This window comes from Calypte anna, chromosome 4A (genome assembly GCF_003957555.1).
Source record: "Calypte anna isolate BGI_N300 chromosome 4A, bCalAnn1_v1.p, whole genome shotgun sequence".
Classification (NCBI taxonomy): Eukaryota; Metazoa; Chordata; class Aves; order Apodiformes; family Trochilidae; genus Calypte; species Calypte anna.
The window spans coordinates 40,049,637-40,176,095 of NC_044248.1; the positions used below are offsets into that span (position 1 = coordinate 40,049,637).

Here is a 126,459-nt window from a genome sequence, read left to right on the forward strand (position 1 = left end):
ACAAACTTTAAAATTCATTGCTAAGCCTACAACTTTAAAGCCCAGCACTCAAATTACAGACTTTGTGTATGCAAGGAGATGTATTGCCTGGCAAGATGACATTTATGTGCAAACAAGAAGGACAGCCTGGATCTGCTAATGCAGGAGGCTCTTCAGAGGCTCTGATTTTCAGATGCTGAATGCTCAGACCACAGGAGTGCAAACAAGTTTGTGAAAGCCCCACATGCTCCAAAGAGAAACCTTCACTTGAGGAAACAGAAGGGAGTGGGTTAAACTGAGGTTGTGCTCCTCATGTATTCCTCCATTCTGGCCATTAGCACTGGTGTACCCAAGCTGGGGACACATAAACCCCTTTGCTTTGCCATAGGGGTGGAAAAACAGTGCTTAGAAGTGAGAAGTAAACAAGTGGAGACAAAAGATGAGGGAATTTTGGGGAAACATTTAGAATCCTATTGTTGCTAAAATAACCTTGCAAGAAGAAACTGGCTTCAAGCAGGTTTGCAGCTACAGAGCCACAAAACCTCAGTGTGGTTTGAAGTGGTTTTGCTGAAGGGAAGGAGGTGTAGCAGCTGGCTTAGATTCTGAGATGTGCTTAGGGGGAGAAACAAAATAAAATAAAACAAAACAACAAAATGTTCAAGACATATGTATCTGCAGAGACCATTGAGAGAGCCTTACAGAGCACAACAGGGCCTGGACCAGAACCACCCCTCTTTCATCAAGGAGGGAGGAGTGGACTGGAAGCCTTACTCAGGGGACTCTCCTATTTTCCCTGTGTGGCCTCTACCAGCAAGGAATTCTCAGCTTTTTATACATATAATATATATAATATAAATATATTATATGAATATTATATAAATACAATAATTTTGCTCTTCCCAAAGGCAGGCTGAGGTCTGGAAGCATTAACACTCCTCCTGCCACCAAGTATATTTATCACAGCAAGTCCAAATGGGTCTGAGTTCAGCTACAACCAACTTTTTGGCCATTTGTGACTCTTACGAAATGATGAGACTCAGCCAAGCTGCAAGAGGGAGAGATCAACTTTTATTTGTTCACAGAAACTGAATAAGCCAAATAAATTGGGGAAAAGGGGCAAGTGCCAAGACTGGAGTTGCCCATGGCACCTGCAGTGAGAAAAGAGCAAACTAAAGAGGCATTTACCAACATGAAGGCTTTTAACTGCAAAGGTTAAAATGCTAAAATGAGCCAAGTAATTTTATCACAAGTGACCTTCATGGGGGTACATACACAGCTGGGAGGAACTGTGAACGCAATATGGTTCTAATTCTTGAGCTCACAGATTTTATTTATATGTATTTTAAAGACAAAATGAAGGTAAAACAAACATCTTGAAAAAAAAAAAAAAAAAAAGCAGCAGGAAAGTCTCACCGAGGAGGCAAAGCTCAGCTGACTGAGTGTGATTCCACCAGCATGAAATAATGCCCAGAAGCTCACAGTTCGGCTCAGGAACTCCAAAGAAAAATGCAGTTGTCACCTCAAGCTGATATTTATCACACCAAGACTCTGATCAATCTCACCCCCACCTTCCCTCTTTCCTTGGTAGCTCTGGAAAAGAGGTTATCCTTCCCTTGGACTCATTCCCCTTGATATCAAGAGACATCCACTTAGCTCTTCCCAGAAGCAAGAAACTCTCATGTTAGCATCAAAGGCTCACCTATTCCCTCCAGTTGTCTGGAGAAGAGCACCACAGTCAACCAAGATTAAGATTATAATGGATCCAAGAACTGTGCACAGACTTTCCCTTCACAGCCACTTCTTTCCCTTGCTGTTTTGCAAAAGTTGAAGTATTTCTGTGGGAATGTACCCATTTCAAGCTTCTTTTGCTAAGGATTTTTTAACTCTAGGATGGGACTCCAGAGGAAAACTGGAACTGCAAAAGGAAAGTTAAAAAAAAAAAAAAAAAAAAAAAAAAAAAAAAAAAAAAAACCCAACAAGATTTAATCTGCTGTGTGAGTACCAGCACTTCTGTACAACAAATACATCAGTGAATAAGGATCTCGCAGGGGCCAGCAGCTTTGAAACTCAATCTCATAAAATATAAATACAGCCTCATGACTCATCCATCCTCTTTTCTACACCTCCTCTGATTACATCTGAATCATGCAAATTAGAAAAAACATCAAGACAGTGCCATTAGCTGTACTACAAGCTGCAGAAGCAGAAAATGGGATGAAATGCCAAAGCCTTTTTAATAATGATGCTGTTCTCCACTGCAGATCACCTGGCCAGCACAGTGAAGGTCTGAAAAAATAATGTAGCCTCTCCCTGACTGAATTACTCCTGGAGTGGAAAAGACATCAAGCAGCCTGCCTGTTTCAATTGGCTGCATAGTGACTGAGCTCAATGAATATGGAAATAACTGGAAACCCTAGATCTATAGAGAGGAGGAGAAATATGTGAACCACACAAAGGGCATGCTGGAATTGCTTGGTAGTAAAATTATAGTGTTATATCAAACAAGTGGAAAATCCTTGGTATGGGGAATAGGAGTTAAAAACCAAATAAAGATGACTTCAGCAAAATGGAAGAGGGGTCCAACAGAGATGCAAAGCCTTTTCAAAAGCCCTTTACAGGCTGTTATCCTAAGAAAGAGGTGAAACTGCAATTTTGTTTAATCCTAATTCTTAAATTTAATCTATACCTTTGTGTCTCTTCTGCTGCTGAGGTTTAATAGGTTCACAAGATTACTAAGCAGTTGCCAGCCAAGTTTATTTGGCATAGACTCTGAAGCTATGACCTTTTTGGTAGCTCAAAACTAAAAAGATTTCATTTGGAAAATAAGAAATGGATGACTACCTTAAAAAAAAAAAGCTTTACCACCAGATGAACCTGTTTTCACCACCTCAAGCAAACAAACTGCAAAGAAGGTAAGAAAATTACAGCCCTGAGCTAACTGGAAAAAATCTGTAACATGCCTTCCCTAAATCTCTAAAAAAAAAGGCTATATTTTCCTTGGACACAGCTCACTTGCCCACCTGTGCTAACCAGGAATAACCAGCACCTCAGTGTCAGACATCCTTCTGGTGAAACAGAAGTGGTCTGCATCCCACAGACTCCCTGTAGAACCCAGAATACCAGGCACATTCAGGTATCCTGTATAGCCCTGGCCCTCCTGGCATATATAACACACCCTGGAACTGCTGCCAAACATGGGATGTTACAGCAACCTTCTACACTTTCTTCTACCTGGTTGTCATAGCAAAAGGCAGCTCCAGAATCAAGTGAGAAAAAGGAAGTTTAGATCACATTTGGAGGAATGCAAACATATATGCAAGCAAAATTCTAAACTCTTCCTGGCCACTTCTAAGAATTAGAGCTACTAACCCACTACAATACTTTTAAGAGGTTCTGTGTTCTCAAAACACATTTTTCCATGAACTTTACATTTGCAGTGATCTCATATAGTTTGTATAATTCTTAGTGTAGTTAGTTCCTAAGGATCTTGGAGTGAAGATTTATTTTCCCTTCTCTAATGCTAAGACATTTTCCTTCATTCCTTTAACACTACATAAGTGCTTTTCATTTCCTGAACAACTCTGAGAAAGCAACAATATTTGTGCAACAGCTTATTAATTCATACATAAATACATATACTTGGTCCAATTAAGCATGAAAGAAATTCACCCCTGACTTTTATCTCATAGGATCACCTTATACTATCCTGCAAATTGTAGATGACATGTTCTTTAAATTGTTTTCTATCCCTGTGGCTCAAACAACTCTCTACATCAGTTTCTAAGCTAGTAACCATCACTTTCATAATAAGTGCATCCATCTAAAATATTTCTGTTTTAACCAGCTAGAATTTGAGTCAATATTCTGATGTGATACATATATTCCCCTCAGATATTTTTTTTACTAAATAGCAGTCTGGTGAGAGAAAAAAACAACAGTGCAGGTACCCTAATTCACAACACACACTACTGGATATTTTGCTAACAGTTTTTTACAAGCTTTTCAAGAATTGATTTTAAAATATCTTCCTTGAAATCAAGAAGCTTCCCCTTCTCACAAATAGGATAATAAAAAATTTCCTATAAAAAGGGTGTTTCAGAACTATTACCTCTATTTTCAGACTACTCTAATTGAAGAGGAATGGTTTTCCTAAGTATTGGTTCCACATGAAAAGTGCATATATGAAAGATTGTTTGTTGTGCCAGAGTAAAGCTCTTCCTTTGCAAATCAATACAACTCTTAAAGCTTCCCACTGTGAAGGATGTCAGTACCTAAGTGATCATCCTAAATGTTAATGAAAAGATCAGTTCTAGGATATATGAAGGAGAAGAACCCAAATATAGATCCACTCTTGACTGAATGAATTGAAATATAACAGCACTATCAGGGGGTGGGTGGCTGGTTACAAAAGGGAAAAAAATAGAAATTTACACAATGGAATTCACAATTGGCAGCCCCTTTATTCCAACAGTGAGTGATTACAATTGATGCCTGGCAGGTGCAATTCTACCTGATTTCTTTAGGATCACCATGTTGAGCACTTATATTACTATCTTCTCTGAATTAAATTCTTAGGGGGAAATGATGGGAAAGCCTCTTAAATAATATAAGGACTAAAATCACATTTTTAAGACTAAAATGTTCTGCTTTGTAAGGCCTCCCTGATGTAGCTGACATACCACTGGTAGCAGAAGTGGCAGTAGGGGTGACACAACATCTTCTCACCTTTCACCATTCACATCCCAGCAAAAGATGTGAGGGAAACACAAACAAGGGACCATCAGTGACAGTCTGAGTAACACATGAAAGTCAGTGAAGACATTTGCTTTTGTGCTTGTGCCTGGGAGCCCTTTGGATGTCCAGTCCCTACTGTGGTTTGAGTATTTTACCTTGTAACTCTTTATCAATCCAACTTTCAAAAGCAGTGGTCACTTAGAAAACTGTGTCCAAACAAGGAGGAGTCACTGATGGCTCAACTCTTTTAAAAACTAGGTGATTCTGTTTGTAAATATAGCTGTACAGCAGAATATAATGTAGTAAACAGAGTTTTGAGATGAAATGCAGGAGAGTTAAGTCCTGCTTCTGGTTCTGTTACTGGCCCACTGGAAAGTCTGTGGGTTGAGTCTTCTCACCATACACAGAACAGGAATAAAAGAATTCCTTCAAAATCTAAGCAACATTAAAACCAGATGATTAATAGGGATATCTGGCTGCAGGCTTTTAGCTTTGAAAACCTTGATCCAGTTTCCCATCCTGGAGAAGAAGAGAGGATTATTCAGTTTGAGAACTGTCCACTATTTATAGCCCTAGATATTAAAAAAAAAAAAAAATGTTTTGCAGAAACATCAAGCCAGAAACCTATTGCTGCCTTAACTCTCTCCAGCAGAAACAGATCCCAGGGGTATCTGCACATTTTTCCAAGGTTGCTGGAGTGCATACTGTTCCATGTCATCTTGCCAGTTAACTGCAGGAGCAGTTGCAGTCTCACAATGGAGAGGAAAAAGGAAACAAAAAGAATTTCCCCAGGATTTCACTTAAGCAGAGTTTCTATCACTGTTTTTTTTTTTCTTTCTGGTTAGGAGGATGCTTCTTGCAATCCTGTTGTCCCCACCATGCCCACACCATCTCTGCAAGCCCTTTCTCTTGACCACCAGTTAAACTGACAGACTGGCTCCAATGGGTTGGCAGAACTGCAGCTTCACAGAGCTTAGGGCAGGCTAAAGACCTCAGCAATGTTTAATGTTAAGGTACTCTTAAGATCCCAAAGAACACACCAAAGCACTATATAGCATTTATCCTCCCTCATTCATGCTTTCTGGAAAAGTAATGTCAGTAGGAATGTCAACAATCATGAAATTCCCCTCAAGAAGTAGGGCTGACTACCTCACAAACTAGAAATGATGAGGGAAAGGATAAAATCTCTAATAATACACACTCTGCCCATGATGGTGGATCAAAGATGATATCTAATTTGTTGAGAAAAGGTTTAGAAAGCATGTTATATAAAGACTGCATTAGTTGATCATACTGCTTAATTTTAAGGTTTTTAAGGCACATTCAACTTAAGACAATTTCAACTGTATAAAATAAGCTTTTTTGCTTTTTTTTTTTTGGCAGTAGAAAACAAGTTGCAGGCATACATTGTGCATTTGCACTGTGACAGGATCCATTTGTAACTTTTAAAACAGATGACAGAAAAAGCTGAGATTTGGTGTGATGTTGATTAAAGAAAGTTAAGCCGCAATGGATTTTAAAACCACCTCCTAATGAATTTATTCATTTGAGTATTATAAGTTCTTACAGTAGTAAATATTTTTGCTCTGTAAGATTAAAAATAGCTCAGTGCAGCTTTGTAGCTCTGCCCTGCAACATTCCCCATGACACCCCAGGTGAAAAGCCTCTCACTAAACTGTTAAAAAGGCAGATTTCTTGAATGGAGCCAACACTACTTGGAATTTGAGCAGCGAACAGTTTCAGGGAAGTGAGAAGCCAAGCACAATAGATTTAGAACATTTTCCTCAATTAAAAATGTTTCTGGAGCAGTAGCACCCTTCTTCTTCTTCCCTTTGTAAGAGATGTCACAAAGATTCAGGTGGACTGATTTAAATAATGATAACATTAGAGAAAGCGTATACCAAAATCCTGAATCACAGAAACTGTAACCTTGCTACAGAAAAAACTAAGAGAAAATTTGATCTCCCTTGAATGGCAAGTTCTTATATTGCTTGAGAAGAAATATAAACAAGTAGCATTTTCAAATTCCCCGGGCACTAATCGTAGCTCATCATCAGTGCTACCCCATAAAAAAATCTATTTTCAATGCAGTTGCATATGGCCAGTTTTGCAGTAACACCTTTCAGCTGTTCTGATCCTCATAAATAATGATTCAATCTTTTAAAACCAAATACGTCCCGTAACAGGCAACATGGAGAGGGAAATAAGCAGTCTGATATGAATAATTTTTTTTCTATTTTATTTTGTAGTGCTGTTAAAAAAGTACACTAAAAATGCACTGTATATGTTTGAAAACAACTCCACTGAAAGTAAACATTACCATAAAAAGGAAAGTGATTCACGGTGCAAACGATCTGTAACTCAGTTTTACAAAGTTTGCAAAAGAATTGCCTACCAAGGGCTAGAAATCCACTCACTCACACACTTAATAGAGGAGAAAACTTTAGCAATTAAAAAAAATATCTCCCATTGATCTAGGGTACAGAAACTAATAGGAAAATGCAAATACGTGGTGCGTGTTGCTGAAATAAAAGCACAGGATTTTCTATGTCACGTAGACAAGGAACAGCTTCGTGACAAATATATTCACATTTTATTAACAAGAAAAACAAATAGCAACAAGATAATCTTAGTAACTGTAAATTAAATACTGCATCTACTTAATATTTGAATCTCTGAAACAGAGAAAGGAGATTTGTCTTACCTCAAATACAGCTCGAAGAGACACATTAACAATATGTCTACATCCTTTCTTAGCTCTCTTGATAGCAATCTAAGAAGAAATACAAAATAGCAAATAACTATCTTCCCTGCAGACAGCATGTGCCCAGGAGCAATACACTTTCCAGTAAAGTGTGCTGAAAAGTGAAAAAAAAAAATTGTAACTTGAAAAAAAAAACAATCCTTGCGAAACACACTGGCAAAACTTTATATATTAAACTCACAGTAAGGTTTATTGCATTTTGAGGGAGTAGAGACATTCAGGAATTAAATAATATAGACAATAATATAGACACAACTCTGATGTCACCTCGAGTCTCAATAAAATAATAATTTGGTACATTTGTCTACAGTAGAAAGATAGTAAATTCATATGTACAGAACTCAGTCACTGAAGACCCGATTAGATTCTTGTTCCAGTAGTAGGCACATATGGGCTCACATGATACAACCTTCTTAAATTGCTTTTTCCTCCCAAAATAAAGCTAAAGCTCCACTCAAATGTTAAACACTTTGGTCAAGAGTTCATCCACTGACCTGCAATGAAAGCCTTGTGTTGAGCTCCAACATATTCTAATGGCAAACAAGAAAAAAAAAAAAAAAAAAAACAGTTTCAGGGAATGAACTGTTAAAAAGGAAAATCCTCACATCAGCTTTCCCCGAGGGGGAAGAAATATCCACAAGCTTTAAATTGGCCAGGCGGATTTAAGAGGAAGAAAAAAAAAAAAAAAAAGGAAAAAAATAAAAAAAGGAAAAAAAAAGAAAGAAGGCAGCTCTTTCTGGGCTCTTTCTCTTGCGTCAAAGAGCCCACTGTGCAATAGGAACAGTGAACAGAGTTGTTAAGCTGGCAAGCTTTTGCTGAAGACAGCTTTTCAATATGCTCTCAGCATCGTCTCTCAGGGCTGGCTGGAGAGAGTCCCACTCCTCTTATATGAGCTCTGCTCCTTCGAGAGGCAATTGCTCCCAGGAACAGTTCCTATAAACACGCTGTTCAGCTGCTTTTGCTGCACACGAGGAGGGGTAATTAGGCACATATACATACCTGCATTCACTACCAAAACTGCACGGTCCTGGGGAAAATGCAAGGCATATTCAAACTGGTGATTGTTAGCTCAAGAGCAGGGTGGTGTTGATGACTGGCTGCCTGCTGGAACTCTGTGCTCTGCTCATACCACTCAGCATGCTGCTGGGAAGGAGTTTTGAAAGGCATGGTACTTACAGAGGAAACTTCTAATGCGATTCCATCAACATTACAGTCCAAGCAGCACTCACTGGCTGAAGGAAATCATCAGCAGCATGCTGCTGACTGGCTCTGTGTTTAGTGCAGAGAGCTGGGAAAGCCACCAGAGACTGCAGTGATGAGGGATGAGTTAAATGTCCCTCTCAGGAATGACCACTCCGTGACTGAACACATCTTCAGAGGCTGAAGCAGTCCTTTTACTGTAGCAAGGAAACCAAGCAACCTGGATAAAAGGGAATAAAGTCACATTCATCTCCACATACGGGGTGCTACTACACAGATCTCTGCAGCAGGGGAGACCACCCTGCATCCCTTTTACAAGCCACAGTGTCCCAAGCAAAGGCATTTAAAACACACTTTAAGCTACTCCAGCCTCTGCTTGGTTAGCTGGACTGTCTCCTGGGCTTCACTGCAAACAAAGGGGACCTGCAGTGGCTTTCTCAGAAAAAGGTTGGAGACAACATTTTTCGTGGTGAATGCCACCCCAAGTGACAAGGCAATGCACAAGATGTGCACAGAAAGAACCTGCAAGGAAGAATAATGGGATTCGTAGAAGACAGACATGAAAAAGGGGAAATATAAACTGCAGAACTCACTTTTTGACATGGCTGCAGGATTAAAAGTGAGGACAAACATATGCAGCTGGTTCATTTAGAATTTATTTGCTATTTCTACAATTTTCAGTGATGCCTCAGGGACATTATGAGCCTGGATGCATGGGAAGGCAGCAGGAGGAAAGGAAGTACAACTGGTAGATAAATTCTTTCTGTCTGTTATTTCTCTATTAAGAAAACTACAGGGAAAAAATATTTCTTTATTGCTTCTCTTCAGATTGTTCCAAGTGAAAATGAAGTTCCTTCCTAAAAAGTGTTTTCATAAATGGCAGAAGTATGGAATTTTCTAAGCTTTCAGACCTGTAAACTGAGGGCAAGGTCCTCTGTGTGCACCAAGCAGTGTGCAGCTTTTTTAGGCTCTCCCCACACCAGACAACTCAGGGAGAGTATGGTGATTTATAATTCCATCCCTGCTGTGTGGAAGATAATTACAATATGGTTCAGTTTCCCAGACCTAAAAGTTAGGCAAGTATTTTAACATATCTAATAAAAATACCAGCTCAACAGACTATCTAAGTGTTTCCCCTTGTAAACACTGACTGCCTACTGCTTATTACTGTCAAACTGCAGGCTGAAGGAATCTGATCACATTTGCTCTTATTGAAATGGATATTTCATTTATCTTAGGACCATAAAAGAACACTTTGAGCAGGTGGCTGGACCAGGTGTTCTCCTGAGGTTTCTTTCAACCGAATTATTTTATGATTCTGTGAAAATAAGGTCAATTATTAAAAGCTGCCTTAGGCTGTTACAGAAATTAAGTGGACTGTGGCCAACTCTAGTGTTTTGAAGCCAGAATTTGGATTCAGCTGTGAAGTCACAGAGTCAAAAATCTCTATTCTTTCATTTAATGGGAAGTTACTAGATCTGTTCAAACATGCACATTTTTACTGACATTCACACCTATGTCATTAACAGATACTACTCCATGAAGAGAGATGTATTGGATCCCACACACTGCACAGTGTCCCATGCTATTCCACTCTTGAATTTCCAATCTCCTTTTGTTTTTCCTCCTGGTCTGTCATCCAGATGTCCAGTCTACTGTCATTCATTTCCAAGGGACAAACAAAACACTTGGTCTCAGCCTCAAATTCTAAGTGACTGGCAGCCCAGACAGCTCATCTCTGCTGTAGAAATTGCTCTGTCCCTGTGCTGCATCAACTACACTGCCTGAATACATTACACACTTTACCTCTCTTACTGAGAGACCTTCCTCAAGAAGCAGGACAGTCTTCCCACAGCAAAAAATCTACCTTCACAGCACCAGATGACTAAACTGCCTTGAGGTCAATGCTGCCTGTTTCCTGCAACAGAAAGTTTAAAAGCCTCTTCCTGATAAACAAGACTTATACAGGCATTTTAGCTCAGTCCTGAATTCCTGCAGGAAGGAGGCAGTGAGCACTTCTAGTTGGCTGGCTAAAACATTGAGACCTCCAGCATGCCCTGTATTGTGGAATTCAAAACAGCACAGTCTGCAAGAACTCAGGAAAGCCACTTTAGGTGGAGAGGAAACTTCAGACCCTGAAGTTTTCCCAGCCCCACCACCACCTACAGGCTTGGCTCCTGGAATGGGAAATGAGTGTGCAGTGCCACTGGTACATCATTTATTCAGGGTTAGGCCAGTAAACAGCTCTGAACAAAGGATATTAGCCTGCTCAGCTAAAACCTATGGTTCATGTTTCCAGCACCTTCAAATACTTCTCCTGTCTCACTTGATATAGAGACTAGCACCCATATCCTCAAAAAATCGTGTTTGCCTTTTCCCTCACTTTGGGTGTCCAAACTATTGCCTTGGGCTGTGCAAAATCACTGTAGTCTTGTGGGGCCCTCAGTTCAGGAAGGAGATTGAGGTGCTAGAGCAGGTCCAGAGAAGAGCAAGGAGGCTGTGAAGGGATCCAGCACAAGTCCTGTGAGGAAGGGCTGAGGGAGCTGGGGGTGTTCGGTCTGGAGAAGAGGAGGCTCAGGGGAGACCTCATCACTCTCTACAACTCCCTGAAAGGAGGTTGGAGCCATGTTGGTTGTAGCAGCTGTCAGTAAGACAAGAGGCCATGGGCTTAAGCTCTGCCAGGGGAGGTTTAGGTTGGAGATTAGAAAGAATTTCTTTACCGAGAGGGTGATCAGACATTGGAATGGGCTGCCCAGGGAGGTGCTGGATTCTCCGTCCCTGGAGGTTTTTAAGAGACTGAATGTGGCACTCAGTGCCATGGGCTGGTAACCATGAGGGGAGTGGATCAAGGGTTGGACTTGATGATCTCAGAGGTCCTTTCTAACCCAAATGATTCTGTGATTCCCTGACCAAACAAGTCAGGAGAACTAAAATTCCTGCTCTACAGGTCCTCCTCAGCCTACCTAAGCCTCTGACCTATCTCACACCCCCTCGCCACTAGGGACTCCTCTCCCCTCACTAGCTCTGGTCCAACAACAAGGACCGAGACAACAGTGAAAAAAAATTTTTTTTGGAATGGAAGTATTGCCATGGCAATCCTCCAGCACCACACACCAGGCATTCCCCTGCCCTCATCCAAAATGGCGGCGGCCGCACTGCCTCAGAGCCGCGCCCCGCGGAGGCGGAGCGGAGGAGCGGGAGGCAACGCCCAGGGAGCGCAGAGCGCATGCACAGCACCAGGCGGGCGGTGGGCTGGGCAGAAGATGTCGGCGCAGGGGGATTGCGAGTTCCTGGTGAAACGGGCCCGCGAACTGGTACCGGGGGACCTGTGGGCGGCCAAGGCCTGGCTCATCACAGCGCGGAGCCTTTACCCCTCAGACTTCAACATACAGGTTAGCGATGGCACCCGCTGGACACACGGCTACCCCCTTCTCCTCACACGGCCTTGCGGCGGCCCTGCCTGACGGGCCCTTTGGGCCAATGGTTGCCGTGGTGACGGGCACCCGGCAGCACCTCCAGCCACTGCTGCGGGTTCGGTACTGACTTGGGGAGAAGGACTAATTGTAAAGTTACACAGAGGGGTTATGTTCATTCAGCGCTGGGCGCAGGAGGGGATAATTCCTCAGAAATTCGTGCGCACCAATGCCGCATTTAGGCCTTTGTTGTATACAGTTGTGTTTACATATTCATTACATTTCGCAATAGGCCTATACATATATACATATTTCAAAAGAGACTGGATGTGGCACTCAGTGCCATGGTCTAGCAACCGCAACGGTGGTAAAAGGGTTGGACTCGATGATCTCTGAGGTCCCTTCCAACCCAGCCAGTTCTATGATTCTATGATTCTATATTCATCACCTACTCCTGCTTTGTATTAAAATTAGTCCCAAGAGGTCATTTTCATGATCTTCTCCCTCCTGCGCTTGCGTAGTGTCTCTTGATGGTGGTCGTGGGGATGAAGTAAAAATGAAGTAAAGGTCTTTCTCTGGGTAAACTTTTCACCTTTTCTTCTCCGGGCATGCGCATTTCTTCAGCCAAGCCGACAACACGTTCTGTTTCTTATCTCAAGGTTGCTGTAGTTACCAGTTTAGCACATGTATTTCCCTTAAAATTTACCTAAACAATTTCTTAGCTTCTATTAAACAAGCATTCTGTGTTAGCTTCTGTCAGGTCAATGTGACCCCTAGACAACTACTAGCAGGCATTTTATATTAACCTTTACATCAGTACTGGGGCGGGGTCTGGTTCTGCCGGCACAGACAGACCCAGAACCCATGGCAAAAGTGCCGTGCAGCACCGGAACCATCCAGGCCTTGTAGCCAGGTAGAACCTTGGCCCATCACCCCCAGAGCTGTCTGACTCAGCACTTAGAATCATAGAATCATAGAATTGGCTGGGTTGGAAGGGACCTCAGAGATCATCAAGTCCAACCCTTGAACCACCGTTGCGGTTGCTAGACCATGGCACTGAGTGCCACATCCAGTCTCTTTTTAAATATCTCCAGGGATGGAGAATCCACCACTTCAGTGGGCAGCCCATTCCAATGGCTGATCACTCTTTCCGTAAAGAAATTCTTTCTAATATCTAACCTAAACTTCCCCTGGCACAACTTAAGACCGTGCCCTCTTGTCTTGTTGAAAGTCGTTTGGCAAAAGAGACCAACCCCCCCCTGGCTACACCCTCCTTTCAGGGAGTTGTAGAGAGTGATGAGGTCTCCCCTGAGCCGCCTCTTCTCCAGGCTGAACACCCCCAGCTCCCTCAGCCTCTCCTCATAGGGTCTGTGCTTGAGTCCCTTCACCAGCCTGGTTGCCCTCCTTTGGACCTGCAAAGGTCTGGAATCTGCAACCCAGATTTTGCTCAGTTCTTTGTCATGTTTCATTCCTTCCAGAATTCACGGGACAGTGTCCAGTGGTTAAAAATAAAAATAAAAACCCACCTGGATTCATTCCTGTATAATCTACACTTTGTGACCCTGCTCTGGCAGGGGGTTGGACCCGATGATCTCTCGAGGTCCCTTCCTACACCAAACATTCAGTGAAAAGTGGTGTTTTTTTCATAACTGAAGGGGTGGTCCCTTTCTGCTTCGTGTGTTTGCACATGGTGAAACTTCTGTGGTTTTCTGTTGCAAAAAATAGCTCTTTCTAGTAAAGCACCTCTCTTGCCTGTAGCTTTTTGGAGGGTTTTGCATTGCACTTGGCTGGAAACAAACTGGTCAAAGAACTCTAAATTCTCACTAGGTTTTTTATTTGTGTAAAAATAAAGCCAGCATGTTAATATTAGAGTACTTGTCATGGAGAAGTTTATGCATAATTCAATGTGTGATGCCATGTGGTAGTCTAAACTCAAATCCTAATTTCTACAGCAAATGCTATTCAGGTTATTATTTAGTCTGAAAATTTTGAAGGGGTAAGGATTCTATTCAGTGGATAAGGAGGGTGCTGAAGGAGTTTATAGATAAGATCTCTGGTTACACATCTACTGTGGCAAGCAAATGTCAATCTTTTTAGCTTTCTGTTACTCAGACTGCTGTAGCAAAATGGGACAGTTTTTCTAGAGTGATTTATAAATGTGTTTATCTGATTTATAAATGTGTTCAGGGATGCCAATGTTCTGTTCTTCCATCTTGCAGTATGAGATGTACACTATTGAGAGGAATGCTGAAAGGACAGCATCTGCAGGCAGGCTGCTCTATGACATGTAAGTAACTAGAGCTGGAACTCTGGAATTATACCAGGTCTTCGTTTTCATAAATGTCAGAGTTTTCAAAAATATAATGTGGGTGTTCTTGGAAATCCATTTGGATGTATAAAGCAGAAAAGTTTATATTAATTAAAAATAAACAGGAAAAAAAGTTTTATTTTCCGTTTGCCTATGCACATTCTTTCGTAGGAAGGTTTTGCATTGGAAACAGATTTTGAGATCACTCACTGTGCATTCCTTGCCTAAAACTTTATTGCAGGTTTGTGAATTTTCCAGACCAACCTGCTGTATGGAGGGAGATCAGTGTTATCACAGCAGCTTTAAGGAATGACTCACAGGACAAGCAGACACAGTTTTTAAGAGGTAAGGATTCTGTTCACTGAATGGGGAGAGTCTTGAAGGAATCTCAAGGTAACCCTTCTGGTGTCTAGTGTGGCAAGTAAATGCCAGTTTTTTTTAACTTTGCATGTGGATTGCAGATTTTATTTGCTCATTACATCCTTAGAGATGTGTTAGGCTTAGGAAACACACATTAGAAGCTGTTCCCCATTGCTTTGTCTATGATGAAGGTAGATTAAGGCTGCCTGAACAACAAGCACTTAAAAAAAAGATGGCAGAGGAGTTAAGTGGAATGTGATTTAGGAATCTTTGTTCCACTGATAGGAGAAAACAATGAAGGATAATAAAAATTGGGTGAATTCATAGGGATGCATTGAGGGTGATGAAAAGAACAATGACCAGAGGTCTTGGTGTTCCCTCTTGGCAACCACAGGAAGTCTTGAAAGCAGGGTGACACGTTACAATCTGCTGTTTGAACCTCTGCTTCCTAAGATCTAAGGATAAGCAGTGTGTAACTGTGCATACAGGTTATTATTCCACTGAAGGAAACATTTGCTTTTTCCTGGGGTGTGGTTATTTTTCACAGAGAATACATTAAACATTAATGTATACATTATATATATATTTAATACATTAAAGGGAGAATATGTTTGTTTTTACTGTCTCGTTGGAAGTTCAAATTGAAAAAAATTACCCTTTAATAACAACAGTATGAATTGCTGAAGTGGACTATAAGTAAAAAAGTAACTGAATATTTTTGAAAAAGCATCTTAAAATACCAAATATTTAGGCATCAGAATTTTCAGTGTTCCCATCATTAACAGACTTTCTTGTTTGTTCAGATTCTGTGCATCTGCATAAACAAAGATTGATACTCATATGGTTATCTATGAAAAAAACAGCCATTTCTTTCCAGGAATACATACTAAAAGCAGAAAAAAACTATAAAGAAATCTCTTTCACTCTGCATGGCAAGGTGATATTGACTAATCATACCCTTTGTCAGTTGCCTTTACAATTTAGATATAGCAAGTTAATTTTTTTTTTTTTTTTTTTTTTTTAAAAAGGATTGTTTGAAACTCTTCCTGGTCGGGTCCAGTGTGAAATGTTGCTGAAGGCCACAGAGCAGTGTTTTAACACATTAGAAAGGGCAGAAATGCTACTGCTGCTTCTGCGACGGTTCCCAGAGACTGTGGTGCAACATGGGGTAAGAGAAGAGCTCATATTTGCTGTTCACAATGTTGGCATTCTGTTTCTTGAGGTTTTGCTGAAATATATTTTCCTTTGGCTAGTGAGAGAGTCAGTCTTTTTATTCAGGTTTCATTGTGGCTGATAGTTCAACTTGCTGAATCTTGAGGTTCCTACCAGGAAAGAATTGAGCAGAAAGCAAACTGAAACAAAGAAAAGACTTTTTTGTCTTGTAAGTGCAAGGAATATTCCCTGCTTTTTGAAAAAGCCAAATAACACAAATAAAGAGTTAAGAGGAGTATCACAGTGTAAGAAAGAATACAGCTTCAGAATTTTATCAGTAAATTGTCATTGTGGGCAGATTACTTGGAGGTTACAACCAGAGAAGCAGTGTGTTTGCTTTGACTTACAAAAATACAGCTGGATCTCTACAGCTGGACAGCCTACTTCATGTAAGGACAGTTTAAGGATAATTTTAAAGTAATTTAAAGACTGTATAACCTGTTAAAGTTCTGACACTGAGATGTTTTAGCTCATTTTCACTCATCTGGGCACATCTACTGGTAGAGTTACATGCACAATTTTTTCTTGGTTTTCTTTTGCTGTTTTATTAAGTAGGGGTGATTTAACTGTCTGTTTAGAGACTAGCTGAAGAAGTTCCTAAAACCACTGGGTCAGTGTTTGATTTTGACCTCTGCTTACACAGGTGGGCCTTGGAGAAACATTATTAGATGCTGAAAGTATTGAAGACCAAGAATCGCCAGTGAATTGTTTCAGAAAATTATTTGGTAAGAAAATAGTAATTTTCTTCTTGTATTATACAGCTTTTTAGTATTCTATTTAGTGAGATTCTGAGTTCAGTAAACTCATTTCAAGATACTAAGATGAGAAAACTGCTATAGTCAAAAGAGGTTCAGGCCACATTAGGCCAGGCTGACCATATTGATGTTACAGTCATTTGGGTGAGGTTCTTTGTGATCTTTTGTGGTGTATGGTCAGCCAGAGGTAGAGGCTTATGTTGCTGATTGAGAAAGCTTACTTGGACAAAATAAGGGCACACCTAAAGGATTTGTAAAATTTTATTTTTTTTTTTTTTTAATTTTCAGTTTGTGATGTTCTTCCTCTAATAATTAACAACCCTGATGTTCGACTTCCGTCCAGCTTGTTATATAAGTATCTGAATAAGGCAGCAGAATTTTATATTAACTATGTAACTAGATCCACACAGACAGAAAGCCAGTATCAAGGTAAGACTATTTTTACAAAATTAACCTTTCTTAGGATGTATTTTAGCATTCTTCAAGTGATGTCCATAAATGAAGAACACATTACTTTTATGCAGCATAGTCTGTACACAAACAAGGATTAACAGCAGTATTTGATTTTTCTTAGTTTTTTGATACCAGAGTACCTCATGATATTTCAAATACTCAGTCAGGATGCTTATGGTGCTTCAATTATTCAGAAATAGGACAAAATGTCCAAGCTCTTTTGTGAAGAGATAAGTAAAGAATGATTACCCTGAAATCTCCAACGTATGTTTTTACCCATCTTCTTGAAAACAAATCAGTTGGCTTGATATCTTTGTGAAGAGGAAAATGTGCTGCTTTTCCTAGGTTCACAAGATTCCTCTGATATTATGTCTCCAAGCAAGCGTGGCTCTCAGAAGTATGTAATAGATGGGCTCTCAGAAAAATCATCTCAGATTACAGATCCTTGGGAGAGGCTGTTTAAAATATTGTCTGTGGTGGGAATGAGATGTGAATGGCAAATGGATAAAGGAAGAAGGTGAGAAATGTGTACTTTTCCAGGTATTTATTCTTAAGGAGAATTTGGCTTTTTAATTCATAATGAGAGTGGTTGAAGAAGGATTTTAACATTAGGACAATTTGTAGAAATTCAGTGCAGCTTTTCTTTCAAGACTAAAACAAAAATGCAGGCAGCACATTTAAATCGATCTCTGAATCTTCACTGATGAAAGGCATGCCTAAGATCTACACTGCTGTGGAATATCCTTCCGTGGGTGAAGCCCAAAAAGGCCTACAAAACTATTTAGAAACAGAAGTTTAAGCCTTTTAACAGTAAAGGTATTTATTTTCGGATCCGGGGAACTCCCAGCTTGCGCTGGACAAAGAGTTCCACTGGTCAGGTAAAAGGGTTAGGTTATTTATACAGTTAAGAGGGGAGGTTGCAATATCCTTACATACATAGTCATAAGATTGCAACATGTAATTATAGTATTCATAACAGGTGGAGTCATCTTTTGGGGGTATGTCTCGGGGTCTCTGGGGGTCTTCAGATGAAGTAATGAAGTCTTCCTCTGGGTTGAACTTTTTACCTTTCTTGATTCTTGCTGAATTCATTATATTGTTACAAGGCAATATCAGACCCTAGCCATAACTTTCCCCTGATCTGCTGGCTGTGACATCTTTATGTTCTTTGTGTGCAGATGTTCACATTCCTTTGGTGCCTAGTTAGCCTTGGCAGTGTCTTGTTTTAAGAACAAGACCTACACTTTTAATTATCTTCGAGACAGAAGTTAGGCTCGTTAGGGCCTTGTTTTCTTCACACTGTTTCAGTGGAAAATTACAGGAGTTAATCCAGTCAGGGTCTTCCTCTGTTTCATTGGTGCCCCAGCAAAGAGAAACATGGTAGTTGTTTAGTGATGTTTCATTCCCAGCCTGCACTGATGTGCAGCTGGGGGATTTCCTCAGTCAAAAGGTGAAGTTTTTTATACCCACTATACATTCTTTCCTTTTGGAGTCTGTGTAACATACTGAATTCCTCTTCTCTGTCTTCCTCAGAAGTTATGGTGATATTTTGCACCGAATGAAAGACCTTTGCAGATACATCAGTAACTTTGATAGTGATGCACATGCTAAATATAAGAATCAAGTGGTGTATTCAACGATGTTGGTTTTCTTTAAAAATGCATTCCAGTATGTCAGCAGCATCCAGCCCTCTCTCTTCCAAGGTTAGTTTCTAATGATTCAACTTTTGTAAAGTGGTCTTTGTGATTCCATTGCTAATGTCTAAAAGATCTTCTCATTAGCTTTTTGAAACTATGATCTATGTGGGTCTTCTTCAAAATTCTCTCAAGCCATTAGTCTTACCAGCTCTTATTTTGGAAGTAGACTGGTAGGGAAAAGAAGTTGTCCTCTTAATCCAATAGCATTGAGCTTTAATCTGTGACCTTCTCATGTGCATGGCCTTGGAATAAACCTCTTGAGAGAAAACTTTTCAATGTATTTCTCTTACATAATTCATACCTGCCTTGCTGGAGACTTGAGAAATGAATGAGGCAGTTCACACCACTCCTAACTTTCGGGCTCTCTGCAGGCTTGGCAAGAGTTGCTATTTGGGCTGATGCTTTTTGGGATTTATTTATAACACTCTGTGCTAGAAATCAATTAAAACTGTGTAATCTTAGATTTTAGAGCTCAGTTAGACATAAAAACACTCTTTGTATGGCTGTGTAACCTTCAGTAATGTAAGGTTTGCAGCCTAAGTCAAGGGTGAGGTTAAGTTTTGTAGGACTGGAGATTTTGGAATAAAGGCTTCAGTGTGCTTGCCTGCTACTGAGAAGAGAACATTTCTTTGGAAAGCAAAGCACTTAACTGGTATTCATTTACATCAGTATGAGTAAAAGAAAAACCCCACTCCTTTTTTCTTGGGAGTTAGAAGTAAGCAGCTATTGGAATTCTAGTAACAAAACTCTCCCAGCATCCCAGTTGTGGTACTCTCATGTCTGTTACATGGATGGGATTTCTTTATGACCTGGCTTTGTTTTCAATGGAATACATGATGGTACAGGGAGGTGTTGTAGCCTTTGTGTAGGAAGCATTTCAATAGTGGTATTTAGTTTGACCCTAGTCAAAAGTAATAACATTATTTGTTGCTGGTTTTTGTAACATGAACAGTAGACTCTACACATCCCTTCTGAGTCAATGGGAGAAACCTAATATGGGTACTTTTATGTCAATGGATTGTCCCTACATTAAGCTCTCTAATTAGTGAATGAGGCCTTAGTCTCCTATTTTTCTGCAAAGAGTAATAAAATAAATGCACATACTGAAAATACTTGTCCACACTATTGTTTTTACTGGTGGAGACTTCAGAAAGGGAAAATAGCTCAACAGATTTCACCTTTCCATTGTATTTCTCTTTGTCTGAGTTTTTCACATCTATATACAATTTGTGCAGAAAGAGAAAATGTTTTCAGAAGGAAAGCTTTCTCAGTAGTGGCTGAGATTAAGAAGTATTGTTTCTGTTTCATATCTAATGAAACTTAAGCACTGACATCTGAAATAAGAGGTACCAGATCCCACCAGATGGTCTGTGACACCAGTGGAAGAAGAAATTATGTCTTCTGCAAAGTACAGCTTCTCTAGAAACCTGGAAGAGTGATGATGGGCTCTGACAGTCAACTAAATGCTTAATTCTGTACACTGAAATCAGTGGGGGGAAAGCTGACACTTAGTGATGCCACTTGGGAAATTTTGTGATAAAATATGCTCACTTCCTTGAGGCATCAGCACCTGTCATCACGTTGCTTTGGTTCCTCATGGGAACATTCTGAGAATATTGCTGTGCTTTGCCACTTTCTGTTCACCTGTTGAATGGTTGTACTCAGATAAAAGCAAATAATGCTTGATGAGGGAACACCTGCCTGAGTATTTCTTTTAATATATATGAAAGGAAATAAGAAAAGGATTGAAAGGTACTCTGAGGCTCTCAAGAAAACCCTTGTGACAGCTGCTAAGTGCATTCTGACCTGTACTGTAAGGCTGCTTTGGGAAAACCTTACCAGCATAGTTTTAGCTTATGCAACTTAAGTGAATTAATTTCAGATTTTTTTCTCTAACATTATAATCATCACTGGTGAAGGAAACAAAACCAATTCGATGTAGGCACGGGACCTTTCAGATAAGTTTAGAACAATTTTTAATCAATTTGTCTTTAAATCCAGGTCCAAATGCTCCAAACCAAGTCCCACTGGTTCTTCTTGAGGATGTGACCAACATCTATGGTGATACAGATATTGATCGTAACAAACACATACACAAAAAGAGGAAACTTGCTGAAGGAAGAGAAAAAACAATGGTAACTTCTGGAATTTAGGCAATAATGGGTGTGGCACAAATGTAGTAGACATTTTTAGAGCTACCTTGGAATAGCTGTTGATGACCACAGTTTGCAAACAGACTTTTTTTGCTAAAGGCAGTCAGAATAAAACAGTTTTTGTAGCAATTGCTGAAGGCATGTATGTGCTGATGTGAATACTTGAGCTTGAAGGAGTTCAGTAGAGAGTGCAGAAGCTGTTAAAAATTGTAGCCGTAGCAGTCAGGTGTTCTACAGCTAATTCTGCAAACTAATTGACTTTTCATGATTTAGAACTGTGAATACTGTTTATCTCACTACACCACTGAGTTTATTGGTAGCAACCCAGATTGTTCTAAAACTAAAAGAAGCTAAGCAAAAAGTCATTTAAAGGCACTTAAACCAGGACAATGGCATCTTCAGTACAGAAGTGGTTTTGTGTGTTGAGTGGAATTCCTGTGACTTTAGAGTTCTTTGAAATAAGTATAATTTAAGAAGTGTAACATTTTTGGTTTTTACCAACTCTCAAGCAGAGCTCAGATGATGAGGATCCTTCTGGGAAGGCACGAAGTCGTCACATTACAGTAAACAAGGCAGATCTGCCAAACTCTGTTGAAGTATTAGAGAGCTTTAAACTGGCAAGGGAGAGCTGGGAGCTGCTCTACTCTCTGGAGTCACTTGACAAAGGTAAAGCCACCTGCATGCAGAGTTGCATTTAGGATTCATTGCTCTGCACACAAGTAATTTTACAATTGTTAAAATTGCTGTCATTTTGAATTCTTAAAATAGAATTTACTGTGGACCCTGTGTATTTTCAGTCTAAATTCCAATAAGAAGATTTACCATTTGTTACTTTTCTGAATATTTTGTCCCTGGTTTTAGTTTCATTTCTTTATGCCTCTTTGCTTATTCACCCCCACTTCTGGAAGCAGCTTATTCTGAAGGGGCAGTTGATTAGTGGAAGTACTGATAATACTCAGTGAGGATGTGCTGCTAATGCTTGCTGAAGATGTGTCTTTACTACATCTCTCTGGCAATAGCTGGTGTGATAGTCTTGGAAACAAATCTCTCTTTTAAAAAGCAGGCAAATAGTACCACCTGGCTGCTTTTAGTTTTGCCTAAAACTGAGAAGTATAATCAAAATAGGATTTTATAAGCAGAGAGTACTGTATGTTAGAATGATTTCACATACTTACTCTTTTGTTTTTATACTTCTAAATACAGCTATTTCTTTTTCTAGATAACCAATTTTTAACCCAAAGCTGTGAAATGCTTAATATTCTCTTTTTCTTCTTTGGCCACTTATGCAGAGTTCACCAGAATTTGTTTGTCATGGAAAACAGACACCTGGCTTTGGTTAAGGATTTTTCTTACAGACATGATCATCTACCAGGTAAGAAATAAAGGAAAAAACATTACATTGCAATTCCTTTTAGTGAACAGCTGTTCAATTAGCCACTTTGACTGCTTTAAGATTCTGCTGATTTTATTCTTTAAAGCATGAACCTTTTGGGGATGGAATCAGACCATTCTTCTCACAAGCTAGGTATCCTACTTAGGATATTCCCATACCAGTAGCTGTTTTGTAATGTGGAGAAGACCTCTGTGTTTGCTTTTTGAGCAGTATATATATACATATGTATATATATATATAGTTAAAGAGGAAAAGTGCACTTTGTTCCTCTATCAGTGCATTCAATTGGAACACAAAAAACATTTCAAACAGCAGAATATTTTAGCACATCTCAGTTAAAATTTATCATTCTCCTCAGAAATTAGGCCAATTTTACTCATTACAAATACCATTTATAGGACAAAACTTGTTCTTCCATACTTTTAATTTAGGGATATTTTATTTTTGCCTGTACTTGTACCTGAAGAAGAGCTCTTTCCTTTATTAGTCTAAATAAAGTAATTATGAGTGTAGATGAATGTGATTGTTTGTTTCAGTTATAAATGCAGGTTTGTAAACAGGCCTTTTAAAGGTCTGTTTGTCTTTCCACTGCTTTGCCAGTGGTTGATTCACACTCCTGTACACAGCACATCACTGGAGAGTGTTCTGCTAGATTAAAATGTTGAGACCCTGTTACTTGGACACACTTTGATTTGAAAGTTTTCTGTCAGGGAATTTTTATTTCTGTCTTTCTCTCCACTGTATACAGAAGATCCTAACACTGACTTCTATATCTTTTTTTAAAGGGTCAGTACAAAAAAGCAATTAGCAGCCTACATCACTTGGCAGCTCTTCAGGGCTCTCATTCTCCACAGCAAATCACTGGGCAAGGATCACTAGAAAATCAGAGAGCACTGATCCAGTTAGCAACTTGCCACTTTGCCCTTGGGGAATATCGGGTATGTCCAGCATTCCATACACTTTTCCATAGGCTCTGGGGTTCCCATTTGTCTTCTTCCACACTGACTGACTCTCCATTATTACTTCTTCTATGTAGCCTGTTTGGTAGTTTTGATTTGGTTGGCTTGGTTATGATTTTCCATAGCTACAGGTGTTTGAGTTGTTGGTAAATGTAACCTTGAATTTTAATTCCTTAACTTCACTGAAACTTCTAAGTATTGAGGGAAAATTTGTAGGTATAGGCTTCATGTCAGGGGAAAGAAAAGGATTATAGAACAAAACCCTTCTGTGATCAGCTTAGAAAAGAGTTTTTATCAGCTGACAGTATATGAGATTCAAGAACAATATTACCTGGCCTGACCTCTGAGCTTACTTTACCTTTGCAATATATATTTCATGTTTTTAATATTACAGGAGTGCATGGTGGACTGAGGAGTCAGTGTCAGCACTAGTAATAAAGTCTGGGTCTCATAGGATATAATAACATCATATTAGTACTACTGGATAAGTCTTTTTGTCCTTTCCAGTTTACTGTTTTTTCATTGGGAAAATGAAATTGGAAATGTGATAGTATATCCCCACAGACTTTTATTGCCTCTAGGAAATAGCATTAAAAAATTCATTGCCTTTCTGTTATGCTGTCAGATTGCCATTTTCCTTTCTATATTTACCATGGGCAGAAAAAGCTTTAAAAAAACCATTCTAAGAATTCGTTTGAAAACTATTCTTTTAAAATAAAATAGGTTTTGATTGCAGTTGTATTGATCTTAGACTTATGAAACAAAGAATGACATTGCATATATTTTCACAATTAAAATGACTCATGTAGGCTTTCAGCAAAAATGACAGCTAATATCTTTTTTTCTCAGCCAAACTAATTTATGCATTAGGTCTCAAGGTCTAGGAGAGAATTTTGTGATTTTTTTAAAAAATCATTATTAGCATATCTGAATTTTATGAACTTTAATTTAGACTTAGCATTATCATCTTTCTCTTGTTCTTTTCATAGCAAACATGTGAAAAAGTGCTTGACCTCATGTGCTGTATTTTACTTCCAATACAAGAAGGAGGTAAAGTACAAGAGGAGCAACCTAAAGTAAAGTCTAAATTCAGGAAAGGTATGGAGTTGCTTCTACCCTAAACTCAGTGTCAGCTCAATTTTAGTTTGTATGTTTTGGTTGAGTATGTAACAGTTCTCTTTTTGTATTGTAAAGGAAGGAAGTTATTTATCTCTCTTGGTTTTGTGAGTAGTTTTCCTGCTGGTACTTTACTGGTGACAGACTCCTACCACAGAAAAAAAGAAGAAAAAAAATTAGCATATGTAACCTCACATTTTAAATAATTTGTAATTTACCTATAAAGTTTTCCTCCCCACCTGAGATTTGGCAGTTGTAGATTCAGTTTGCTCCATTCTGATTTCTTTCAAACTTGGATAACCTTGGAACCCCCTAAAGAAGTGTCTGATAAACTGTTCTGTTGCAGGGTCTGATTTGAAGCTCTGGCCATGTACCAGCAGAGCCATCATGCCTTACTGCCTTCATTTATTGCTAGCTTGTTTCAAGGTAAGTTATAGTCGAGGCTTTAAATTCCCTTATGTCTTTAGGGCCTGCTTCATGTATATGGAGTCCTGAAACTGCCTGGCCTTATCCTAGTGGTGGGTGTAGGGCTGTGCCTTAAGTGCTTCTCACCAAAATCAGAATCATAGAACCATAGGATGGCTGGGGATGGGGGGGACCTGACACATGGCAGGGACACCTCCCACCAGCCCAGATTGCTCAAGGCCCCATCCAACCTGGACTTGAACACTTCCAGGGATGAGGCAGTCACAACTCTCTTAGGCCACCTGTGTCAGTGTCTTACCACCCTCAAATTACAGAATTTCTTCCTAAGGTCTAACCTCCCCTCTTCAAGTTTTAAACCATTTCCCCTTGTCCTATCACTGTACACACGTGTGAAAAGCCCTACCCCTGATTTCTTGTAGCCCCCTCCAGGTACTGGAAAGCTGCTATAAGGTCACCTCACAGCCTCCTCCAGGCTGAACAACCCCAGCTTGTTTAGCCTGGCTTCACTGGGAAGGTTCTCCATCCCTCTGAGCATTTTTGTGGCTCTCCTCTAAACATGTTCCAGGAGCTCAATGTCCTTCTTATTTTGGGGATTCCAGAACTGGACACAGTGCTGCAGGTGGGGTCTCACAAGAGCAGAGGGGGAGAATTCCCTCCCTTAACCATCTGTCTGTGCTTATTTCAGTGCAGCCCAGGACATGGTTTGTTTTCTGGGCTGCAAGCACACATTGATGGCTCATGTTAAGCTTCTGGTCCAACAGGTCCTCCATTTCCAGTGCCCCATATCTATTGTGAAGCAGTACCTGGGAATGTGGGGGGGCAGGGAAGGGATTCTGCTGCCCCAGGGAGGTGCCTGTTTCCATTCACCCCCTTCACCTTGGTCCCCTCCTTCTGCCTGGTGACTGGAGGGCTTCTTGTGGCACCTCCACCTGGTGCCTTTGCCTAAAGGCACAAAATGGGTTTGTGTATGGTCTTTTTTTGTGGGAGAAGGGAGTGTTGATGGAGAAGGGTTTGTTTTGTCTTTTTTTCCTCCTTTATTCCTGTGAGGTTTGGGGAGAGGAGATAGGGAGAAAGATATTCTGAGATTATTATTTTGAAAAATACAAAAAGATAGTTTGAGATTGAATAATTCTCTTCAGACTTCCCTTTTAGGTCAGTGAAGAGAAATTGGTATTTTGATGAGATATTTCCAACCTATTTTAATATATATTAAGGCAGAATGAAATACCCTTCTAAATAATTTTTTTTTTTATTTGCACAGATGTGGGTGAGATGAATCCCATGTATTTATAAAAGCAAAATGTTTTTCTGACTCTCTCAATGTCAATTTTCTCCCTGAAGCTCAGAGCTTTCACAGACAGCAGAGATGATATGGCACTGGGCCACGTAGTTGTTCTGCTTCAGCACGAGTGGCCAAGGGGGGAGAACTTGTTCCTGAAAGCCATCAACAAAATCTGCCAACAAGGAAACTTCCAGTATGAGAATTTTTTCAACTATGTTACAAGTATCCTTTTTCTAATGAAGAATGTCTTTCACATCCAAAACTATGTGCTGGGGTGTTGAAAAAGCTGTCAGATACTTGTAGCAGCAGCTCTCTCTGTGGATTATATTCTGTATTTACTTCCAGATGATGTTGTTTAAGCACAAAACTGCCACTCATTCACTCACTCCCTGCGCTGGTGACACAGGGGAGAGAATCAGAAGGGTAAAAGTGACAAAACTTGTGGGCTGAGATGAAGACAGTTTCCCAGGTAAAGCAAAAGGTGTGCACGTAAGGAAAGTAATCCAATGAGGAAAATTAAAATGAGGAAAGAAAGAGGAAAGGGGAAAGGATATTGGAGAGGAAAGGTGAAAGGAAAGTAAAGGACAGGAAAGAAGGGAAAGGGAAAAGGAGAGGAAAAGGGAAAGAGAAAGGAAAAGGAAGATAAGGGACCAGTTCAGAAAACTAAAAAGGGTAGTATGTGGCATCATGGTGACATTTCTGTCTGTCCCAGCCTCAGAATGCACCACTTTGATAACTGCAAGTAAAACTGGAAGTAAAAAAAACCAGAGAATTTGTTCAGTGAGGTGGGCTTGCTTTACTTCTTTCTGACTGTAGGTAAGAAATGTGGAAAGAAATTGACTGATTTGTGTGTTTTACAGTTTAAAAAGCAACATTTCATTTGTTTGTGGAGATCTATGAATACATGCCATGATCTTTTATCACTTTTAGGAATGAGATATTTCAATAGCTGTTCATTTTGCCTGTCCTTTCAGCAATGTGGCTTGGATGTGGTGTGCTAAGAAGGAATGCTCTCTATCATTTTTTCCCTACTCAAATCTTTAATGTTTTCTTCAGATATTGATATGTTGGAGGAATTTGCTTATTTAAGAACACAGGAAGGAGGGAAAATTCATCTGGAACTGCTGCCAAATCAAGCAATGTTGATCAAGTAAGGATAAAAAAGCATTTACTGTTTTCTTTGGGAAAAAAAGAAAAAAGGGAGCATTCTGGTTGTCTTTGCTTTTATGTCATCTTCTAGATGTTGGGCTTGTCATGCCTGTGAGTTTAAATTTAAGGAGTTGACCAAGGAGTTCAAACAAGGCCATGAGTTTCTTTTTCTGTCTCTCCTGATGATTTGTGAATTCATTTTGGGTTTTTTCAACTTTCAACTCCTGCTTTTACAAAACTTTATTTAAGTGTGGCATTTGCTTTAGAATGTTTCATAGTAGAGTGGTAACTTTGCTCTTTCAACCAGACTTGGAATATACAGGAATTTTTAAAATAATTAGGCATGAGTGCATTGTGTTGTTAATGGTTTTGCCAAACAGTAATGCCAAACAAAAAGCACTTTTTGTAGTAAACCAACTTATGAAAGACCACTGAATGATGAAAAGCTTAGATAGAAAACTTAAATTACACTGCAGGTAAACTCTAGTGACCTTTCTCTCAGAACAAACAGGTCACCTCTTGCTATGTACTGGACAAGTTTATTCTGCTTAGCTTATTATGAGATGCTGAAAGAACTTAATAATTTGGATGAAATTCCTAGGTGTTCTTAGTTTTGAGTCAAGACTGAACAAGTATCTGCTGCAGGGTTTTAGTGGCAGAATGTTTTGGAATATCCTGGTTGTTTATTAGAGCTTGTGGTATTTTGCTTTATAAGAGGGGGACTGCTAAAGTTTGAAGTTCCAGTTTAGGTCAGTGTATTCTGGTTATTCACTAACAAGTGATGGGCTAAAGTTTTCATTTGAAAGATGGGAGCCTAACATTAGACAACTGGATTCAAATTTGGATTACTGAGTGGATTTTCCAGGGTTCTAGGTAACTTAACACAAAAATTAGATGCTAGGTGTAATTAAATAAGAAATACAAACGCTTAATTATGTGACAGAATTTTCTCTCTTAAACTTGACATTTTCAAACTCTTACCCTTGCTGTATCTCACTGCTTGTAACCATCTGTGTGAAAACAAGAATCAGGGTGTGCTGCATTGCATATGATGTTAATTAATAAATTTTTGCAGCTAAAGGGCTTAGCACTGAAGACTGTGCTTGGTAACTGTGCTCGATCAACAGTAATAGGTCTGTGCTGTTTCTGTGTGTCACAGCTTTTATTTTGATTGGCATGGTAGCTGTTACTGTTCTGACCCCACAGTCAGGAAGTAGGTAGCAAGTAATTTTTCTAGCAAGACAGGAATCTCTTTTTGACCATCTTTTGACCACTGTTTTATTTCCTGAATGACAGAAGAATGGTCCATTTCCTTCACTAGTGTGTTTTATGTGTCTGAGAGGTGTAGGACAGGAACCAGTTCATCAGAGAGCTGATGGGAGGGAGAGTTCAGAGCACAGTCCACTAACTGGAGACCACGTCTGCTCTTTTGGTACCCCAGATATTTTTTAGCTGACAGTGGCACTGGTTAGCTCACGGCTTCCCTCAGCTGGGGTTTTAGCTGAAGTGCAGCAGCACAGCCCTGTTTCCTGGGACAGTGGTTGGTAGGCTTTAAACCTGCAGACTGCCTTTCATCTTTGAAAGCTATCCTCACTTCTGGCTGTATGATCTGCTGCACCATCCTCCCAATAATTAGCAGGGGCTGCTCAGGTTCTGTTCAGCCATGCACAGGGAGACTCCCAAGTGTCCCATAGAATCCCAAAGGTGGTGCACTCACTCCTTTGCCTGATCTTTCCTCAGCATAAGTGCTCATTAGCAATGCTGCATTTTAATTGATGGGAAATGTATTACAGATGTTAAATGATTTTTATAAGGACAGATTTGTTTCGTGACTTATAGGACATTTTCTTCCCAGGTGAATTCCACATTCTTCTTCCAGTACTTTTCTTTGGTACTTTATACTTTATAGCAAATTATATTCTTTTTTTCTGAAACCAGGAAAGCAAGCTACAATGTGGTTTTCCAAAGCTGAAGTAAGATCTTGGTAGCCTGCAGAATTATAATCAGGACCTGCAAAATATATATATATAGCTTGTAAGCTGTAAACTTGTAAGCTTTCCCTTTGCTTGTATCGATTGTAGAAAAATGAAGGTCCTTGGTTTTAGTTTTAACTGGTGATGCAGCCAGCTCATTCTTTTTGCAGTGTCAACAAGACTTCTGTAAGCTCTGAATTCAGCCTCGAACAGTGTTTGAACTCCATTCTAGACAAGCCAGGATTCACAGTTTTACTGGTTATACATTTCATAGTGGCAATGTTAGCTAGTGAGGTTAAAGGGGAAAAGAACAATATGCAAGAAATGACTGCTTAACATAGTGCTTCTATTTTTTTTTATTTTTTTTTTTATGAATCTTACTCTAATTAGTCTAATCTCAGTCTACCAAACTGTATAAACTTGTGAAAGATGCTGAGAGTTCTGTCTCTAGTCACATTCTTTCCACACCTCCCCTTGGGGACAGAGTGGACTCAGTTGTTTTGAAGTGAAATAAAGTATCTTGAAAGTGTAATTTTTATCCCAGTTGTGCAGTTGGACATGTTTAGTTCTGAGTGCAGATCTTGCAAACAGTAATGAACATGCAGTTGCAGAGAATCCCTTTTGCAAACATCTGCCACTCAGGGACCAGTAGCATCGTGCTGTGCTTTTGTATTTTCTGTTCCCCATGTTCATTTTTCCAAGTACTGGACTCATTCATGCCAAGAACTCTTTACAAAATTATCTCATTTGACTGAGTAATTCCTGTGAAATTTTTATTTCAGGTTATTGTAGCTGTACTGTAGAGTGTTTCTGTACTGCTAAAATGTCCTGTCTTTATTTGTCTTTTATAAGCATACCTCTCCATCCATATTAATAAATTGTAGATACCAACCAAAATGTCCAGATGTAAGATCTGAAGGTATGCACCTGACTTGATATTATAGGTATGTAAGTGCAAGTCTTGCTTCTCTGCTCCATTCTTAGCATCCATGGGGATAAATGATGTACTCAGTATTCAGGTGCCTGTAAGATTTAGGTGACATTTAGGTTAAGAAACTAGACCTGTTTTCTATATACCAAACTTCTCATTTCTCCTTAGGTGGGGCATTGGATTTGCTCTAAGCAGGATGCTTGAGGTTATTATCTTGTGTTACGGATAGCACACAGAGATAAGGACTTAACTTCACAGAGAAGACAAACTGTCTTTCAGCTGAGACACCTTTTAGTGGCTAATTCATGTGGCCCTGGTCATCAATGGAAGGTTACTCTTGAGTGGGCAGTTGTATTCTGACATTGTGCTGTCCTCTAAAAACCATTTTTCTATGCTGTTTGAATTTGAAAAGGTGAAAAAGGCCATCTGTGGGCTAATGAAAAGATAATTAGGCAACTGGTAACAAACACTGTCATGTACTCTACTTGGCCAATACCTGCTGTGCATGCACTTGCCTTGGGCTCAGCAGCAAATCCCTTAACTCCAAGTTGTGGGCTTTCCCAGTTTGCTGACATGCTGGTGCCAGCTCTGCAGGGAAGCTGTGGTGTCTGATATGCTCCTCTCATTAAACCTTTCTTGACTGACATGCTTCTTGGAAAGAGCTACCACACTTCATCACAGTACAACTTGAATTGTTTTTGTGCACCTAACACTGTCCTTTCTCCCAGTGTAACTGTCCAAAAATCCATGTGTATATTTAGACCACAATTGCTGAACAGCCTTGCAGAGAAATCTGGGGATCTTTGCATGTTTGATGCTGTTAGGGTCCTGCACCCCTTTGGCTGCCCAGTGGTTGTATTGCTCTGTGGTCTCACCCAAAGTTCTTTGTTGCTCCTTTTTCTGGAGACTTGTTTTGCACCAGAGTGGGAGTTGGTGTGTGAGTGTTTGAATGCTGCTATTTGCTGTTTTTTAAAGGACTTCTAGCCCTCCCATGGGGTTACTGCAGCAGGAATTCATACCTGTGCTACAGCCCAGCATACAGACTGCTGACAGGTACCAAGTGGAATAACCCCACTCATAGTGTGCTGTGTTTTGTCAACATGTTTTACTGCCCATGGTTTTCAGCAATTTGTTACTCAGTATTTTTTTTTTTAATTTTTCTTTCCTCCATTTGTGCCTACATTGCCTGGCAGACCATGTTGTTCTATTATAACATTTATTTTTGTTTTTCCCATAAGTTGCCAGTATCTGTGTCCTTTCAATTCAATAATAACTGTTGATTTTAAAAAAAAAAAGTAGAAAACCCACCAAATTATACTGATGTCCAATCACATACTAGCAAGAGCAGAACCCTCTCTTTTCAAGATACTGGTTACTGGATCCTTTTGTAGCTACTTTTCTTCATTTGAGTTGTTCTGAATTCTGTGTTCTGTTTCCCAGCTCTTACATGACACATCTTCAAAGTGCTGCTGGCTTGCTCAGTACCTCTATGTTGCATATTCTCCTTCAGGTTGTAGCTGACCACAGTGACATAGTGCAGATGGAAAGCAGGGGTTATCCCATAACTTCTGAATATGCTGGAGTATTTTCAGTGCAGTTTTGCTCATGAGTTAAGTGCCCAGTAATTGCCAGGGTAGTCTCTTCTTTGCCTTTTTCAGGTGTTACAGAGGTCTCTGCTGTTGTAGCAGAAAAGTTTCTTCTCAAATGCTGGACTTGCTGATTTAAGTGAAGGTGGGGTGGTATTGTTGGTGGAGGGCAATTCCTAGACTTTTCTTTTTCTTGCTTACAGCCTCTCTGGGTTTCATTTTTATTTCCATTCTGTCTTCCAGTGTGCTTGCTGGGTTCGGTCCAGCTCTTTCCTTCTTAGCCATGACTCAGAATTTACCTCAACATTAACATTATGGTTTTCTCTCTTATTTAATTTATGCTGCTCCTTTACTAGTGCTAGGGCTCTCACTTCAGGGGACATCTTTTGCTTCCCTTCCCAAGTAGGGCTTTCATGCCAATGTTATGAAGCTTTAATCTTACTTATCCAGTCCTGGATCAATGCAAGTAAAGTATAGTGCTTTGGCAATCCAGAATGTTGGTTTAAGGACAAGATTTAGGTATCAAGAGCTACAGGCCAGCAAAAGGGCTGGTGATAAGGACAGCGTTTAACAGGGCAATATCCCAAGAGCTTTCCCAGCCAGCATCACTTGAGCTTGCTCAGTAGGTGGACTGAGAAGTTCTGTTTGAAAACAAGTGCTGAACTTCTGCTCAGAATACCTGTAATCCCTGCCTGGTGTCTCCACAGAAGACGGCTTCTACTGATGCAGGCTCACAGCCTGGCTTGATTTGGGCTTTATGTTGGCCTCTAAAGTGTTGACTGTGCCTTTCATTAGTCAGAATTATCAGTGCCCACAGGATTACATATAGCTGCTTCCTGCACTTCCCTACTGGCACAAGGTGCCCTCTGCTCTTTTATTCCTCCAGAGAAAACAAGTTCATCTTTTCACTCTTCTTTGAACCCCAACCCTTTATAGAAGTGATTGCAAGGAGGAAGTGACCCGGGCAGCAAAGGCAGATAACAAAAAAAACCAAAACAAAACAAAAAATTCCTTTCCCCAAGCAAGATGACTTTACATGCTGGGTTAAGAAAACAGGTTTTCCTGTTAGCTAGAAGAGCACCATTCCCTTCCCCCAACAGTCACAGTCAAAGCAGTGAGAACACAGACTTCTGTGGAACTTCTGTTGAAAGACCTGTAAGCTACTAAAAATGACTGAAAAAAATAGCATAGCACGGGCTCTTTGGCTCTCCTTATAGAAACTCAGACACGGACAGTAGATCTACAATGAGTGACATGCAGAACCTTTTAAATTACTGTAGTGCACCAAATAACCCTGTTTTTATTTTGTCTGTCTCTCTCCTCTCCATGGCTGAAGGCACCACACAGTTACCCGGGGTATCACTAAAGGAGTGAAGGAAGATTTCCGCCTGGCCATGGAGCGCCAGGTCTCACGCTGTGGGGAAAACCTCATGGTGGTCTTGCATAGGTTCTGCATTAATGAGAAAATACTGCTGCTTCAGACTCTTGCTTGAATGGCCTCCATGCCTCAGTGGATGATGATGCAGTGTCTCGTGGAGAGGGGGGAGGCTCTTGCTTGTATCAACAGCAGCGTGGCACTGGAACACCCATCACTTTTCCAAGGAGTCAAAGAAGTTCCCCTTGTGAGGTACAGGTTTTGCAGTATGCAAACACTACTCAGTGTTTGTCCATCACTTGGTTTTCCTATGTGAGTAGTTCAGACTTTATAAATAAAACTTTGTTTAGGAAGTTTTCTGTAATATGTCCTATTTGTTTTAGGGTTTTTTTTTCCATAGCATCTTATTTTTTTCCATATTTATACATACACAGAGAGCATAGCAGGGTATTTTAAGCTTTTTATTAGCAATTATTTGGAAATCACAGCATGAGTGAATTTTCCAAGTTTCCAAAAACTGTTATCTTACATTGAAATGGTCTGCTACTTCTTTCTTTTTTACTAAATTCTATCTGTATTGCTGGTTTTCAGATCCAGGGCCCTTACATAAATCCATTTATAAAGAGGACTGGTTTCATCAGATTTTATATAATCACTTGGATGTTACCAAAGTCAATAGGAACTGGCTTTTCTGCACTCTTAGAGTGTAGCATGTGGAACTCAGACCTCATCCATGCTAGAGGTATGTAACACAAAGGACCAGAACATGCACAGACAGGCTGCTAAGACTGTAGCAGTAGCATGCTGATTAATAAACCAGTAGTAGAGACCTTTAGCAGAATCCTAAACCTAAGGTTTTGATCCAAAAACACAAAGAATTGTAAGTTGAATCACCACTTTCTGCAGCATGCTGTAGCACAGAGGTACCCCCTGAGCTTCCCACTGCACCACTGACAAAAGTGCAGGGCTGAGGATGCTGCCAGTGCTCTAGAGTCAAAAAGATGGCAGAGTTAAGTGTGTGCCAGGAGCCAGGGTGGCACAGGCACATGGCAGGTACCAAGGGTATATACAAACCCCAAACACCTGAGTTGGGGGGTCCCTTGTCAGATGCAGTGACTGTTACCACAGTCCCACACCAATCACCCCACAGTCACCACCCAGATCCCTTGCAGTTCCTTTCATAAACCCAACTGTTGCAGTATATTCAGTTTCTCTATCTGAAGAAGGAAGATCAGTAAAATATTTACAAAATACAGAAGACAAAGAGTAACTGCAGCAGTTAAACTGGCAAAAAATTGCTAAACAGGCAAATACTGTCCCTTAAGTCACATAAAAGTCTTGATGACAACTTCAATGCACTGTAAACTTGAGCTAGTATCCCTTTTTAGTAATGCAGTGCAGCACCCGTGCCAATATTGCAGGTTAATCCACCTTATGCACTTGCCCCATCAGAATCTAGGCCCACTACACCTTGACAATCTCATTTTCCTAATCAGATTTTCCAGAATATTTTTCTCCTGTAAAGTAAATATGATATTATGACCCAAAGAGTTGTTGCAATGAGGTTTTGAGTCAGATGCTCTGCGTGGGATTGGCTGTCTTGCATCTTCCACTTAAAAGGGAAGTAGTTTTCAAATACTTCATGTCCAATGTAGACCAGGATTGAGTTCATTCCTGTAATTAAGCACAGGTCATATCACTTGAAAGAGCAGGGATGAGCTTGCTTCAGAGTAAGCAGTCAGAGCCATGCCAGGCTTATGAAACAGGCACTGAGACAACAACAAGCTCATATTACTTGTCCCAAAGATGCTACACATGTGTTTTCAAATACAGTCTGAGGGGTTCTCTTCCCCCCAAAATGTTTAATGAAAAGAAATACAGACAATCTATCTGCTAAACTGAAAATACCACTGAATAATCATCCTGCAATTTTACTGACAAGGAGAATAATCACAGTTATTGTCTTCAGGCTGGCCAAGTGCCAAGCTATTTGGTCAGATCTGTTGCCTTAATAAACAAATGTTGACTGCCCTTCAAAGCTCTGGGATTTCTGGTAGGAGATACAATACTATGCTGTCACCCTCCCCATCTTCCTGTCCAGCCACCAAAACTGCTGAAAGGTTCCCTCTGCTGTGGGTTTGCATTCTGTACTCAGATGTTTGTCAAGAGCCCAGTGTGGTTAAAACCACAGTAGGATGCTTTGAGAGACAGGCTTATCTGGAAAAACAGAGAGAGAACCTACACAGCTGCCCGGAGGGATTTCATATTCCACATCTTCAGAAGTGGTATTACTCTGCTGACAGGCTTTTGAGTTTCCCAAGTCTCAGCAGTCCTCCAAAACTCACTCTGAACCAGCTGTGGTATTTTGCTTGGTCCTAGGCAGCTGTTCCCTGCGACCTTAACTTGAGTCCAAGCTGAGAACAGTCATTTAGCAATAGTAGCTTCCAGCCCTCATTTAAAAACTTGTCAGTGCCTCTCTTCTAAATATCTGTTCTTTAGTGTCCCAGTTCTACACAAAAGTTTAGATCAAGTTAATCATTCTGGCATCCTTAGGTTACCTCATTCTAAAACCCGGCGCTTTTTAAAGACGAGGAAGCACAGGAAACAAAAGGATAGTATTGGTGCAGAAAGAACTGGAAGGAGTGTATTTCCTGCTGTGATTTTACTGACCTGGGTAGAAAAATGGAGCACCCGACCACAGCCTCTTGACATCCACAAGGTAATAAATCAGCAATAAGAGGATGAAGGCAAAGCAGCTCATGGTTGTCACATATGATATTGACCTATGCACATGTTCAGTAGGAAGATTATTTCAAGAACGATGTGATTCGGAGAGATCTCAATATAAGAAAGGTAAAATACTCTTCAAGGTAAGATTAAGAAAAATTACATTAAGATTTGTATCTCTTTGCTTACCATAAGTTCTTGTTTATGGGAATAAACCCTTCTTCTTTAGAACATTTTGTCAAGATGGCAGAAATAATTCCCTGAAAGAGAAAGTTTGCTGAAGTTCATATAACTACTGCAACAACCTGCAAAAACAGTTTGCTTTGCATAAAAATACATTGTTAGAGAGCTACTTAACTATCTGACTTACCATTATTATGCTCCATACGAAGAACCGACCCATAACTTGTTTGTGATCATCTCTGTAGAACAAAAGAATTTTTCCTGCCTGATACAGAAAGAATGCAAAAAACTTAATTCATGTCCATAAATGTAACTACATTTCAAGAGCCAGATATATTTGCCACCTCTGTGCTAAGACAGAGAACACAAATAGGATTTATATCAAAGTGGCTGAAAGGCTCAGAATCAGAACTCTCTGCAAAGAATGGACACAATTGGGGAAAACATAAAAACACTCAATGATAGAAGTGCAACTTTTCTCCCTTCCTTATGCTGCTTACACTGAGGAAGGGGACAAGCAACTCTGTTGGGTTAACACAATGTGACCAAACTTCATCTCCCTCACCAAGGATTCTTGACTCCACTGCCAGCCTCAAGCGCTTTTTCACAGTGCCATGTCACAACCTTGCCTGCTCAGAGCACGTGTTCTTTTTCATACACCTCTAAGAAATTTGTCCTGATGATTCATTCCTCAGTGTCACCCTTCTGCCCTGCAGTGCTACATGGGGTAACATTCTTTAGAATCATAGAATCACAGAACTGGCTGGGTTGGAAGGGACCTCAGAGATCATCAAGTCCAACCCTTGATCCACTACTGCTGCAGTTCACAGCCCATGGCACTGAGTGCCACATCCAGTCTCTTTTTAAATATCTCCAGGGATGGAGAATCCACTCCTTCCCTGGGCAGCCCATTCCAATGTCTGATCACCCTCTCCATAAAGAAATTCTTTCTAATCTCCAACCTAAACCTCCCCTGGCACAACTTTGAGACCGTGCCCTCTTGTCTTGCTGAGAGTTGCCTGGGAAAAGAGACCAACCCCCACTTGGCTCCATCCTCCTTTCAGGGAGTTGTAGAGAGTGATGAGGTCTCCTCTGAGCCTCCTCTTCTCCAGGCTGAACACCCCCAGCTCCCTCAGCCTCTCCTTATAGGATCTGTGCTTGAGTCCTTTCACCAGCCTAGCTGCCCTAGTTAGCCAGCACAAGCTTTTGATAGTGGTGACACCTTCCTTGTGTCTGGAAAGATGAGGACACCCATAGCACCCATGCAAGGTGGTTAACACTGCATACATAGCAAGTGGAAAATTAGCAACAGGGAACACGTATAGCTGCAACCTTTAAAACCCATGAAAACTATGCTTCTCTAGTCCTGTTTTCCAAAATGCAGAGACAGCCTACTCCCAGCATAAGCCCAACCTTTAAACAAGCAAAAGAAATTTGAGTGGGTATTTTGCAAGCTTCTTGTGTTCAGCCCTTATGAAAATGTAGAAGAAGTCTTGGTTTATCTAATGCAAGCTATTGCCAGATTGGATTCTACTCTTGACACCCACCTCTGGCTAAGTCAGCCTGAAAACACTGTTTTGTAAAAGGTTTTGTTAGAACCTTAAATAAAGAAACCAAGTTGCCTCCCTACTTCCAAGATCCCTTCAAATTTTCCCATTGTAGCACACAGCCAGAAAGAAAGGAGATACCTGCAGTCCCAAAAATGCCATAAGTATAGAATTTATGGTCCCCAGAATTCCTTCAGGATCATATGGCATTGTTGTTTGGTAAATCACCTTAAAGAGAAAACATGTTGTTACAGGACACCAGAGAAGCCAATGTCTTTTTTTTTTTTTCCATCCCCCTGCATGTACCATTCCCAAGCCCACCCTGAAAGCTGTGTTCAGTGCTTGCTGGTGCCTTCATCCTGCACACCAAAAGATACTTACACTTGAGGAGGGATGCTGATATATATGCTTTTCTCCAAGAAGCAAACGATCAATGTAACCAGCTGCTCCACCAGTGCAGTTGGGGTAGTTTCCAAAGTCTCCAATGCCCCCAGGACCAAGATAGCCCCTAGGACAGAAGCAAACAGGTTATGACACAAAGCATTGGTGCATTCCACTTGAATAGTATCTGGTCCACTGGTCCAGCATGCTAAATGCTCAATGTTTTTATGCAGTAAAATAGAGGTCCTGCTGACTGGTGCCACCCTGTTTTGACCACTGTGATGCCATAAGCAGCTGGGTTATGAGGGGACAGGCAGTACTGGGAGCCTAAAGCAATGCTTCAGTTCAGCCCTAGCTACCCAGCCACCTGCTCCACCTGCTCTGGAGGCGCTGACCAATTAAAGGGGCAAAGATTGAGGCAGGGATGACATTGTGATGCTTAAATATAGCTGTACACAGACCTCAGGAGATTTTAATCCTTTCCTCTGGATAGAAAGTAACAGTGATGTCACTTTTATAACACCAGGTGCCTTAGTGCAAAAGTGAAGTTTTTTCAAATGGGGAACGCTTCCCTTAGCCCTGCTGGCCTAAAATCTCTCCTCTTCATTCTTTCCTTATGGCTAATAAAATGTTTTTTATAATCAGTAGAAGAATAACAACCTGATGCTCCACAGAAAGTAGTCTGAGTGCATAGTCTTACCTGGGACAACCTGGCACTGGTAACAAAAAGGTGAGGCAGAGCCAAATCCCTTCTAATACCAAAATGAAAATCCACTGTGGCCAGTAAGGGAGAATATCCTGCAGAGCAGGACATCGGGTCTCCTGCATGAGATGGAGGGGGGAGGTATTAGTTGGCAAGTAAAAACCATGCCTCTGGGGACATCCTGTACTTCCTGGCAGGCAGTCCCCCAGATACAAGAAGGAGCTCTTGTCATTACAAAACTGGATTCTAGCAATAGACCTTTTATCTTCACAAACTATTTCCAGACCTGTAATTACTTAGGGGAAGGGGAGAAGCAAAGTTTTAAAAAAAACCCTGCAATGTTTTTTAGCTTGGAAAATGTCAAAAGGAATTTTGATTCATGAGCAGAACAAAAAGCCTTTTGGGAAAAGAGACTCCAGAAAGGCCAAAAAGCGAATTACTTTCCCCTGCTGTGAAAAAAAAACGGTGCCAAAATTAACTGGACAAAACAGGCCACAGGACTCCTCACAGAGATGCCTGTCCCTGGGGTCCCTTGGTGGTGGAAAGTCATCAAAAAGTGCCTGGCACTGCCTGCTTCTAAGCATCATCTGAGTGGATCAGTGAAATCTTCAAATGCAGTAAAGCTAGATGTGATAAAATTCCCCAAAATTTTTGCCAGGTCACACTGCACTACACATCAGGTAAAATGCTGTGTGTTTTCTCATCGTTTCTCACGTGGCCTTTGCATCCAAACCAGAGCAAAATCTCACAAACCCTGCCCCAGTAGGACCTGTCAGCTCTCTACACAACTCACCAATGTCCCACTCTCAGCCCCAGCTCTTGTAAACAGGAGTTCAAGAGCAGCAACCACCAGGTATGTGAATCCCAGCCTCTGGAGTACCCCAGGAATGCGCAGATTATCCCAGGACACTGGAAAATAAGCAAGCAACATGGAAGAGGAGCAGACATGGGCTCTTTTGTAAATGCAAAAGCTACCCTTCTCCAAGGAGAGGCGAGACCCACCTGCAGGTACCAGGGACACCTCCACTCTGCCACCCCACTTTCTGTAAATCATAACCCTGGGAAAGAAGTGGTCCACACAGGGGTTAAACAGAGAGAATTGCATCAGTGCAGAACTCTACAGGATACCATCAAGATGCCCCTGTGCAACTGGTCAGTACAGCACAACCAACGCTTTTCTCAACAGCATGGCCATGGGTGCAGGAAAAACTGTTAGAGAAATAAAAAAGGAAGAGCTCAAGTTCCACTCACAAGGCCCAAGACAGTAATTGGGATTCACAACTAAGATTCCCAGCAGGATTAGCAGAAAACTCCTCCAGAGGATTTTCCTGAGCAGCTTCCACTTGGAACTTCCCCACCTCAGCATGGAGCTCATTGACAACGATATTGATGTCCCCATGATGAACACAAACCTAGAGAGCACAGGAGATGGGAAAAGGAGCTGAGAGATGTCTCACCACACACATGCATGACAGCAAACACTGAATGTAACAGTAGCCTGCAGTGGCCCAATATTCAGTATATGCATTGAAACTAAACAGCTTTATTTCCTCTGACTGCTAAAACTTCAAAGACAACTGAGTTTGCACTAGGGGACCTTTCCACATATTTCAGTGGTCAGTTGAGGCAATAAGGTTCAGGGAAGTAATTGCATTCTGATGTTTTTGCAGCAATACATATGTCACTAAAAAATTCTATTCCCCAAAATTAAATTAGCATCTTCAGAGAAGTAAAACACAAGTTGCAAACCTATGACTCAAATTCAGAGTTGACCCACTCCTCACCTCTAGTTTAGGTTCACTGTCCAAGTCCATCTTCCAGCTCCAAGAGATGGTGCAAGAGTCACCACAACTGGTGTATATTTTAGAGAAACATACTAGGAGCAGATGGGATAATTACTTCCCCATGAGACTATCCTCTGGTTATAGAAAGATTAATTTAATCCAAAATACCCTTCCTATTTTGACTGTGGATACATATCAGTCCAGCTTTGAATCTTGCCAGAATTTCCATGTTCAACACAGTAGCATAGCAATGAGCTCCTCAGGGAGCTTCCACTGGCAGGGTAACCCTGGGCCTCACACTGCAATGTCAGGGGAGGAAAGATTATTTGGGGCAGCCATAAGCACTTAACTCTTCTACTCGTTCCTATAGATGATGCTGTTATCTGGAGGGGCAGATTTTTTATAAACTGTTCAACCCAAATTCATCCCTTCAAACACATCTCCACAGGAAGGCAAGGTGCACACAATGTTCTTGCAACCCTTAATGTGGACTGTTCAACCCAAATTCATCCCTCCAAACACATCTCCACAGGAAGGCAAGGTGCACACAATGTTCTTGCAACCCTTAATGTGGAGAACGACTTGACAAAAGAATATCTTTCAGGAAGACTTACCATGGAAACACAAGATCTGCCACTGTTAATCCTACAGATAAATATGAAAGAACACGTTATTTACCCTGAATCATTCCCAAATTTGACAGCATTATTGATTTTCCAGAGGAATTGCAGGCTCTTTACAATTATTTGATGCCCCAAAATCTAAACTATGTTATAAACAAGATTTAAAAAGACTCATCACCCTGCTTTTAAAATTCTTCTTCAGGGATAAGATCCTTGCTGTTCCCCACTAGGGTGGCAGAATGCCCAACCCCTTCCCCATCAGCTTGCCCATTAATGCTTTTTTTTTTTTGCACAGCATTGAGCATCCTCAGCTTGACTGTTATTTAACAACACAGAGAAGTTAAAGATATGAACCTGTGTCAAAAATGGAAAGGTTACACACAGATTGTGTGACCTGAAACCACCCTGTCACTGTGAGAAGCTATACACTGCTTTCAGCAGCAGCTGCAGTGCTAACATATCTAGATACTGCTGCAATTAAAACCCAGATGAACTCTTTTAATTGTACTTTACCATTCCAACTCTCATGTTTGAAGAACCAGTATTTTCCTCCTCCATAGTTAACAAACACCATAATTATAAGAGAGAGCCTAAAAAGACAACAACAAAAATGACACAAAGTATCACATGTCAATGAAATACATACACATGAACACACAGTTAAATGTTCAAACATTTCTAACTGTGAGTCCTGGTTTGTTTCTTTCTTTAAGGAAGGTTATGTACAAGGTTTCCAGCTATGCCAATAAGGAAACAGAATTTCAAGGCTCATGAGTGGTGGTGAACCATAGTAAGATCCTTCACACAACATCTTTGCACTGAACACAACAATTTTTTTCCACTCTCTGCCACAATTTTAATGTTTCCTCAAACCAGACCAACTGTGAAGTGCTTCAGAAAATCCAAGAATTAAAACCTGGAGTAACGTCCAAGTCAAACAGACCCCCTGAACCATCCATCTGCTCCATTTTTCCATACACTATCAAACCACCATTGGAAAAATCTCATTCCCCTTGCAAGAGCTGCTTTTGGGCAAGATCTTACACTCACCCTCGGAAGGTGTCCAGGGAACGCAGCCGCTGCCAGGAGGTTGAGCTCCAGAAACGTGGGTTGGGATCACTGCTAATGGAGTCTGTTGTGTTTGGGGACCCGAGCTCCTTTGGGAACAATCCAAAAACATGAAGGGCAAGTCAGCAGCTGCAGCAGCTGCCTAAGGAACAGAGGCCAGCAAGCTTTCACATACTGTGTTTGTCTTTGTTCTCCCCATATTCCTCTTCCTTTTGTTTCCCCACTTGCTACTTCTAACCCCTTCCTGGCTCCACCATATTGCAGTAATACTTGCAGATGCTCCACATTCCACCTTTGACCAGGGTGGAAACAACAATGCAGTGAAAAAAGCCTGTGATTGAGGCTTATGAGGGTTGGGTCCAGTCCAAATCAGCTACAGACTTGCTGTCTCTAAGAGTGCTGCTTTACAACAGAGCTTAGCAGGTCCAGTTGCTGACTCTCAAGCAGGATCCATCCCATTGGCACTTGTCTGAAACCATAGAGGGACCATTTATAGAGCTAACCAGCAGAAAATGAATCCTGTTAAATGCCGGAGTGGCTTCTTTCCAGCTGAGTTCCCTGAGTCACGCTGATCAGCCCCAGTGACAGGATGAAGAATCAGACATTGCTGTAACACAGCTATGGAGATAAACAACCAGAAGAACTGGTGCAGAGCTCTGCTCCTAAGTCTTTTGGTTCTAAACAGGTTTGGCTCTCCTAGATGTGAAGCTCAGACTCTGATGATCTATCTGTACTCTAGGTACAAAACACAGCTCACAGAGCAATGCCCTCTCTAAGGCTACCAGAGAAATCTTAAGTGTAGATCCTGATAAAATTAATACTGTGCTGGGAGCAGACATGAAAGCTGGCATTTCTTCCATTCTCTTACACTGTGTCATAAGGGGACAGTATTTTCATCAACATATTTGCTCCAGAGGAACCAAAGAGAGAATAAAACTATATGTTCAAGACTTGGAAGAGCTGGGAATCCAGATGGGAATCCACTAAACTTGCATGGAAACATAGTCTAGCACTATCCATCAACACAAAATTGCCTGTCTGAAATCAGTGTAAGATTTGCTAAAGGGAACTCCCACAAAGGGAAGATGATTAGTAAAAAAACAAGTCCCCAGATATCCTGATAGTGCCTGCTCCACAAAGATTAAAACACTACAGAATGCAAGTTAAAGATACCATGGTCACTCACAGAATTAATCAGACGATCAGTTTCTCTGGGGTTCAGTTTCTTGCAAACCCAGTTTCTGACTGGATCAATTCTGAAAATTTGTAACAGTTTAAAACACAAAACATTAAGTACTTCATAACCAATTTCATCTTAATGTCAACTACTTAGCAGCATAAATCAACAGTTGGGGCAGTTCCTGTTTTCCCAGAAAACACAGGTAATGAAACTCAGCCAGTACCTGGGACATCAGTTAGGTCCAACTATGGAATTCTACTGCCTCAAGCTCAGGTTCTGGGACTTTATTCTGGGTTGCTTACAGGCAATGACTCAGGTCATTGAGCACACAGGATGGAAGGCTGCATATGTTAAACATGCTTTGATCCTGCTAACCTGTATTGGGAATTTCAGGTTGGACCCAAGAACAAGTAATGGGAGGGTGAGGCAGGGTGTGTGCAAGTGTATAAGCAGAAGTCAGCAGCTCTGGAGGAACTGCTCTAACACACCAGCTGAAACAAGGCTGGGAGATATCTCTCAAGTGAAATTGCATCACTGAATTTATTCTCATGTGGACAGCTACCAGACCTTAACTTGTTCATGGCAGCCTGGTAACAGAATCTGCCAGCAGGGCTACAGTGGGACTCTGAAGCACCACCACACTAGGATCAGTGTTTTGAAACTGGTGGCCTCACTTCACATGTGGGGAGGTGTTAGGATACTGTTCACTTACTTCATAAGAAGACACCCAATAATCAGGATAGCAAGGATCCCCATGTAAACCAGGAAAGCATAGAGAATAGCTGCATGAAAGAGAGAAGAACATAGCTCTATAAATCATCTAACAAAACCATGCAGCAGCCTGGGCTTGGCCAAATGTGACACAAATATAAAAAAAAGCACAACCCACCAACCATCACACCATCTTCTCTGTGCACTACATCTCCCCAGCCTGAGACGCAGAGAAAAACATCCAACACAACATAACCCAAAACAAAAGGGTAGTTTTGAAGTGCAAATCAGGGACTGCCCATGTCAGCTTAAAAAAGGCAAAATCAATCTGTATTCAATCACAAGGCAATGGTGAGAAAAGAGTCTATGTGCTTCAAGAGATTTAAAAACGGCCTCAACATGAAGTAGATGGGGAAAAGGGTAACACAGCAAGTCTGCAAGCATGGAGAATTTTTCTTTACAAGTGGAAAACTGGAAGGACTGAAGTATAACCTAATGTAAAGGAAAAGGATGGAAGAGACATAGACAAGAGTTTGAAACTGCCCCGGATAAGATATGCACAAAACCCGAAGAGCTGAGGTTTAGAATTACAAGTATGACAAAAATCCAAACACTGCATGAATTGTTTCCCATTTTGTGAGAGTCAAGACAGAGGGAAGAATAGGGAGGACTCATCCTGTGTACATGTATAAACATGCAGGGAAACAGGAGCTAACTACAAAAGTACCTCCTCCCCCCAGACACACACCTACTGATATTTCTGGGCTAATCCCTGCAGCAAAAAGAACTGCAGACATGCAGTGTATCACACAAAGATGCCTGATCTGGGTCAAGACGTCAAGACAAGTGTATAAAATGCAATGAAGATGCTGAGAGAGAGGAAGAGGAAGCCCACGACATCTTCAGCAGTGCATGAGTGGCTGCACAGGCTTTTTAGGAAGTTGGTTCAGCCGGGAGACATGCAAGTTGTAGAATGGAAGGGGGAAACAGAGCATTACATACGGAGGTAGCTGTTGACAGGGCCTTCATTGATGACTAGGTCACAAGAAACAGTTTTGGTGCTCGTACTTAGGGTCTTTACCACAAGGGAATAGTTGCCAAACTCTCCAAAATGATACTGAATCCTGCAAAGGATAAAGGAAATTAAACTTGCTGAGCCGTAACTGCTTAATGCAGGTACTGCAGCAGCATCTGAGGGGCTGTATGCCTGAGAGCTAATAGCAAAAGCAAGCTGAAAACTTGGACTAACAGCATCATCTAGCCAGGAGCTGCCTGGCTTTGCCTTTGACAAGCATTACCCTCCCCTAGCCCAGCACAGATGTTTTACCACACATGTGCTGCCTGCTCCATCAGCTGTCTTCTTGAACTATGGACTCTCTGCAAGAGAAACCAGGTGCTTGCATGTGCTGGCTCAGCTCATCTGAGCCCTTTTGGCTCCTGCCTGCGTGTAGATGCTTGCAGCACAACTACAGCGTCTGCTACAGCTCCATTAGCAGGGGGAAGACTCATCTCAAGATCTGAACAGTCAGGAAGAAGGAGGTGATGAGCAGGCAATAAAGAAGCTAACTCAAAACCCCCCAAAACAGAGCTCCCCAGCTGTTTCCTGGGGCAGGGCCACGTACTTGCAGAGCTCTCGGTCGCTCTCAGAACCGTTGAGGAGGAGGGTGAGTGGATGCTGCGTATCCACCATGACCACCGCCATGCCCGGCTTTGTCAGGCTCTCATTGCTCGGTGGGACAAACGTCAGGAACTGATACAAGCACTGCGGAGGAAGAGGGTGAAGGGAGCTCATTAGTGCCGAAGGAGGGTGAAAAGGGGGGTGATGGAGGGGTGGGGGCCATGCTTCGCATAGGGGCAAAGAGAAGGGGAAGATGCCCGTGGGGCTTCCCGCTCCGATGTCGAAGCGCCACAGGGAGTGGCCAGAAAGCCAAGCGGCCCCTTCGAGGGCCGGGATAAGGTTGTCAAAAGCGGAGGCCCCGGGACGGCACAACCCTCGGCGGCTCCGCTCCGCTCCGCTCACCTGGTGGCAGGAGCCGGAGAGGGCGGAGAGGCGGAGGCCCTGCGTGGACAGCTCGTTGCGGACGAGCAGCAGGGCCTGATCCATCCGCCCCGGAGGGTTCCGCTCCACCGCTTCCCCGTGAGACCCGACCCTGCTCCCCTCCGGAGGGCCCTCCCGGGGCGGCTGCGTCTGCCCGGGGGCCATCAGCAGAGCGGCCGCCACCACCACCGCCACGGCTGCTACCGCCGCCGCCGCCGCCATTTCCCTGCGCACCGCCCCGGGGCGGTGCCGCCGCTGCCGCTGCCGTCGCCACCGCCCCCCGTGGTCGCGGTGAGGTCGGGAAGCGCTGTCGGTCCTTCCCCTCTCCTCCGTGTGTTTTCCGGGGTTAGGAGTCCCGGCCCCGCCTGGTTACAAAGGCCGGAGGGTGAGCAAACGTCGAGCTCGAAGCCGGTGTCACCACGCACCGCTGCCACCCTGCGTGGTTCTGCCCATAGGGCTGCAGCTCAGGGCTGCAGTGCCTGCAAGGCAGCTGTGGAGCCTGCGATGAAAAAGCCCCACGGGCCCTCGCCCCTGGGCTGGGAGAGGGTCCTGCTCAGCCTCCGTCTTTGACAGAGAATGCAGAAGGCACGGCCATGGAAAAAAAACCTCACTTCGTTAGGAGGGAGTTTCCTCCCAGGGAGGTGCCGTCCGTCTCCTTGGTGTTACTGCTTGCGGCCGTCCTGCTCCTTAATGCCTTTCTCTACCTGTACCTCAACAAGTTTTACATAGCTTCGAGGCGCACCGAAGCAGACCCCAACCTCTGTCCTTTCGGGTACTTCAAACTGGGAACGGTAAAGAATTGCTCCCCGTGGCTCTCCTGCGAAGCCATAAATAGAGAAGTGAGGAAACTCAAGTGTGTAGGTGAAGGCGCTGTGAAAAAGGTGAGTTTTGGTTGTGCTTTCTTCCCTCCTTTGGATAAAAGATCTTTCTCTGTTTGCTGGCTGATTACTGCCTATACTTCTGTTACAATTATCCTTATGGCAAATAGAGACATCCAGGGGCATATGGATACTCATAAGGTGCACAGAACAGGTGGCAGAGCGTGACCAGAGCCTTGGGCCACCACGCTTACACCAAGTGGTATCCAGCTACATGAGCAAAATTACAGACATTGGTGAAGCACTTGCACATGGTACAATCGTGGCAGAGTAAGACTGGCCGGTTGGGTGGCATTAGTTAATTGAGCTGCATTACCCGTCCCAAAGAAAACTTAGGAAATCATGATGTAGTTATGACATCAGTAAGGGCTTGCTGCTGCAGGTAACATGGCCCTACCTAAAGGTTTGACTTCATGCCTTGTGACTTTAATTTGTAGTTGTAATGGAGCGGTTTCTTGGAGGTCAGCACTTGGTGGAAGAAGCCTCTCCACATCTTACATGTCTCTCGTGTGTTCTCAGGTCTTCCTTTCTGAGTGGAAGGAAAACAAAGTGGTCCTTTCACAGCTCACCAACTTGGAGCTGAAGGAGGACTTTCTCCATGGGCTGAAGATGCTGAAAGCACTTCAGAGCAAGCACGTAGTCCGGCTGCTTGGCTACTGTGAGCAGCAGTTCACAATCCTCACCGAGTACCATCCTCTGGGCTCCCTGAGGGGCCTGAATGAAACTCTCCACATGCCCAGGTACAAGGCCATGAACACCTGGCATCGCAGGTTCATGCTTGCTATAGACTACATGAGCATCATCAGGTACCTGCACAGCAGCCCTCTGGGCACCTTGGTGATGTGTGACTCAAACGACCTGGACAAGGTCCTCTCTCAGTATCTCCTAACAACTGACTTCCACATCCTGGTGAATGATTTGGACGCTTTGCCTCTTGTGAACAAGAGTGCTGGGGTGCTGGTGAAGTGCGGTCATCGGGAGCTCCGGGGTGAGTTTGTAGCTCCTGAGCAGCGTTGGCCCTACGGAGAAGAGGTCCCGTTCAGGGATGACCTCATGCCTCCCTATGATGAGAAAACAGACATCTGGAAAATCCCAGATGTCTCCAATTTTTTCTTGGGCCACGTTGAAGGAAGTGACATTGTGCGGCTGCATCTGTTTGACATCCATGCAGCGTGTAAGAAGAAGGACCCAGCTGAAAGGCCTTCTGCCCAAGAGGTCTTGGACACCTACAGGAAGGTTCTGACTCTGCTTATCCGGGAAGCAGCCATGCCTGGTACCAGGGAAATGTTATAGTGAATCATGGGACAAACGACACACCGAAGCCGAGGTCCTTCCTCTTCAGCTTGCCTGAAGGGCAAAATCTGTCCCCAAAGCTGAAAAGGACAACTGAACTGGTACCTTTTGATTCCTTAAGAAATAATAACTTTTCTTTTGCAACATTTACACAAAAACTCTCCAAAAAAATTGAGAAAAGGAGTTTAAAAAAAATAAGCTGATTGGTAGAGGACTGTAGAGCAGAAACCATGCCTCCATCCAAGCTTTGTGCTAATTCCTGTGGCTTTGGCCCATGCCATATCCACAAAGCCCTTACCCAGTTTCCCATGGAGTAAAAGCAGTCAGGAGGGAGTACCCCAGTTCACTTCAGATTTTGGTGAACCCTGATGCCAAAACCCCAGTCTTTCCCTGCTGGATGGGGAATTGGAGCTGTTAGGCCCTTGCTTTGTGGGCCCCATATCCCATCCCAGCAAGCATGTAGCCACTTGGTAAGCAAGCAGATGATGCATATCCCAAAGAGACTGCTTACAGACATATGCTCTTGGTTTTCAGGTCTTTGCCTCATGGTCTTCTCAAATTGTCTCTTTGGAGAGGAAGCTGTAAAAAAAAATAAAATAAAAAAAAGAGCTTCTCGCTCTTTTTTAATCCACAGAAATCATGACCACTATGGAAAAGGGCTGAAATGTATCTTTTTTTCATTCACTATCCTTACTATCATCATGACTTGAAGGGAGGAGAACGAGGAACTGAGAATGTCACTTCCTTCTACAGCAATGAGCATTAAACGTGAGCTTTGGAAAATAAAAGCCCTGTATATTCAGAGCATACAACTCTGTTGGATCTGAATTCAAAGCCCACCAAGCAATTAACCAAGCATTAAAAAAAGTCTGTTTTTTCTCTTCAGTATGTTAAAAAGCTTTTGGTACCTACATGTATGTTGTGTACCAATAGCTGGAGTGGAAGAATAATGATGCCTTAATCCAGCAGCAGGCTCTGGTGGGACTGGGATGTACTTGTTCTTTTGATGAAAATATATTAGTAGTATGAACACCACACGAGTTCGACCATTACACACCTGAGGACTTTCTGTTCTGTGGACTTGAAAGCCTGAGACAACTTTGATGTTTTGACTTGAAAAGTGATTTTTAAGCAAAGATTTACTTAGTCCTTTCTACTGCCATTCTATTCTGATATTTTTTGTGCTGATATTCCTGTTTGCCTAAACAAGCCGTGTTATGACTGAGCTGAGAATGTTTTGTGTACATACATACATACAGCTGGTTTGTATACATAATGTTCCAATGCAGGTGTATTCTGTTGCTATCAAAATTTTATTAAAAATGGGAGAACTTCCCTGCAAATTTCAAAGTTCATATCCAATTTCATAAAACGCCAGCATGAGCCCTTTGAAGGCTGCTTATTATGGCCTTCCCTTCCCTCTGGGCAGTCTGTTTTCTTAAACGAGTGGATTTTTGCTGTTTTGAACTTGTGCAGTCCTTCCTGGCAGCTTTCCTGCTCAGGTTGTCAGGAAGCAAAGCTCATAAGTCAAGGTCTCCAAAAGAGAACAATGATTTTGGATACTTTATGTTTGTTTTGGAATGTGACTCAAAACACCTTAAAGGAGCCTGGGGAAAAAGAATGCTCTCTCTGTTGCAATTGCATTGTCCAAGCCCATATGAACTCATCAGTTGTTATTCCTAAGGTTACAGTTCCAGCATGACTCCAGGATGTACAACAGTTGGAAAAGCATCCTATTACAGCTCCTCAAAGCCAAGGATCCAGATATGAAGGGCTGAGAGTCAAATCTTTTTTGCATCTGCCCCAGCAATAACTTGTTACCTCTTGATAGCCATCATCTATACTTCAAGGAAAAATCAGCATCTGATGGCTGTGAAGTAAATATACCATGTTGTTTTTTTTTTTATCAGAGTGGCAAAGACCCAAAAGCAGAACCTTCCAAGATTCTTACACTGTTCTCTCTCAGTTAAGACAAGCTTCTGCTCGGATTCTTGCTTTGTTGTTTATGGCTGCACCTTGTAAACCACCATATTAATTCCACAGGGTGAAAAACAAAGGACAAATTCTGGTTTAGATAATGATCTTGCTGTAGAAATGCCTTTCTCTGTTCCTGGATCAAACAGTTACACTTTTTTTAAAAAAAAAGGTATCTCCTACACGTTCCCCCTGAGCACTGGGTCCTCCGCATGTCTCTTCCTCATGCCCTCTCCTCCAGCTTGTGTGTTGTGGAGCATTGCATTTCAGCAGGAATAAATTAATTTTTTCCTGAATACAGCATTATGGGTCTTCAATTTTTCTTTTTTGCTATGTTGTTTCTGTCTATAAGGAAACACCAGATGGCAGCACGATGGGCAGTTTAGCATCAGTTATTAGCAATTGCAAGCTTTCCTGCCCAAACATAGCCAGGATCTGGACTTGGAACCAGTACTTTTATAGCAAACTTGCATGAGGAAAGATTTGTATTGTGTTTGCATTAGCAAGTCTGTAGTAAGAAGACAGATAAACCTAAGGGCAGTCAGAAGAGCCACCCATGGAAGCTGAAGAGGCTACCTCCCCTTTAGCTTGCACATGATATTTGAATGTCACCTCCTTCCATTCTTTCAGTAAAATCTGAGGAGTTTTCACCCTCCATCTTTCTGTTCTTCCATTTCCATAATCTCAAGATTGCATGAATCCTGTCCTTCCCCCATTCCCATCTTCTTTTCCCTTAAAGTGAAGAGGCAAGGCCTCAGGAAAAAGAGGCAGGACAGCCCTAGATACAGTTGCCTCTCCTCTTAACAATTTTCTCTGCCAGGCATTCTCATTTTTGCCACCAATAACAGCCTTTGATAAACAATTAGGGGCTCTGCTGCCTCAGTACAAGAAGCTCTTTTAAGTGTGGTGGAAAACATCAAAGGATGAAGAGCAGGAAGAAGCCTGTTCACAGCTGGAAGCCTGCAAGCCCCTCTCTCCTCTTCTTCTCCCCAGCCAGCTCTAGATCAGTGGCTGTGACCTCCCCTGTCAAGGCCATTGCCACAGCTCTGCCTGTCCTCAGCAATAGCTGCTGGTTCTCATTTCAAGCTCAAACTGAGGGCCTCATATTCCCCATAATTTTCCACCAAAGGTACTTCTCTTGGGATGGCTGTTGCCAGGTTTCCTCTTGTATCTCTGTTCCTTCATCTCAAAGTTTAGCCAGGTGGTCAGTGTGAAGGCAGATGTGGTCCCAGTGGTCCCAGTGATCCCAGGGCTTTTGTTTGCTGTTAGCACAAAGAAGTAGTCCTTGGGTCTGGCCCATTGCCCAGGGACAGGACAGTCCTTTTGCTGACATCAGTGATGTGCACCACCTTTCCCTTCCCTTTGGGGCAATGCATCCTCTGCCATCCCTGTGGCAGTCCCACAGCACATCCTGCCCACCACATCCAACTATCCAAAGAATCAAAGCAAAGACTGTGTCCTAGAGCCAAGAAACAGCACCTGCTTCCCAGACTAGATCCCCTCTGGGACAGAAGAGACAGGAAGAACCTAGAAGATGCCAGCTGAGCCTGCTGACAGTCTGGCTGTGGTGCCAACTGTGTCAGGGCACCTGGACCCACTACTGGTATGCTATGCTGTACCCTTGGTCCAGTGCTGTCACCAAAACAAATTCCCAGTGGATTTCCCAGTACAGTTTTGTCCTTAACCAGGGAAGTTTGTACCAGAGGATACTGAATGGAAACAGCCCTCCTCAGAGCAGAGTCCCAGATTCAGCTAAAAACTCCTTTCTTTTTCTCCTCAGGGTCATCCAAAGAATAGCACTGTCAAGGTTCTGTTTTCCTTTCCAAACTGCCTGCTGGCTGCATGCTTCTGGGTGGCCCAAGTCTGATGTTTCCTGTTTCCCTTTGTGTGCTGTGCTAAAAGCTCTCCTATAATGCCAAACCCACTACAGGTGAGCAGCCTTTAGGGCAACTCATCTATATGTTCAACACCATCAGGTGCCAAAAGTATTCATGCATATTCTCATCTGCTGCTATTTAGGTCTGGGTAAACACTGAGGAAATAAAAGGGATAAAATATATTTAGTTGAACAGGTTTGTATTGTTTGTTTGATTTGGTTTGGGTTGTTTGTTTGTTTTGCTTTTTGAATGATACTTTCAAATTCTGAAAGTGTATCTGAAGCTCAGAATACCACAAAAGCCTTTTGAAAGCCTATCACAAGCTCTAAAATCAGTATTTTCCTTTGGTGCCACATAAACAAAACATCACATCATTATCTTTGTGAAACAGAGGCACTGCTGTGGTGCCAAATATAATTTGTGAGATATTTGGCAGAATTTGCCACTGTAAACTGATTCTATCATTATGACTGTAATGCCTTACCACCAGTCAAGTGACCCTGGGAACAAGAAAAAAGTGGTTCTCAAGTTCTTCTAGCATGATATAATGCATATATTTGTAGAGTTCATCCAAATAAATTATATGCTAGAAGGTACCTTTAGAAAAGAGAAAGGATTTTATGGTTTTCTTTTAATTGAAATACTATATGCTTGAGATGACCACATGACTTTCAATAATTGTCAGTCTCTGTTTTGAAGTCTGTAATTTAGTATTTATCAGGATTCAATGGCAAATATGTTTGCAGTACAGTAATATTTATGTCTCTGTGACGTCTGACTCCGTTTAGCTCTGGGTAGCTCAAAATCCATTAAAAATTATATATTTATATATAGACACACACAGAGATTCTCTGGCCATAATTTTCAAAAGAACAAACTTACTGCTAGATTCCAGCATATTCATTTTGGAGCTGAAGTAACTGGATTTTCAAAACTCATAATAGTCAGCAGCTTTCAGTCATGTTTGTAATAGCTGCTGGATGCTCCAGGCTTTTGGAAAGTAAATTCTTTCCTTGCTGAGCTGGAAGACCATTTTTAGCAATTCTCTTGATATACCTATGGGACCGAAGTGGGTGCTTGTATCAAGCACATGCTGGATTTCTTCATGGAATGAACAAAGTCTCCCTGTTTTCAAAAGTTGAGATTTATTATTTTTTTTTAATGAAATCACACAACTATGTGGTTTTTTACCCAAGAGCTTGTTCCTATCAGAGGTTGTGTCTGACCCAGAGCTGAAAAACAGATGAAACTCCCCAGGATTATTTGTAACTCTTTAATGCTGAAAATCCACTGAGCTTGGGCCTCCATTAACTATGTTTTACCAAAAGAGTTTATTGCAATGCCATATATTTTGATTATATTCTGTTTTGTTTGGTGCCCACATGCTGTGATCACAGGCCAGGATCCAGAAGGTCAAATGCTGCCCAGGAGCACCAAATTTAGTTACAGCTTGCATTCCCATTTATGAAGGTGTTTTAGGAACCCAAGAATGAAGCAAAAGCTATAAAAGGAAAGCACAGTGTAACAGGACAAGCTAAGCTATAAACTTTCCTCAAGGAAATCATGCAGAAGACCCAAACCCCCAGAACAAGAGGGTTTGCTCCGAGCTACCAAGTGTGAGATCACTCCTTTTTTTTTCCTCAGGTTTTTTTTCTCTCTTGCAGTGCCAGATGTTGTGATCCTCAACCAAACTCTATCCTCTCCACTGCTTAACATGTGCTAACTTCAGAGTGCCATGTGGGGGAAGAAAATCTCTCTCTGCCTGTCTTCTAGGTTGGGGGGTGAGTGAATTATCTGAGCTTTAAATCAAGCATTTAATTAAATCAAACATCTCAGGGAGCTGCTCAGTGAGGCAGCCTTGTCTCGCATGCTGGAGGCTGCAGAGAAAACCCTCTGAAGCACCTGAAGTCATTATTTTTGGTAGAGGGACTTGGTTTCCTCTGTATTGGACACTGAGTGCAGAACCCTGGGGCATTCCAACCCCTTCTCAGGTTGTCCAGAGCAGAAGTGCAGTTTTAAAGACAAAAAGTACACTTAGAGAAAAGTTTCCCTCTGCCTGATCCCAACTGAGGTCTGGAGGTGGTAGTGAAAGACAAAGAGCACCCAAGTTACTTATGTTTATTCTTTCCACTTTTCTTCCACAGTTGTATAATGTTTTCCTCTCAGGCTTGTTAGCAGAAAAGTTCCCATTAAAAAAAGAAAAAAAAGCTTCAAACTCACAAAAGTCTCCTTAAAATCCCTGTGAAATCATGCTTAATGAAGTGTCTTGTGTCATGTTGCATAAGTGATAGAGGATTTTTTTTCCCTCTTGGTGGTTTCCACATGGGTGCCATCCCACTTTAATATCCTAGAATTATGTCTAATTGATGTTCTACTCTTCTTTCCCACACCGTGTGTGGCAAGGAACTTTCCTTGTGATAACAGTGCCTTAGCTTTGTATTTTTTTTATATTGTTGATTTCACTCATATCCTTTTATGTCCTGCTCTGAGGCCTCTTAAAATTAATCTGTTCATAGCATGGAAAGAGAATGATTTGGCAGTAAGGGGTCACAGAGTCTCCCAGGCACAGGAGGACTCATTCTCAGTGTTTCACATAAGTTAGATAAAACTTCCCTCCCAAAATACTTTTTTCCCCCTTACTGTCTTGTAAATCACACCATAAGCACACACCCCAAAAAAGCATAAAGCAAGGAGAGGTGGACAATATCCATAATTTCTACACTGCAGTACTTCTAGTGTCTGAAGGAATATATGGTAAAAGTGTCAAGTGGATAGAAAGAAGCAGGAAGACAAACTTGTAGTGTAGCTCAAACATTCAACACCAGGCAGTAAAAAAATATATATGTAAAAAAGCCTATGTGTGCATGTTAGAACATCCTCTGCCTGATCTGTGTCTCGTTAAGCAATTCAGACAACTTTTCAAGTTCCTAAAGTTCATGTTGAAAGTTCAAGTTCACTTGTTCTGCTCCACCTTTTCTGCTAAAGCTGAATCCTAAAATTGTGCTTTTTGGCATCGGGAGCATGTGGACCTTAGGAATAAGCAATACTGTTCCAGCACCTGATTTAGAGCAACTCCCATTTTGGCACAAAAAGAGAAGTGAGATTTTTCAGAACGTGCTGTTTTTACTTTGACAACCTAAACTGTCCCGTTTAGTTCCTGTGTGAAAAGCAAACCTTGTGGCAGTCTGAACCTCTTTTTATCATCCCATGATTCCACTGCCTACATGTCAGCACCAGCCCCGTGAACATCCTTTTGATTCCACACCCAGGAGGCTTTCAGAGGTACTGAATTCACACCTTTACCAGCCCATCACCCGTTTGTGTCTTTCCCCACAGACGCTGCAAACCGGGAAAGCAAAAAAGAGGATTACAACCCCTGTGCTTGCAGCCCCAGGGAGTGAAACCGTCACCTACAGACACCCTCCCCATAAGGCAGATGGAGGGGAAATAAAGGGGGCAAGGGGAAAGTGAGGGGAGAGGGGGGAAAAGGGAGAAAGAGGAGTTATGGGAGAGGGGGGACTGGGGGTTAAGGGGAGTGAGGGGAGAGGGAAGTGAGGAGAGAGGAAGGAAAGGGGGGAGAGGAGGGAAAGGGAAGAGGGGGAAGAGGGAGGAGAGGGGGAAAAGGAGGGAGAGGGGAGAGAGGGGGAAAAGGGGAAAGAGGGGAAGAGGGGAGAGAGGGGGAAAAGGGAAAAGAGGGGGAAGAAGGGGAAGAGGGGAGAGAGGGGGAAAAGGAAAAAGAGGGGGAAGAGGGGAAGAAGGGGAAGAGGGGAGAGAGGGGGAAAACGGGGAAGAGGGGGAACAAGGGGAAGAGGGGAGAGAGGGGAGAGAGGGGGAAAAGGAGGAAGAGGGGGAAGAAGGAGAAAAGGGGGAAGAAGGGGAAGAGAGGGAAGAAGAAGAGGGGGAAGAAGGGAAAGAGGGGGAAGAGGGTGGAAAGTGCGGGGAGAGGGGACTTAGGGGAGAAGGGGGAGAGGGGGGAGAGGGTAGGGAGGGGAGCGAGGAGAGAGGGGGGAGAGGGCAGGGAGGGGAGTGAGGGGAGAGGGGGGTGAAGGAAGTGAGGGGAGAGGAAAGTGAAGAGTGAGGGGAGGCGAAAGGGGAGACGGGGGAGTAATGCCTCTCTCTGCCCTCTCCCTTAGGCCCACCCCGAGAGGGTAACATGGAGGCCGGGGTAAGGCTCTTCTGACGCCACTTCCGTCCGCCCCGGTCCGCCCCTCCCGGCGGTGCCTCCCCCATGGCGGCGGTGGCGGGGGCAGGCGGGGGGGGTTCGGCAGCGCTGGGCGACGGCGGCGGCATCGACTACTCGGTGCATGAGGCGTGGAACGAGGCCACCAACGTCTACCTGCTGGTGGTGCTGGCCAGCCTGGCGCTCCTGGTCTACGCGCGGCGGTGAGGGGAGAGGCCGCGGAGGGAGGGAGGAAGGCGAGGGATGGATAGAGAAGGAAGGGGGGGGAGGGCTCCGTCGGGGAAGGGGTCCCGGTGGCCCAAGATCTGTCTCAGCGCCTTGACCCCCTCGCAGGAACAAGAGGAGGATTATGCGCATCTTCACCCTCCCCCCAGCCGCCGAGACCCCTCCCGAACCCAACTTCTACGACAGCATGAAGAAGATCCGCCTGAGGCAGCAGCTGGAGATGTACTCCATCGGTAAGGCAAAGAAAAGAGAGAGGAAGGGGCTCGGATGGAGCTGTGGGTTACACGGGGAGGTTCCAGCCTCCCTAAAGTCCTGGGGTGGGGACACTGGAGGTGAGAGGAGGTATGGAATGAGCTGTGCGGTTCCTGCTGTCCAGACAGCCCGGTGTCCAGACAGTTCCAGAGGGAATGGCTGGATATTGTAAAAATGTGGCTGGAATTATAAAAATTGAGGGGACTGTGGAATGACAAGTAATGCAGCGTCGTACATTGAAAATAAATTGAGAATTTTACTGTTCCAACAAGTGTTTCTGCTGCTGTCTTAATGATGAAGGCCAGGATGGAGATAGGGAAGAGCCCCGTGCCTCTGATGTTCCTGAGGACCAATACAGAGAAACACCTGTAGCTGAATCACATCTGCCATACATGCATGTCCAGAGAAATATTAATGAGTTGAAACCATTATTCACAAAGATACAATGTAAAGATTCTTAAACCACTAACCAGGCTGTTGCATTCTGTAGGAACAGAAAAAGGATGCAAGGGTAGTGAGACACTGGCACAGGTTTCCCAGGGAGGTTGTGGCTGCCCCATCCCTGGCAGTGTCCAAGGTTGGATGGGGCTTGGAGCAACCTGGGCTGGTGTGAGGTGTCCCTGCCCATGCAGGGGGCTGGAAATGGATGAGCTTTAAGGTCCCTTCCAGACCATTCTATGATTCCTACAGAGGAATACCTGATGGCATTCATTGCTGGTGTTTGTTCTACTGTGCACAACTCTTTGATCTTTTTGACAACCAGATTAATTTTGAAGTCAGTGTAGTTGTCAGCTTGTGGTTTGTGTATTGTGGGGGAGATGAGTGATGTGGAGATCAACCATGTAACTAATGAATCATTCAGGTCATCTGTAATAGTACTTATGAAGCTATAGTCTTTAATTTTTTTTCTTTTCAAATGAAAGGACCCGAATGGAATCATAGTTTTCTGCCATTATTTACTGACAGTTTGTTGTGACCCTATTGTTCAGCCTTTCCAAGGCCCTATGCTAAAGGAACAGTTCCATGCAGTGACCAAAACTTCCCCTTTTGTGCCTAAGCAGTGAAATTACACTATCTAATCATTAGTCTTTTCTTCCCTGTTATATTTATACATATATAGATATACATACAGAAGCACACACATATATACGCATGGATAAAATAAATAGTGTTATCTGTGTTGATCAGTCTTTTTTTTTTCAGCAAGGAAGTATGAACAGCAGCAGCCACCAAAACAGACTGAAAGTGTACAGCTCTCAGTGGAATGAAGCCCTCAACTGTAGGACCTCGGGATGTATTTCCAGTGCTGATCATAAAAGTCAGTGTGGAGCCATTTGCAATGCCTTTTAATTGATGCATTGCTGAAGGCAAGGGGAAAAGGAAGGAGGCTCTCCTTAAATCTTTGCTCTCAGTAGCATTTCTTTGAGCTCTGTGAAGTAAACTGAGTGCCTACTGAAACGTTCAACATGAAAGTACCCAGCAGAGGACAGACCTGCTCAGAGGAACCTGTGAGGTTAGAGAAGGGCAATTTTACTAATTTCTCTCTTTGTCTAAACCTTGGAGATCAGCTTCTACCTTCTCTGCTAAGGGCACACGAGAGAAGGCAAAGCAGAACCCATCTGCCTGGAAACAGTTTTGTTCCTTGATGACAAGTTGTTGAATTTGCTGAATGTGTTCAGTAAATGTGGATGAAGTTACTGTAGCCTTACTGCCCAGTAAAGGTGAGCAGCTTTGGGAATCTGGAGTGTTGCTGACCATAGTGCAGAAAAGTTTTGCTCTCCGTGTTTATGAGGGCTGTGTATGCCACACTGTAAACCTTTCCAGGAGAAACTGAGAAGTAAAGAGTAATTTGCACGTCCAGAAGACACTTAAAGGCAACACTAATGTTAGAAGCAAAGGTTAGCTTAATTTAGTCAAGCTGCTTTAAAGAATGGGATTGTGTATAAAAAATGTGTAAAAGAAAGATCATTGATTCTTCAGAAGAAACATCACCCCCAACGTTAATTTTTTCTTTTCAGGTAAATCACAAACTATGTTAATTTAAAGAATACTGCAGAAGTAATTTCTCAATAAAAACACTTGATAGTGAAAAGTACCGTGTCATGCTGTAATTCCTAATGTTAGCAATTTAAGGAGGATGAGTGGTGAGCAGAACCCTAACAACAGCACTGAGAGCTGGAAGCATATGCCCAGAAAAGGGAATTCTTCCAGTTCCGTGCTAAAATAGATTTAGGTCTTGGAGTGGTGGTAAACAGCACCGCAGGTCCATCCAGATACGGGGGGACTTGGTTTTCTTCACGCAGTCTTCCCCATTATATTTAAATTATTTGTATTTCAGTGTCCACAGGGACAGTAAAATACAGCCTGGGCCGGCAACAAACATCTCAGCGGGTTAGCCCCGTGTAAAAGGGCTGCAGAGGGGAGGTCCGGTGCCGGTGGCCTCCCCCGCATCCTCAGTGCGCGTAACCGCGCGGAACAGCGGCGGGGCCGCGGGATGCGCGGAGGAAGCGACGGGCGGGAGAAGGCGGGAAGAGCCGGACCTGCCGGCAGCTCAGCTCGGAGGCGTCTGGGTTCATCTCCCTCCCTCTCTCCACGTGGGTGCCGGCTCCACGTGGTGCCGGCTCCGCACTCCGTTATTCGGTACCGACGCCAGCCGAACCCGCTTCCCCGACACCCTGCCCGGACCTGCCGCGCTTCCCCCCCCTTCCCGCCGACCTCACTTCCTGCTCCCGTTTCCGCCTCCGGGGCCGTGCCGGCTGCGTCTGCCGCTGCCGGTGCTGCTGCTACCTCCGCTGCTCGGAGGGCGCCCGTCGGGGGTGAGTGGGTCCGTGGCGGGGAAACACGCGTGAGGCTGCCCCGCCCTCGCCCCTCCCCTCGCCCCCTCCGCGCTGTGTCTGCGGGGGCTGCGCGAGGCGGGAAGGGGGAAGGCAGCGGCCGCCTGAGGAGAAAGCGCGGGAGGGGGGAGCCGGGAGAATGAGGGGCCGGTGCCGGTTCCGCCAGAGGCCCCTCAGGCGGGCTGCGCGCCGCAGCACCGGGTGGGTTTTTCCTTCCATCTTCCGCGGGAGGGCTCTGCAGCCTCCTGCGACCGGCGTCACGCCGCAGCGCTGCACCGGCGTGGGGATGAGGAGGCTCGGCATTCCCTCCCTCATTCCCTCCTTCCCTCCCTTCCACCGGCACTGCCCTGGAGAGCGGTCAGCCAGGGAAGGGGCATGGCGGGGCTCGGTCTTCCCTCATGGCTCGGATTGATACCGCTCGCCAGGCGGTCCCCAGCAGCCATCCGGTGCGGTCCCTAGCAGCCATCCGGTGCGGCTCCATCCTTTTCCATAAAGCCGCATGTCAGGAGGAGCTCATTCTTCCCGGTTTTCTCAGTTCAGCCATCTGCTTCTAGCCCAATGATTTTACGGTTTTCCTCTCAGCGCTTAAAAAAAAATCTCCAGCGGCTTGCGGATTTGAGGTAGTGGCACAGGTATCTCACGAACATACTCGACGAAACCTTTTCAGAGAGAAGCAAGAAAAGCAAAAGCTTCTCAGGGCATGTATCTTTTGTATTTGGAGGTGCTTGAGCCATGAGCGAACAGCAGGCAGAGGTTTGTTCTTAAGTGCAGCCTAAGTCTCAGCAAAACTGAAGTTCTGTCCCAGCAAAACTCTGCTCGGTTTTATTAGGGGGTTTATGTTTCAGTTTTTCTGCACAGGTGCAGTCTGCTTTTGAAATCTTGCCACAGATTTTCTGCAGTGGTTTTTACCTGTTAATTCATGGTATTGTGTGTAGAAGAAAAAGTGCTTAATTTGTATTAATTTGTGATAAAACCTCACCCCAGTGCCTACAAGCAAAGGCAGGTAGGGTAGAGAAAATCTATTTTTTGTGTCCATTCGTGGTGCTTGGGCTTGTAGACATGCACAGGAAGAGATTCTCAGACTCTTGTGGAACTTTTGTTGATGCTGAATTATTCAATGCCTTGGATGAGGAAAACCTGTGACCTTCAAAAAAACTGTGCCAAAGTTATCTTTAGTAGCATTTATTTTTGAGAATGCAGTAGAGAGGCAGATCTTCCTAGCTCACCCAATGCTGCTTAAAAAGCTGTTATGATATGTGGATTTAGTGGTGTCCAACCACACAAAGCATGTGAGGGAAAGCTTTCAGAGCAGTTAAAGCTTTGCATCTATAAGGTGTTGCAAAAAAATTTTTCTCAGTTATAACTTGGGTCTCGTTGAGAATCTGACCACTCTGTTGTGTCCATGGGAGCTGCTGGACAGTCAGATCATTGGAAATGGAGCCTTCAGATGGAGTTTCAACCATGTCTCTTTATGTGAAAACCATAATCTGCTGTTAAGTGGTGGAAGAGTTATCTCTCACAACTAAAATGTGGGTAGCTTGTATTTTTATTCAGTGCTGCACAGAAGATCAAAGCTTTTTGCATAGAGCTTTATTAATGCTCTGACAAGGTCCAGGGGGATTTAAAATAGTTCCAAGCCATGAAGATAGCAACATGTGTTTAAAGATGAAGGCAGTGTAAACTCTCTGGGCCTTGTAGTGAAAATATCTCCCCTCATGTCGTGAACATTTTCAGTCCAGTGTTACATGCCTGGATAGCACAAATTGGCACATGCAGGCCAGATCCAGGAGAGAATGTAGCCTGTAACAGCATCCCTGGTGACTTACAGCCAAGAGTTACAAATTTCAGCAGCGTGATACTCAGATGGTGCTAAACTTGTGCTCAAACTTCCCTTCCAAAACTGCCTAATCCATCCAGAAGACCTGCAGAGGAAGCCTTTGCTGCACAGATTATACTACTGGTGCCAGTAGAAACTCTGAAAATGGGCAGAAGATCCCAGTGCCTTCACCTGAGGATGGTTTGTAGGGAAGCTTTTTCGGTGCAGGGCAAAATTATTCACTGAGAATATTCCAACCTATGATGGGTCCTTCTGTAGTTTGCATTTTGCATATATGATTAAGCAGCTTTGGCCAAAAGCCTGGTGACAGCACAAGGCTCTGGAATGTCTCTCTGTTGCCTGGGCAGTTTATTCATGTTAGTTTACTTCCGTGAGCATAATCACTCCTTTTAAAGTCCTCCTGAATTCAGGAGTGCCACTGCTATTGAGCAAGCTGAAATTATACACGCTGCAGAGAGCAATGTGGGTATGTTGCAACTTAGCCTTTCTTTTGGAGGATTTTGCCCCAGCCCTAATTTCTACATTAAAGAGATTGAAAATTGTCTCTGCATGCCTTCTTCAGTGAGGACAAAGCACCTTGTTGGCAAAGGTGTAATTAACTCCTTGATGTCTTTGGCTTCTTAGACCTAAAGAGCAAGAGTGTGAGGGGGAGGCTTGCTGACAAAGCACACTCATCAGCCATGGTTGCTTATGCTCCAAATCAGCATTCCCTTTCCCCTCCAAACACTTAAAGCTTGGTTTAGTCACAGTAAGGAACCTGGGTGATGTCAGCTGGTTTATTAACATAGTCACTCAAACAAAAAGCAGCAGCTGATCTTGTCTTCAAGACAAGGCTGACAGTGAAGAGCAGAAGGTTTCAGTGCTTCAGGCCTCTTGGGAATGGAGGTAAGATCCTTTATTTTGCAGCCTTGTTCCTTTTGTGGTGGAAGTTAAGGGGTAGGAACAGGTTTCTTGCAGTCTAACAAAGCTCCATGAGAAATTGGTGTCACCTGGGTTGGCAGGACTGCTGGCTAAGGGAGAGATACTGAGTATGACCAGAGATCCAGACTGCTGGAAGAACACTCCAAAACCAGTACAAATTTAATGAGAAATCTGACATTAGGATGTGGAAATCAATTCTTCTTCTTCTATAACGGAATCAAAAAAGGGAGGAGAAAAAAACCCAACCAAACACGTCATGTTAAGAGCAAAAAGCTCCAGATTTTTTTTAAAAAAAAGCGTTTCTTCCAGCTCTTTGGTAAAAAAAAGGCCAATAAAACGTTTCAGTGCTCAGTTGTCTCTCTGAAATCTGTGTTTACAGGGAAAAGGCTAAAAACCTTTTTAAGAATGAAGATGCTTTGCCTGCTTTTTATAAGGAATGTCCAAGCTGTGGGTGTTACTTAAAAAAAAAATAAATTCCTGATCTTTTTATGGAATATCTAAACTCTGGGCGTTACTTTAATAAAAATAACTTCAAACTCCAAGATTAACAGATTTGCTAAAAGGAGTTAGCTCTCAATGAGAAAAGAAACAAACTGAATTTGGAATTTCTGAACCAAGCCCTCGAAGGCAATTTGTGGCAAAACTCCAGAAAAAGAAAAAATAAAAGCCATTTTAATGAAATAGCCATATATCTTCCTCAATTATAGGTAGCACTACTTTGTAAAGTGATTCCTTGCAGAAGCCAAGGTGTGAGATGTTTCAGAACTGTGTTTAATTTTAATCTACTAGTAAAATGAATTAAAAATCATAAAAAGGGGCAGCTCAAATCGGGGATTTGCTGAAACTGGAGTCTGAGGAAGTACATCTGACGAAAAACTTAGATCCTGAGTGTGCAAAGGAGTCGTTCCCTTCAGGTTCCATCAGTCTGTCAGACTTGCTGGAACTGGTTTTAGACATCCATGATATGTAAGAGGCAGATGTGGATCTATAGTTTGCCCCTTGAGAAAGATTGTGGTTTGGGCAAGATGATAGAAACGTTTCTCTTTTTTTGTCACGGAATAGAATGAGGATTTGAAAAGACTTGGCTAGCGTTGGGGCTGTACTGCTTTCCAAAATATCCTCTGGAATCATGGTGGAAACACAGACTGGAATATACTCTTGACTGACAGCACAGGGTGTGAAGCATAAATTCCTGAGCAAGGAAGACGTATGTTGGTTGTGCAACGGGGGCTCCATGTGATCTCGTTATTTCTGGTGCTTCTCTCAGATGTCTTTTGGGGAGTCAAACAGCTGCTGTGAACTTTACCCAGCACACAGCACTTGGTATGGTTGAACAACCTTTATTTTGCCATAACTCAGATTGTGGTGCACGCTCTGATGAGTAAGTAGTACCAGAGCCAACTTCTGTGACACAGGTTGTAAAAAGAGAGCAGAACTTAGGGAACCTTTTTACTGCTTGATGAAAATCGTGAAGGGGGGAAAATCATCTGTATCATCTAACATAGCTGTGGTTGGTGGACATCAGGGAGGGACTGCTGAAGGGATCCAATTTCTTTATACTGTAATATGGAAGGAAGGGTGGGCTGACAGAAGAGGAAAACTTGCTTTTTGTTCTCAGAGGGAAGGTCAGAAGGGCAGAGGTTCAGGTTTTTCCAATCTTTTCTAAGATTTTCCAATCTTATCTACTACCATCTTGTTAAATGGTAGCAACAACTGTTCTTTGCAGGAACTTTCCCTTGCTCTGGTAGAGAGCTGTGGCTCATTGTGTATTTTGATACATGTCAGTCTGGTTGCTGAATAGATCCAAATCTACAGGCAGCTAAGTGTGGAATAATGGTTCTTAGCTCAACTAAATAACAGAACTCACATGATCTGTAAGTGGCCAGCCGATTTTTTTCTTAGGCAAACCATGTACTGCTTGTATTGCACATTCATTAAGGGCTAATTTTAGCACAACAGATTGAGAATTCTAGCAGCCAAAAATACCCTTGTTGAGTCTGTTAAAAGATCTCCTTACCCAAACTCTGTTTTTGTGTGCGACAAACAGAAAATATCGCATCTTTTTTTGCTTCATAATCTGTAACGACCCAAAAGAGGTGAAAGCATTGCACTCGGGGATTGCCTCCAAGATTACTTTTGCCACTGCTGATGGGGGAATTGTTCTCTGTTATTACTGTCTTCTCTTTCAACCTCAGCAAGTCCTGCAAATGCCAAAGGCAAACCACTTGCTGGCTGACCAGAGGACCTGGAGTTGCTGTTGTGCCAGTGCTCTGAAACTTGTGGCTTGGACTTGTGGCTTGTTTGAGCATTGCCTAAGAGCACTGTAGAACCATATTGAGTTCAATATATTGTCCTGACACGTGAGACAAAAGAATGGGAAAGCATTTATGGCCTCTTAGAAACAGAGTAAGAGGATCATCACTTTGGAACAGTTTCCAAGACGACTGCGTAACTATTAAGCAGCATGGGGAGGTCACCAAGAAATATGCAATGGGACAATTTAATTGCCATTATGAGACCTGTGATTTTACTGAGTAATCAATATATGATACGAAAATAGAGAAAAATGTTGCATGTGGTTGTATTACCTAATGAGGTAACAGTTGGCAAAGTGATGCCTGTTACCAGTTCTGTTTGTGCTATTTTGATCATTAAAGAGCTCTATCTGTTTATGGAGTGTAGGCCAGAACAGGAGTTTTCTCTTGACCAGTTGCTTGCCTTAAGACCCTTCTAAAGAGGGATGAAATGGTGTAATTTGCTTTTTGTTTGAGACAAAGAAGTATTCTCTTGACATAATTTACCAGTTCCAAGCCTGTAATCAAAACACTTGTGGTAAAGCCGTGATGATTATGTGGTGCTTCTCTCAGATGTCGTAAAAACTCTGTCATCTCCTTGGGGGGCCATCTTCCCATAAGATGCCAGCCAGACCTACTCTTTCTCTTACAAAGACTTTGGGATTAAGAACCTGTGTTCTGAGGTCTGAAGTTTTAGCTCCAGAGGGTGGGACAAGTAAGTGCAATTGAGAGCATCTTGAAGCTCGAGTTTGCTTTAAGCATCTCCTTTCCTTGTCTGCTGCTTGCATACATAATTTATTTATTTCCACCAAACTTTTGTTGAATTAAGCTGTGGCTTTATCCTGTGATGCCTCTTGGAAGCGATGTGTGAGCAGAAACAGCAGTGACTAATCACAGCACTGGAGCTTTAGTGTGTGCTTGGCATAATGATGATGAGCATGTCTCATCCATAAGTATCAACAGAGGCAAAAATACTTCACAGAGGAACCTGTAGCCCTCAGGTTCAGCTGAAGATCAGCTGAAGAGCAAAATGGGATTGATTTTGCTTGGTTGGACACTTGCTATTTGCTTAGGCATGGAGGGATTTGAAATCCCTCCAAATTCTTTTCTCAAAGGGAGAGTTTCCTGTGTGACTTTAAAAAGCCCAATCATTGTATGCTTCTTGTCTGTTCTTGTATTATAACTCAATATACCAGAGTTTCGTGGGGGTTCCAAGAGCACAACACAGGGCAAACCAGTTTGCTTCTAAGGGCAGCTGCTCTGGAGTGGCAAAAAGTGGGGTTGCAAGATCTGGAAGAGGGTAAGGCCTGTTGAAATTCTGATGGAGTTGATAGGTTTCAGCAGATCCCAGGTATTTGGTGTATAGAAATGTTGCTGGATAACTGGCAGAAGTGGCTAAGTTGTTGTCTGAAATGCCTGCAGATTATTTTCCTGCTCTGTTAACACAGCACAGTATGGCATGGGAGCTTATGGTACAAGTTGGGCTGGAGCCCTCAGAAGGGGAGGAGAGGTGGTTGATAACTGTGCTAGTTCCCATAGTGCAAGAATAAAGGGGATGTTTAAATGAAATTGAAAATCAGTACATTTGGAACCTGATGTAACTATACCACATGACATTACCAAGGCCAAAAGTTGAGTTGGATTCCAAGCAGACCTGGATGTTTATATATAATGACAATGTCCAGAGTTGCACTAAATAGGATTTAAAATAAATTAAGCATATAAACCTTCATGCTAGTTGATGAGGTCAGGAAGGACTTTCCCATTTGGGTGAATTACATCATTGTTCACTACTTGAGCTGTTCCACCTTCTGAAGCATCTGGTCCTGATCACAGGAGGCAGGATTCTCAAATAGATGGACAAGTGATCTGACCTATCATGGCAGTGCTTAGCTTACCCTGCTTGAGCAGGATCTTGTTGAAAGGGTTTTGAGAAGAATTTTTTTTTTTTTAAGGTTATTTGAGGCTGCCTATACAGCAGCATATGTCTGCTTTCCCAGTTTCTCGTTGGTGAAGAAGGACAACTGTTGACCAAGTGCCTTTAAGGAATCCTGAAAAGTGCCAGCTAAATGTCAGCATCAGCCCACATAAAGGTGGAAGCTGTGATGGGCCCAGGAGGCATTCCTCTGTAGGGTTTTGAGCAGCTGAGCTGGTGAAGATGACTTTCCTACAGCTTTCTCAGTTTTGGTGGCACTGTGATACCTTAAACATCATCCTTTCTTTCCACTGCACAGCAGCACAGTGAAGCTTCCCTGATTTTCCTAATAACACTGAGCAGCCTCTCACCCCCCTCAGAGTTCTTGGTTATATGATGATTGTGTGCCCCTTATGTTTGTGAAGCAGGCACGTTGCTCAGGGTGCTGTCTTGGTTGTTTATTCTGCAAGCCTGTTGAGCACCTGTGAAATCTCTATTCTTTTCTACCAGATTAGGTTGAAATTGGCCTTATAATTTATATTCCTGTTTTTGGGGCAGTCATTATGTAACTATAATTTCCTTGGGAAATGGGAAAATATTAGTCCTCCAAGCAAGTTGCTGTGCCATAATTTTTTTCTCAAAGCAAATAGGTGCATGAACAGTTAACACCAGCTAATAGAAGTACCTTTAAAACATGTGCTGTTTAATCTTAAGACTTTCCCCAAGGTGTAAGGAGAAGGCTTGCTTGCCAAAATACTGGAATTGAGTTAACAGTCTGGGAGGCTTCTGTGTTTTGTTACTCAGCTACAAAATTCTTCTGCTGGTGTTGGCTGCTATGAAGATCAAAGTTAGAAGTACCAGCCTGCCAGTAAATTGTCTCTTCAAAAGCGAACTGAAAAGTCTTTGGTTGTTTCAGGTGACAGCCAGCATCAGATCTTTTTGACAATTATTAATCTTTTCCTGCAGTTTTCTTTTCACATGCAACAGTGAGCAGCCTGGATGTCATAATCTGTATGGTGCATATGCTGAGTGTAGACATCTGCTTAACAAGTGAGGATGTAAATAATAAATTGAATAACTTGTCTGCCATTAATTTCTGGTGCTCAGAGGGAATTTGTAGTTATGGTGATTATGAAACAGTCAAATTGTGCTTTCTGTTTCTTACATACAGTGATCATCATAACAGAAGATTAAGGATCACTGTGGTACAAAATAATTGGGTGGCATCTGGACGTGTTCTGGATGTCCTGCTGATGGGACATGTGTGGTTGTCTTGGCTTTGTGCTCTGTAAGCTTTTGAAATCTGTGATAGTTGCCTTTTCTGGGTAGGCAGTGGCATGTTTCTCAATAGCAGGCATGATCATTTCAGGCCTGTTTGCCTCTAAGTACTTGGGAGGGTAAGGACTTCTTCAAGAGCTCAGAATTGAAGGAGTATGTATTTTTCTTTGCAACATAATCCCTGCACAGCAAATACGTTTCTGCCTGGTTACTTAACAGCTATTGTTTCTGCAATACCCTCTGTGCTGTTTCTTGCTTTGACCATCCAAAGCTCAGTTATCTTCTCTACTGCAATGTGCAAGAAGCAAAGCTGAGCATTTTTGTGCTCAAGTGGGACTCTGTCCTTAGAGAAGTCCCTCATTTCTAGTGTAAGAGAGCCAGAGCAACCCATCATTTTGTTGGGAGGACAAAATTGATGAAGGACTGTGCTGTCTTCCTTAGTGAAGTGTGCCCAGTGTATGCAGCATGCTGCTGTCAAATGGGTTTGCAGAAGAAAGGAAGGTTTCAGAGGGGAGGTGGAATTCTGAGAATTTGAGATGGTAGCTGATAAGAGGTAGGATCTGCTCTGTCTCTACTAGGAAGAGATTTTGATCCTAATGTTTATTTAAAGATGGCCTTAAACCCTAGAACAGAGAGAAAATTGCTTTCATTCTCCTGTCTCACAGAGAGCTGGCTGACAGAATGGTTTTGGTGCCTGCTTATCTGCCCTGAAGGGGCTTCATGGCTGGGGAAGCTGCAGAAATAATTTCCCCTGCTCCCCCTTGCTCAGCGTTCTGGCAAAACTGTAAGGCAGGCAAATGGTCTGGGCTGCTTGTTTGCATGCAGGATGGCTGTGTCTCCATTTTGCAGATGAGTCAGCCCTCTGCCTTTCTGTTATTGGACTCTTAGCAGGGCTGCTGTTGTCTTTTGGCATGCTTGATGCCAAGTTTTGGATGGCCAGAACAGATAGGCAAGTGCCCTCCACCCCGACCTTAGAAAATACCTTGGACCTTTGGCACCTTGTAGTTAAACTGCTCTGATGTGAAAGGAGCATCTTTTCCAATACCTGTTTAGTGTGTAAAAATGCAGTTGTACTGTGGAAGGTGCAGAGATTAAGGAGAAGTGGGCAAAGTAGAGGAGAAGCCTGTAGCTTCATTTTTCATCTCATTTGTGGGCTAGAGCTCTACTTACTTGGAAAAATGAAAAACTTGCTTAGTTTTCAATGGCAAATAAGTTAGTAGATGGGTCAGTGGTTTCTTTTAGTTGAGCTGACTGCTGCCAACTAGTTCTGCAAGCTTGGCATCCCATGAGGTTTTTCACAGTATGTCAGGCTAGCCCGTACAGGATTTCTCCTGCTCATCCTGTCAGGAATGGAGCTGCAGATTGGGAGATTTGGTTGGTTAAATTTTGGCACGCGATATTTCCGTACCTAGTGTGGCAAAACTTTGCTTGTGTGGAAGGAAGTCTTTTTATTTCCTAAAAGGAACTTGACTGAAAGTTGGGATTTTATTAAAGACACAGAGGCATATTATTATTCATCTTTCCTTGCTTCATCCCTGTGATGTTTCCTGTTTTGCTTCTTGAGATACAGGTGTCATGATGAGGAGCTTCTCAGAAACAGAAGTGGATGATGATGAGTGGAGATGAAGAAATCATACATTTAAGAAGTTGGCTCAAGTTTCCGTTACAGGCATGGAAAGTTTCTGAGACCAAGCCATGAGAGAAGAACATGAGTAAAGAAGAGGGAGATGTAAACCCAGACTTTCTAGAAGGGATGGCAGGATTTGAGAGGACGCTGCACAAACGTCACGTAGTTTGCTTGCTCATTCATTTACCTGCGCCCCTGGATTGTAATGCTTTGCATACCTGTTTGGAAGCTGAAAAATCCCCTCACATCTGTGTCTTTAATATAATCGTGGCTTCAAGCTTGCTTTAGGAAGAGCAGAACGTTGCTGTGGTATTTATTTGTGGGCTAGATAGCTGCTGCTTTGTACTTGAAATCAATTTTGGGGTTTTTTTTTTTTGGTAGAAACGTATGAATGTGGAGAAGAGCAGGGTATGACCAATACAAAATAGGAAATCAGGGCCTCTGTTGGCATTTAATAAACAGCCTTTGCATAGAAAGTGTGACAGGTGCATAAGCCAAAAACTAAAAGAATAATATAGTCATAGCTCTGTAATATAGGTAAAAAGTGTCTTGTTCTTCTGCTGTCCTTAGAGGTCAGAATAAAATATTAATCAGTCCAGTCTTTTTTATTTGACTGTTGGTCACAAAAGCATTCCAGATTTGCTATTAGGGCCGTGGGGTTTTAAGTGTAGATTACTTAGTATTGAGTTAGGAGAGAGCTTTTTAGGAAGGTAGTTCTTTGAATTTCTTGGCTGTTACATGAAGTATCTCCAAGGCAGTACTAGCCATGAAGTCCAGCAAATTGCCATGCTGTGAACAGACTTAATTGTAGTAAGTCTCTGATGCAAAGTTACTAAGACTCTGACATATATGTATTTAAAATCTCAAAATTGAATGTAATTGGCTACATTGGGCAGTTTGTCAGACACAAATAACATCTTTATTTTTCTAATGGATTCTTATGTGTTGTTTTATCCTTAATAAAAGGCTATGGTTATTTTTGCATACTGACCAAATATTTGGCCTTTAAGAGTATATAATTAGACGGAAGAGTAAAAACAGTTGATAAAGGATTGTTTTTCTAATGAAAATAGTTTGAGATAATTCAATTTTAGTTTCTTCCGAATAGATGTGATCAGTGTGTTGGCAGTTTTACAGTGGATATAAAGGGAACAGCTGAGAGAGAGTGGCTGAGAATATGTCCAGCTATTTTTGTAGCTAAGTTACATTTTTTTCAGTTTATCTACTTAGATACTTTCACATAATTGAACAGCTAAATTACAATTGGATACAAAACCTATTTGCATTTAGTAATAAGTGAAAATACTAAAACCAGTAAGATTTATATTTTAAAACGGTTTTGTTGTACTAATTTATAAGTAAAGTGCAATGACTGAGAGAATCCTGGCCTATATTATGACTTTGATAGAAATTTGAATATGGGATAGTATTGTCTGTATTATATTAAATGTTTTCATGGATTTTTAGCTGCTGAAACTTGATATCAATAAACTTTAGTTGCTGTTGTTTACTGGAAAAAGTAAATCTGCAAATTTCTGTTTTCTTCATTACATTCATCTAGTGTTTCTCCCAGTATTACTCCATTCATTATATTTGCCCTTAGGTTGACCTGTGAGGCACTCTCAGTGTGGGTTTTTGCATGTTCTTGTGGAAGACTTGATGGAGAATTGTGTCTCTGAGTTTCTGCAATTTGTGTTTTCTGAATAAACCATAGAAAATCCCAGGCAAAATAAAATCCTAGGGTTAGTAGAGTTGCCAGTGGGTCAGTACGTAATTCTTTTCATATTTTAAATATATTTGATAGTGACTGATGATTCGGTTTGAACACTGATGATTGTGTTTTAAAGTAGATACAGAATGGTTTTCTGCACACCTCAGTTTCACATTAGATTAGTGACACGAGGACATCCCAGGTTTAATGTACATCAGTGAATAATATGTTCTGAGTTCTCAGTTACTTTTGAAAGAAACAAACTTGTAATATAGCCCAAATTTATTGTAATCTGTTTAGTTGTTTGTATCAAAGAAAGAATCACTTCACCACGGTGTTTGTGTCTGCTGAAGTTTTAAAGCAAACAAAATAAAATTGCAGGAGATAATTGCTTAAATTGTTGGAGACAGTTTTGGTTGAAATATTAAGCCCCTTTTGGGAGTAAGGTGTTCCACTCTTTCAGAGCAACTCTTCACATTTTATTCACTGGACTTAATATCTGGTTAACTCGAAGCTGAGGAGTTGATTGACAGTTGAAAAAAAATGGCATAATTAATTATGTGTAGAAGAAATGGAAGAGATAACAATTTATTTAACTTCTGAAGGTCTTGGTGACCAGAAATAACCAGCTTATTAATAGATTCCTTGTTTATTTCTTTAAAGGAGAAATATTTTATATACTTATTTCTGACTATTCAGAGTTCTGTACTGATCCACTTGCTAATTTGTTTTATGGATAACAGTGAGTGATTTTTCCTTATCAGTAAGACAGAGGTAGACTCTGGTCCCTTGCAAGAAATGTGCTCCCTGTGTGTTTCCATACTCCAAAGGATTCTTCATATGGCATGGTTGTCATACTGTATGTTGTCATACCTGGTTTGCTGTAGATTAAATTTTTGGTTTTGGTGGTGGGTGGGTTTTTTTGCTGTTTGGTTTTTTTGTTTGTTTGTTTGTTTTACTAGGTAATTTTCTCCTGGTTTGCTTGGTTATTATGGTTTTTTTTTTCCCTGATACTTCAGCTCTGTGCTGGAATTTGCACCGTACCTTAGAGTGCTGTGAGTTTTCTCTCAGTGCTTGTGTGGAGTGGAGAGGTGTTTGTCAGCTCTGTGCCATTCCCATTGTTGGGTTGGTCATTTTCTTCAAGGGAAATGCATATGTCTAGAGAAGTAACCCCTGTTCAAGCTGTGGTGGCTGTAGCAGGATCCTGACAATGCTACCTCTGTTTCTCACCCTTCTCCAGAAAGGAAGAGGGAGAGAGGGAGGGAAGGTTCCTCCTGGAATCCTCTTTTTTTATTCCTGCCATCTCAGCAACATCCAAGCTGTCTGTCTTCCTCTGTACAACCATCAGGGTGCTGTAATCCATCATTATCACCTTCACAGCTTAGCTATAAACATCTTTTTCAGACAATGAGGCACACCAGCTACTGGCACTGTTTATTGGTGCCAAGTACTCAAAGAAATATCTTATGCTACTTCAAGGATCTCTTTCCTCTTGTCTTCCTCTTGTCTTCCTCTTGTCTTCCTCTTGTCTTCCTCTTGTCTTCCTCTTGTCTTCCTCTTGTCTTCCTCTTGTCTTCCTCTTGTCTTCCTCTTGTCTTCCTCTTCTCTTCCTCTTCTCTTCCTCTTGTCTTCCTCTTGTCTTCCTCTTGTCTTCCTCTTGTCTTCCTCTTGTCTTCCTCTTGTCTTCCTCTTGTCTTCCTCTTGTCTTCCTCTTGTCTTCCTCTTGTCTTCCTCTTGTCTTCCTCTTGTCTTCCTCTTGTTCTCTTCTCCTCTTCTCTTCCTCTTCTCTTCCTCTTCTCTTCCTCTTCTCTTCCTCTTCTCTTCCTCTTCTCTTCCTCTTCTCTTCCTCTTCTCTTCCTCTTCTCTTCCTCTTCTCTTCCTCTTCTCTTCCTCTTCTCTTCCTCTTCTCTTCCTCTTCTCTTCCTCTTCTCTTCCTCTTCTCTTCCTCTTCTCTTCCTCTTCTCTTCCTCTTCTCTTCCTCTTCTCTTCCTCTTCTCTTCCTCTTCTCTTCCTCTTCTCTTCCTCTTCTCTTCCTCTTCTCTTCCTCTTCTCTTCCTCTTCTCTTCCTCTTCTCTTCTCTCTAGCCTCTGTGTCAGCAAACAGAGAAATTCTGTTTGAATATGCTCAGCAGTTCACTGGAGGCAACTTGTGTCCCACTATCCTGCCCATACCTTTAGGCAGACTGTGCTCTACCTGGATGTAGGCACTGGAGTACAAAGACTGATGCTACCTGGCTTTGCTCCAAGGCTAGAAAAAGCCCAGATAACCCATGGAGCCATTTCTCTATAAGCAGTAACTCATCTAAGGGAGAGAGTTCTTGGTAACAGGATTCCTGAAGCTTCTATATTAAACTGTAGGTCCATTTTTCCCTATGATTTTCAGCAGAAATTCTTGCTCAAGAGAAACACTGGAAAGCAGCATTCTCCTTTGTAGAAGGTAAAGCCTAGCTTTTCCTGAGCTGCTTCACAGGACCATAAGTCCTCTTGGAGGTCTGTGCTGAGCCAAGCACCCAGCTATGGCACCCTGGGTTGTGTTGCATTGGCAGTGATTTAATTCCCAGTCAATGTAACAAGTCTTTCCAGCCTGTTTGCTCCAGCAGCAGCAGCAGCCTACAGTGAAGTAGCTGGTATGTTAACTCTGCCTTGTAGGTGGAACCCAAGGTTTTTTTCTTCACACTCCTCCTTCATCCTACATGAAAATGTGGCCCGTTGCATGGGCTCTTAAGAACAAAGAAGCAGCTACTGGGTTTTTCTGGGGGAGCAAGGCCTATTAGTTGGCAGGTGCTATTCTTTGTGTGGTCTCCAGACAGGAACAATCATCAGCCTCCTAGTATACTACGTGGCTCCTATTCTTATGAAAGGAAGGCAAGGTCAGAGCTTTCATTGCTGTTTCCACCTCTATATCTTTACTACTGCAATGCTGGAAGGAAAAAGAAAGCAGAATTTCCATTGCCACAATGTATTGGCCTCAGCTACTTCCATGTACTCCCATAACCCCAGTCAGCACTTCTGTGTCCCTCCTCTCTTTGGTTATACCCCTGGTCCTTTCCTCCTTTTGGCACTCAGCTAGCTCATTTCAGCAGTGCCTGGTCTTCTGTCCTGCTGGCCACACCAATTTTGGAGGTTGTCAGTGAGAGCCAGGCAGTGTGGTCTGGCATGTTGGTAGCTCTCACTCCAGCTCCCTTTGAGGAGAGAAAGTCAGTGGGACTCAAGGGAGCCCCAGCCATCTCTTCTGGCTCAATATGAGAAGACCACAGCAGTTATTCTCTGAAACCCAAACCCAAATGGAAAGGGCAAGCAATCTGGGGCTTGAGGTGTCAGGTTTCCTTTATCTGAGAAATTCACATTGCTGACTTTTGGCAACTGTGTGTGTTCTGGCTTCTTACCAGTGCGATCTTTGCACAAGCCTCTGACTTTTAAAAATGCACATTTTTTTGGTTGCCACAGGGGTGTTTCACGTGCAGTTACTGTGTTCTGTGTCAACTCAGTGCAAGTCCACCCGTAATGCTTCTTGAGCTGTCATCAGCAGCCAGGGCTTTTAGAAAAACTTTGCCCATGCTGATTGCTTTCTTTGGATATGGGGCTGAGGAGGGGAAATGATGGATTCAGCTCAGGGAGCCCCTTTCCTTGGGCTTAGCACAGATATGTAGGATGCTCAGTCCCAGACCCATGGGCATTATGAGTCTGGTAATGAACTGGGGCAACGCTTGAATCAGTGTTGGCCAAATCCTTGCTCTTTTAGAGTGGGTTTGCTGCTTTTGAACTCCTGTCTCAGTGTGGGCTTGTGCTGCAGCAAGGGTTGGAGCCAGCCTGGCTCTCCCAGGCCACCCGACAGCTGGAGCCTGTGTTCTCCTCTGTGCCAGCCTTGGCCTCCAGCAATTCCAGTTGTGGGTTCCTCCTTTCATTATCCCAGGGCTCTCTCTCTCTCAGCAGGCAGCCAGAGCCATGTGCTGTAACATGGCAGAGCTCTCCCTGCAAACACAGCTCAATTCACCTTGACTACTGGGAATGGATGTCTCCTAGGCTGGTGTGTGATGTCCCCTTTGAGAGCTTGGGGACTTGCTGGAAGAAGAGGTTTGGGTGGCACCGTGGCAGAATTCAGAGCCACCAAGAAGCCCATCCCAATGAATTGCTTCCTCAGAGCAGAGGAGTTTCTCCATCACTGAGTGCCTAATGACTTTTTTCATGATACTTGCCAGAGAATCCCCGAGATGGTTTTTCTTGCAGTGAAACAGGGATGCATCTCCTGCTATTTGGAGATCATCCTGATGGATAACAAAATGGTGCTGGGGCTTGCTACCCAGCAGGCAAAACCCAAATGTGCTTTTGTTGGTTGGAGCTGGCTGGAGCTGTTTGTAGCTCTCTGCAGAGCAGATGGTTTTGTTGGTGCTTGTTAGGGGCAATGTAGTTACCAAAGCACCCAGAAATGGTGCTGTGTTTGGTAGAGCTGTGGTTTAATCTCTGTTTAAGCCTTGAGGACCTCAGGGCTGATTTCCAGGTAATGATCAGTGTGTGGTGTCCATCTTCAAGTCCCTCGTGGTGTATTCCAAGAGCCAGATTTATTTTTGAGACATTATGAGATACCTGATAATCTGCCACCCATTTTCATTCCTCCTCATTAATATTATTTTTGTAGTTTGTAGCTTGAGGGGAAATAAATGTTCCTAGGCAGGGTCAGAGGATCAAGTAGTAATAAGGGAAAGAAGTCTCTGGTTCCAGCTGCTTATGACTCCTAATTTAGAGTACCAGCAGGTATGTGAAAGCCTGAAAGCTCCCATTGCTGCTCAGTAATTTATTTAACTTGGCACTATGTCACTGGAACAACGTCCTGCAGCTTTCAGATGTTTTTATGGTATTTCTGTTACTAACCAAGTTTACAGGTATCCAGGTTCCAATTCTTAAAGGATTTTTTAAATGTTAGAAAATTATAATAATTCCCTCTTATTTTCTCCTCAAAATGTATGTATCTTAAAATAAGTATAATCACTTAAATACTTAGCCTTCCCATCTGAATGGGGAAAAAAAAAGGCCAGTTACGTTTATATAACAGTAACATTAAGTTACAAATTAACCTTTTAGTGGTTACTGGTAAATGAGAACCTGGGCATCTTTCAGAAAATAGCTGATTCAGAATTGCAAAACAAAGGGGATTTAAAATTAATTATTTAAATTGGCATGTGCTATGACATTATTTAAACCAGAATATAAATCTGCCTAGCATGGGTTTGTTGAATCAAGCAGGGCTTTCTGTTGTGGATTTACCAGAATAAATTACAATAGAAAAAAATGTATGACATCTAATCAAGGTCATAATATATAATATTTATCATTTCTACAAATATTTGATTTGGTGGGAACCAAACTAGTGCTGTCACTGCCAAAAGCCAGTCCTCATAATTTATTTTGTGGTCGTAAATTTTCCTTTGCCTGCATCTTTAGTGGTATCCCAAATTGTAATTCTTTCTAATGGTCAACCTATCTTGGCACGAATCTTCCCGTGCCTGAGGTCCACAATGCTGATTTAGCAGAACAAAAACTTGGAGGATATTTCCTTTTCTCTCTGCTGTTTATTATATCCTTTGCTTTGAGTGCAGACCAAGCTCTGAAGTTTAGGTCAACACCAAACCACTGCTGTGGTCAGGTTGGCTCATGGGAAGCAGAACTCAAATGATTTCCAGTGCCTTGTTCTCCTGGGTCTGAGATGGTTCCCAGGGATTGGGCTGCCAGCTTCTGCCTTTTGAAATCTCCCAAAGAACTTTTGGCCATTTTTTTTTTTACCTGCATCTGTGTGATGCTGAGAGCTGCTCCAGCCTGGGTGAATGGTCCTTTAAAGAGAACCAGGGTGAGTTTAGAGCTTACTCAGACTGTTTGGGTTTCAGCTTTACCAAGCCAGACATCAACAACTTGTCAGCTATAAAGAGAACATGAAATAATATTTTTTGTGTTTTTTTTTTTTTACTTTATAAAGTTAAGTAAGTGCTCCAAGAAAGTTTCTGTTTGTTTATTCATTTCCTTAAAACCTTGGAATCCAGATCTATAAATACAGTCTGACTTCATGTTTACAGCTACGATCATTCTCACTTGAGTTGATTGACTCTACTTTTAAAAAAATCAAATTGGGAAGATATATTTAGATTTGCAGGAAAAGATTAATGTCCCCAATGTTAAAATATGTTGGGTTTGTACATACAGGAAAAAATCACTCTCAAAGTCTTAATCTCTAAAATCTGGGAAGCCTGTTTGACAACCACTGTACAAGTAAAAGGAAAGACTTTGCAACCAGACTCAGGAGATGTAGCAAAAAAGTTGTTAGCTAAATTATAAGCTTAACAGGAGTTTGGTATTGACCTTAAATAAAGAGTAAGCATTTCTTACAAAGAATTGTGGCCTGATGCTCTTTTTAATTGGGGATTTTGGATGTAATTTCTGCACTGCATATTTGTAGCTGGAGTTTTGCCCTCATTCTTGTAGAGGATGATGCAGGCTTGCTAATCCATGTGAGTTTTCTTATGAAATGTAAACCACTTTTCAGATTTACCAAGTTTTCCCTGAATATCATCTGCAGCTGAATTTAGAAAGCTTTTGCCTCCTTGTAAAGGAATAGCCTTTATTCAAACTTGAAAAAATAGATGAGGCAAGAATTACGTTTCCAAGTCTTTGTTTACAAATGTAAATCAATTATTCATTTTTTCTAAAATGTACAGGATGCAGAAAATGTTCCAATTTATGTTTATTATGTTTGAATATGAAGCTGTGGCTTTGAGTGACTCAGAACAGAGTAAAACGTACAAGTTAAATTTAAAACCTAATTTATTTATAAACCAGAAATGTATCCAAATAAATTTCTGTCTGTCAGATTTTTAAACTTGTGACAAGACAGTTTTGATTAACATTCTTTTTGGCTTAATCAAATGGCTTAACAATATTATATAGTATTAAAGCAAATATTTGAGATAAAGCTAAGCTAGGTACTTTTCAGCAAACATTATTTTTGTCTTGCCATACATGCAAAATCATTCCCCACTTAAAGAAAAGTGGTTGAAGGAATGTGGATTGGGTAATTTGGGCTGAACTGTTGAAAGCAAAGTTTCTTGCTCAGGCATCCATCCAGTCCAAACTCATGCACATCTTTAACTTTCTGCAGCCTGGGAGACCTCTACTGACATGGATAAAGTAACAAGCCTGCAACATCTTTCCCGAATTTGGTGTACATACCCTACCACCCCATGCACTAGAATTCAGCATGTGTTTTTAAGTCTGCTTTCAAATAGAAGACCCGGGGCTTCTCAGAGATTACTTGATCATACCAAAATGCCCAGCTGGCAGTCAAAAATTAGATTTCCTTTCTCTTCTATGCCTATGCTTGGAGGGAAAAAAAAAAAAAAGAAAGGGGGGGGGAACGTTTTGTTGCTTTTAATATGAGCTTCATTGGATTGGTTTGTCTCAGTAGTGCAGTGGTGACGCAGCGTTGTTTTATCAGTGCCCACCCCCATCAGAATTCTTTGCTTAAGAGGAGGCAGATTTTCACCTACTGAATAAGACTCTGGACTCGCATTGATGCTTCTCAGTGTTGTCTTGTGTGCCAGACTGCATTTTATCCCTGGACTGCCTGGTGTAAGTTATAGTCCTCTTTGTACCCTCTGAAGTTTGCATGTTCAGATGTGACTGTGCTGAATGATAGGATGTCTATTTTAGACTTCAGCCTGTATTTGCAATCAGGAGGGCAAGTAGCTGGAACAACTTAGTTCCTTTTTCTTTTGAATCAGCTTTTAAATAGTGGGTGAGTTTTAAAGGTTTCTCAGAATGGGTTTTCTTTTATAAAACATGTTTTCCATAACCACGAGCACTTGTTTTCTCTGAATGGGTCTTAAAAGAATGTAGTGTTGAATCATAAAAGCAACTTGTTTCTTAAAAAGCCTTTTTCAGGCTCTGAAGGATGAAATTCTCTTTCACTCAGAGAAAAATATGTTTATCATCAAATGCACAGGGACTTGTTGATACTTCACCTATTGTATTTGTTTATGGAATTGCTGTTCAAGCCTGACTGGGGTCTGTGTTTTTAGTGAATGTTTTCTGCTACAGAACTTCATGCTAAATATTTTATATGCATTTTTGACCTTTCAGTGGTAGGCACAGAGGTTGATAGGGACTAAGAGAAGGAAGCATCCTTTGGAAGTTTTGGTAGCTGGCAGTGACAGTAGCTCTGCAATGTTAAACTGGATGGGAGCCTTTGGCAAGCTATTCACTTCAGTCTTTTTTCCATATCAAGTAGTAGCTTGGTGTATGCTTACACACATTGGGAATGTGTTAAAACAGGAACTGATTGATAAAAACTGCTTCTGCAGATGCAGTAATTGATTTTTTTCTGATAAACCAAGGAGCATTAAACTTGCATCATGCTTGGCTTTGTGACAAGTCCTCTGCATGTAATTTAGAGCCATATAGGGATGTTCTCCATCTTGAACCACTTGCATTAATACCACCTTTCATGTTATGAGTGTAGGATTAGTAATTTAAAGTACATAATTGACAAGCCTTGTGGCCCAGGCACGAGCTGGAAATTATAAGGACTACTGACATGGACAACATTGGGTTTGAAATCAGGCTTGGTTTCTATGCAGTGCTGTGTTTAGCACCAGTAGACTGAAATGCCAGATCTGGTGTGAGTTTATATACTTAGGTGGGAAGCCTTACAGATTGTTTTTATATAAACATACAGAAATTAAAGAGAGATGGAATAACCTAGAAGCTGCTGTCTGGTAAGCATTCTAGACAGACTTTTCAGCTACTAGTAACTAGATGTGAACCTGCCTGTCAGTACAAATTCAGTGCCACTGTCTATTGTGAAACGTTTTATGTTTTCAAGACTGCAGGGGAAGAGAAATTGTCCCCCCCCCCCTGTCTTGTTATGATGTGGAGTAGTTGTAAGAGTTATCTTGAGAAATGCTACACTAGCTGCTGTCATGTGATTTTTGCTCATACTTGATCAAAAACAGAACAGTTAAAACTGGGACCTTGTGGAATCTCTGTCCTGTCCAGAATAGGAGAAAGTGTTCATCTGCAGCATGGGGGAACTTCTGAGAGCAGAAGAGCTGCATACAGCATGATTTTATATATGGCATGAGCTGCATATGGGATGATTTATATACCTTTCAATGTTTCATGAATGCAGCAGGCTCTTTGCTAATTTTCTGCGAAGAGAAGATTAAAGGACATTTCTGGAGTCTCTGATTGCTTCTTTTATGTCACACAGTTGGATTGCTGGTGGGTAAGGCACTGATTGCTTCCTTAGACTTTGAACTTGATTCCAAGCTTGTATTTAACTATTTGTCCCTGTTGTCAGATGTTTCTGTGTTCTCTTCAGCAGCAATTCATTTGTCAAACAACACAGCAGCTGACAGTTTTGTTTTTCAGTTTCTGTATTGTTTTTTTCAACTAAAAACTTGCCTAGGTTTAGAAGTGTACCGTGAACAGTTTCCAGAGGAGCTGTCTTAGTAAATATCCATGTGTAAACATGTCCTAGAATGATCTCATGGTTACCAGGACATCCTGACTTTTCCCTGAGAATTCACTTGTCATTCTGCATGAATCAAGGTGCTTCCTTACCTAGGTTTTGTTTTATTCTCTCCCTTAGGGAAGAAATAGCACTTTGTGTTGGCAGTTATAACAAGATGTTTAGCTAGCAACTAAATGAAGTCCAAGGGGGGTGTCTGGATCATCTGCCAGCAGGGCAGAGGGACGTGTTTAGCATTTCCAAAAGTCACATCACGGTGTGGAAATTTTCTAAGTCCACTTAAATAGTTAAAACCTTCACTTCAGACCTCCCGATGCTGTAATTATGGATGATAATAAAAATAATATTAGCTAAAATTCTCTCCACGCAGAATTGGCCTCTTAAGACTTGAAATTTAATCTCTAAGGGTTTCCATTTGCTCTTAACAGCCCTCAGAGATGCAGGCTCCAGCTCCAGGTCCTGCAGCTCCCTGGTGCTAACACAATTCTCCAGCACCACTAATGCCCAGGGGTGAACCTGCAGTGCAGGCTGAGCTGTATTGAGCAAGACCAAGCCAAAGCCTAAGTAGAAAAATGAAATTAACTTTGCCACCCAAGCTCTGCTGCAGTAGCCTCACGCACCTGAGTGATGGAGAAGCAGGGTCAGTCCTGCAGGTAAATGGGAGGATTTCCCAGCATCTGGCTGGTCAGCTTGGATTGCACTTGGCATGCATAGAGGCAACTTGATGAAATATAAATGGGTGCAGGAGAGAAGCAGGCTTAGTGACTTGGAGCAGAAGATCTGCCATGCCTCACCGTACAATGTTTTTTCCAATTTCTTTTTCTTCCCAGTAGCAACATGAAATACCACAGGCTCTTGGGTTAGATTAGGTGATGAGGGGCATAGCTGAGCATGTCTGAGCATGCCAGATGTATTTTGGGCTCTAGAAAGAAGCGTGCTGCAAGATTTAGTCTGTATTTAGTCACTGGCCTACTTTGTAGAATATTTTGCATTTCTGGAAACTTTCACAGTAGAGATGTGGCCTTTTTTTTTTCTTCTTTCTGTTCTTTTCTTTAAATGTTAAACATCTCTTACGGTTATTTAAGACTGAAAGTAGTAACACCTATCCATTTAAATGCTGCCTGCAAGTTATTTTCAATTGTGTGTTTTGTTCCCTTTCCTCTTTTGATTTTCACCTTGTTTAAGGCAAGGCTTGGCTGTTGCTGTGCTCTGCCACTTGTGCAAATGCAGTGGGCATCGAAGTCGAGCCTCCCAGGTTTTGGAGGGAGCTCTCTTCTGAACCATCACCTTGCACAAAATGACAGGAGGGATGACTTCTAACTTTACTCCTGAGCCCATATATCCCATTTCACAGAGGGGGAGATTATGTAGCCATCTCTCTGATCCTGTTGCCAAGAGCCCCACCAACAAACTTTGTGAGACCCTTTGGCCTTCATGAGGAGTTTTGGGAGTGTAGGTACTCCCACTTGAAGTCTTCTTTTCTTTGGGACCATCTGGAGTTCTCCCTCCTCCTCCCAGGGAAGCTAATAAAGGCAACCTTGTGACTTAGTGGTTTATTTTGGAAGCTGTAGGAACTCGCTCTGGCTGGAGGAGCCAGATTTGGCAAATGTTGTCCCGTGAACTCCATTGCAGTGAGGGAATGTCACAACCCCCCCCCCTGCTTCTCCTTATCCCAGAAACTGGCTCGCTGCAATCCATGGGTAGATTGGTTGATAAGTGGAGAAAAGACAGATATCTGTTGGGAAGAAGGATGTGCTTTCACCTTCTGGGTCTGAAGGAAAGGAGTCTCATGTAATCACACTGTCTGTGGATGCATATATGGATCTCAGTCAGCTTTGCCCATTTTCAGGAGAGGAAACTGGGGCACAAAGGCTAACTTGGCAAAGGAACTGTGTAAATCCCTGCAGGATAAAGAATTTAATCATTAATCTCCAGGATCAAGAAAGGACCCTAGTCCAGCACTTCATCTCTCAGCAAAAAGTCTGATATACATTATAAAAATGTTTTAATGAATTAATTTAACAGGGCTTTGTCTTCCTTCACAGGCAAACAAGTGCTAACTCTAATTGTTTCTTCCAAATGCCATCAGCATTTCTTGTCCCTGCCTTTTCCACTCAATAGGCTGAGTGCTGATGGAATATGAAAAGGCAAGGAGCCTTTAAACATCAAAAATATATCTGTGCTTCATTTTCTCATGTTGTCTCATGGTATAAAAATCCTTATACAAATGTTTTTAGCCATTAAGACCTTCCAACATGCTACTTTAGACTCTAAGGCATTCAAGGATTGGTGCCTTCTCTGTGTCTGGAAAAGATTGGAGCAACAGTTGCTCAGTTTGGAGCCGGGAGAAAGAGAGAGACATAATTTCTGCTGAACTTATATATTTAGAAGAAGCACCTATCCTTGAAATCAACTTAAAGGTTTTATGGGTAACACTTACCTATATATGTGGTATTTTCCTGTTGTTTTTTCTCAAGGATCCACCATCTCAAGTATATGTGAAATCTCTTTACATTTTTAATTTTGCCATTGTTTCAGAGGTTTCTGAGACCCTTCCTTCTTGCTACCACAGGGCCTAAGTTGCCCTTGGGTCATTGAAAGAAATTAAGCACAGTCTTGAAACTGTGGATGTGGATAAATTGTATGAGACTGAGGTGACCGTGGGGAAACAGAGAGAGCAGGAGACAGGCTCAAGGCTTTTCATCTACTGTCCCCTGATCTCCTGAAATGCTTCTTAAAATAAATGGGTTTGGCTGACGTTGGTTTCCTTCTAAATGTTCATTTAACCCCTTACCATCTCCAAAATGGCACTTTTCTGGAGCCAAACAGCATGGATAGGAAAACAGAGGGTGGCACGGGACATTTCTGTGGCAGCTGCTAGCAGAAGAGGAGCAGCCCTCAGAAGAGGTTGATGATTTAAGCTAATTTGCTTCTAGCTTTTAGGCATCTTGGCACTAATGTGAACCCTGTCACTCTGCTTAGCAGTCTTTTGCATGATGAAGATTTTATGTTTGAAATTCTTTTTCTCTTGGTCCTTTATTTGGCTTGAACAGGTGTACCTATTTTTCAGATTATACTAAGATGTGATTCAAAAGGTGATTGTAAAACTTACACTATCAAAGCAAGTACTAAAAGATATCTATAACAACAGTTTGGATATAAATAGCTGCTAGTAATTGGTAACCATGTATAAGAAAGAGCAGAGAGCTCAAATTTTGAGTTTAATTTTTTATGTACTTCCCTAGAGCTGTAGGGATACATTGGAATATTGCAATTATTGTATTGGTTCAGTGATTGAGAACCTATAAGAAAACTGTACTCTTACCACATGGGATGTGGAAGCAGCAATAGATGAATATTAATACTCTTCAGGGTATTTTCAGGGGTGTTTCCAAGACAGACATATAGAAACAATAATTTCTCAAAGGAGTGCATCCCTGCCTGCAGCTGATAAGATTCTGAGAGCTCTGCTGAGGTTGGTGGAGCTGGGTGATCCACGTCAGCTGGGAATCAGGCTGTGTGGTATGGTCTGTACATTCTTACATGTCTCACTTTCACTGGATGCAAAGAGCCAAGAAGAATCCTCCTTCCAGAGAGGGGGCTGATCCCTCTCCTCGGTAAATTCAACGCAAACAAAACCCCCAATCTTTCTAAATCCTTTTAAGTTGCTCAAAAGATTTTCTTGGTCAGTGATATTACAAGAATATTGCTTTGGAGGTGACCTAATTTTAACCTTTTCTGAATTGCTTTATGATTAGAACAGTCACATGCTGAAGTAGGACCCCATTAGTGGGTTTAAATCATCTGTTTACTTCTGAAAACACGCATTGTTATGGGCTCTGCTGAGTACTCCCCCACACCCCTTTTTTTTTTTTAATTTTCTTTTCTTTTCTTTCTTTTTTTTTTTTTCTTTTTTTTTTTTTTTTTTTTTTTTTTTTTTTTCTTCTATTTCTTTTCTGTTTCAGAACAGAGCATCACAGTTGTACCAGTCTGGGAACAAAATATGGAATGTGCTTCACTGCTGACCGAAGGCAGCCAAATGAACAGTATTTATAGCAGTTTGAAAATCGGCAGTTAGCAGTTTCTTCACATTCTAACACTACCCAGCACTTTCCAGAGAAAACTTCCAGAATTGTTTACAAGAAATCTGCTTTCCAAATCCCTTGTGTGGTGCCCTCCAGCCTTGACTATTAACTATTTTCAAAGGGGAAGCTACAATCTACGACTCGGGAAAAGATGGCGATGGACGAGAACCTGTGGATGGTCATTGTGGGCTTTATCATAGCTTTTATTTTAGCCTTTTCAGTTGGTGCAAACGATGTTGCCAATTCTTTTGGAACGGCTGTGGGCTCTGGTGTGGTTACTTTACGCCAGGCTTGCATTTTGGCTTCAATTTTTGAAACCACTGGCTCGGTGTTACTGGGAGCAAAAGTAGGAGAAACGATTCGGAAAGGTATCATTGATGTTAATCTGTACAACGAGACTGTCCCACTGCTGATGGCAGGAGAAGTGAGTGCAATGGTTGGTAAGTAACACTTTCCTGTTCCAAATAACTTTCTTTGTGTATTTGTCATCCTGTTTGTTGTGAATATTGTTAATTAAGTCTTCCCATCTTCCGGATTTTCATGTCTGGTTTGGTGTGAACGCAGGGTCCTGTACTTGTTTTATTAGTCTCCTGTTTTGTTTTTTTTTTTAATGCTTCTAATAATATTTCTCAATGGCTCAGCCATTTAACTAATAGCAGAAAAACCTTTAGCATAATGGATCACATATATGTATTCCTAGGGTGCTAAAAAAATATTTTAAAGATTTTTCTGTTGGTAAATGGAAAATATGTGAGCCTAGCATTTATGACTACAGAAGATCCTACAGAAATAGTAGTTTGCAATGAATATGTTTGAGAAGGAATTAACTAAATTTTTTTAAATGACATAAAATCCAAATATATTTGCTTAAACTGATTTTTTATCTGAGTTATTATGATAAATCATACACTTCACCCTTGTCCCTAACTAAAGGATAGATAGCCACACATTTAAGGTCCTTTTACTTTTTCTGACCCTAGGCAGCAGTAGTTCAGCATACCTTAGCCTCCTCCTCCTACTACTTTTGTTTGTAGTTAAATTAATCCCCTGCTAGAACAAGTAGCATGTTCTGAGGTAAGTAACTTTAAGCCACGCTCTTTGTTTATATGCAAGAGGCTTTGTGAGCTTTTGGAGAGCTCTCTCAAGGATCAATAGCAAACCTGCTTTTAAAGGGCAGGAGGCAGCAGGAAGGAAACCTTTTCACTGTGGGAGAGGAAGCCCAGGCAAGGGGCCAGGCTATCCACCCCACCACCACTTCTTCAGTCTGGTGGGTCCATGGCACACCACGAACAGGGAGTGTGATTTATGCAACCATCTCAGGGTCCTCTGTTTGGAAGGGATGTTCCACTCAAAAGGATTTTTAAGCCTCCTTGACCCTGACCTAGATATTATTCCCAGCTACCCCATCTAAACAACCTCCCCACAGTTTTCAGGCAGCACCTACACTTGAGATAGGTGAATCTGTGCAGAGGTCTACTATATGGGATTATTTCCCCATTTCATTGGGAAAGTTTTGCTGTTTCTAATTTTAATGGGTCAAGTTCTGGTTTCTGGAGGTGGCTGAGGTGGCCTTGTGTGCTTGGAAACAGTGAAGTGATTCTCTTGGGCTTTCACTGCTCCTCAGCCTCCTGAAGGTTGGCCACCTTCCCCTGCCCAAGGAGAAGAGGGATTGGTGAGTGAAAAATTGCTGCTGGGACCACAGTTTCTTCCCCCAGTAGTCCCCCTGTGAGGCTGCCAACTTAAACCACATTAAATGCTCTTGGGCATCCCCCATCAGTTCCTCTTTCCCGATGTCTTGCAAGGTCAGCTGTAAATTTCTGGTCTTTGCCACAAACTGTAGGGTGGCTTCTTAATAGCACTCCACTTGCATAATTTCTCCTTTTCCATCCTGAGATGGCTCCTTCATTTCCCACATCGTGTGCCCAGGAGAAATGTAAATCCTCTGAAATGTAAGTGACCTGCATCTTGGGACCTTCACATTCTGGATACTCCCAGTCCCAGTTGAAGGAAGGGTCTTTTTCCTCTTCTGTATCTATTTATGGCATCCTGATCCTGGCCAGGCAAAGTTTTAAGTCTCAGATGCCCCCTGTGGAGGCAACTGACCAGAAGCTCGAAGAAAACAACTTATTTGCATGCCTATTTACATAAGCCTGTGTGAACTTCATGACCAGTTGCATTCCCTTCCTCCAGTAAGGGTATTAAGAAGAAATTCCACATTTTAAGTCTCAGAATTAATCACAAGTTACAAACTCCACATTTCAGGGTTCCTTTTGTTCAGATCCATCTAGAGCTTTCCTCTGGATGTATGATTTTTTTTTCTCTCTGTGTTTTCTCTGAGCCTTCATACATGTTTTCTTCTTTCTGTTTTGGCTCTGCATCACCCATCTCCCCTTCTCTCATGCTCATGTGCTCGTTAATGGACTTAGCTTCTGAATTTTGATGAGGCTTAAATGAGTCAACAGTCTGGGAGAGACCAAAAGTCACTGTATCCTCTTTCCAGATGTTGCTGGAAGATCCTTTGATGCTTGCAGCAAACAGCAGCTGCTGATTTTCAGGGCAACCTTCTCTTCTAAGAGAGAAGGCAGCAGGAAGTGATGGGATTAACATTTTAAAACATAACATAATTTGTACTGTATTGAAACGTTGTTAGTTAGGTGGTTGGGAAGTTAGAGGCTGTTGCTCTTGGGGGTGAACTGTAGTATTTCCCTAGTGTTAATTCATTATCAGATTATTTTCAGGAATTACCCCAGTGTTGTTCTATTCCTGCTGGGAGCTGAAGTCAGCAGCTGATGCAGCCATGGAGATGCCACCAAGAGAGAGGACATCCCAGTCCTCTGGGATTAGCAAAGCAAAGTACTGACCCAGTCTTGCAGGTGGTGTGGTATTTGACTGTCATACAGCACCAGAGCCTCAGGAGAATGGATGTGGTGCCTTCAGCATCAGGGGAGCAAGAAACATTCCCTGAGTCAAAAGCCAGCTCTGGCAACTCTTGGTCAGGGCAATGTGCAGCCACCCCTTTCTTTAGGAGATAGTGACTGGGAGGAAAGAATGGGTGGGCATAGGGTCAGTAGATGGGAAGAGTCTGAATTTGGGACTGGTGAGCCTCCTGCTTCCTAGGTTCCTTTGCAAAAATAAAAATTGGGAACATGCATTTTACATTAAAGAGAAGTCAAAGCTTTGATGTAGGTAGTTAAGGCATTGCAAGTCCCAGAGGAAAGTCTTGCTCTGGCTTGCTTTGTATTTTCTTCTGTTCCTTAATGTGTTTTCTTAAACTTCTTTAGACCACAGATTGTTCTCAGACACTCCATCAGTCCTCCACCATTTTCCTTCTTTCTTCTCTGTTTTCAAGGTGAAGTTAATTAAACAAGAAATTATTCCATACTCCTTCTATTCTCTGTGTGTGTGTCCTGCAAAAAACCCCATCCCTTAATACACATTTGCAGTGCAGCTGTGTCTTGGTTGCATTTTCCCTATTTTTCAAACTGAGTATTTTGTACTGATATATCTGTGGCTCACTTATCTGATTATTTGGCTCTTCACAGATGTTACCATCTGTTTTCTCTTTCACCTCACTTCCACTTGCTGGTCTCATAAGTTCATGTCAAAGGTGTCAAAGTGTATTTATTTTTATTCTAGTACAGGGAAAGAGAAGCCAAAAAAAATAAGGAGCAGGTGTTCCTTGTTTGATCTAGAATTTCCAATAGCAATAGGAGTACCAGTTGTTTTGGGATGGTACCCCAGGAGAGATCAGTTTTAGAAGCTGGTTGACACATGATGCCAGCAAATCACAACTTGCAGATGACTCAATTTTTAGACCTCCAAACCATCCTTTCCTATTGGAACTAAGCATGGAGGCTGGGATTTGTTCAGTGATCTTGTTTTATCACCTGTGTCTGCTGCAGATCTGTTAAGAGAGGTGGCACAAGCCAGAAAATGCAGGATCTCTCATGGCAGTTTGGTGCCACTGGGGCCTCTTAACACAGGAAGGTGAAGTGTCTGAATACATCAAGTCTTGAGATGAAGAAGAGATCTTCCTAGGGATTCTTTAGCATGAAGCAAGATCCACAGAAATCTTCTGTCACTGCCACAAAGATCTTGGTGCCCTGAGGCTGGCACCACTGCAAGAGGAGCAATTGGAAAATGAGTTGGACCATGGAGCTGCATCCTTGAGGGCTTGGTGGCCGACTGTCATCTGATCCGACTGACAAAAGTTGGGACTGAAAATGAACCTGGGGTGCTTGGGGTCTGATTTTCTTTCTGCACTCCTCGGAAACTCCTGGATCCTCTATCCTTCCATAGAGCATCTGTTGGGGCACTAGACATGACATTTACCTTATAGATCATTAGCCACCATCCCTTAGTTAATTAGAGGGCTTTATTTCCTTATGCCAAGGTTACTCCTTGACTAAGAAAAGACATTTCTGCAGTTCTGAATTTCTCCAGTGCCCCAGTGAGCTGCAAATGAAGGCAGTTACAGTGTCCTTATTCTTACTCTTGTCTATTTTTCCTATAGGAAACTGCATAGCCATCCATCACTTAGAAGAAATGTAACAACTCCCTGCCCCACAGTTTTAGTCTTTCTCAAGTAGCATCTGAATGTAGGTGCCTGGGTAGTTTGTTAGTGAAACAGTGTATGGATGCTTCCTCACAGTGATCACTTGGAGGCTTCCAAGTCCATTTCTCTAGAGTGAGGATGCACTTTCTAAGCTGGATGCAGACTGGGAGCAGTTTATTTATTTAATCAGACAAGCTGCAAAAACTGAAAGCCTTCAAAAAGAAAGCAAAAAGCCAAAAAACCCACCCAAAAACCAGAACTGTTGTGCAGTATAAAGAACTTTTAATAAAAAAAAACCTCATAAGTAAGATGCAGCATTTAAAGCTGCTATTAAACTGTCTTAGAATCTGCTTTTAGAGAGAGAACAGGAACAAAACTCTCTGTAGGAGATCTCTGTTGTGCATGTGGAGTGTAGGCAGTGCTTGTAAAGGAATGTGGGTACACAACAAAGAATTTCTGTGTGACATTATTGTTCCTGTTGTTATTTAAACCATACGGTTGGGTTTTTTTATTTTTCTCTAGGTTCTGCTGTTTGGCAACTGATTGCATCGTTCTTGAAACTCCCAATATCAGGAACCCATTGCATCGTAGGTGCTACCATTGGCTTTTCTCTGGTGGCAATTGGCACACAGGGAGTCCAGTGGATGCAGCTTGTCAAGATTGGTATGTGTTGTTGCCTTTGTTGTTTCCTTTGATGCCTGATGGGATGTGAAAGAGAGTGTTCTGTCTGTAAAAAAAAACAAAACAACAAAAAAAAACCATTCCCAGAAATCTGCTTTGTACCTGTAGCACTCCCTCCTTAGATTATTTTCCACCCCAGTCCTGTAATTCAGAAGATGCTGTGTTCATTGAGGGCTGCAGTGTGTCTCCAGTGGAGAAATGGGTAAGATGCAAGTTGCACTCCTCCAGTGGTAAGCTGAAGGGACATGGTCCCTCAGAGATAGGCTTCAAGGTGACATTCCTCCTCTTCTCATTCTTTTTGTGGCAGCTCAGACCACCTCGTTCTTGCTCTCAGCAATGCTAACCATCATGTGAGTGCCCACAGTCATGTTTCTCCACCCACCAGCATCAGGGAGGGAAAAGCAGGGCATGCAGCACATGTTTAACTCACAGCCTCCCACTGCTAAGATCAGCACAGACAAGCAGGGATGTGAAGGAGTTTTTGGGAGCTTTGTAACCCTAGTTGCAGCTTTAACCTCGTGTTAAAAACACTTGATGTTGAAGGCACAAAAATACAAGTGAGCTTTGGAGAAATGCATTTTATTTTTTTCAAATTCCACTGGAAGTAGAAGAGAGATTGCAATGACAGCAGAATCAATCTGGTAAATATGGCACAAAGAATAAATTGCTCAGGATGAGATTTCCAGGGCACTGCCCTAATCCAGTTTTATTGAAATAAGTGGGAGTTTTGCCACCTACTTCAGCTAAATCAGTCCTGGACACTTGCAAATCTGGCCTGAAAAAAAATGTGTGCATGTTATTCATTACAGTCGATGCTTTTGTGGCATTTTGGAAATCAAGATTTCTAGCCTGAGAGCAGCTTGACATCCTGCTAGATGCAATTGCTTTCCACTTTCTTGCAATGGTCATGGCAATGAGGAAATTACAGGGCTCTCTTGTTCCACCCTGCATCAAACTACAAGGAACTTTCCTGATGAATTCGACTGCTAAACTTGCAAAAATATCAGGAAATGTTTTGGCTGACATTTCTAATAGTCCCTAGCAGTAATTTGACTTTCATGAATGTCAGTGGACATTGAGTTGCAGCAGTTGCAAGTAAACATACAGAACATTTATTCTAGTTGTACAAGACTCTTTTAAATTTATTGCTCATTAATTACTTACTTACTTAAGTAGTATGCAAGAATAGTCTTTATTTCATGTTCCATTCTTTTATTTCTTCAACACAGTTGCCTCTTGGTTTATTTCCCCGCTGTTATCTGGCTTGATGTCTGGAGTCCTCTTTGTGCTGATTAGATTCTTCATTTTAAAAAAGGTAAAGAAATCTCACTATTATAATGAGTCCTCAGTATGAAGGCTGCATTCTAGCCTCCTATTTTAGTGCTGCCATTTCCAGAGTTGAAAGTTTGTGGCTTGCTTTTTTGACAGGAGACCAGCCTTTTTTTTCATAGCCATTGGACTTGCATTTAGTGGTTCTGAAAGCTCAGAGTAAGTGATTTGACAAGTATTTGAGGCTTAGAAGGTGCTACATGATGATTAATAGTATACATTCTGTTTTATTAAAGGATGGTACACTGAATTTGCTTCTGTATGAGTACACATAGCTGTTCTGATAGCCCTCAGAGATGCTCTAACTGATTGTGAAATGTTAAGCTTTGGTTTTCTACCACATCAGACATTAGAAGATGGGTGTCTGCATATTTCCTAGATTCTCAAGAAACCTGAATTGATGGGGTTTAGTGACCTCAGCCAAAAGTGGCAGCTATGAGGTAACATCAGTCCTTATATCTCCACTGCAGATAACAATTAGCTTGCCACCCAGCATGAACTGGAAACCAGAACACTTTTATCTGCTCTTTCCACTTCTCTCACACCATTCAACTTGCTAAAATGGGGGAGTGCAGCACATGACAATGACCTAAAATAAGGGGCACTATATTAGCAGTTATACAGAGAACTTAAATAGATGAGGGATTAATTCTTCTGCTATAAATAACACCACCGGTAACCTCAGCTTCATCATTCTTTATTTCTGATGTAAACAAATGTCACTGGTAAAAGCAGATGGTAGATGTGATTGAACAGCTTTAAATTCAAAATTACTCAGGTTGTGAAGAGGATGAGGGAAAGTTCCTCTATACCATTCAAAACCTTAAGGAATTAGCCATCAAATTCACATGAACTCTTGTATAAAAGCCACATGATTCAAAATTCAAAATTCAAAATTACTCAGGTTGTGAAAAGCGTGAGGAAAAGTTCCTCTATACCTTTCAAAACCTTAAGAAATTAGCCATCAAAATCACATGAACTCTTGTTTAAAAGCCACATATTTAAGCAGTCAAGAGCCAGAAAAAGTTCAAACTAAGCAAAGTGTCTTCCGACTGCCATTTACAAGGTAGTAAGGATCTGTAGAGCTTCTGACATAATCAGCTACAGGCTTGGTTGTGTGTGTGCATAAAAAAAAAAGAGCAACTTTTTAGCTTGCTAGTCCATGCCCTGGTGTAGGGGTTTGTGCCCTTGCTGGGGATGTCCCTGAATAGCAGCTGGTCCTGGGGATACAATGGGTGCCGCATCAGGACCGGGGCATAGTGCAGGGTGGCTGTATCCTTCTCTCAGCTCCCTTTTATAGCTCATGGCAGCAAGAAACAAAACCACATTAGCCAGCCCTTAGCTTTGGCAGGCTCTTTGCAAACACGTGGAGCCCCTCAAAAGGCCAAAGCAGTCTCTTTACAAAGGATTTTTCCCTGGCTGGCAGGGAGCATTTCCGCTGGGCTGTCAGCTGAGCCTGGGCTGGGGTGGACGGCTGGCACCACGGGGTGATAACCATGGTACTCTCACTTGATGTGTGTTACATGTTTAATATGGTCAGACACCTCATGTTTCAGAGATTTTTGTTAGCTGTTGGAAAGTTCCAGGCTGGCTCGGTTGAAATTGAGAGGTTAGGAATAAGGTTTGGTAATGGATGCCTTGCGCTGGTGCTTGTAGCCCTTCCCCAAGACTGCCAAAAGACCTGTCCTGCTCAGCACCCTTTATTGTGCTAAGAAAATGGGACTTCTCATCTTGGAGACAGGATAGGTAAGAAAACACAGAAAAAAACCCTGCCCCCAGATCACCCAGCAGGGCTGCATCTGACCTGAAAGTACCCTTCCCCAAGACTGCCAAAAGTCTTGTCCTGCTCAGCACCCTTTATTGTGCCAAGAGAATGGGACTTCTCATCTTGGAGACAGGATAGGTAAGAAAACACTTACAGAAAAAAATCTGCCCACAGATCACCCAGCAAGGCTGCAGCTGACCTGAAAGTACAGCTTGCCCCCAGGTTCTCAGGAGCAGTGTCCAGCTGCCCCAGAATTCTGGTGCTTGCCACGCTCAGCATTGTAGATTTGGTTGTAACCACACAGGTCATCATCCTTTCCTTATTACCCACCTATGGTGCCTTGCCTGGCACTGACTCAGGAGCAGGTTTTTCCCTCATGGCTGTTCACACTGATGTAAATCTGGTGGAAAAATCCCTCTAATGCTTTCTTTCTCTCCTGATGTGTCTGCAGGAAGACCCAGTGCCCAATGGTCTCCGGGCACTTCCAGTGTTTTATGCTGCTACCATAGCTATTAATGTGTTTTCCATCATGTACACGGGGGCACCAGGTGAGTGAGCTGTTGGCTGGGGGTGGCAGGGCAGGGAGGTGTCCCCTGGTGTGTCACAATCCTCTGCTCTTGTCACCACACAGGGTTATCTCCTATGATAAGAGTTAACAAGGGGCAGAGTAGATCATATACTTACATACTTCCCTGTGTGTCTGTTTGTGCATGTGTTTTTTTGACTAGTTCCTGATCACTCCAATTAGCAGGGAAGAGTGAAGCTACGAAAAAAAAAATAAATTCATATATGAAGATATTTGTGTCAAGGTGGGAAGGTTCAGAGGGAGTGGTAGGATCAGGTAGGCTCTTTGCAGTCTAATGTTATTAGAGCCATGGAAATCAGCAGAGTCACTGCTCTGGCAGACCTGGCGTGGAGTTTATTAATGAAATTTCCCTTCAGGGATGAGAAGCTTCAAACCTGTTGCTGCACTGAATGCATCTTGGTTGGATGCTGTGATTTCATTATGAAGTAGTGGAAGGAAATGATACATGTAATTTTCTTTATCTATAATATTTGTAAATTTTATGTGCATTTATGTCATAGAGCCATAGAATGGCTAGGATTGGGAGGGACCTAAAGGTCATCCAGTTCCAATCCCCCTGCATGGGCAGGGACACCTCCCACCAGCCCAGGTTGCTCCAATCCCCACCCAACCTGGCCTTGAACACTTCCAGGGAATGGGCAGCCACAGTTTGCCTGGCAACCTGTGCCAGGGGCTCACTACCCTCACAAGAAAGATTTTTTTCCTGATGTCTATCTTAAATTCCCCCTCTTCAAGATTTAAACCATTGCCCCTTGTCCTCTTGCTACACACCTGTGCAAAAAGCCCTATCCCAGCTTTCTTCTAGGTCCCCTTCAGATATTGGAATATTGGGTATGTTTGTGTTGGATATGGATGTTTGTGTTTGTTTATATTTCTAGTTAATTTGAAACTGTATTTTTATATTTGTATTTATGTTATAATAACTATACATATATAAATATATTTATTATACATAGAATATACAAATAATGTATAAAATATAATTATATTTTTCTGTTTATTCATAGAAACATTTTATGTTCATACATTTACATGTTTATTCTTAACTTTACTTAAGCAGTGTGCATTTAATCACACACTTGTAGCAGAAGAGTTCAGAAAAAAAGATTTTCTGTGCTCTCGACTACTTTATTGAAGTCTCTGGTCATTGAATGCTATCTTTAATTAGATTATTGCCCCAGAGCCGTGAACTAACAGCCAATTGAAGAAAGACTGCTGAACACACCCTTGAATTAAGAAACTTTTAGAAAGTGGCCCTTTTTGAATAGACATTTGTTTTCTCTAAAATCTGATGTACTGGATGTACTAGATAAATGCAGCCAGTAGACTCTACTGCATAGCATGGCATTACTGAAATGAATAAAAATCTTGAGAAGTTCCCAATTTGAGGGTAGCATAACTCAACTATTCCTTTTTTCTTTCGTCTAATTGGCTACATCTCCAAGATGTTTTACAGTAAATCAGCTGTATAACTAACAGCTCCTCATTAGTTGTACTCCAGAAGTAGGTCAGCCACTCTGCAGTGACTCATTAAACAAAATAAATGAAATAAGAATCTCAATGTCCCTTCTGTTTCGACTTAGCAGTCTCTTAAGTGTGTGACTAAAAAGGTGAGACTCTGCTTTTTGATATTCAGGCAATACATATGTACCCTCCAAGGCCTCTGTCCTGGCAACATTTACTCAGAAGGATGAATGAATCCCTTAAGTTTCAAGATAGTCTGGCAGATGTGGGTTTGAAGGATCAGAGTCCAAGCTCTTTCTTCATTAAGGGTCTGATCATTTAATTGAAGAAGCATAGGGAGCTCTATTGGAGGAATACTTAAAGGAACATGAGTTACTGATATGAGCAGATAATGGCTTAGATTCAGCTAAGAATCAGGCTGTACTGACCAGAGTAAAGGTGAGGTAAGTGCTTACCCTAATGGACAACAAGGTTTAACAGGCAGTAGTGTATAAAATTGCTGCAAATTTATTTATCCCTGACTTCTTTGGAAATTAGGTCACACATCAGTAACAGAGAATTGAGAGACTAAACCTGCAAATGTTTGCATATCATCTAGACCTTGAAGTACTCTGCTCACTGATACATATATTTCAAATTATTGGCTCGGTCAGGTTGGTTCTGAATACAGTGTGAGCAGAGGCTTTTCTGCACCAGACTGCTCTTTGACTGCTTGAGATACATAAGTCATGTTAATTTATGGTTTACTTGGGTTTTATTTCTTTGTCTTCACAGTACTAGGTCTGGTCCTGCCAATGTGGGCCATTGCTCTCATATCAGTTGGTGTATCATTAGTATTTGCCATCATCGTCTGGTTTTTTGTGTGCCCCTGGATGAGGAGAAAAATAGAAGGTAAGTAGCTGTTTGATAAAATGTGAGTGATGTAAAATGATGGGAAATTTCATTTTCAGAGCTGGGAGTGCCCTTGAGATGTCACCTAGCCCAGTCCCCACCCACAGCAAGGATGTGCTGAAGCTATTGCTTATGTATTTGTGTACCTTGCTTTTAAAAACCTGCAGTGGTAGAAACTAAAAACCTTGTTAGGCAATCCATTGCAGTGCTCACTTCTGGAGTTTAGCAGAAACAGGACACTAAATCCTGGAATACAATCAATTTTAATATTTTGTTATGGATACATTAAAGAGAAAAAAAAATCTATCAGAATTATTATTTAACGTTACAGCAAGTTGGGCTGATCACAGCTTTTAGCTTTATAGTGTTTTGCTTGTTTGCTTTGCTTCTCAGTAAGTTCAGGTTCAAAATACAGATTTCATAAGTAAATGAGCAGCTCCATGTTTTCCTTCACTTAACTACTAAAGTGAATTTTGTTGGAAGAAACAAAGATGCTCTAGAATTTTCTCAGATGAATTTTGTAGAAGTAAGTAATAAATAAAGAATGTGTATGAAATAGAGCTAGGTTATTGTATCCACATTAAGCCATGCCATTAGTGCAAAGAATGGAAATGTAAGCAGCATATAGGATAGATTTGGTTTAAAATTACAGTCCTGTTATTTCCCCAGGCCGGTTAAAGAAAGATGCTGCACTGTCAAGGATATCAGATGAAAGTCTTGATAAAATTCAAGATGAAGAAACACCAGTCTTTAAAGAGCTTCCTGGTGCCAAAGCATCTGATGAGAGCACCATTCCCCTCACTGGATCAGTAACAGAAGCTGCAGGGGCATCAGATACTGTTGCAAATGGAAACCATCCCCGTGTGCCATATGGTGAGAAACTCAGAGGGTTTATCTTCTCCCATTTTCAATAGGGTTTCTTAACTGCAAGTGGGTCTCTGGTGTAAATGATAAGTTAGTGTCTGGGATTGCCAGCACTTAATCCCTCTTCAGCACTTGTTGGGAAGGATGCTTATTGACAAGTGACATTTTTCTAGAGAGGGCTTTAAACAATTACATTTTCTTTGGCTGTATTTCAATTTTAGAAACATCTGAAAACAAAAATTACTTCCTTTGTTGCTTTACTGTGTATCCTTAATGGTATTTTCATCCTTTTAAGCAGTGGAAAAGTACAGAGAACACAAACTGATGATGTCTGAAGGTTAAACTCAACATAAAGATGATTAGCATACTGCCACAGGAGATGAAAAGATTAGGGCTTTAGTTGACAAACGTATGACTGTTTGGAGTGTGTCCACTAGAAAAATATTACACATTGTTTTGTGAACGTATATTTATGTGTGCATACATTTTTTTTTTGTTCTCTCTCTTTTTTTGTTCTCTCATGTGGTGAGATTGCACACACAGCCTCACCCCACTTAGCTGTCTACTGACTTTGTTATCACTTTGCTAACATCTACACAGCCCTGTAATTTGGTTAATAAATGCCTAATATATTCAACTGATTCTTACAAAGTGAAATAAGTCATTACATGAAGCCCTCTGGATGTGTTTTCCTAGTTAAAAAAAAGCTAAAACCAACTCTAAATGTTGCACAGTGGAAAGTTTCTGGGCAGTCATGAAATGAAGAAGAGTTTCTTCATAAATATTGCCTTAGCTGTGACATGTGGCCTACAGTGTACACTAATGTTAAATGTGGCAATAACTATCATAATGTCCATGGAAATAACATATACAAAATGTTGAAATAGCTGAGGAAACATTTCTGCAGAACATGAACTTTTTTACACTTTGTGGGTTTTAATTATTTTTAAAGGTATGTAATAGTTACATCTATTAAGCATAGGTACTTCTGACAAGTGGCCTCATATTCAGTATGAAATTAAAGTAAAACACCTTTCCTGAAATCCTTCCTGTGCCTATTCAACGTCAACAAAACCTCAGCAAAAGTAGAGCTTATTTATCACAAAATGAATTTTATAGAAATTGCTTTCTCAAAGAACCTGAGCATTTTTAGCCTTCAAGCATCTCCTTTGAGTAGGTGATCCCAAGTGACTTGATGCAGGTCATACAGAGTATCTGGGGAAAACCCAGTGCTGGAACAAAGCTCTTTTTGCACAGAAGATGAGAGAGTTTATTCTGCAGTGAACTGAATCTTGGCTTATTCATACGTGTGTTGCAAACTGATTTTCTTTGTTCTGTATTTTTGAATCACAGCCGTTTTATTGGCTTGTGAAGTGGGAGGGAGGAAATGTAAACTGTGTTATAATTCAGAGACCTAAAAGCTCTAAATCTCTGCTGTTTCTTTAGGAAGGGCCTTTTCCATGACACACACCTCAGTGAAATCACCCGTTTCCAACGGCACCTTCAGCTTTGATGGGCAGATAAGGAGCGACGGCCACGTTTACCACACCGTGCACAAGGACTCGGGCCTGTACAAAGACTTGCTCCAGAAAATACACCTGGACAGGGCCACGGATGACAGGCCCACCCCAGACAACAACTACAAACTGCTGCGACGCAACAACAGCTACACCTGCTACACAGCTGCCATCTGTGGCATGCCCGTGCATTCTTCCTTCAAGGCAGCTGATATCTCAGCTCCAGAGGACAGTGAGAAGTTAGTGGGGGACACTGTTGCCTACTCCAAGAAGAGAGTTCGCTACGACAGCTACTCCAGCTACTGCAACGCAGTGGCCGAGGCAGAAATCGAGGCAGAGGAAGGTGGGGTGGAAATGAAGTTGGCCTCTGAACTTGCAGACCCTAACAGACCCCCAGTGGAACCCGTGGAAGAGGATAAGGAAGAGAAGGACACATCCCAGGTCCATCTGCTTTTCCACTTCCTCCAGATCTTAACAGCCTGCTTTGGATCCTTTGCCCATGGAGGTAATGATGTCAGGTAAGAGGATGAGATCTCACAAACCAGAAATTTTATGGAGCAAGGTTTTTCAGCTTGGCCTGGTCAGAAAGTATTCATTCCTGCAGGCAGATGAGCATCAGTTTTGTTTTGTTTTGCAAAGCCTGTGACACTGATGTCCCCCGTGCTTTCCAGGAGCTGGGATGCTCAGCCTATGGTTTGTTTTCTTGTCAATGGTAACATCTTTTCTATTTGCTGATAAATAATTGTGCAGTAATTACTTTAACTCAGGTTTAAGTTTGGCAAGCTTTGAGGCACTGAGGCTTCCTTTGGCATGCCAGCCAATGTAAAAGCAAACAGCACCCTATTTAAACTGAAAGATCAGAGACCACCAGCTAATGAGAGGTTTTGACTATTTTTTGTTGTTAGATCATTTGTCATTTCATCTCTTTTCACATTGCAAAAAAAGGTGTGTGAGCAGTTTATGCACTTTACCTGCTGCAGCCCTTTTTAGAGGTCCCTTTACTGAACGTTTTGCTTGGAGTTTTTTAGTGAATCACTAAATAGTCAAGAAAACCTAACAAGCCTTAACATCAAAGTCCTTCTGAAGCTCATAAATTGCACGTACAACTCCTCCAGCTGCCACAATTCTTACCAAAATAAAGGAAGCTACCTCTGAGGAGCCCTGGGCATATTTCTATGCCCCATGCAGAGAATGAACATGGTCTATGCCTCATCTCCTAGTGCTCATTTGAGTTTCCTATGTCCTAGCATAGTTCTGGTTTGCCCAGCTGGAGTTTTACTCAGAGCCACTCTCACCACTGAGTTGCTTTTTGAGTTTGGAAGAATCCAATGAGTTCATCTGACTCAGTTGTGTCTGCCTTGAAATCCCATTAACATCATTTTCCAGGAATGAAGGAAAAGGGTCATCCTCCAGGAGTCTTTCTCTTCTGTTCATTTTGACTCAGGCAGCTGGCAGAATCTTGAAGGTGGTCTCAGAAATGTTTGTCTGCACATCTTTTACCTCGATGTTGTCAGACACCTTTGAAACAATGACTTTTCACTCACTCAGTTGCCAGCCTTCCATTTCAAAACCTCAGCTGTTTTAGTCCACAAAGAACATGACTTTTGACTGAAGGTCATGGGATGTAGGGTCAGAATGGGGCATTTTGTACCTTCCTCATCTGCACTTATATTGCCCATAATGTTGCTCCATCTGCAGAACCCTATTACAACACTCCTGCTCAGTGGCACATGGAGGAAGGGCAGTTTGGGTATTCTTGCTCTGTCCCTGGTAACATGATAGATTTTTTCCTTAAGATTTGGCTGGACTGCCTCTTCCCTGGGCCTGCAGTGATCCACTGGGTATTCAGTAGGCATTCTTTCCTATGTCATGATAAGGTCCCCAGAGAAATCCACTCAGAAGCTGCTTGTTGAAGCAGCAGCCCTTATTGGGGTTGTAGCCAAGCCCACTGAACCCTTGCCTTGTTAGCCAGGCCTTGCCAGTGTCACTTTCAGCAGTTGCAAGCAAGGCTTTGCAGTGTTCATAACTTTCATAATCCTCCTTAGGCATCTGGGCAAACTGCAAGGAGAAGAATTCTTGCTCCTCTCTTTTGTCAGCCACCCGATATAACCTGCAGCTCATCCTGAAAGCACTTACAAACATGTCTTTTCCTTCCCCATCCATCCAGTGTCTTGGGAATATATGCAGTAGGGCTTTCTGAAGAGCCTTCTTGTCCCAGCTCTTGTTATTGCTCCTTTCAAATCCACAGAGATCTGGCTCTGGGAAGAAGTCCAGAGTCCCCTCATCCTCTGGATCAGAGGGCAGTAGTGCAGCTTCCTTTCCTCCTGGGTGGTCTGGGAAATACCATTGCAGAAATTTCAAAGCCTACCTCAGTAGCTGCCCCTTCTCCTTTATGTCCTGGCTGTGATGTCTATACTACTCCAGGACTCATACGTTTGTGCAAGCATCACTTGCCTTTTCTATAGGAGGCAAGGGCAGTAGGGTTTGTTAGAACTGATCTGTAGGGATGCATTCAGATCAGAAATCAATTTTGGTGTTGAGAGCAGCTTCACAGGATGAAAGACAAGGTTTAGACTCTGTGCATGTGCTTTGTTGCATTTTACAGCCTAATTCCCCCAGAATTCTGCCTTTGAACTGGCTTGTTGCCTTGGCAATATTCTTTCCTAAAAATTAATATTTTTGAGTGTTTTGTAGACCCCTGCTTCTATCTTACCAAATTCTACAGCAAACATGGGATTTTATGAAATGCTGTTTATTAAAAAAATATAAGCTGAATTCATGTAATTGCAAAAGTAAAGAACAAGTTTGCTTTGTTTTATCGAAGCTGCAGGATGGTCATGGGTGTAGGATTGGATAGGAACCCATCTTTGCAATTGCACTGAATTCCAGATAAGCAATAAAAATTACAAACCCCTTCCTATGCCAAGATGTTTGAGTAGATAAATCACTTTGGGAATGCAGATATCTATCCTGGGGATTATGTAGCAGAGATGTTTTGCCAGTCTTTGCCTAGCAGAGCAAGCAGAGCTTCTTACTTGGCTCTTGGCTCCTTCACATGTCACATTAAGATCTGCAGAGCTCCAAAGGCAGTGTCTTGGTTTAAATATAGTGCAGTAGAACCTAGTGAGTAGTATGGCTTTCTGTCCCCATTTCCTCCAGAAAGCATGTCTTGAAATCTGTCTCCCACTGAAGGCTGCTATCTTTCAATCTCCCTTCTTCATTCACTTTCCTTCATTTTAGGTGTTACTGTCAAGCTGCTCTGTATTTTTTTTTCCTTCCTTGTTAAAATCCTGCTTTCCTCTGCATTTGATTTTAAGCTGCTCACTCATATATTTAGGGCAGCATCTCTATTCCCCACATCTTTTTCTTTGGACCTGTCTCCTACATTTTCTTTCCACATCCTGGAACTCAATCTCATCCCATGTTTTTTACTTATTTTTCATCAGGCTGTGTGCCATTATTCCTTGAAGGGACAGGAGCAGATAAGAGGAGCAAAGAGAGAAAAATTAAAAACTAATATAAAAATTATAAACTGCAGGTATTTACGTGATTGACCTGGTTTAGAGCATGTTTAAGCATAAGGCATATGGTATGAACTGAACCATGATGCAGCTCAAAAACACTTTATGGAGCAAAAATTCCCAATATAGTTTGGACAGCACTTCAGTGGGCAAAAAATCATATGGACATAGAATGAGAGAATAGAATCACAGAATGGTTTGGGCTGGATGGAACCTTAAAGCTCATCCAGCTTCACCCCCCTGCCACGGGCAGGGACACCTCCCACCAGCCCAGGTTGCTCCAAGCCCCATCCAACATCACCTTGAACACTCCAGGAAGGGGGCATCCACAATTTCTCAGGGCAGCATCTCCCTTGTTTCACTGTCCAGGTTTTTCCTCTGGACTTGGAAGAATTAAATCAATACTTTGCCCTTGACTGCAGAACTAACTCATAATAAGGGTAATGATGCCAGTTTGTTCCAAAGTGATGCTTTTTAGCATCTTGTTGATACCAGCCATCTTTGCTGTAAGATCTGGTGTCTGTAGCAGTCAGGGCTGGTGTTTAGGCTGACAGCAACAGGGATCCTTACTGGGGCAGTTGTGTGTTAAAAAAAAAAACCAATAACAACCAGAGAGTCATGGTGGCTCCTTATTTGGGTGACGGTTTTGTTCAGACCATCCCCTCCTGCCCCCCTTGCTGCAGAGCTTATATGCACTGTGTCAAAGATGCTGGAGCTTTTCCAGGGCTGGGACTAACTAAGCCAGGCTGAGAGCCTTGTGACACCACCATGCACGTTGGCTGAATGCAATCTAAAGAATTTGAAATCCTGACTAAATGTGTTGGGACAGAACTGCTGAAAAAAAAATGTTGTTGTTGAACTTAATTAGCAGCACCCAGTGAACAGGTCCCACTGGCTCAGCACCCCAGCACAAAGGGAGCATGCCAGGTCATTGCAAGGGCAACTGGAGAATAAAAAGGGCAGGGTGGAAAAAAAGACCTGGGCCAGGAGTGTGACACCAGAAGAACTGCCAGCTTCCTAAATGCTTGTTCAGAGCCAGCTTTCCAGAGAAGCCAGAGGCTGGGCTCTGCTGCTCAGCTGGGATTATGTGCACCTTATGGCTGAATGGGACTGAGCTTATTTGCTCTATGTATAGGCTGGTTCAGCAGGAACCTTGATGATCTGGAGCTGAGCACTGCAGCCACAGCAGCCAACCTGGGTGAATGCAGGGAGCTGGAGAGCCACTGAAGCTGTCAGGTTGATGCTGCATTTCCAAGCCTGGAAGAATCTCTGAGTTAATCAGTTCCTGAAAACAGGAGCAGTTGGGCAGGCTGGTTTGGAAGGGGCTATAAAGGCTCACCCCATAGCTATGTCCTGTGCTCAGCACAGTGGTAGCTGGGGCTGCTTCACTACTGGGTTGGGAATGAGAAAGCTATGAGCAAATAGTGTGTTGGTCCTGCAGCCCATCCAAGCAAATGGGAAGATGCTTTTTTTTTGACTCAAGCAGCCTCTGGAGCTGGTTATTCCTTGAATTCTTGCAATCACAGTGGGATGACCCATGCAAAGACGCTATGGGTTGACATGAGGTTTTCTGATTAAAATCTGCTGGGGAAAAAAAGCTGAGCCTTGTACTCCTACACACCTCACTATACTTAATAGTTTCTCATGTAGATTCTTTCTCCTTTAAATGGGTAGCCTCTTCTGTCCCCTCCTACTCCTGGTCTCCACCTCATGCCACCATTCCTGCTGTCACTGGAGAAACCCCAGGGATGACAGAAGGAGCTTGGCTTGTGTCAGCAGGTGCCTACCCTGGGCTCATGGATTCCAGGCATGGAGAAAGGTGATTTATTACTGTGGTGGTGGCAGGAGCCACGATGTTCCAGCTTGCCTGCAGACCATGCTGCCCACCCGTGTGCCAAGGCTCAGCTGGCATGTGCTGTAGGGGAGGAGAAATCTGCTTGCAGATGTTTCACAGTTGTGTGTGGGTCCTTGGTTCCTGGTGGATAAAATCTCTGAATGTGGCTGCTCTAATTAAATTTTATGTGGAGGACTTCAGGACTACCCTTACATATCCATAGATGTTAAAGGACAAATGGGTCTTTTGTCTTAGGACCTGCTGATAATGCCATGTAGATTTATGGCACAACCTTGACAAAGAATGGCTACACTACTGAAGACAGGATCTAAAACTATTTCAGAGCTATAGCAAAAATACTTAGACTTTTTAATGTATTTCCTCACATCCTCCCAGTGGTTTTAGGGAAACTTAACTGCTAGCAGATAGGGTAAGCAAAGCAACCTGGGTGATATTAGGAAATACCCTCCTGCCCAAAAGGGAGAGGAAACTTCTTTCACTTCCCTACAGATTTCACTGGAGTTTTAGGTCAGAGCACACAAACAGCAGTGGAACTTGCTTTTTCCCCTTTTCCTAAAGTACATGCAATGGGATTAAGGGAGAGAAGGTCCAAAACATTGCCAGTATCTCACTGCACCCAGAGAGCTTAGTGGGATTCAGTCTCCCAGCTAAATAAGGAGTCTAAAGGAGCTATAATAAGGTTGGATTACAAAATCAGTATTTCTTACTCCCTGAGAGCTGCAGTCAAGATCACTTAGAACAGACAAGAAAATAATCTGTCCATTAAATTTTCTGGGAACAGCCCCAGAATCTGGTTCCTTCCTTTTTTTAAAGGTAGCCTATCCTGCAAGTGCAGCCTGTGTCCCAGGTAGATATAAATCTTCACTTATGTCCTTTATTGTGCAGTTATGGGGCATCTTTGGTGTGCCATGCAGGCAAGGGGGACCCTCCAGGGTTCAGGGAGGAGCTGGTGTTTCAGGGCCAGCATTTGCAGTGTGCAATGAGGAGCCACAGGAATAAATATGTGGCTTTCCTGACTCATTAACACACTCAAGGCTTGTGCTTCACAGGGCACAGCAGTGACAAAACTGTTTGATTATTGAAATTAATCTCTTGATAATTTGAGATCTCTGGTGATTAGGACACTTTTTTTTTTTTTCTTCTGTTGGTACATACAGACATATCTTCCTTGCACTCCTACTCAACTGGGTGATGTCTCCAGGTGTAACTGGAGTGTATCCAGAGACATTATCCCTCTTGTTTGCCTGGTGGAATGTTCATTTCTGAAATCCTGGTTTGGAAAATAGTGAAATGCCTGGGGATTTTGTAATTATATTTGTCATATTGAAAGCCTAACATAGATTTCTCAGATGGATACTTTGCTCATCATTCAGTTTTAATCAGTGACAATGTGTGTGTGTTAAGCTTCTCTCACTCAACTAGGAAAAGTGGCTAAAACCCAGTCTGCTTTTTCAGATAACAGAAAATGAAAGCATGGTAGTTAAATAGTCTGCAGATTGTGGATTATGACACAAAGTTTATTCAGAGCATAGTATTCAAATGCAATTACATTTTCTTCTTGAGCAGCTCACTACTCCCCTTAAATAAGAAGTAGCAAGGTGGTAGCAATGTTGCTAGTTCATAAAATATTATAGCAAGTTTGGTGGGATTTGGAAGTAGAACATTATGATACTGAAAACAAAACCACCTTAATTTTTATTGAAAAAGAAAAAAAAAGGTTGTAGGCCTTGTTCCATCAGAGAAGGGCCTGGACTTGTGATCCCAAGGTACCTCAAAATCTATGCTTGTGTGTATGTGTGTGCACAGGAAACTAATTTCTAAGCGTGTCTCATGATAGTTGAATGTGTGTGTGGGTTGTCTGTAATACTATCTGTCTCACGGGGGAGAGGGGAAGCCAACTCTATTTATAGTTCAGATTCACTGTCAAATGCTATTTTTCACAACAGCTTTATAAATGCTGCGGGACAGATTCTCAACTGGCACAAGGAAGCAGAAAAAAGAGAAGTCGTCCCCATTCGTGTTAGGAGAGAGGCAGTGAAATCATCACAGGGCTCAGGCAGCACTTCAGAAATGCTCCACAACACTCTGCTGAACTGCTGCAACACACATCTGCAAGGAGGAGCATTACTGAAGGTGGCATTTAGTCCTGTATTGAGCCTCTGGGGAAGGCAAACAGCTCCTTGGCACCACTACCTGCTAAGTCCTGGCAATGCAGAGCTTGGCAGAGCTGGTGAAAAATAATGGATGTGGAAAATACTTCACACCAGGTAGACTCAGGTGTTAACTTCTCAGCTAACTCAGAAGACTGTTAGCTTCTTATGTCATAATGTTTTATAAATTCGTCCAAGAAATTAACTCATAGTGGGCATCCTCTTGTTCCCAGTGGAAAAATGAGTATTGGGTGTACAAAACTGAAGTAATACCATGGTAAGAGTATCCTATCTTGGCTTTTAAACCTGGTAGCTAAATAATACAGTAACATCCTTGGAAATTGCATAGGAACCTAATGACAGTTTTATATATAGTTAAATGTGGAAGTTCAGAGCCCCTGGGTGACCATCTTAGGCTTTTCTTTTCCCTCTCCTGCAACTAAGATTTGGAGCTCCAGAGCAAACGAGACAGTTAAGGCAACTAAAAGAGCTGTGTGGGAGAGTAAGAAAAAATAACTGCTTGAAAAGAGACTTCTGTAATGGGTCTTAAAGCACATGGAAGATTTGAGCTGTTCTTTCCTGCTAGTCATGTCTTGAGTTAAATGGGAGAAAACTGGTGGGAAATACTGTGAAAGCCACATCCCGGTCAAGGCAGCATCCTCGTGGTTCATCTGCTTAGTCACTCAGCTGTAGGAGACATCTGGTAACCACAGAAGGTCTCAAAGCAAAGTCTGTTACCTAACAATGCCATTTTTTTTTTTTGATGTATTCTTTCTCCCTTATTCTCCTATTGGAACTGGTTGTCTTCTACTGAGATAAACTATTCCTAGACCCAGGTTGAGTACATGTACATTGAGTACATGGGCGCTGAAGGAGCCCTCTGAAGAGCTGTGATGCTGGCAGGTTGGAGCTACCAGCTGTGCTCCACTGCCAGTTTTCTGCTTGCTGGGGGATGCCATTGACCCTAGGAACTAAATATTTTTAGTCACGTTCAATGTGATGTACAGGGAGGAAAAAATGTCTCGTATATCTAACCAGTGGTGCAAATATCCACAAATGAAAATGCATTTAATGAGCTTTTTACCTTTCCAAGCATATATGGATCCAGTGCTCCTCTGCTTTCTTTTATCACAGGGAGGGTATCAGAAGTGCTGTCTCTGTAGGCATCAGTGGCTATCATCTCTTCTGATGTGTTGGGCAGGATCTGCTATTAAGATCTTCTGAGGCCGAGCAGAAGTCAACAGAGTTTTACCTTGCCTTCTGTTGCCACAAATAAGAAAATAACCTTTTCTTCAAGGATTTAGCTTAGGCTGTAGCATTTGCAAATAATTAAAACTGGATTTCGGTACAAAAGAGCATAGTTTGTGGCTCTCGAAGCCTTTTCTGTCTTCCCATTTACATTAGGACTGAAAAATATCCATCCATAATCTCTTCAGAACAATCAGGAATCAAGTGCTTTGGCTCACTCCAAGTGTACCTGTTCTTTTCAACAAGGAGCTTGTCCCCATGCCATACAGCACTGTAAGAAGGGATGATAGGTTTTCCATTTATTTGTCTGGCCAGTGTTTTGCTTGCTTTTATCCATCCTTCTGCATCCATCAGTTGAAGCTGCAGTGAATTACCTTTTTTGTCTCTGCACAAGAAAACATTTAAATGTGAAAACAAATTAAGCCACACCTGAAAACACTGGAAAAGAAGTGGCAGGTTGACTTAAACATAGTAGAAATGCTTTGATTGAGAATCACTTCTTCTTTGAAGGTAAAACAGTTCTTGCATTTAGGCAATAAGGATTTCTCACATACTGTCCTTTCAGTCATGCAAACACTCAACAAATCTAATGCATATTCAGGCACAGTATCAGACCAGAATTTTAAAATATTTTTGCTAAGGGAAATCACTCTCTAATTAAAGTATATTTAATTCTTCATCACACTACCCAGTGTCTTCAAACCCACTGGGTTTTATTACCCACATAATAAATAAATAAATAATGATAAATAAATAAAAACACACTTACTAATTTATTTGCAGCATCTTTTTCAAAATCCGTAAGAATTATACATTCCTTTTTATGTCGTAGAGCATTTTAATGTATTTGTGTTTGCCTCGCAGCTCGAATGTCATTATGAGTCATTTCAAGGGAAAATTCCTTCCTACTTACTTTGCTTTGAGTTGCTTTTCTCTGGGTTCAGGGCTTCATTTCTAAAGAACCAGAAGAAAGCAGGAGGGTCTCGTGTTGCTGAGGTGCACTGAGCTTTGCAATGCAGAGGACCCTTCTCTTTTGGTGATTAACACCCTGGCACCTTATATAGGCAAAGATGGGCTTCAAGTAAATAATTTACTTTTAGTTACAGTGGCTTGGTTTGCACAACACTTAACATTAAAACTCTTACTCAGTCCATGTGCTTTGGAGTGAGAGCAGAACTAAATTTAGCTGGTCCTGGCTGTGGGGTGGGCAGAGCCCTTGCTGCAACCTGTTCTCCTTATCACTTTACAAAGAGGAGAGCTTCCTCTTGGTGTTCAGGCTTTTTGAATGACATTGGACGGGTTTTCTCTGCTCTTCTTGTGATTATTTAAACATAAATGCAGTGCTGATGCTTTTTTGGTTGTGGATAAATGCTGCCCAGCAGGGCAAGCAGCTACTCAGTTTAGCAAAAGAGCTGCAAAAAAGAAACCAGACCAACAGAATGGCAAAGTTTTTGCCTACTTTTTAGTATTTAAGGCTCTAAAATAACTGGATACCAGCTTTCAAGTTTTGCTTCTAACTTTCAAGTCTAGATACTTGGTACTATTTTAGAATAAGCAAAGTCAGAAGTGAGCTCCAGACACTGGAGATTCCAGCCACCAATACTGAGTGGCCTGCACTAAAAGCTGGGACTTCAGTGTTGCTGACTTCTACTATTTTTCTAGATAGCAGCATCAGGGCAGCAAAAAGGGTTTACACCAGCTCTTTGTCACCAAGGAGTCCTCTCTGATCCAGTCCAACTAGCTCTCCAATGCATTTGGAGAAGACTAAGTCACATTCCTGGCTTCATTCTGACCATATGTCCAAATGTTATAGGTTTTCAGGCTAGGTTATATTTATATCTTCTTGTCTTTGACGGTAATTTTGTTCATTAGTTTCTGTCTTTGACAAAAAGAGCTCATTTAATACTTGTAGAGATGCAGAGCTCTTGAATTGGTGAATTTTGAGTTAATTCCAGCAGAGTACTGAAAATTCTGGGTTTTGTCCCAGAACACACATAATGTTAGAGATTCTAACATTTCAGGGCACAATTTGTGAAAGAGAAATTCTTTTCAGCATTTGCTGTAGTTATTATCAGTGGTGAAGTGACAACTGAAAAAGCACCATGCTAAGAGAGTCAACTTGCTGCAGTCTTTCCAAGTGAGAAAGGGTGTCACCTGTAGGGTCAGCTCAAAGCAGCATTGAATGCAGAACAAAGCAAAAATAATGTAGAAAATAAGAGGCTTCTTTCAATGCAATTATCTGAATTTGTATAACTCAGGCAATGTTTTTTCTCTCTCTCCAGCAATGCAATCGGTCCCCTTGTTGCTCTCTGGCTCATCTATGACCAAGATGGTGTCATGCAAGAAGCAGCAACTCCCATCTGGCTGCTCTTCTATGGAGGTGTTGGGATCTGTGTGGGTCTCTGGGTCTGGGGAAGAAGAGTTATCCAGACCATGGGTAAAGACCTGACCCCAATCACACCATCAAGGTAGGTGCACAGTTGTCATTATGGTTGTATGAACTTTGTGTGAGAAATTGCTGCCCCAGTAATTTGTATATAATGCAGTTTGCTGGATGTGCTGTGCTTTGGTTTTAATGATAATCTGGCTTTGACTTTTCCATCTTTCTAACAAATGAAAGGGGGAAAAAAAAAAAAGAGGAGTAAAAGGAGAAAAAGAAAGAATGAGGAAGAAGGAAAAGAAAAAAAGGTAACCCTGCAAACTAATACTGAATTTGTTGTGAGGTCTTTGTGAACAGTCTTCTGCTGATGGCCTCATTAATGTGGCAGAGGTTACATTTGGAACTGGCAAGATCACGGTGGCTTTTCCAGTGCTCTTCAGATTAATAAACCCACATGTATTTATTACAGTGATTTTCATCCTCAATGCATACTCGACCTCTGCTGGTGCTTAACTGAATTACTAATTAGGCACAAATCACCACAGTGCAGAGTAGTGAAAGTCCCTGGTGCAGCGAGCCGTGCAGCCGCGTTACTACAGAGGACTGGCCTGTGCTGTTCCCATTACTCAGCCCTTCCTTGTTCTCTTAAATTATTCCTATGACAAAAAAAAAAAAAAAAATCAGTTGGAAATAAAACAGTCGAAAGAAGAAACGGGTAAGATTTTGGCACGCTGCATGGTATCAGTCCCAGCTGATGCAAAGAGTGATTGTGAAGTGTTTTCTTATGCTTCCCGCAGTGGATTCACTATTGAGTTGGCTTCGGCGTTCACAGTTGTGGTAGCTTCCAATGTTGGACTTCCTGTCAGTACTACACACTGCAAGGTATGCCTTTGCCCAGCGACTGCAGTCAAGGCAGTCTGGAACTATTCATCTTAAAATTGTGCCCCTTGAGCCAGCGGATAATGGCACGGCAAGGGGAAAACAGCCACTCCTGGAGGACCATTAGGTGGAGGTGCATCAACGCGTCTCAGCCGTGCCAGCGGTGTAGGAAAACAATCAGGCTTCCAAAATATGCATTGGCGTTGTCACAGCCAAGCCCCTGCAATTGGGCACAGCACGTGAGGTTAAAGGAAAAGAGCTCTTGCAAAAAACGTGACCTCAATTTTAAAGCAAATGATTACAAGGAAGAACCTGGTTTCCTCCGATGGTGCCATTTGAACCTGGTCGGGTAGCATTTCTCCCTTGTTCAGAGGCTGCGCACCATTCATCATTTATTCTTCACTTTCTTGATAAGTGCATGGCATGGGATTTCCTGCATATAACTCTTTGACTACAGGTTTTCCATCTGTCTTTTTTTTGTTTTGTTTTTTTTTGTTTCTTCACAGTGGATTTTGCATTGAAGTAATGTGTGCGCTAACGGTACTTGTAGCCTCAAATGTGGGTATTCCAATAAGCTCCACCCATTGCAAGGTATTGGAGTTTGCAGTGATCCCATCAGTCTATCACACCACTAGGACAAACCATAACAACATAGGAGATACACCCATGGTTGCAGATTGCCTTCACTATGCGATGCCTTGTGCCGACAGCGGTCCCAAGATAACAAGGATGGCTTTTTGAGCTGGTACAGCTAAGCAAAGTCAGTGTTACAAGTAATTGCACAAAAGTCTGGAACATCTTTCAGCCTTACATGATCTTATTGAACTAATATAGACACGTTAAAATAACATAGACCAGTAGTTTGTGTGATCCCAGTTACGTGTATTTTAGAGCCACCAGTATTGAGAAACACTGCTACGTCCTTAAGCTAATATTTTAATGTCTCTCTTCTTTTACACCAACTTTCCTCACTTTTGTGCATTATACTGCAGAATCTGACCCTTGTTATTGATTCCATTAATAAAAAAAAAAGAGCAGTTTTAAGTATAGATGGAGGCTGGGTAATGAGCAGAATTTAACTGTGTCACACACCACACTGTGTGAGCAGGAATTTAAATGGCTTGCAGGCAAGAGGGAGCATGTGGGCATTTATACTGATGGAAGAACATAGTGGGAATTTGGCGTTCTGTTTCCCAGGAAATTCCTGAGTCAAATATCCCATCTTTCATTTCTTTGTTTCCCCATGGACTCACAAGCTTTTGGACACACAGAGCTGTCTGTATCCCTCACCCTCTGCAGGCTGTGAGGAAGCCTCTCCAAAATCAGAGACCCCAGAAGCCACAAAGCCCCTCTGCTTTGGGACATCCTACCAGGCCCCACAAGAGCCAGATCCAGCAGGATTTGCCATGGCACCCTGGGGACCTTAGAGACCCTCCAGCTTGGGCTGGGGCAAGGAGTTTTTTGAGCCTAATGGCTCCATGGCATGGCATGCAGGCTGGCAAGAAGCCAGGCATCCTTGCCTGTGACATTGACCTGGTTTCCAGTGAAAGAGTCAATGAAATCCACACATCCTGCAAAACACTCCAAGTTGGTTCAATCGTCCTTTTTCTAGTGAAAACCATTTCTTCAGAAAGCCTTCCTCTATTGCAAAGTCATTTCTTTCTTTTGCTGTAGAGCTCCTTGAGAAGCAGCCAAGACTGAGCTGTTCTGAAAGGCTGTTCAGATTTCCTGGTGTTGGCCGAACTCTTGTTCCTCTGAATCAAACAGGGAGGGGAAAAAAAATAACAATATGATCCACTTCTAAAAATGCTAGCCTAAAACCACTGCCCTTTAAGCTGACTGGCATATCAAATGTGTGATGAAGAATTTGCCAGGGAGAATAATAGAGCTTTGATTATGCCTGTTGCCTGCCTAAAACAATTCTAGCCAACTGTCATAAAAGAGAAAATACACTATGTTACAGACAAAAAAGACTGAATTTAAAAAGATAATGTCTCAGAAGCCATAAGCTAATGAGAGGGTGGCATTAGGAAGTATTCATTGACTCAAGGCTCTTAAAAGTTGCAGAGCAAAACTGCAGAGCAAAAGAATTCTTTTTAATAAATACTTCCATAAAAGCAGTTAATGTGGTTAGTGTGTGTTGCTCCCTGTAGTCTGCTGTATCCCGTTTGATGGATCATTCTTAATAGCAAGATCCACTTCTCAATAGGATTAGACTGTTCCAGGATGTCACATTATGGTAACTGGCTCTGTTTCAGCAAAATGAGATCCTGAGTTGAAAGATCCTAAGTGATCAACACAAGATAAAGCAAACTGCTTGTAACAGGTTTATTCCTTGTTTTCTTCGAGGGCCCTGTGAAGAACTAAAAGAACTACTATATAATGTTCACTCCGTGGAAAAATGCCTCTGTGAAAGTGCTGTCAGCCATTGAGACAGAAATGCCTTCTTAAAAATCAGCAGAAAAGCTATTTCACCCTAGGAATAAAAAAGAAAAGTTCAAGGTGAGCCTAGTCCTAAGCTTCTAGCATTCGGGGGGGAGAGTTCTTCTTTTCCCCAACCTTTGCTCCACAGCAAAATAGCATTTGCTGAAGTGGGAGCCCTACTGCAGGGATGAACATGTGGCAACTAGATAAAGTGATGGCAAAGAAGGATAAGCATGAAACACCCTTTTTGAGGTGAAACAAGACTAAAAAGAAAAACGGAGACCAAATACAAAGCAGCAGTTTTCAGATCATGGAGAAGATGTGGTAGCAAACTGGAGATTGGTGGCAGGAAGAAAAGGATTAGCACTGAGAAAAATTCAAGCCCTCTGAGTTGATCAGGAGTTGCATCCAGGCCTAAATCAGAGGCTTTGGTTTATATGAGGCAGCCATACACCATACCCCTATCCTAAATCTACAGCCCAGCAGCTTTTCTGCTCTCGGTGCCTGCACCTTCATCCTTGCCACAAGCCAAACAGGAAAGTCCCTCTGAAAGCCTCCAAGCCAAAAGGGCCTGAGGGAAAGACCTAATCTTTTGAGCTTCCAGAGGAATTTGTGAGCCTGCTACATTGCCCTGCCTGCACCTCTTCAACCTCCCTTGGGATTTAGCACTGCAAAGCCAGTGTGGTATAAATGCATCCCTTGCCTTTCTGCTGCCCAGGTAGACAAATGATTATATTGAATCTTACCCACAGTGCCTGTTATTTATTCTGAGATGTGGAAATAAGCAAGAATTTCTCAGCTGCAACAGATTAAATGTGTTCCTACGTGGCTAAAACTACAGTGCAGGAGTAAAATGATTTTTCTGTGCAAAAGTGACTGCTGGGGTCATACTGTCAGCTCATTTTTGCTACTATGATTTTGGAGTTTTAAGTAATATTCTTGATGTTGCTATGATGGAATTACCATGTTCTGTGTGTTACTATGATAACAGGAATAAGAGAACCAAAAGCATTTCTGTAATGCTTTAAGCAGAGCATACTGAAGGCAAACTGCACGGGTTTCAAACCAATCTCAAAGTAGATATCATCTGAAATTCTGCAGGTGGTGTAGTGTCCCTACACCCAAGTTTCAGCTACTCTCCTAACCTCTAGGCCATCAAAATCACTATTAATAAACTAAACTTTAATAATAATCTTTTGAACAGATTACCAATGCCATCATTGCTGATACCTTTTAGATTTCAGGACGGATGTGCCAGTTATCATACATAGACTGCAGGCTTGCTCAACAAGCAGTGCTTCTTGTTGAAAGCATGAGAGACAGATGCTAGGGATGTGCAAATTATAAAGCAGAGCCTAACAACTGAGCTGCTGAGAAACCAAGCTGCTGTCTCCTTGGGTCAGTGCTTTGATACAGTTGGAACTGTGGGCTTCTTTTTAGCTAGGCACCTCCTCAATGCACTCCCACCAGGGAGCCCACTCAGGGGGTATTCAGATTAAATATTATCTGAGAGGTTTCCTTATTGGATCATCCTTTAGAATGAGTTCTTTTCAGCCCTATAATATCAAGTTTAATTTACCCTTATTCTGTCACAGGGACTTTTGAGAGTCCTATTTCCCTAGAGCTACAGGGTTTTCCACAAATAACTATTTTCTCCAGAAAGAAATGTTAAACAATACTTAGAACTGAAACAGGTGTTAAAAGATGGGGATTCAATATCCCTGTCCTATCTGCTTCCCTGTCCTCCCAGCATTTATCATTTTCCTGGCTCTTCTCATGGGGAGCAGCCCATCTTCTATTCCATAGCCCGGGATCAATACTCCCATTAAGAAAACAAGCAGGGAAGAGGAAGTAGGGCTGGCATTTCAGGGAGTACAAGTCCAGTTGTGTCTTGGGAGTTTCCTCTCCTTCAAAACCAGATATTCCTTCCACATTTCTTGCTGCTTTATCATTTTTTTCAGATAGACTTGCACTGATTTCCATATTTTTGTTAGCAGTGTGAAGGGCCACTTCTAGGGCAGAAAGAAAACACAGCATTTATGAAGGTTTTGCAGAGTTTTTCACTGGACTTTTTTTTTTTTCCTCAGTCCAGTTCTTTCTTGAAAAATAATGTGCTGGGTTTATACCAGAGCTGATTAGCTGAAAATACATTTTAAGGAAGGAAAAGTTGTAGCTTTGCCCATGCCACAGTGCGTTTTGTCTTCAAAACCCATTTCCCACCTGAAGCCAGACCTCTTGATGTCTGTGCCTTTTGAATGCCCCATAGCATCAGGTTCATGAACATCTTTGTCTGCAGGGGGGGGATTTTAGCTCTGGATGCTTTGCTTGGCTGGCTGGTCCAAAAAGGGGCTGATTTTCTTCAGAGGGCTCAGACTGTTGGATGCTGGACAGCTGTACTGGGTCTAACCTTGCACTGTCTGTCTGTCCCTTGCCAAGTTACCGGTGCTCTTAGGGGATGGGCTCAGATGCTTACATTGCCATTGCTGTCATGTTTATAGCCTGCAATACTAAAATATAGATATAGTTGCTGTTTGGAGTCAGCACCGCGTGCCTGGCTAGAAGCTGCAGAAGTTCAACAGCTGTGGGGTGGACAGGCAGGACATCCCCAACCAGCAAGAGGACAGGCAGGTGAGACAGGAACCATAAGAGATATCCCAACCTGCCACACTCTCTGGCAGAGCCTTAAAAACAGCTTCCCTGGTGTTCTCATTATTTAGACCACAGTGTGGCAGCCTCGGTGGATGCTTCCCCTCTCTCCTGCAGACTGAATGCAGGCACTGGGTGGCTGAAGGGCCTCCTCAGTTGCACTCATGGCTGATCAGAGAGCTAGCAGAGCAGCAAAAAAACCCACAGGCTTTTGCTTTTGGCTGACCCCAGGGACCCATGAGAAACAGGAGATGATTAAAAATATAAAGCTTAAAGCACCCTGGAATTGTCACCCTCCTGCCACCCCACCAGCCCAGAGCCATCATCATCATCAGGGGCTCCTTTATCTCTGAGATTGGCTTGGTATCAGCTGACTGGCATTGGTGTGGCCGTGGGCATGTTAGGGGTGCTCAGACCTGCCCCTCACATCTTGTCTCCCTCTCTTCCCTGCGGTCCCAAGGTGGGCTCCGTGGTGGCTGTCGGGTGGATCCGCTCCAGGAAAGCCGTGGACTGGCGCCTTTTCCGCAACATCTTCCTGGCCTGGTTTGTGACTGTGCCCGTGGCTGGCTTGTTCAGTGCTGGGGTGATGGCACTGCTGATGTATGGAATCCTGCCTTACATCTGAAGAGCCTCCTCCAGCTGGAGGAAAAGGGGAAATGGCCGAGCTACTACCCGGGGAAGAAGCATTCCCACGAAAGAACCGGTCGGAGAAGATTCATCTTCCATATCTAACTCCTTATCTACTGTACATAACAATGTGTCATATTGGTGACATGGTGATGTGGTGCCATTTCTTATATATTAAAGAAATATATATGCATATAGTAGGTAACAATACCTAAGTTATATTATCAGTGGGGTGAAAATAATTGCCTAGAATTTAACATTTAGTAAAATTTGTACATAGTGTATCATTTTGGTGGCAATTTTTTAATCTTTTGAAGAAGAGTATGGATTAGGAAATGTTTCTTGTCCATTTGATATAAGAAAAAGCGAGGTACAGGTCTGCATAACACATGAATTTTTTTTTTTTTAAAGCTATTAAGATACTGGAACAAAATAAAATGTGCAGAAGTGCTTTTCATAAAATAACATTGTTCATATAATATTGATCTTCGTGTATCAGAGCGTGATGGTTATGGCTGTGTAAATACTTACAAACAGTAACTTTTAAACGGTGCATTTCCCTTATATATATTTTTGGATAAGAAAGTTTAGAAGTACCAAAGAAGCAGGGGAATAGCTTGCTGATATTATGTTGTTGTCTACACCTGTGGGCGTGTGTTGTGTTTCCCCACCTCTAATTCAATGTTGTTTTCACCAAGCTCACTCTAGCAAGGCTGGGACAGCACTGTCCATGTCCTAATGTAAGTTCAAGAAAAAAAAAAAAAGAAGTACACAAAAAAGGTAGTTCTTGGTACTTAGTAGGCAGATCATGGCTTGCCACATTAGCTGATAGTAGACCGACTTAATTTTGTGGGTTGAATTTGAAGTATCTCACTGCTCACCTTCTACCTTTCCCCTTCAAGGCTCAGCTCCCAGTTAGCCTGCTCTCAGTTTTGATGGGAGAACTGGCCACAAGCCTCCCCCTTTTTCTGTCCATCCAGCCACAAACGCACACTCTCAGGTACAGGAGCAGGACCGCGGGGTGCCCAGCACCTCCACGGAGAGGAGCAGAAGGCAGCAGCAGGTAGGAAAAAGGGTTTGCCCTGGTTTTGTAGGTGAAGGTATGGGTGCCCATGGGAGTACTGACTCATGGAGGGGCTGGCATGTGGAACAAGGTGAGGATGTGAGCTGATGCTGGATCCCGGCAAGTTCCATCCCGTGCCACTGCTTGCTGGCCTCCCACTTGTGCTGCTGAGCACAAGGAGGGGACAGGAACCCTGTGTGGGTGGAGGTTGAGTGGCTACCAGCATTTGGGATGAGATTTTTTTTTTCATGACAGGTCAGGGGGAATTGCTTACATCCCCCACATGGCTTTGGAAAGCACATTTAGGGGAAAGTTACTGTTTAAATGGGTGGGAGGCAAAGGGCATGGGGTGCCCAGAGAAGGTTGGGAATCTATTACTGTTTAAATGCTGCTAAAATTTTGATAAAATGTTCTTGGTACTCCATTGTGACTTTTCGATTGGTCATTCATACTAAATTTATAATAAAAAAGATAAACAGCCCCTATCACTGTTTGCCTTATGGGTTTTTTGAGCATTACTCAGCCGTGCCAGCTGTGATGGGAAGGCTGATGGGCAGCTAACTCCTAATCCTTGGCAGCTGGTGCCTTTTGTTCTTTGTCTGCTGGGGGTGGTGGGGAAGAAGCTGAGCTCTATGTGGTGCTGACAAAACCACCCTTTTCTTCCTCTCATCCTGGAGGCCCTAACACCCAGGCCTTGCTCTGCCTGGGGCTTGGCTCTCGGTAGTCTCCCCAGCAAAGTTTAGGAGCTTGGGAAGGGCTTTGGATATGGTCACTGGGCACTCAATGGCTCTGGTTACCTCCCTAAGCCTCATTCTCCTTTCTGGGGCTCTGGGGACATCCCCATCACTGTGGCAGCACATGGCACACAGGTTCCAACCTATCAGCAACACCTGAGGCATAAATAGAGCTGCAAACAGGTGGAACTGATGAGCAGTGTCTGAGTAATCAAAGCAGCCAGCAAACATACAGAGATGATTTTGGGGCCTGTGGGATAAAGGATGGAAGGGCTCACCCTATCTTAGCACTTGCACATATAAATGCCTGCCTGGTGGCCCAGCAGCTTGTCACCTTGTTTTATCTGCAGAGACAAACCAGACTTCTCCTCCTCCACTGGCAGGGACCCAGCTGCAGGCAGCATGTGAAGGGTCTGGCAGGACGTGTGACACAGCTGGGAGTCTGTCAACATATGCATTTAAAAATAAAACTGCTGTGTGGGAAACGGCCAGCAAGGAAGCATCCCCAAAACATCCCCACCCCAAATATAATAACCTTTAATTTAGAGGGAGGTGGAAAAACCTGAAGTGACTTACTCTGTGCCACAGAGGTGTCCCTTGACCACCACAGGGAAGCAGAAGCATTGGAGGGAAAGCACAGCTGGTGAAATGTCCTGATAATCCACAGTGGTAGTGGATTAAGGGTTGGATTTAATGATCTCAGAGGTCCTTTCCAACCCAGCTGATTCTGTGATTCTGTGATTTTGTGAAACCAGCCCCAGAAGCAGAGCCAGCTGGCAAGCATGAGGGTGCTAATAGCTGCTAATTACCCTCATCAGATGCCCCTGAGGCCTCCAGCTTCGACTCCATTTGCTTGTCAGATTTGCAAGCTTGCCCTGAGGCTTGCTTCATCCTCGTGGATTTTGGGGTCACTGGGCTATTGCTGGGACTTGTGATTGCCACTTCTGTGCCCCATCTTGGGGCTGCTGTCCTCCCACCTCTAAGCTGAGTGCCCTGGGCACTAGAGACTGGTCAAGCTGGCTGAGCAACTCCTGGAGCAGGGGATCTGCCCATACCACAGGTACTGACTTTTTTTCTGGTGCTGGTAACTTAATGCTCCTTGTAGGGCCTTGTGTAGTGTCACAACCCAGAAAAATGCAACTGAGGAACACCTGGGTCAGAGCTCCATGAGGGCACAGGACCCTTGGTGTGCCTGCAGTGGAGAGACTTGGGCTGCTTTGTGAGAGTTCCTAGGCAAACTTGGGGACCTAGGTGCCCCTGAACTGCAAAATAATGCTGAAAAAGATTGGAACAGATACCTCTTTTTGGAGAGAGAAGACTGTTTGAGGGTCTTGATGAGTTTATGGGGTGCTACTTCACTAGGAAAGTCAACTGATGAGAAGGCTTTAATTCTTTTGAAAGGTTTAAGGGCCTCTGGTTTTCTGTTCTTCCTTTTGTTGAGCTTACTTTAGTGATACTGATGAAATGGCATGATGGATCTGATGGAGCATTAATTCCACCTCCTGGATGCCAAAAGGAAGTTGGAATTTGATTAAGATTTTATTGCTACTATGAGGCTTTGTAAGCTTCCTCCTTCTAAGCAGTAAAGCAGAACAGAAAGGAATTACAAGAACAAACATAGGAACAAGTGTATGGAACAGATCATCCTGAGTATCATATGGGGTACATGCAGAACAACCAAATGACAGGGTCCAGTCAGTGTGACTGGTTGGATGGGGGTCCAAAAAGGGGATGATGAAGTTGGGGGGAGGAAGAAACATCAGCCTAGACCTAAGAACTGTGAAGAGCTTGGTCGCCTTATGGGCAGAACTGCATTAAGTTCAGTTCAGTGCAAAAAGTGTAAAAACTTTGGATGGTAAACAAAGACTTAGGTCAGAGGCATGAGCTGTGTCTACTTGCTTTCCAGAGTTTTTCTCAGCACTGTGAAAAATTTGGGTGTAGAAATCCGTGTGCAGAATCTTTGAGGCAGCACTTCTTCAAGAGCTACATTATGTAAAGATTGGCTAAAAACATTGCTGCTTACTTGGGTTACTGTTCACAAGCAGTGCAGAAAGAGGTTAAAACAATATGAAAGAAAAGGCTCAGTAAGGCAAAGGGAAATTTCTTAACAAAGTTACTGAGAGAATGAATTAGTTATCTAGGCAATATCTGGGATTAAAATCGCAAAATACAAAGCTTTCCTGGTGTAATTATTCTGCATGCCCTGCTCATTCCTACTCAGTACTACAGTGTTAAGATTTCTTTAAGCAGTTTCACAGGCACATTCGTGATGCAAAACGAATCAAGTGGAACAGCTTATGGCAGGCTTTGCTTGTTGATTTTTGTCCTGCCTTCAGCTTGCAATGTGCTAGGGCAAGTGTGCCACCGAGTGGTGCAAGAAAGAACTTGGGAAAAGAACTGATCCTGTAGCTAAAGAGTATTAAATTCAGGAGATCTAATGTCTCCTGGAATGCCACCTTCTTATCCATAAACAGCCAGTGGCAAATACTGATATGCCACCATGGGAAGGAGATGTATGGCTGGGGTTACTGGCCACATGGCTACCAGGGCTAAAGTCTGTGAATGCAGCAGCCTCGGGATGGTAAATCAGGCTTGTATAAAAACCCCAACCTTTAAAAATTGTAGTTAATCTCTCAGTTAAAATGCTGTTGGAAAAGTAAATCTGCTAGGGGGTTAAGGCATGGCTAAAACATGGCAAGCTTGGGATGTAACGTGCAGAGCAGAGGATCGATTAAAGTGGTCAAAGTGAATGCTAGAACCCGGTCCAAGATGCTGCCCCCTCCCCCTGGCACAGTCCTTCTGCCTTCTCATGCTCCAACATGGGTCATGGAGAAAGCAAATCAGCCTCTGCTCTTCGTTTGGCCCAGAAATGGAGACTAAATCCTGCGTTTTGGGGATGCAGAAACCAATAAGGTTCCATTCTGGGGGCTTGAAATCAGACCAGTTCTGCGGCTTGGAAAACAAAGCCCAAGCCCTTTGTTATTGGGCTCAGAAACACAGACCGAGCTCTGTGCTTTGATGCTTAGAACCGGGTCTTCTCTGCTCTTCCAGGGCTCGGTACCAGAGCTCCAGCCCCGTGTTTTGGGCTCAGTCCTGGAGCATCCCGGGCTGCTCCCGGCAACCGGCAGGGCCAGGACCTCCTTCCCCGGTGACCGAAAGGCGCTTTGAGATCCTAGACGTCGCCTCCGGTACCCGTGCGGAGTCCCGGGCTCGGTATCGGGTTTTGGACACCACCGGCACAAAGGCGAGGTGCGGAACCAGGGCAGAGCGGGTCGGCATCCAGGGGCCGGCAGAGACCTCGCGAGCGGGGAGCGCGAGACTCCCGCCTCTGCTCCCCTCACAGAACCCCAGCGCGGCCCGAAGCAGCTCCTGGCTTCGACCCGGTTCCGGACCGCGGCTCCTCCTGCACCAGGACGGAGATGAAGCCGCTCTCAGGGCTCCGGACGCTCGGGGAACTCGGGGGCAGACGCTGGTCCTGGCAGAGATTCTCTGGACTCGCCAAATACTGCGTCCCGGATCCGGTCCCGGCACCAGTGCCGACTCTGGGTCTCACGAGGCGCGGCTGCAGGCTCACCACAGCTCGTGGAGAAGCTCTTGGGCCAGGCCAGGACTGTTGTCTCATGTCTATGAAAAGTTCGCCCGGCTACCCGGTACCGGGCGGTACCGGCGCAACCCCGGCTGCGGTACCGGATTGCGGGGCGTCCTGACGGCCCGAACCCACCTGCGTGTGGCGGAGCCGAGCAGGTTGGAGCTTCGCCGGCCGTCGTCTCCCTCCTCATCCTCCCTTCACATGTCCCTACGACCGGACCGGGCTCCCTCAGACGGGCTAAGGTGAGTAGCTAAGGGCTCGGGGGACCGGGTTCTTGTGGGGGTGCTGCCCCAGGGGTGTCTCGGGGCTGCCGGTGGTTCCGAGTAGGAGCAGACCGAACCGGGGCGCTGGGGAACAAACCGCAGAACCGCTCCGTCCTCGCCCGAGCTGCCTGCGGCTACACGGGTTTGGACTCATCCCGCCGGTCCGCCCAGAACCACCCAGGACTCCCGGGCCCTTGGCCGGCACCGGCGAGGGGTTTGGGCCTCAGCCGGGTGTTCGTCGGGCTCCGGACCAGGCTCCTGGTGTCGGCTTTTAGATTCAGCAGCACAGAGCGGGTCGGGCATTTCCCAAGCTGGGAAGCAGAGCCCAAGTCCCGGTGTTCTGGCGCTGGGAAACGCGGTCCTTGTGCTGAGCAGAGCCCGAGTCCGGTGTGTTTGAGCTCAGAAATAAAGTTGGTTCTGGGGTCAAAGTCAGTGGCCACGTTGGCCATTAGTGCAGGAACTGGAGCCCAAACTAGCTGGAGCCATCTATGACCTAAAGTGAATGGGACCAGAACCAGCCTGAAGCTGGAAATGAGCTGGAACCATCCACAAGCTGGACCTGAAGTAAACTGGAGCTGAAAGTAGACTGAGCAGTCCATGAGCTGGAGTTATAAAGGATTTGGAGCTGGAGATGAGGTGGGGCTGAACCAAAATGGGAGCAGAAGCACCCAAGGTGCAGCTGTATGGCCGGGCCTGGCAGCATCACTGCCTCCCCACATGAACAAGCGGGGTTTTTGGAGCAGCCTGAGCTCCCACTGCAGCATGGTTTGAGCTGAAGGAGGTTTTTGGTACAACCAGGGCTGCCCCTAGGACCCTCTGTGGCACCGTGCAATGCTGACAGCCCCAGTGCTCAGATATCACCTGTAAGGGTGATGCCAAGAAGGGATGGGTTCCAGGGAAAACCGGTTCCCCCACACTCACCAGTTTGAGTTTCCTGATCTCTGGCAATGATAGTGCCAGGCCATAGGGATTTGTCCTGCTGGCAGCTGGGCCAGAAAAGAAACCAGGTGGGAGGAGAGAGTCCCGTGGCAGGAGGGGTTACTATGCCCCAGCCCCAAAGGTCCCCTCTTCCCCCAGGAGATGTGGCTTCCTGGCACAAATACTGATTTTCTGTGATATCCAAGAGCCATTACTAGGTGGGGAGACTGGGGACTCCCATGTGTTGCCAGTGGGAATCCTCATGACTCTTTAGGAGGTGGCTGTGGGAGGGAGGGGATCCTTGTGCTTATCTGTGTCAGACAGGCAGTCATGGGGCTCTTTGGTTTTTCTTTTGATCCTTTACCTGCAGGTTGTATCAGAATTATAAAGATTGGTGGTTAAGTGCTGGTGCTTGATCTGTTGGTCTCTGCTGTAATGTGCTTTATCACTGGAAGGCTGTGGATTTAAGCAAGAGGTCACCTCCTTTGCAGAAGCATTGATTTACCAGGGGACACAACCTCCCTGGAAAAAGGTTATTTAAAAAAAAAAAAAAAACAAAACCCAAACAAACCCATAGAGACTGGGGCTAGGAGAAGTAACTTTATGCCTAGGATTTTTATGAGTAACTTTTAATGAAGTAAAGATTTTCCAGGAGAGCAAGAGTGACTTGATAGAACACCTTGTCCAGTTAGTAAATAGCAAATAGTGAGAAAGTAAGTATTTTTTTAAACAAAAGGCTTGGCAGTGTGTGTCATTTCCAAACAGCCAAAGAAATGCAAATTTGAGAGTCTGTTTGCTTCTGTCATATCTGATTCTCTTTGAGGACAAAAAGAAATCCAGCCATAGGCAGTATGTTGTGTCTCTTGTAGCATTCCCTGAGAGGCAGCAGTGATGGCAGATGTGATTACATTCACAAAGATGGTGTCAATTACTTCCACATTTACAAGAACATCCAGTCAAATTATGTGAAGTTCTTAAGTTCCTGGAAAGCTATCAGTGCTGTTTCCATCACAGCATCTACACTCCCCTGGGAACACATAATACAGCATTGTTCATAGTGCTGGAGACACAACTGTGATGATTTTTTAGCAAAGCACTAAGCTGCAACAAATGAACCCCTGTTGGATTTCATCAGGTAGTAAAAAGTAGCTGTTTCTTCAGTCTATTGTGGCAAGCTTCTTTTGATTTTTGTATCACAACTCTAGCACCATTTCTTAATTTATTTCTGTCAAATCCCACTGGCTGATACTTTACTTAATAGCAGATCTTGAAATTGAAGGTCATTTTTTGAGCAAGAACTCCATCTTTGACTGAGGCTCCCATAAGCAAGATAATTACATTTCCATTAGTGCTCTAAAACTCTTTAGTATAACTTCTAGGTATTCCCACTGGAAGATGCTTCATGGGCTCTGACTAATGTTGGATGCTGGCATTCTCCTTTCTGCAGAGCTTCAGACATCTTGCTTCTGACTCCTCTGAGATCTCAGACATGCCCCAGCTCCTGTTATTACCAATCCATATTTCTCCAAGCAAAATACTGTTTTCAACCCTCTGCCTTTTCTTTTCTTTTTTCTTTTCTCTTTTTTTTCTTTCTTTTTTTTTTTTTTTTCTTTTTTCTTTCTTTTCTTTTTTTCTTTCTTTTTCTCTTTTTCTTTTTTCTTTTTTTCTTTTTTTTCCTTTTTTTTCCTTTTCATTTATTTTCTTTTTCCCCCCCCCTTTTTCTTTCTTTTTTACCTTATATATAAAACTTTAGTATTAGGTGTGACTTCTTACAAACAGAGCTTTACAGCACGAGGTGCAGAGAGGTTTTCAGGTACAAATAGAAAATAAATACTATGTCCATTTCTGGGCCTTTCATTTCAAGGACAGGGAACTGCTTGAAAGAGTCCAGTGCAAAGCCACAAAGATGATGAAAAGAGTGAAACATCTTCCTTATGAGGAAAGACTGAGGAAGCTGGGTCTCTTCAGCTTGGAAGAGAATGAGGGGTGACCTCATTAATGTTTATAAATTTGTAAAGGGTGAGTGTCAGGAGGATGGAGCCAGGCTCTTCTCAGTGACAACAGGTCAAGGGGTAATGGGTGCAAGCTGGACCATAGGAGATGCTATGTAAACATAAGGAAAAACTTTTTAACTGTGAGGGTGGCAGAACACTGGGCCAGGCTGCTCAGTGAGGTTGTGGAGTCTCCTTCTCTGGAGGCATTCAAATCCCAGCTGGATGTGTGACTTACTCTGGGTGATGCTGCTGGAGCAGGGGGGTTGGACTCGATGATCTTTTGAGGTCCCTTTGTCCCCAAGCATTCTGTGATTCTGTGATAATAACACAGGCTGCCTTCATGAACAGCCTTTGTGGGCTCTGCCACATGGGAGGTCACTGATCACCCTGCAATAACACTGCCTATGTTGACAGTGTCACATGTTAAAAGTTATTTGTAAGTGAATTTCTTAAATTAATTACATCTTTTCAGTGTGTTCTGAGAGCTGCATGTGTGTTTTAACCATACTTGTTAGCCTGGAGTATAGGTCTGCATTGCTGGTTTATGGTTTCCAGAGAATTCTGATATCTGAAAAGCACGTCACTTAGATGCAAAGCTTTTATATGTGGGTTGAAGCAGCATAAACTTTCTGCTCTCTCTCAGAATGTCATCCCACTTGGTTCTGAGATTCCTTTAAATGATTTATTTTGTCTATGCCCCTCTTGCTTCCACCTTTACAAAAGGGGAGTCAAAAAAGTCAGGCCTTTCTCCTTCAGCAGAGGTAAGGAGGAATAAGTCAATGTCTCACGACACCCAAAATTCTAGTCCTCCTTTGAATCTGAATTTGGAATCCAGGTTTTCCTAAGCCTGTATTTTTTGGATCACTGGATGATGAAGGCATCAAATAAGCCACCTGTGACAGTTGCTTTGTGGAGTGAGGATTTGCTGCCTAAGGCACAAGGTTTGTGTCATTTAGGCCAACTGCAGAAGCCCTACAATAAACCCAGAGGCTGACAGCAGTTGTGGTTTTCCTGGTTGCTTGTATTAGACCCGAACTGTCAGCTCGAGCTGAAAAGGTTTCTCTTATGCCATGGGTCTTGGGAAAGGCTGTTTCTGCCCAGACATCTGTGTGCTGCTGAGCTGCATGTGGAAGGGAAGGAAGGTGCTGTAACTGCTGAGCAGTTTCTGTAAAACTGAAAAGGGAAGTGTTGCTCACATCACTGGCCATGAGATTATCATCTTTTATGGTCACAAGTAATTGCATGTCCAGCCCAGGGTGCTGCAGGCACATTGCTACAATATGCAGTTTATTGAGCAAACCCAAACCAAGCAAGCAGAATTTAGCAATAACTTAAGAGCCTGATCACTTAACTGGTTTCTTTCTTCCACTGCAATGATGCTAACACAGATCAGATCAGCTTGGTTGTTCAATAGCAAATAATATCACTCCTGTTTCCCAGGTGGAATAATCAGATATTTGGAAACAGAACAGTATTAATCAAATTATAAACTGTGTTAACTCAGGGATGAATCTTTCAGTTAAAGCAGCCAAAGTCAGAGCAAAGGTGAGGTTAGATAATCTCTTTGCATGATGCACAGTTCTGCAATGTGTTGACAAACAGGACAGGGGAAATGAGCAAAAAGGCAATTTCTGCAGACTAGTTAACATGCCCCCCTAC

The 126,459-nt window shown here is 42.6% G+C and overlaps 5 protein-coding genes across 16 annotated transcripts; 4 read left to right on the plus strand and 1 right to left on the minus strand.

The window, feature by feature from the left end:
• The first annotated feature begins 11,913 nt into the window (after positions 1 to 11,913).
• Positions 11,914 to 33,612, plus strand: INTS10 (integrator complex subunit 10). 6 transcript variants are annotated; one of them, XM_030449713.1, is made up of 18 exons: positions 11,930 to 12,069; positions 14,310 to 14,377; positions 14,640 to 14,743; positions 15,787 to 15,926; positions 16,614 to 16,695; positions 17,014 to 17,154; positions 17,524 to 17,695; positions 18,712 to 18,881; positions 20,877 to 21,010; positions 21,538 to 21,694; positions 22,318 to 22,400; positions 23,207 to 23,359; positions 24,370 to 24,478; positions 24,843 to 24,922; positions 26,264 to 26,426; positions 27,261 to 27,354; positions 31,233 to 31,310; positions 33,180 to 33,612. In XM_030449713.1, exons 1-18 carry the CDS (start codon positions 11,941 to 11,943, stop codon positions 33,334 to 33,336), a joined length of 2,214 nt encoding a protein of 737 aa, XP_030305573.1. In that variant the 5' UTR covers positions 11,930 to 11,940; the 3' UTR covers positions 33,337 to 33,612. The 6 variants fall into 6 exon arrangements, with proteins under 6 accessions (XP_008497812.1, XP_030305573.1, XP_030305574.1 ...); XM_030449714.1 differs by having other exon boundaries at positions 21,541 to 21,694; XM_008499590.2 differs by lacking the exon at positions 31,233 to 31,310 and having other exon boundaries at positions 11,914 to 12,069; positions 21,541 to 21,694; positions 33,180 to 33,571.
• Positions 33,613 to 33,668: 56 nt separating this feature from the next.
• On the minus strand, positions 33,669 to 46,397 carry HGSNAT (heparan-alpha-glucosaminide N-acetyltransferase). The gene is made up of 17 exons (XM_008499619.2): positions 46,146 to 46,397; positions 45,748 to 45,887; positions 45,128 to 45,249; positions 44,127 to 44,196; positions 43,421 to 43,490; positions 42,217 to 42,323; positions 41,680 to 41,756; positions 41,158 to 41,188; positions 40,011 to 40,171; positions 39,553 to 39,668; positions 38,757 to 38,878; positions 38,057 to 38,183; positions 37,817 to 37,903; positions 36,316 to 36,393; positions 36,135 to 36,205; positions 35,889 to 36,001; positions 33,669 to 34,892 (listed from the first exon to the last, which is right to left on the minus strand). Exons 1-17 carry the CDS (start codon positions 46,383 to 46,385, stop codon positions 34,711 to 34,713), a joined length of 1,914 nt encoding a protein of 637 aa, XP_008497841.2. The 5' UTR covers positions 46,386 to 46,397; the 3' UTR covers positions 33,669 to 34,710.
• A 33-nt stretch (positions 46,398 to 46,430) lies between these two features.
• POMK (protein O-mannose kinase) lies at positions 46,431 to 49,680 on the plus strand. Its single transcript, XM_008499589.2, has 2 exons — positions 46,431 to 47,044; positions 47,561 to 49,680. Exons 1-2 carry the CDS (start codon positions 46,757 to 46,759, stop codon positions 48,332 to 48,334), a joined length of 1,062 nt encoding a protein of 353 aa, XP_008497811.1. The 5' UTR covers positions 46,431 to 46,756; the 3' UTR covers positions 48,335 to 49,680.
• Positions 49,681 to 56,394: 6,714 nt separating this feature from the next.
• Positions 56,395 to 58,930, plus strand: SMIM19 (small integral membrane protein 19). Its single transcript, XM_008499618.2, has 3 exons — positions 56,395 to 56,568; positions 56,699 to 56,823; positions 58,046 to 58,930. Exons 1-3 carry the CDS (start codon positions 56,414 to 56,416, stop codon positions 58,108 to 58,110), a joined length of 345 nt encoding a protein of 114 aa, XP_008497840.2. The 5' UTR covers positions 56,395 to 56,413; the 3' UTR covers positions 58,111 to 58,930.
• A 591-nt stretch (positions 58,931 to 59,521) lies between these two features.
• SLC20A2 (solute carrier family 20 member 2) lies at positions 59,522 to 117,787 on the plus strand. Of its 7 annotated transcripts, none has more exons than XM_030449512.1 (11): positions 59,522 to 59,658; positions 84,738 to 85,297; positions 89,935 to 90,075; positions 91,323 to 91,408; positions 93,639 to 93,735; positions 96,012 to 96,128; positions 96,798 to 97,001; positions 98,439 to 99,027; positions 109,566 to 109,751; positions 111,049 to 111,133; positions 116,073 to 117,787. In XM_030449512.1, exons 2-11 carry the CDS (start codon positions 85,009 to 85,011, stop codon positions 116,235 to 116,237), a joined length of 1,959 nt encoding a protein of 652 aa, XP_030305372.1. In that variant the 5' UTR covers positions 59,522 to 59,658; positions 84,738 to 85,008; the 3' UTR covers positions 116,238 to 117,787. The 7 variants fall into 7 exon arrangements, with proteins under 7 accessions (XP_030305372.1, XP_030305366.1, XP_030305373.1 ...); XM_030449506.1 differs by lacking the exon at positions 111,049 to 111,133 and adding an exon at positions 110,461 to 110,545 and having other exon boundaries at positions 59,523 to 59,658; XM_030449507.1 differs by lacking the exons at positions 59,522 to 59,658; positions 111,049 to 111,133 and adding exons at positions 78,740 to 78,872; positions 110,461 to 110,545.
• Positions 117,788 to 126,459: the final 8,672 nt, after the last annotated feature.

What these genes read in the sequence shown, in the direction of transcription:
- INTS10 (XM_030449713.1), top strand. Translation starts at nt 11,941, where the DNA reads ATGTCGGCGCAGGGGGATTGCGAGTTCCTGGTGAAACGGGCCCGCGAA. An exon ending in GGCAGGCTGCTCTATGACAT is followed by an intron (nt 14,378 to 14,639) that starts GTAAGTAACTAG and finishes ACTTTATTGCAG; the next exon opens with GTTTGTGAATTTTCCAGACC. An exon ending in TTGCCCTTGGGGAATATCGG is followed by an intron (nt 23,360 to 24,369) that starts GTATGTCCAGCA and finishes TTCTTTTCATAG; the next exon opens with CAAACATGTGAAAAAGTGCT.
- HGSNAT (XM_008499619.2), bottom strand. Translation starts at nt 46,385, where the DNA reads ATGGCGGCGGCGGCGGCGGTAGCAGCCGTGGCGGTGGTGGTGGCGGCC. An exon ending in AGCGACCGAGAGCTCTGCAA is followed by an intron (nt 45,250 to 45,747) that starts GTACGTGGCCCT and finishes TATCCTTTGCAG; the next exon opens with GATTCAGTATCATTTTGGAG. An exon ending in CAATTACTGTCTTGGGCCTT is followed by an intron (nt 39,669 to 40,010) that starts GTGAGTGGAACT and finishes CTTATTTTCCAG; the next exon opens with TGTCCTGGGATAATCTGCGC.
- POMK (XM_008499589.2), top strand. Translation starts at nt 46,757, where the DNA reads ATGGAAAAAAAACCTCACTTCGTTAGGAGGGAGTTTCCTCCCAGGGAG. An exon ending in GTGAAGGCGCTGTGAAAAAG is followed by an intron (nt 47,045 to 47,560) that starts GTGAGTTTTGGT and finishes GTGTGTTCTCAG; the next exon opens with GTCTTCCTTTCTGAGTGGAA.
- SMIM19 (XM_008499618.2), top strand. Translation starts at nt 56,414, where the DNA reads ATGGCGGCGGTGGCGGGGGCAGGCGGGGGGGGTTCGGCAGCGCTGGGC. An exon ending in CTCCTGGTCTACGCGCGGCG is followed by an intron (nt 56,569 to 56,698) that starts GTGAGGGGAGAG and finishes ACCCCCTCGCAG; the next exon opens with GAACAAGAGGAGGATTATGC. An exon ending in GCTGGAGATGTACTCCATCG is followed by an intron (nt 56,824 to 58,045) that starts GTAAGGCAAAGA and finishes TTTTTTTTTCAG; the next exon opens with CAAGGAAGTATGAACAGCAG.
- SLC20A2 (XM_030449512.1), top strand. Translation starts at nt 85,009, where the DNA reads ATGGCGATGGACGAGAACCTGTGGATGGTCATTGTGGGCTTTATCATA. An exon ending in GATGAGGAGAAAAATAGAAG is followed by an intron (nt 96,129 to 96,797) that starts GTAAGTAGCTGT and finishes TTATTTCCCCAG; the next exon opens with GCCGGTTAAAGAAAGATGCT. An exon ending in CATGGAGGTAATGATGTCAG is followed by an intron (nt 99,028 to 109,565) that starts GTAAGAGGATGA and finishes CTCTCTCTCCAG; the next exon opens with CAATGCAATCGGTCCCCTTG.